This window comes from Scomber japonicus, chromosome 6, assembly GCF_027409825.1.
Source record: "Scomber japonicus isolate fScoJap1 chromosome 6, fScoJap1.pri, whole genome shotgun sequence".
NCBI classification, from domain to species: Eukaryota; Metazoa; Chordata; class Actinopteri; order Scombriformes; family Scombridae; genus Scomber; species Scomber japonicus.
In genome coordinates, this window is record NC_070583.1 from 25,536,770 (window position 1) to 25,680,948 (window position 144,179).

Consider the following 144,179-nt stretch of genomic DNA (forward strand, 5'->3'; position numbering starts at 1 on the left):
TACATCCTCCGGTCCCCATTCTCCACATACTCAGCCAGGCTGTTGAGCGCCGTCTCCTCACTCTTGGACTGAAGGACATTGTCCCCCTTCCTGGAGGGCTTTTTAGTGGCCCGTGACAGCTTCCTCCTGAATGTATCTCCAGCCAGGAAATAAAGAATAGGATCCACACAGCTGTTGAGGCTGGCCAGTCCCCGCGTCACCTGGTAGGTGGCGTAGACACGGTTATTAAAATCACACATGTCAGGGCTCTGGAAGTACAGCCTGGCTCTCATGTTGAGGTTCTTCATCACGTGGAAAGGCAGGTAGGAGACAGCGAAGACTGCGAGCACAATGATAACCAGGTGAATTGATTTCTGCCGCAGGGGTGCATTGTTCATATCATTGCAGATTAATGCTTTGACAATCATGCCATAGCAGCAAAATATGATAATAAAAGGGATGCAGAACCCAAACACAGTCAAAGTCATGCTGTAGATAAAATAACCTGGTAACTCATCCTCAGTTGTGGTGTCATAACAAGTGGTTGCATTGCGCTTCAAGCCCGTCCTCGAATAATAAAGGATGGGGGAGATGCCCACAACAACCACCGCCCACACCAGTGCGCTGGTAATAACTGCATTTTTCTTCTTCAGTCGACCCAGAGACTTGAGCGGGTGCACCACCCCGGTGTACCTGTGAACACTTATGCAGGTCAGAAACAAAATGCTCCCATACAGATTCACATGGAAAATGAATCGTTGCAGTCTGCACAGAACATCACCGAATATCCAGTCGGTCTTGTTGAAGTAGTAGAAGATGAGGAAGGGCAAAGACAGGACGTAGCAGAAGTCAGCCAGAGCCAGGTTAAACATGTAGACAGAGATGCTGCTCCAGGGTCTCATGTGGCACACAAACATCCAAATGGCCAGGCTGTTGCCCACCAGCCCTGTGATGAAGACCATAATGTAGACAGTGGGCAGGTAGTAGAACTGAAAACCTGTCTTGGTGAGGGAACATCCTCTTGTTTGATTGTGGAGATCTGTCGCGTTCAGCAGGGAGGTCAAGTTCAGGTCTGTGGTCATGGTGTCAGGGGCAGAGGAACGTCCTTTTACTGCATGAAGAAATATTTGTTGTTAAGGCTTATTTTTACTATTTAAATACATTCTTAGACATAAAATAACTAAATAATAAATCAATTTCACTGATCTGTTGCTACACGCTACAGTTGTTCAACGTAAATGACATTTGCATTCAAAACCAGTCATGCCCGGACAGGAAACACAAAGTTAATATTGCCAAACGCCTACGCACAGTCCAACAAATACTACATAGAGACAGAGGAATGATAAACGCATTACAACACTCACCGCTGAGATACACTTGTATTCCACATTCCTGTAATCTTCACTGTTGCAAAGATTTCAGTCAACACACGGACGTGGTGTTACGAGCTGTCAGGTGTCTTCATTTAGCCTTCTAGGAGTGTTGGAAATTGTTTAAAAGTTGCGATCGCTCGGGTTCAGTATGTCACTTCAAGGTGGAAAAAGTCTCCCGTCGGTTCGTCATGCGGGGAGACGATTTTCCCACAACAGCGGCGGTGGGACGCAACAGAGACAGCTGCAGGCTCTGGCATGAAGAGCAGGAATTGGAGGAGGCTCTTGCGCTACGGAGAGGGGAGGTGCGCAACACACAAAACCACTGAGCTGCTTCCCATTTCTAAACGCGCTCTTTTTTATTCCTTCTTCCTCCCTTGTGAGACCTGACCTGGGATATATGACTATAGGAAGGTATGGATCCCATATGATACAAAAATGATATCCGGGGATCCAGATTTCAGCTTTTAAGATTTACGCAAGTTAATAGTTGTGACTTTATTAGATGTAGATATTTGCCATAATAGCATTACTGCTGTTTCAATTGGAAATGGAAGGATTAGATGAAATATTAGGCTACATTTCATTTGGAAATGACGTGATTTGAAAATGTTTTGGGCAGGGTGTTGAGAGGGAAATCATATATTATCATTTAAATGGAAAGTAGGCAGAGCCATAATGGACTATAATCATATGTCATGGTAATGACTATGTCGTTGCAGTTCACATTGTGCTTGATTCCTCCACACTGACTGTCAATCAAGAGGAGTCAGTGGCCAATAAAAAGATTGATTAAAGCTAAAATAAATCATAAAGAAAAAGGAGAAGTCTTGGCAGGGAGCATAAAAACAATGAATTACTGTTTTCTACATCAAGATGGTCATTTTGTGCCTCCTAAAAGGCTAAGACAGACAGCTGGATATGTGCACCACGCGGCCAAGGACAAAGCAGACACTGGCAGACACAGCAGACAGAGGGAGGATGGTGGAGAATAGAGAAGGGATTGGTGCCGTGGAGTGAGAGAGGCAAAGGTTAAGTTAATTAAGCTGTGATGCCAAATATCTTAAAAAATGGCAGAAAGTGGAGAGAGCCAAGGTTGTTGCAATAATCTAATGGATGTTATTAATAAGACAGAAAATAAATGTCCACCATAAACTTGGTAGATGTAAATTATGGTCCATCAGAGGATATTGCGTGAGTTGCAAATATAGTTTCTATGTAGTCATGATGTGAAACGTCTTCAAGCATAAGTGCACAAATTCATTAGAATTTCAATAAAAGAGACAAAAACAAACACTATTTCCTTCAACTCATCCAAACACCACTTAGTAACAAGTAGTATGAAGAAATACAAGACATAAATATTAACAAAGCACAACATATTAAGCAATTAAACAAAACAGACACACAAAAGATACTTAGAGAGCTTAATAAACTATTGCTGGATACTCACAACCAAAAGACTTTGCTAAGTGGAGACCATTTTTTCACAAGCTCATCTGAGGTTCCTTGTAATATGTTAAGTAATGTCTCATAAGGAAGAAATGTTTGTAATGTGAAACTAAATCAATGTAACCAGGTCAAGACAGGGCACATCTCTAGTCTCTATAAACAATTCCCAGTTATCCAGCTAAAATGCTGTGGAAAAGGCAATACCTCAACACATAGTCGCTTATAACATTAGTGTCAACTCAACTGTGTAATTGCCCCTTTCACATATTTTCAAATTATTAAGTGTGAGATATACATTATTACTGTAATGGAAAACTATTAAACTTAAAGTGATAGGTCTCAATTAGAGTCCCAGTGTATCTGTGCTTTACTTAGTGCATGATAGACAGAAGAATATCTTAGAGAAATTACGTACAAATGGATGAGCATTTTGAACGGATTTAACCTCATTACGCTACTCCACTCTAATAGGTGTGGGGGTTGAAATGATTGTAAAGATTCTCTACGGCTAATTTGAGTATCTCTGTTTAGGAAACTGGCAGCAAGGCAACATTAACATTTAATTAGTTCAAGATATTTAACAGTATACATCTGCCAAAACACACAAGAAGATGGAATTTGTCTCTTTCAATTTATCCTGTCTGCAGCATGAACGCAGTAAGTGTGCAGCTGTTGGCAGCCAAGGCCAAGACTTCAATTAAAACAGACATCTTCAGGCATTTTTGACTGTGCGAACTCATTCCTTAAAACACTGCAGTGGAGACAGTTTGACATGTGACACGTAGAGTAATATTTGCTTACTCTTCTCTGTCAAACCTGCCCTGCATGTTGTTGTATAAGACAGAAGTTCAAGGATGCAAAATTTCAACTCTCAACGCAGGATGAGCAAAGTTAAGACATGCTCTCTGCACCTGCCATTACATTTTCTGCCAAGGACCCTATCCTATTTGGCTCTGACCTCCATTTTCTACCCCAGAGGCTGACAGGGACAGAGAACTATTAGGCATGGCTGGACATGCACTGTAAGATGAAATTAAATGTATTAAGCACCAACAGGTCAGTGTACCTCAACCTGTCAGAAGAGCTGTTTGTGATTTAATATTTTTAAGATGGTTTGCAAAACATTTCGTTATCTGAAAAACCCATGAATTACAAACAATGATGCGTTAATTATTGTAAGGTGGTGTTTCTAAGCATAAGGCATAATGGAGTTGAAATCAGCCTGAAAAAGTCTAGATATTTTTACTCAAAACCACAGATGTAATATTCTCTCCTTTCTTCCCATTACCTTTATGTATGTTCTTATCACTACTGTTCTCTGTCCCCTCTATTGAATAGAGGCAATTGCACATTGGTTGGCAGGTGAATAAAAGAGTGAATGCAAAAGAAAGTAGTAACTCACGCGCATACTGTTCTGTCTGCATTAAGCTGATTGAAATGCACTGCTTTGCTCATAGAACTTTGTCAGTCATTAAACTTATATTACAAAAATATCATTATCTTTACAGGCCAGGGCTGCAACAACACCTGAGACAATTATACCTGTAACAATTGACTAAATACATACATAAAAGCAATGTATCATAAGAGCCACATAATACAATAGAAAGCTGGAAACAGAAAGCCTTGGACTGTTAATTCAAAATAGGTGATCTATAAATAAGTCACTTCCTCTTTGGATGGATTTTTGGCCTGTTGGCATGGAATAAATATAAACAATAAAAAATGTTTTAAAAGAAGGTTTGTACAAGTAACTAATAACACTATAAACCAAAGTCATTCAAATTCAATCATTCAAAAGTCTGCAAATGAAGACATATGAAGAAACAACAGAGTCAATGTTGTATTCATTAAAATGCAAAAACACCCTGTAACAGTGTTGCATGAGAAAATTGAGAAGAGAAAATTATTTATGGATAAACCTGGCCCAACTCTCAGTTACTCTGCTGTCACAGCTTTTGGTGAGTCAGGTGTTCCCAGTCAGAACCAATCCATGTCCGCAAGAGCAGTGTTAGCCTGTACATGCTTCCAGGTGTGGAGTTAGATAAGGACACAGTTGAAATTACCTTCTGCAACTCCCCATCCCCTCACTCAGGGTAGAACTGGAAGGCAGCGTATGGACCACTGCCTTCCAGTCCAAAACATCCTAGCTGCTGCATCATTTGGTCTCAAGTGTGCGAAAAGCAAAGTGAATGCATAGAGGAGCATGACATTATTACAGACACTTTAAAACACTGAAACATGTCATGGCTTGTGAGATACAAGTGAAATGCTTTACAACACATTGTTAACTCTAACAAGCTCATTGAGTCTGGATGTTTCTCAGCTGCACGAGTGGATTTAGACCCACTGCAGAAATCCCTTAAAGAGATAGGATGTGATAACACTTCTCTTCATATCCCAGATGTAATCATAATGACAAGTTTAAAGCACAGAAGAGAAAATCTATTTGTCTCAGGCCCTGACCTGTATTTCTTTACATGCCGCTTCACTGGCTCCTCTGACAACCCAATCACCATCTGAGTCAGGACAGCTAACAGTGTTTCCTGCTTGTGTCATTCTCATTAACTGTAGTCCAACTGGGTCTCTAAGCGATGAAAATGAGACACTAACTGGCATTAGCGTTCTTCATGTGTCTGTGTCATTAGGGAAATCTAATTTGACAAGTTAGTGGATTTGTGGGAAAATTGTGTTTTTCCTCTTTGCTGTTAAAATCCTCAGTATCTTTTAAGCTCCTATTTCTTCTTTCATTCATTTATTTTCATTGTCTCTCTTTGTGCCTATCTCTCTTTGACTCTCTCCCTGTCTCTTTCTATTTATATATTTATTTTTTCTCCATTTAATTCAATGTCTTCTTTATGTTGCTTCATCCAATTCCAGGCTCATCGTATTCCCATAAGAAGACCACCACACACAACGCATGCGTGATTCAGATGAACATCTCTGCTGGTATTGATCTTTCTTATCAGCTGTCCACCAGACTGGGCTGGAATATAATTAATTCTGCTTTTGCCTCTCTTTTCCTGTCACTCTGCATCACTCCACACTCTTCTGCTTCCTCTTTTATGTTCCTCTCCCTTGCATTCATCCTTGCTGTGCTTCAGATGAACATCCACATTCCCTGTTCCCGTCACAGAATGAACGCCTGTAGAGGTGAGCCGACTTGAATGTAGAATGAGAGTTTTACCCTGATTGAAACTCTCAACTACCTGCCTGTATATTCCTGTGCTTGTTCTGTGTTTTCAACCTAAACACCCATTACAATTTGCCTCACCCATTACAACTTGCCAGCCACTTGTTTTGAGAGTTCAGGAGTACTGAAACATTTAACTTAATTTCCAGTAATAGCATGTCTGATAGCGTGGCTGACTCTTTCCCTGTGGGACTGTAATGGAACTGCCTGGCTCACTTGGCAATAAACTCACTACCAAACATAGTTAGATCACAGTGCGTCAGCTGTCAAAAATGTTAATGTTGTGTTTGTAGTAGAGAGTAGGGCTTGTGTTCACAGTGCTGACATTTTGTAATCTTGCATATTTGAAATCAAAGCATAATATTTATGATATGTATATTTAAACTCAGATAACGCGCTCAAGTTAATGTGAGTCCTGAAGGGTGTCTGACATTTAAAAGATGGTAAAAAATACACTGTGTAAAGCTGCAGACTGGCTAAACAAGGGCTTTCAGTGATGATCTGTTTCATTCTTGTGAATATAAACTCAGTCTATAGTTCATGTCTTTTTTCCAAACAAGTCTACACTGTATACACTGTAAAAACCACAATTTTGATTTCATGCCTGGACTCGTGTGTTTATACTCACTGAACTCCACAAGAAATCTGACATCTTCCATCATTCGTTTCATGTGAGTATGTTTATAATCACAGAAAGAAACTTCTTTAAAGCTGCTGCAATATATCTTTATGCTAACGATGGAACAAATGACTTTGAATTAACAGCTGATCTGCACTAACATCTTTCAGCTTTTTGATTTGTTTTTCTGGCCAGGCACTTTACTGATTTACTTCATGCTGCATGTTAGGTTCTTTTGTGGTCTGTTATTTGATTTATCAACATAAATTAAAACATCTTTTTCAACCAACTATGCAATAAGACGTTTATTTTATTGACAACAAAGCTTTGGTAAAAAGCCCATGTCATGAAACAAACAAAACTGGACTGTGCAGTGCAATAGTGTAACTAACTTAATGAGTTTCCACTTTGCACTTTGTGTTTTGGAGCATGCTTTGAATTACCTCACTTATCACCTATGTTGCTGTTGATGATAACACGTTGTTATAAACTCATAAAACAAACACATTCCAAGCTGTCAGCATGACTGGGTGATCCATGTGCTGTGTGGGAGAAATGATCTAATGAGCCCCTGATAAAAATAGTGCTCAGTGTTTGTCAGACTGCTGCAGAAGAACGTCTCATGAACTTACAGACCAGTCTTTCGCAAGGTAGGCACAATGTGATCTCAAGGAACTGATATCAGTGTACACAACACAACATAGTAAAGGAATACAAAATTACAGATGCTGAGAAGTTCTTTGATGATAAAATGCACTACGTCAGTAGGACCTAGATATGCCGTACCCGCCATAGCTGCAAATAAAAGTAACACTGCAAACAAAAAGAAACGCTGCTGCAAATAAAAAGAAACGCTGCTGCATATAAAAGAAACGCTGCAAATAAAAAGACACACCGCAGCAAACAAAAAAAACGATGCAAATAAAAAAAGCCAAAACGGAAGTGGATTACCGGGGACTGTTTTTGCCGAAACACCGGAAGAAGAAACAACAACAACAGGACTACGAATTGGAAAACGAACTAGAAAGTAAGTGAAAATGGTAGTGTTTAATGTCGCTACGTGTACTTTTTAATGTGTTATTTGGTCAGGCGATGTAGCCCCAGGTTTGAAGTTGAACTGGAGAATGCCGGTGTATTGTTAGCTTCGGCTAACACGGGGAGACCACTAACGAGAGTGGAAACAACTGACGGCTACATAGTTCCGGCAGCTTATTACTGTCGTTGTTGTTGTTGCTTGTACGTGTAGGTCAGGAAAAGACGTAAAAGGGAACGTATATGGTTTGTTATTTGTGTTATTACGTTACGTGTTGGACTAAATACATGGACATATTGAGGAAAAGTATTTCGATGTTATGGAAACGGATTTCATGTTTCACAAGAATGGATACTTGGCGAGCTGTACAGAAAGTCCTGAGTCATAAGATGATCGGTGTGGATAAAGGGAAGACTTTGAAGGTATGTAGAGATTATAGCTGTTTTTACTTTAGCTGAGTGGCTAGCCGAGCCAGTCGCTAATACTATTACGGCTGTGAGCAACCAATATAATTCGTGAGTGGTCTTGAATGAATCAGGGCAACCTATGCTTTCTAACAATGTACGGCATGAATATATATGTTTAAGGGTTGGTGTTTAAAACATTCAGAAGGACTTGTGGCTACCTCCCAACCTCCGACCCGTCCCGTAGGCGGAACAGCGTGTTTTAAGTGTCTGCAGTTCCGATCCTCATCCCCATGTTGGCTGAAACAGACAAGTCACCCTCAAACATGCTGAAAACCATATTGATGTTTGGTTTGCAGTTAGTCATCCCTAATGTTTATGTGGCTTTGAGGATGTTCCTCACGTTGCCGGTGACAAACTGTGAGGGGGAGCGCTCATTTTCTCATTTGGGGAGAATCAAAAATGAGCTGAGAACAACCATGAATCAAAAAATCGTTTTCCAATTCGTAGTCCTGTTGTTGTTGTTTCTTCTTCCGGTGTTTCGGCAAAAACAGTCCCCGGTAATCCACTTCCGTTTTGGCTTTTTTTATTTGCATCGTTTTTTTTTTATTATATGCTGCGGTGTTTCTTTTATTTGCAGCGGTGTTTGTTTTTATTTGCAGCGTTTTTTTTGTTTGCTGCGGTGTGTCTTTTTATTTGCAACAGCCTTTCTTTTTATTTGCAGCAGCGTTTCTTTTTGTTTGCAGCGTTACTTTTATTTGCAGCTATGGCGGGTCTCGGCCACCGTACCCAGATGGATTCAAACACAACCCCAAATAAATGCTAATATTGCTCTGTAGGCTATCTGCTGAATGTGTAAATAGGGAACTGTTTGCTAACTTGTTTGACTGTATCAACATACTACAATAGATTATACTATATTCGATATTTACAGCATCTTTCCACTGCAACCAAGTGGCCAAAAAAAAATCAATGAGAGGCATAGAGTTTAATGTACAGCATGTTCTAAGAGTGACCTTGACAAATTTTCAGTGACATTTGTAACTCATCTAAAAGTATCAATAACCCCCTGCTCTACCGATATGATTACCAGAGAACTAGCTTCCACACAGAACAGACCTTAAAAGAAAGGTCAGTTAAGTCAGGTGCCCTCTTTAGTTTTCAGTAAACAGCTCAGGTGTGTTCCCACACACACATACACAAAAAGGTCAGCTGGTCCCCAGGGTTCCTCTGACTGCAACTGTGATCAACAGGCTAACCCTTATGACCAATCCCACATGCACCTCCTCCCCTTCTTTTCATCTTTCCCCTCTCTGCACATTTGTATCACTCCATTTGCATTTCTCAAATCGGATATCTGTCATTCTTAACCAAATGGCGAGGTATCTTTTACTTTTGCTGTTCCACATTAAGCAACTGACTTTTCTATAATCTGATCAATGCCGCTGAATGTCACAGAGGCTTTCTATCAAGCAGAGAGAAGGTCAGTGTATCTGCTCTGTGTAAATACCACAGTAATGCGGTTCCCGGGCCACTATTCTGCCAGACCTTTTACAGTGGAGGGAGTGAAAGTGTGGCTGATATTTGTGCATTTTTGTAAGTAGATTATGATGTGAATACAATTTGATAGTTGTTTACAGCCACGTAAATGAGTGAAGTAGTGTAAACCAATCACATCCTGTTAAACATTGCTATTATGTTTTTCCAGAATATATTAAACTAAAACCACCACCTCAAACCCAAGATTGGAGATTTGCCATCATATTTCTCACACTCATTTAGGGAAAAATGCAAACAACATCCGCTGACCTTAATTTTTAACAGTCCCTGCAATTTGGTCACATTCAACCCAGTGTCATCCTGCCTTCCAAAAAGGTTTAATGCATTTTTTTTCAGACTTGTTTATTTTCCTGCATCATTCTTCTTTCTCTTCATCCTTATAAAGCCAAAATGAGACCCTTCTGAACCTCAAACAAGCAGACCACAGAGTTTATGTTTATGTCATCAAGTCACACACACACATTCATTACACAGAGTCAAAAGTGAACACAAAATGCTTACATGTGCAGACAACATTTTGTTTTAACGGTTTCTGCTCATTGGCAATGTTACATGTGAAACAAAATAGACAGGATGTTTACTTACATGAAAGACATTAAGTAAATATACACAAAGGATCAACCTTGTTAAAAAAAAAATTCTGACAAGTACTTTCTCATGCCACTATGTAAAATAATTAAGAATGCACTGTGGCAGAAGAAGTTGTCTGCATTCAAGTTCAAGCATCAGATAGAAATACCAGACTAAAAACTAAGTAATAAAAAAAGGGGAATGAAAACAAAGTGTCATAATAGCCCTAAATTCTTTTGCTCCCCACTCCCATTTCTCTGTTTCAAAAAGTACAGAGCAGATTTAAGCCATGATGGTGATTGCTGTTTCCAGGAGATGAGACTTTACTGGCAATTAAGGGAGTGAACTTCCTAATGGAGCGGGTGTCTGGAGTAGATGTAATTGAGGCACAAATGGGTTTGGGGAGAAATATCAATTTGACACATCTTTGAGGAAGCACTAAAAATAGAAGACCAAAATATATACAGTAGGTAGATAGTGTGATGATGGCCTTTACACTGATGGCATGAGGATTCTGTTGACCGGTGTTATTTTATTAGTTAAATGGATGCTTAAAGAAATCTAAAGCTGTATTACTATTAGATGATGTCTGGCAAACAGAGATAAGCTGATGATTGATTTCATCTGTTTCCCTCAACTTACTCCCAATAACTTTATATTACTCATCATTTCATAAAAAAACTATATTGCTTTGGAGATAAGGGGCAATTTGTTGGCAAGTTGGAAATGATTTTCATTTGGAGATATGTAAAAGGCACGTTCACATTAAAGAACTCTGCATAACTTAAGCAGTCTTAATTCCCTTCTGAATATGCAAGTACTGACATTCAGTTAACAGGGAAGGGGTTAGCTTAACTGTGGCCAGATCCTGTATGAATTTTTAAGGGATAAGGCTGTCCATTCTATATTGCTAGCAAATCCATTTTAAAGACCAAAATCATCAATGTGTTTGTCTTCCTCTCAGTACTTTCTGACTTTCTTCCTCTGTTATACTCAGCACCAAGCCTTTGTGTTCCTACCCATGTTATACAATTAAAAAAAAACCTTGATACTTCCCTAAAACAGTTAGGAGCGTTATTTAAACAGGAATAAATAGTGCCTTTGTTGGGTTGGATTAATACACATTTAGTGCTTCAGTATTTACAGATATGCAGGACTGACCTCAAATACTGCCCACCATGTCACTCAACAACCACCAACCAATTACTCATTATATACAACAATGTAGCTCACTGATATGTTTTTAATATTTTTTTTAGAAAACAATAGAGGTCTATGAAGAATACTAAGTATATTTAATATTTAGTTAATTTGTAGGATCATCATTGTTGGTTCAGGTCTTTTCATGGAATTTGCTGACAGAATGAAAAACTGAATATTTCAAGCCTTATCCTTTAAGAACAGATAACAAGCGGAAATTAAACTGACTTCTCTATGTTACAAGCATAATAATAGTAACTAGAATCAGGTAGGGTGAGGCCAACAAATGTTTTGTTAGGGTATTTTTTTTATTAACTACACTATCATTATCTCTCTGTATTCAAAAATGATCTCAAGTTTGCCTGAGGGCTCCAAACTACCAGATTGAAATCTCATTTTATCTTATTTCATACACCAAAGAACAGCAATTTCAATTTAGGGTGAAAAAGGCAAGCATGTTTCTAAACTCAATTTGCAACAGTGAAGCTGTAAAAACAGAGGGAAACTAGGCACTTAAACTGATTTATGAGAGGCGTTGGGTCAAATAACGAAACATTTCCAAAGTGGAAGGTTTTAAGTGTCAAATGTGAGGAATGCGGATGGATGGATGGATTGAGAGGGAAGCACGGTAGCAGTGTTGTCGTCTAATGGAGAGGGTTTTTTTCTGTTACTCATTTTGTTGCCCCAGAGGCTGGAAACAAGGATGCTGAGATGCCGAGATGCTTAGAGCAAAGTGAAGGTGAAAGAGTAGGGGCTAATGGTGCACATTAGCGTAAAGCTCTTTGTGTGGCCTTATAGTCAGGCTAATGCTGACTCATAAAGACTCAGGAGCTTGGAGAGACATACAGGATGTACATTATCTTTCCAGGAGAGCCCCCACATTGATCCACACTCTGCCAAAAAAACATAACAAAATTAGATATTAATCCAATATTACTTGGATCGCTGCCCTTTTCCCCAAAATATATACTATGTGCTTGTGGTAGTGATGAGTGGAAAGGGAGTTGCAATTGTGTTCATATTGTACAAGTGTCTAAGTGCTTAGGTTAAATATCCTATTTTGTGTGGGGGAAGGCACATGAGTGAATGAATGGTAATACCTGAATGTATAGTATCTCACAGAATTAACATTATCTTCCTTTCTGTGAACCATAATCAGACTGGCTCTAATTCACTAAATACTTAATGGAATAAATCCTAGAGATGAAAGACGGCTCTGACAAATGGAGGGAAGGGAGAAAAGAGGGGAGAAAATGACTTAGTCAAACTTTTCCCATTAGGCGACCAGGCCACCGTAAAATTGCTGAACATTCAGAGTGGAAAGTGAATGAGGTTGCATTTTATGAGCAATTGGACCACGTGAAGAATAACGTGCGTTTGATGTAATTGAGACAATGTATGAAGAGTGAGCAGTAAGTCATTTCTCAGAATGTGATCTACTGTATGGTGTGTAAACTAGCATGTCTAAACATGCCAAGAGGTGTTTGTGAGCACATTTGGCTGCCATGATACACAGCTTTGGCAAAAGAAAGAAAGGGAGAGGAAGACAAAAAGAAAGAAAAAAAGATATATGAAAGAATGGCGAGTAGAAGTGGATATGGCATGATGCGACAAGTTTCTGTGCTTACTCACTCTCTCTCATGCACTATTTCTCCCTCACACACATCCAAACACACCTGCATTTATCGTGCATACCAACAATGCAATGTCGTTATTCTTAACATTTTCTGAAGAAATTGCAATCAGTTAGTCACGTTCCGAAGTTTTGACCCACATACACGCTCTTCCACTTTAGTTTATATTCTCTAACTGACACAGGAGTGTTTCACTGCACATCACTGCGATTGTATAAAATTAGAAACAATTAATGGTTGTGGTTACACACACCACACGATAATTGTAATTATTAAATTACATTAATTCACAAGGCAGCTTGCCAATTACAGTAAGTCTTGGTTCGATGCCTGAAACATAAAAGGAAAACATCAACTGCCGTGTTGTGGAGGTTTTTCATGCGTTGCACTTGAGGGTCTTTCCCTGTCAGAGTGCCGGTTATCAATATTCTGCACCCTGACAGGAGAGTAGAGAGAGATGGATGAAGCACAGGAGGAAGAAGACTTAAAAGGCAGATGAAGTGACAGCACATAGAGAGAAGAGAGATGTGACAATGGGAAGCATTAGAGAGAGAGAGAGCGAGAGAGAGAGTGTGTGAATGAATAAAAGAGAGGCAGTTAGTGAGGGTGAGGTAGGAGACTCTGAATATAGAGCACAAAACAGAGGGAAAACTGACAGATATGAAAAGAAAAAGGAAGCAACACTGTGTTACATCTGGGAGAGAAGGGAGCGCCAAGAATGAAACAATCCATCCTTTCTTTATATCGGAGGCAAAGAAAAGGACAGGAAGGCAGCAGTGCACCATGGGAGTTCTGAAGCATTTAATTGCAGATGAAGGGAAGCAGGCTGTGAGCCAGGTTCAAACTGAGTAGAAAGAATGAAAAATAATTGAATGTTTAGGTTAAACTTTCAGCTGTATCTCACTGTTGAAAGTTATAGAGAATTTCCAGGTTCTGTACAACAGGTAAGACAACTCCTTTCAAAATTAGACCAGCCTCCAAACACACATACACAAATACACAACATTTTAAAGAGAGGTTCACTCCATATGTCCAGCTAAGGATGGTATTTTTTAAAACAAAATTGCTGTTTGTTTAATTTTTTTTTTAGTGTTTCAAGTTTATTATACTTATATAGCATTTTAAAGCACCAAAGTGCATCACAAATACAGAAATACATGTATAAACATGAAGACATACTGTACATGTGCATAACAGATGTTGTAGGAATTAAACTAGTGTTTAAACACAATTTAAAAATTAAGGAATCAAATACAAATAAAAACAGGTTAATCACAATTGAAAAAAGTGAGTCTTAAAGTGCATCTTAAAAGCATCAGCAGCCTGTCTGATGGCCTCCAGCAAGCTATTCCTGAGCTGAGGACCTGCTGCCAAAAATGTGTTTCTCCCCACAAAACAGGCACAACCAACATGCCAACATACATGGGAGGATCTCAGGGGTCTGGTGGCACTTTAAAGGGGACATATTGTTCACATTTCCACTTCTATATGTATATCTTGAGTCTTATTTATTTTAACCTGGCCCTTTATACAGCCTGTTTATTCAGTGTTAGCTCCAGTATCTTTAAGGCCCCCATTCCCCCCAATGAACCCACTCTGTTTGGACATAGCTCCCCTCTGAATCACTTCTTTTTCTTGTTTTTTACTTAAAATGGAAATTTCTTAAATATATTTATCGGTGAGCCAAAATTTAATCCAAAATATGGGAGTTGAAAACACGAACAACATCTAAAACACGAACAACCTCTAAAACAATCTCTAAAGAACAGGCGGCCACCTGCAATTTGACATGAGTTCAGAGAGGTTATGTTGAAAACCAAGCATTCAGAGCAGGCTAAAGCCTGAGCTTTGAACATTTTATATTGACCTCAAGGTTTGGAGCTTTGACATGTTTACCATAGACACCTGACATCTTAACAGTATATAAATAACAGTAAATGTTGTATGACCACAAGGCTAGCAGTCAGTGAAGCCATCTTGGACAATGTGTGAGCACTCCCAAGTCCATAATAACAAGAGATTTTCTTGTTCTTCCTATATTACCGACATTGCATGAATGCAGCATTTATGTCACCAGCTTGACAGAAAAGGTGTCAAGGGGCTGCAAGGGGCTAGTTCAGACATTTCTGCAATAACAGCAGGATAGAGTGGGCAAACCAGTTTTTAGACAGCACAGATTACAGCTAAAAAGTTTGAAAATCAACACTAGAGATGAAAGCTGGGTAATTTTCATTGAAACTGGTATGCTAACAAATTAACTTGTTAAAACTGTAAATGCTCATTTATCATAGTTTCAGTTACAGAAGCAAGTGGAACAGTACGTAGCCTGGAGGTCATGACCTCAGCTGTGTAGTCATGTTTAGGGAAAAAATATATTTTAGCCCAAGAATTACTTCAGTAATTATTTTCCTGAGTTTGTACCCTAACAATTGTATACTACTTCTAGTTGGTAATCGTTCTCCACAACAGTAACTTTTAGGAAATTCATATTTTTCTTTCATCCACCTCCCTGCATTTTTCAGCCTTTACCCCCTTGTACTTTGTCAGACCCGTTTAACCAATGAACAGTTATGCCACTTTTTTCTTCATATTAGATAGCTTTATGGTCTGGCGAGCACCATTTTTCCAAGCCTAATAAGGTGACAGAAAGGATTACAAGAGGAAGTCAGTACAACTTGAAACACTTTGCTCCATCAACTGGCCAGTTATTATTGGCTAATTAATAGTTGGCCAGCAAATATAAAGATTGGTCGAAATGAGATTGATTTCAACACAGGAGCTGCCTGAATCCAGCAGTGGCTCAGATAAAAATAGAGCCTGCTGAGCAGATGTTTGTTCTTGTGTGATTAAGTATCTGTCTGAGTCACAGTGCTACTGAGGATTATTCACACGCTGGTCCACGAGAAACTGCCTGCCTCAGGTTTACCTGCCTACATGAATACATTCAGGCTGAAGGTCACATGGAGGAGCACTGTGGTGGGTTGGGCACAGGCGCAGGAAATAGCTGAGAAATTAGACTGACAGGCCCTAGATAAAACAGCAACTTACTATTTATCCCTGAATTTTGAGCCCTTGTGGGTTTTAAAACACATATCAAGTGTGTAATGATAGTTTCGACCAGATAAGACCTCATTTCAGGGAAAAACAGCGCTCCATGCCGTGGCAATCCAAGGGATAAAAAAAGACACATGTAAGCAAAGGAAGCTGAAACATCTCTACTGTGATTGCTATCTTTTGTATAAATGGCACAAACATTTCCTCTTTCCAGCTGCCTCCAAAAAGTTCATATTTAAGCCTGAGATAGTACCTTGACATTGGGAAGCACATGTAATAAAATGTGGCATTAAAGGACTGCCTTAAGACAATTCAATATAAGAAGTCCAGTGGTGAGGAAGCTGATCAGAAAAGTGGCTGTTACAGAAAATGAACTGTAATAATTAATTTATTAAATTGTAATACAGCACATAACGCAACAATTAGAGGTTTGATCCCTGCAAAACAGAGACAAGACACTATGAGATGGGGAGGGCTGCAGCCTTATATGCCAGACTGCCTGTCTCAGCAATAGGCTCCTTTCACTCTTCCTAAATCACTGTGAATTAATTACACCACAGGTGATTTAGATACCAATCGTCACTGTGCCGATAGCTTTGTGATAGCCTCGGTGAACAGGCTGTTTTATGAGCTTAACACGGATGGCAGAGATGGAAGAGATAAGGAAGAGTGAGAGAGAAAAAGAGAGAAGGAGATGAGGAAACTTCCTAATGAGAGGGATGGATTATGGGTATCACACCCATACACGAGCAGCATACTGATTTACACTTGGTCTACCCCGAGGTGCAGATTTATAGCTTCAAACAGTCTGTCTGCGGATTGAAAGGGTGATCCCCACCCTCTCCTCTCTCCTCCCCTCCCCAGCTTCACATGCTTCAGGGTGACGCTGTGACTTAATGTAATTCTTCACTTCATCCTCCTAGCTGTCCGTAGAGTCTTGTCACAAAGATGAAGTTTAGCTTACACCACAGCTGTTACAACAGATTTTTCCCCTTTTCTTCCTGTGGGCTCTGGTATCACAGTGGGATCTTTCTTTAGGCTTTGTCTCTCTCTGTACACAGCTCTCATTCTCTGTGGACTCCTCCCAGTACTGTTTCATTTGTCCTCAAATAGTACCATAGTCCTATAAAGACAAATGACTGGCTAATTAACTCACAATAAAAGATATCTTACAGTATGTTAATAGGACCTACGTCATGCCTTTCCTGACCTCCTCCCGCTTGCCTTTATTCGAGTCTTTGTGTGCTACACATAACGCAGAGGGACATCCTGTCACCATGTGAATAGTGGCCGTTCATCTCTGGGTACAGCTGTGCCCTCAGTACCCTCTTCGTGTGACCCATATTCTGTAAGCAAGATGGCCTGCAAGTTGTTATGTACCCCCTGACTTGGTCTTCTTCCGCTATCTAAGAGCTAAAATATTCAGTAAACTGTAATCTGAAAATCCACTCACTAAACTGAGAATACACTCAAGGTCATGCCATACGCTTGAAAACAATATGTGGTGTTCTGATCCTAACTAAATGGTTGTAATCTAACTATTAGCTACGTTTTTTCAATTTAATTCAATTGAATTCAGTTTAAATGAAATAGAAAAGAAGATGTCTGTGACTTTCACAAGTATTTTAGAAATCAACATTTATTCCCACTATGGGGCAAAAATGAAAGAAATACTGTTTTTTAGTACTTCATTTTTAGAGTAAATGCAGCTTTGGCCAAAACTTCCACTACCAACTTATGGCTGCACTCGCAGTGATGATGATGGAATATATATATATATATATATATATATATATATATATATATATATATATATATATATATATATATATATATATATATATATATATATATATATATAAATAGTTATATAAAAACTCCCTCTGTATTGTACTGCAAGCGGGCCTTAAAATAGAGCTGCATGCCACGCACATGTACACCTTCATACATTTTCAGACTGACGGAAAGTATAAGTTGTTCATTCCAAAGGAGAATAAATGATGGATAGTTACAGACTAGTGCCCCATTATGGCTGGCAAAGGCTTGACAGTTGATGGATTAGTTGAGTTTTGTAAAACTATGTGTCAGAAATGGACTCTCGGCACAACCAGAAGTAGAAAGAAGAGAAGAGCAACGTTTAAACTAAAGACTGTTTACTCTATAACTATGGATCTAAACTTCATTTTTACTGAAAACTAAGAATAAACATATGCTCTTTGTTGAGGTGTCCAGGGCAAAGACCAGTTTAAACTCCATAAGAGATGAATCCCTGCTGCACTGATTTGGAAGCTAAGACAGTGCTGACAGTAATGGTCTGCTAAAATACCAGAGAAAAATATGCACACACTGTCCATCAGTCATTTGTGTCATAGAACAGGTAAGTTTTGCGTCTTCAAATGTGTCAATCAATACTACTGTAACTTTGATAGATGAATATGTGTAGTGCAAATTTGCGACATCCATCAAGTGCCATTGGGCTGAAAAAGTATTTCTGGACTCTTTCCAAGTGACAACTACCACAGCTTGTAGCTTAACCCAATGTTGAAGTACATTCAAACTGGCTGCAATGCAAATCCATGGGTGTATGAGTATGAGTTTGTGTTCACTCTATGCAAAATAATGAACCCAATTCAGAAGCTTCCTCTTTAAAGGACTCGCTGAATGAATATATAACCTTCTGAGAATTACAAATGGCCTGAATGCACCTCTACTGTTCAAGCTTCAAACTGGCCAAAACTAATTAAGTTTAAGGATGTAAAGGATGTCCTAACCCTTTTACTGTTATACTTGAAAAATGTCAAGTTGTCATCTATTAGCCAATAAAGTGAGAAATATCAGTGGAAATACTAGCAAGTTTGAAAATACCAGGTGGAGGTACAGTGGAGTTGTTTGTGATTTTAAAAAATAAAACTGAAATGGTAGCAGTGCCTAAATGATACTGACACTGGCCCAATGTCTTCCAATAGTATTCAGTGATATGACTCCATCGAAACACAACAAAATCACAGGCCTGTTATTGCTACATACAGCTGGTGTTAAATGCTGAGAAGAAGTCAAGCAGTTGGATCGATAAATTTTCTCTTCCAGAAGAAGATGCAATTAAACTAACCTTCTGCAGCTCCCACTCTCTTTTTTCCATCAGGGCAGGAAAACATTCACAGACACTTACTGTAAACACATGAAGGCAAAAATACACTTACTGGATGCACACACACACACACACACACACACACATACACACACACACTCCCACATACTCCCTGGAAAATTGGATGTTCGAGCCATGCTCCAAGCAGCACTCCGTGAAAGTCAAGTGGTGACTAAGCAGACAGGTGCGATAACAGTGAGGGAGAGACAGCAAAGAGGTTTGAAGTCAAGGTTAGGGAGGATGCATGTAATATAATGAAATCATTACTTTGATGTGAAAATGTTGAAGAGTGAAGAACATGAAGCTGTCTATCTTTTTTGATCATCGTATATCAAGTTGGAATTACCTGTCTGTCTCTGTTTGTTTGCACATAAAACCCCTCATGATGCCTCCTCTCTGATCTGTTGTTTATCTATCATTTCATAGAAAACACATTACGATTATTTCTTTATGCACTCATGTCTCACTATTACACCTCCTGCCACCTTTAGTACCCATGAGTTAAAGACTCATTCTCATCTTTCTTTCCCTTCGTTTCACGCTCTCTTCCCCTGCTTTCCATTCTCTCCTCCCTCCCTCTTTTTTTCTCATTATGCCTTGTATAATAGGGTCAGAGCACTAGAACATCGTGGGGTCAGTTAAAAAAAATGCACACGTTAAATTAAACTGCTTATCCCACTTCATAATTGAAAAAACTTTGCGCATCACAGTTTTGTCTGTATCTAAATAGAAGTGTTTAAATTTGTATTGTATCTCTCAGTGTGTTCCTCCCCTGAGAGGTAATTCATTAAATGACATTTATTGTGTATTAATGGACACTTACGGCTCAGTGCTCACATTGCAGTTCTTCCTTTCAATTTTTTCCCACTGCACACTACACAACTTGACTGGCGGTGCATTCTCTCTCCTCACACACACACACACACACAGACACACACACCCATATGATTCAGGCTCCTCTGTTGTTTTAAGGGTATAGCCTAATTGAAAAACTAGGCATGTAGAGAGGGCAGTGGTAAGTGAGATTCATTACGTGTTACGGACATGAGGTCTTCCATCATATTTTGTGAGGCGAGCGACAGAAGTTGCCATTATTGGATCAACACTGCTTCATTAAGTCCCCACATGACACAGTCTGCCGCTAACGCCTCTGGACAGAGAGATGGAGGGAAATGGAAGAGAGGAAAGAGGGATGTGACAGGGAAAGGAAGGATGAAAGCCGCGAGAAAAAAAGATGGAAGGAAAGAGACAAGGTAGAGGAAGCTGATGACAGAGGAGAGAGAAGAGAGAGAGAGAGAGAGAGAGCAAAACAGTTGTGCAAGACCACAGGGGATGAGAGAGAGGAGTGAGAATGAATATGGAAAAGGATCTATGGGACTAAACGGCAGTCATGCACAATTTTCTGTAATTTGAGGTGATTTAATGATTTTTTTCCCCTCCAAGCAGATAATTTGACGTGAAAGTCGGAGTGTAGGGAAATAATGCATTAGGGATAATGGCCTGAGGATTCCTGTTAAGGCTCCCTATAGCCAACGTGTCCTCAACAAGTCTTGCTACGTGTTGGCCTCTAATAGCTCACAACATCCAAGTTTCAGCATTTAATTCCCATCCATCTATCCAATTGTTTGTCTTTCTCGTTTTCATATGACATCTGTTGCTATTAAGTCATGTGGGGCACAATCAGGGCATCCAGATTCTGCCACATCAGCTTTTTGAAATGCTTATATGATTCAAGAATACATGCACAGTTATTTCATCATATAGCTATGATAATATATAAACAGGTGATGATGCAGTTATGCTATGCTGTCACTGCTGCACTGAGTCCAAATTGATAAAGGGATGGTGCTATCTGGTGGCTGTACTGTGCATCACACCCTTGAACAAGTAGCATTGTTTCTAATTTATTCTAAAAAGGGACACCTTACCTCTGACTTCTTTCTGCATAAACACATCAAACTTTAAAGCCCCTGAAAACCCACACATGCTTTCAAACATTCTGGCTGATTAAACTACACTTCAACCTAATCAAGAGGTCTGATTAGCCAAATTAACTCATGTGCCACACCTGTGCCAGAGAAGCAGGAGTGTCTCAAATTGAGGATGTGTGTCATTTTAAATGTTAAATGCCGACTTCAGTCTTCACAGTGTGTGTACATGCCATATTACATTGCTGGATTATAGCTGAATGACTAACCTCAGCATCTCATTCCTTTGACTTAATTGGCTTCTTTTTTTTAAGAAAAAAGAAAAAAGGATTGCATCTAAATTGAATCACATCCTCAGTCAGATTTTATCAGTGTAGCAACTCATGATTCTCAAAGAAATGAGGCATACACTTGTACCACAATTAGCATATTTTCTCCTAATTAGAGGCTTCAGCGGCTGGGACAAATTGGTGCATAATGTGAAGAGATACAAAAATGAATAACCAAATTGACTCAGAGTCACTGAGCGCATTGAAAACATGTAAAACATATTTTAGACATGTTGGACTAATGTTGATGCTTGTAAGATAATTGCGTGAATCAGTTTACTGCAAAAATTTGGTTTTAATTATATCAATTGCTAATTTCAGTTAAAGATAATATAAGACAAGAAAGGATGAGATGCTCTATAGTCACTGTACGAGTACAATAAAACTTTCTATGGAGCAAGCCTACAGATGCCTTATATATATATATATATATATATATATATATATATATATATATATATGTATAAACTTATAAAGAATATAGGCACTATACAATCAAACAAAAAATATGAAATAGATAAGAATGAAACGCTGTATATAAACAAAACAAAGTGAAATGTGTGGTACTGGGAGCAAGGGGAGTTAGTCGTACAGTTTGGGGAAATATTACTTCAAACAGATCATTGCACTTAAAGATATATTGCATAGAACAGATTATAGTTGAGTGAATGAGTGAAATAAATAGAGGAAGTCACTGTGGTTGATAAATAATTCCATTGTTGCACTTGAGGAGAAGCAGGATGACTATTAATCAGTCACAGTGGTTGAAATATAATACCAGTATGAACAGTTGCACATGATCAACAGGGGTCTGTAGGGCTTACCAGTCAGCAGAAGGGTGAAAATGCTGAGTCCTGGGTGATTTGAATCTCTGCAGATGTTTGTGGTGTTGCAGCTGCAGCTGGTTATGTAGATCTCTTCCAGTTTTGGGAGCTATGAGGATGATCCTCTGAGCCATTTTAATGATGCACTGGGGTGGGGGGGCTTCCTGTTCTCAGAGGTGTAGCCAGAGTACTTTGCTGTAATGTATGTAATGATGGACTCTATGGCATACCTGTAGAAGCTGACCAGCAGCTGTTTTGCTTTCTTCAGGCAAATGGAGGAAATGAAGCCTCTGAAGACCTTTCTTAGCCATTGCTGTTGTGTTCATGGACCATCACAGATCCTGCCTGATGTGGGCTTCAAAGTATTTGAAGCTCTGGACTGCACCACCCTCTCATCGTTGATGCCAATGTCATCTTGAGATTAAAGGCACATTGTTTTAAAAAATGAATTAGCTGCTAGGAAGTCAATCAAAAGCCATGTAAATTAGTATGTAAATTATGGGATTAATTACTAATGAATGGAAATTAGTAACATTTCACCAAGTTTGGGTGGTACATTATGTACAGGGTGCTGGCGTGTAACATGTATTAGCATATATTCAGTAATTTAGATCCATTTCAAAGCTTTGTTCTTTATATCTGTAATGTAAATGGACTATTTAAGTTGATGGATATGCATCAACACTATTGAATCGCAAACTATGGCAACACATGTTACTGTATTTCCTTTTATATTGAAATGACAGGACATGAGAGTGACATTGGCATTCTTGTAAAAAATAAATGTCTACTATTCCTTTGTCAGACAAAATTACCTTTAGCTACAATCCACCAGAGTGTATATGAAACAATGCATTCCTCAGCAGTTTCTTCAGTTCATTTGTAAATTTTTATTTCATTTTTTAAATTCATAACAGCAATAATCAAATATAGCAATGCAGGCCCCATGAAAAAATGTGCCAACTATACTGTTAAGTGCACACATCCATCAAAGCTGGCACAGCACACAACAGGTTATATCAACGACATTCATGACTTCAATTACTACATGATGATGTTGTTCATATAACCTCTGCAAATATGTTCCAACCATCAACTTTCCACCTCTTTTTCCTCTCTGGTTTCTCCTCACACGTTTCATTCTGATGAGATTATATTTTATGGCTTTAGACTGTGACAATCAGTGTTCACTACAGGTGCTTTTCAGAGGAGGTGGCCAGTGTGCTAACATCATGACACATCCTTTTAGGGGGCCTGGGACAGTTAAACAAGCAGAAACAAACTGCAGCAGAAGACAGAATACATCATATTAGCACTACAAGCAGAGAAAACAAACAACAAACGAAAAAAGTTCAGTTTACATCATATCATAAAACGTAAGCATGCGTGCTTGTAGGAGATGAGAGATGACAAAGATGATCAGGACAAAACTCCAAACTAACGAGTTCATGACCAAACCACGGAGCAAATGATCAATTTACTTAAATTCTGCCTGATGTTGAACTACATTCCTGTTTGGTCAGTTTCATCTACTAGAAGCACAGCTTACATAAACATAAAGAACATACTTATAGCTATGGTGTTTGTGTTGCATGTATTTTAACTCTCCAAGTGGTGAAACTTTTGTGAGTATAGTCTCAGGAATCTTTTTTTTTAAATAAACCACTATTCTATTTTTGTATTTTTTATATATATTTTATTCCATTACATTGATAGAATATTGTATACTGTAAATACATCTTTCTGTGTAACATGTTTTCTTATTCAATATTACTTTCGTGATTTTTTTTAACTGTATATGTATTTCCTTTAACATGCATTCCTCTCTGAGTAAAGTAAAGAGACAGGACGGGTTGTGATTGGTTGGGCCTGGGAGGGCGTGGCCATGACACACAGACCTGTCAGTACAGGCAGGTTAGGGGACCAGACAAACCCAGTCAGGCCCTTACGCTGGAGGGTAGTGGACGCCTCCTCCGGAAGGTTACCTGGCAAACTACAAGCTGCTGACAAAAAAGAAGAGCAACACTTGGCCTTTTCTGAAAGGGGTAGGAGAGTGAGAACTCAGTGCCCTTTTGATGCAAGCAATTTTGTTCAGCCTTTCATAAGATTTTTTTGTTATCCTAGCAAAATTCCTTGTCGTTATAGACATTATTTTTTTTATTCAAAATAAGATCTCAATATACATGATTCTCTCTTTTTTGACTATGTACAGAAGTGCAAAAAAGTCAACCTTTATCACCTTGATCGCCTCAAGATTCCCCACCCCACCCTTGTTGTTTGCAGTTGGCTAAGTACGAGAGGAGTGTGCAGACTCACTTCTCTACTCACCACGTTCACCTGACCCCACCAGCAACACCCCCGAAAAAGTGATCAAATATGCAGCTTGTTTTCCAACATGGCCCAATTTCCAGGGAGAGTAAAAATATTAAAACAATAGTTACTATTTGAAATGGATACAGTAGAAAATAACATCTTTACTCTAAACATCTAAGAACTAGATTTTTTATAATAGTCTTTTTTTTTCTTATATGACTAGTTACAAACCTTACAATCATTAAAATATTACTCGGTTATCGGCAACGGTTGCCACAGTGACAACTTAGCCTCTCTGTTCTATTATTTCATCACTGTAAGATACTCATATAAAACATCTTTGTTCAAAGAACACAAAAAGACTAGAGAAATGAACAATATGCATACGGTTCAACAATATGCATAACGTAGAAAATATTGTGTTTACAATCATAATCATACTAAAATTAACATTACATGGAATTTCAGGAAACTGTGCATGAGGAACACACAAACACACACTGTACCTTATAAGAAAGATAAATATAATAAGCAGAACTAAAAATCAGAACTAAATATCAAAATATCATCCAAACAAAATGAAATAAAACACTCCTGTCTAAAGAAAAAAACCTACAAGAAAGTTAAGAAAAACTCAGACAAAAAAGTGACAGTTACATAGTGCTCTGTGTGTGTTAATATGGCGTGGATTAGGCAACTGGATGGTTCAAAATGGCATGTTGCATTGTGCTGACCCGATGGTACATTCTAAGGCTTTGGATGAGTAATACAATCGTTATATTCTTGCCACTTTCCCTGTACTATCCACCGATTAAATATGCCTGAAGAACACCCAGAACACAACAAAAACAAAGAGTTCTAGAGATCTACTCTAAACACCCAATCCTTCTCTGGGCTCGCTATTGCAGCCTACACTTTTCTAAAAATTTAGCCCCACTAGTCTACCAACAATATCTAATAACAGTGACACAAAAAGACTTTGGCTGACTATCTGAAAATAGTTCTCAGGTAGACGTATTAAACAAATATTCTTAAATATGTCAGACTATATACACAACACGGAATTTACTTTGACAATCTGCCTTAACATATGCATGACCATATCAAATGAAAAACAAATCAGGTCATACAAATAATATATCCATCACCAGTTGCACCGTGGATTTTGACGTCTGTCTCACAGCAGTTTGGATACCGATTAATCTATTTCAGCTATTCATTTTTCATGTCTTCATCATTGGGAGAGTCTTTGGTCTCTCGTGCAGGCCAAGACCCTTCTTATAATATGATCATGTCTCAGAACAGATCCAGTCATTTCCTGTCTGACATCAACAACAGAAAAAAATTAAAAATACTATTCATTCATTCAGTAGAGGATTTGAGGATAGCAGATAATCTGGGGGAAGATAATCTAATCAGCAGTGGTGCTATTGGGAATCACAGGTAATGACAGGTCACAACAGTGGACACTACATGCTGTCCAAGAGAGAAAATATTAAAGGGAATTTTTTAATTGAACTCTTTTTAACACTGCTTAAATACCATTCATGTGTTTTGAGATGTATGGCACTTTACAGGGATGCCTGCAAGGTTAAAGACATGTGCTTAAGATATAGAAAGATAGGCTACAAAGGTTTGAAAGACACCTCAGACATTCAGTTGCTATTTTGCCTCTGAGTGCACTCTTTTAATTTCCCTTATCACTGGTTTAATAAAATCAAATTATACATAACAAAATCATTGTGCATGCATATGTGATTCAGTCAGATCTATGTTTCTTTTACCTCAACTGAAATACAAGGTGCACCTTTGTGTAAACAAATGAACACATTTAGGTCAAAGACCAACAACCAATGAACGAATGGACAAAATAAGTCATGATTCTTGGTCAATGGACGTACCAATCCAGCCGATTTGATGACTGCACCACACGTTTACCTCATGTTAACATTCAAAGTGTGTCCGGTGAATAAAGGTAATATGCCTCTACAGCGTGAAAGGCAGTCTTTTAATGTAAATGATGTTCTCTTCTGTTGTTGTGTAGTGTGCATGAAGTACACATGAAAACAACCCTAACAAACTGTGCCTCCTATGTTTACATGCAGATTTATCCCAAACCAATGCAGAGTTGGTTCTCCGATTTGCTCTCGATGTTACAGGCATGACGGGTGACCACTAATCTTGGACTCAACACTGGCACACTCCAGTTCCATCTGGAAGGAAGGTCAGAAAAGACACCAAAATAAGACATGAATCACAAGGATGAGTCATAACAAAGCTTAGTTCATGTTTCTTATTTCCTTGAAATCTGCCCTTGATTAAACATCACAGGCAAGGTTTCAAGCCCAGTCTTTTTTATGGTCAATAGCAATATTTTTAATTTTAATTTTCTGCATTACAATTATGGTATGGTTAAATCTGGGGAAGGATTAGGGTAGGATACAATGCACACTTGGTTAGGGAGAGGTCATGCTTAATTACAAGTCTGTGAGTAGACACAAACTCTGGTCTCCTGCATGAAAGTCAGATGTGCTACACACTCCTCCAACCCAACCTGCACACCCATACTTCCCCACTCACTGCAAGGGAGTGTACACGACTTGGCATTAGCACTGAAAGTAGATCATGAGGTGTAGAGTTATCCAATATGAATGTGGCTGAGTTTGTATAAACAAATCATATATTTCAAACTTTCAGCTGTCTTCCAAACATTTATCACTGCAGGGGAGCAGAGAAAATAACAGTAGCTTCAAAGGAAGGAAGCAAGGAGTCAGCTTGATGATTGATGGTGCATGACCCCAAAAATGTCCAAGATATCCAAATTTAGGAAATTCAACAGATGTTTGTTGGTTATGCTGCCATGTTTCCTGCAGCCTGAATGCTGAAATTAACTCCCTTTCTTAAGTGCATTCTTACTTGAAATAAGAAAAAGCTGCAAAAACTGCAGCTGTAGAAACTGCTTCACATGTTATTATATTGTGGCTGTTTGGGTGAAATGTAACAGACAGCATTGGTCCGAAAGCTGTATGTTAGATGTTAGGAAGAGGTGCAGTACATACTGTTCTGATTGAGACTCCTACATCTGGGTCACATACTTGTGACTAGTCAGATGGTCTGCAGATATTATTGGAATCTGATTGAGAAGGAAAAAAGGGAGAGAGAGGGAGACACAGAGGGATAGAGATGGTGGGGATTAGTGGAAATGAGGACAAATAGCACCCACTCTGTCATTATTTCAACTTGAATTGATAATAACTATATGCATACTAAGTATGTAAGTAATTAAAGTATCAGATGTTCTCAAAAGCCCAAAAAGATCAGAGATGAGCCTTGTGTATTCATGTATTTTTCATTAAGACGCACATGAGAGTAAAAATAAATAATCTAACAGATACTGAAAAGACAGAGCTGTTAGCAGAAGTGAACAAGAGAGAGAGGAGGCAGGAGGAGAGCAAACCTGATTGGCTGTTGCAGTTGCAAAGGGAACACTTGTGGCAGATGTGGTGGCTGCAGACACAGTGACTGGAGTAGCACCGTGCATCATGGGTACTTGGGAGGGAAAGATCACACAGTCGTTTGAACCAGAGCAGATTTAAAGCTTTTAATGTTTACACTTCATTTTTCAGTCTGTCTATAGACTGCTAATCAACATGAGAGAATCTTTAAATAGCTCAAAATAAGATCTATTTTCTGGCTACCTTTTTTTGTTTGTCAATTACTCTATCAATATGAATTAGATAGTCATGTGTGCTGAACCAAAGGGTGTAATTAAGCTAAGTGGCAAATCTGAAGGACAAGAAGAAAGTTTCCAAACTGATAAATTCAGATGGCAACAACTTTTTCTTGGCATTCATATTAAACATGCTCAGTAGTTGGCTTTTCTTTTACTTCAATTAAACAGTAAAATTGCCAATCAATACTATTACTACAACAATTATTGCAAACATTATACAACAACTTCTACCATCACTTCTATTGACAATAACAACTCCTCATGTTTATAAGGCATGTATAACCAGGCAGTATAATGAGGTGCTCTAGAGGTTAGAGAGCTTGGGATGGAAGTATTGTATAATGAAGCAGGGGTGAGGGGATTTTGAACTGCAACAAGTATTAGGTGGCAGACAAACCTGTGGCAGAGCAAAAAGATATTCATAAAACAGTATTGCATAGTATAACACATGAATTCCAATTGAAATTACACAGTTATTTTATCAGCCACATGTTCTATTGCACAGAAGAGAGATTACATAGTTCAAAATGGAGAATGTGCTCACATTATGTGGAGAGTTGAATGAAAATGTGAGTGACTAAAATGGGCTCAAAGAGAATCAGTAAGGAAAGCTGGCACCTACCAACACTTGTTGCAGGTGTCATGCACAATATCGAGCCTGCCCATCATGCATTGCAACAGGGAGTGGAGTAAATAGGGAGGAGAAGAAATCGAGAAAACCAATTACAAGTGTTATAAAGTCAGACAACATTGGATTTAATCTGGATATGGCTTCAATACATGCTTTAGCTGATTGTGTAACAGTATTGATTATAAATAACTGAACAAAGTAATTTATCCATTTCACACATATTGATTTCTACAATCACGCATGCACAGCATATTGCATAAGACACATAATCCTGAGCTACTGTATAACACTGTAGGTGAGGAGAGTTGTCTGTCCAGGCCAAGTTTACTGTTCACCTATCTCTGCTCCATTAAACTGAAGGGCAAATTAAGCACTGCCAGTGGTCCCATGTTCCTGTCTGCAGCATTACGAACTGTTTGCACTGTGGTACACTTGAATGACCTGCTTTCAAAAATGTGTTGCAGTGACCTGACAGTCCAATAGCGAGGGACATATGAGGATCTGAGTATCTGAATCTCTCACAGAAGGGAATCGATGGCAGGCTATTCTTAGCCTGTCAGATGAGAATATGGGACGCAGTGTAAGATGACTATGTGGTGGCCAGAGGAGTGCACTTCAAGTAAGCTGTGTGGGAGTGTGTGTGCAAACTGTATACACATATGTACGTACATGCACACACACACTGTACATCAAGGGCGTAATTTCCACTATGGATAATGGTGCATGATGTACCAACCCCCACCACCACCAATAACACCACCCACCATCTCCATCCATCCACTTTTACAGTTTTCAGTATTGTCCTCTTACTGTGTAGCTGCCAAAATTCACATCAGAGAAGAGGGATTGATAAAAGCACTCATCCGGTTCACCTATTTTTCACCTACTGTTTTTTTATTGGTTGACCTGGGTTTTGCCTGTCAGGCTGTCTCAACTATCTGATTGGTGGCATTTGAGCTCTACATACACAAGTTAGAGCTAGAAAAAATGACAGTATGTGAGCTTTTGTACATTTTTGGGAAAGATTATGGTGAAGTTTTGGTTAACAGCTGATGATACTATTTTTTTTTTAAAAACCCCAAAAGAACATAATCAATCAAAGAGGGACCTGTATTCATGAGTTTTTTTCAACACGCTTAAACCATGAATAATACTAATATAAACACAGCATTTCTAGTTGATTTGTTTGACTTGATCTTAATTATAGAAGGCACAACGCTACAACAGCAGGTCATTTGACACTGCACTTGATAACCTGCACTAAGGGTCTATATATATGCAGAACCCCCGCCCCACACACGCACACACACACTTCTGACCTACATAGTTGCTGTACAATCATGCACACTTAAGTTCTTGCAAGTAAAATTTTCCACCTTGTCACCAACAATGAAATCACACAATCACACATCTCTGCTAATGCCAAAACATAGTCAGGAGGTTTTGTGAGAAAGTACAATGTGCTTTGACAGCCAATAGCAACGTGATCACTGCGACAAACATGGGCTGAAGAAGAACCAGGCCTTACCTGATGGTATGAAGGCGGCCTGCTGCTGAAACTGCATGTTGGCCAGGGCCTGTTGGTAATGGAATACGCCAGCATTGAACATAGTGGTGGCACCGTTGGCTTTTTCAAGTGCAGGTCTCTTTGGTAAAGGAGGCAAGACGGGAGGGAGCCCCTGAGTAGGGGACAACATCAAAATAAAGGGATGGGAAGTGAGGGAAATCAAAGGATGATAGCAGTGACATTCAGGACAGAGAGAAGAAAGAACTTCGTTAGAAGATAAAGTTGCCCCTCCATACAGCTATTACAAACACTGGCAAGCAAGCAGTGGACTACACTACTTCTGTCAGAGCAGGGCAGGACAGTGATGCTAGCTAACACACTGTGACACCTATCTTGGTAGTGATGACAAAAAAACAGTTCTCAGCACAATGTCAATCATGATTTTATATAACTTAAAACATCCTAATTCTGCAGTCTAAGGCATAATTAGAGGCTTCTGCAAAGAAGGGATAACTACACTGTCAGCTTTAATAGAGGCTTTACAGTACTGATTCTTGGACCATCAACAGAAAAGATGTAGTTAGGGGAAGCTGCACTGCTCACTCCATGATAATAGTACACTATAAGCCATGTTAAGACTGTCATGACACCTCTAACAATTACACATGCAGTATGGGAAGTGACAAGGTCATGCAAAGACTACTGTATTGTATTAGACACTAACATATTACATTTACATTACATTCACATCATGCCATTAATTATTTGCCTTTGAGACTCATATGAGGTGATGAACTGACCTTTTATAGTAAAAATGTGTTTCTTCTCTTTTGTCTTGATTTAAGGATCAATTGGCATTTTATTGAAATTTTGTATGCAACAAATATACTGTAATGGCTTGTGGCAATCAGTTCATCACCTCTTAGTGTTTCCTCAGTTCAGTTAATTCAATTTCTACTTAATTTAGCCAGAACAATAAAACTATATCTATTACACCACAGCTACATGCCAAGCCAAAAGGTGAAAGGTCATAGTACCAGGTCATAAGTTGCGTCGAGGGGTCGCTTCAGTGATTTGACAGCCGACTGAGTCTTAATTAGCAGGCAGCGAGCACATGATGGCAATGGGCCAATGGGGTTCAAGCGCATTAACATAAACCAGCAAGCGGAGGTGCATCATGGGGGCAGCAGTGCAGTGTGGGTTGGTGAGAAAAAACAAACAAAAAAACAAAACAAACAAACAAATAAAAAAAACAAATCATTGGAATGCAATATACAACAATAACAAGACTAGGGCATGCACATTAATGGCTGTAGGGTTATTAAAAATAATTATGGGCCTTGATATAATTTACTGTCAGAGGAGAATTTGGTTTAGTAAAGTATAACTTTGATTGCACTGATGTTCTGGAGAAAATTACAGAGAGGAGGAGAAGCCACTTGAGAGAAATCCTAAAAGAAAAGCACTTGTTTAATAGACTAAAGGGGTTACTAAGTTTTAGAAAATGACGCAATGAAACTAAACTGTTATAATGGCAAATTAACTTGATTCTGACTCAGGCTCAAGCTCTCAATTACCAATGTACCCTGCATCATTGTGGGGTCACCATAAAAAAACTGGTATTAAGTTGTCACAATTACTGTAGAGTGTAGTGTATCAGAAACACAGATATAATTACCTACTTAAATAGAAAGCCTAAAAAACATCAAAGATTTTTTATTATGTGCTTTTAAATATACTAGAATATTTTTTACTTGCTCATTTATGTATTACGACCAAATTAGGATGTAATTATAAAGCTCATGAAGATAATTTGGTCCTTATTTGTAGGCACATTGTGAAAGTAGTATTTTCACCATGAAATGAGATTAAAAGAATTACAGAAGAGGTTTGAAGTCTGACTTAAAACAATAATCACTTGTCAAATTGAAAGAGTTATTAGTCGCTGTAATCATCCTTCCTTTTTCTAATGTAACTTCAACATATGAGATCGGAGACAAAATTGGAGACAGAATCCCCAGTCCTCCACGGGTGCAAAAATGTGATTTAAAGTTCAGCTGAGGCTAATAGGGGGTTTTTGGCAGCTGCATTTATCGGTGTGTAAGCCAAACCAAGCAGTGTCTTCAAAAGTAAAAGTCTTTCTTATATTAAATTCCCTATTTCTGTTACAGTATCCCTCTATTGCAGCTATCTGTGGAAAAATAAAGAAGGAAATTTGTGCTGAAAAGAGAAGATACCAATTGATTAAAAACTGACAGGTTAGTTCCAGCTGAAGACTGTGGACTTTTTCCCTTATTTCTTAGAATTTACTCATATTAGGAAGGGATCTCATCATGGCATGGTGTGGACAGGAGGAAAGATTACAGTGGCCAAGAACTCACATATCTACTTTGTGCATATGAGTTTTGTATTAGGATAAACTTAAAACCATTGTGATTTTACCCTTAAATATTGTCACTACATCAAATATTTTGAAGAAAAGTCCAATCTTAAGTAAACATATATATATATATATATATATATATATCTAAAACTATTTCTCCAATGTCAAAGCAGGGAATTAACCTGACTATGTTAGCTAAATATCCTGAATTTTAATTTACTGCAAAATCCAAGGTTAAGGTTAACTAAAATCAGCTGAACTCCACAGTGTAATATTGTGTGTGTTTAAAGAAAATTACCACTTCATTATCAATAAATAGCTCTCAGTTGTCTTGTTTATATCAGCACAAATGTCTATATAAACTACGAACAACAGCAAAATACACAACTAACAAAGCAGCAAAACAAGGAGTAGAAGGAGCAGGGGAGAGGAACAGCAGGCTCAGTCACATACTAGCACCATCTATACAGCCTGCTACTAATAAAGCACGCATCAATTCTGTATCTTTCTCAGTGCATATTGGGTAAACAGTGGAGTCTGAAATGTGTGTTGGGAGCTTGAGTAAAGGCACAGGGCAGGAGATGTTGACTTAAAGAACTCTGTCTGTAAGAACTGAATATCAGTAATATACTGTTTGTGCTTCATACCTACACTGAATCACCCAAGTCATATTTATCGAGCCCTTATTGTAAAGAGCTCATATTATCATTTGTTTTAGGTCATCACAAAAGATGGTGTTAAAATAACTATATGAATTCTATATAATACATTTCATTTGTTTTAAATTACAATAATTCCTCTTGCTGCACAGTGCTGAGGATGCTATGATATATAGTTGCAAGAAAAAGTATGTGAACCCTTTGGGATTACTTGGATTTCTACATAAAGTGGGCATAAAATGTGTTCTGATCTTCATCTAAGTTACAACAATAGACAAAACACAGTCTGCTTAAACTAATACTGCACAAAAAATTATATGTTTTCATATTTTTAATTGAACACAACATGTAAACATTCATAGTACAGGGTGGAAAAAGTATGTGAACCTTTGGATTTAATAACTGGTTGACCCTCCTTTGGCAGCAATAACCTCAACCAAACGTTTCCTGTAGTTGCAGATCAGACCTGCACAACAGTCAGGAGGAATTTTGGACCATTCTGTTTTACAAAACTGATTTACTTTTATGCTTTGGGTCATCGTCCTGTTGCATCACTCGTCCTCTGTTGAGCTTCAGTTGGCGGACAGATGGTCTTAAGTTTTCCTGCAAAATATCTTGATACAGTTGGGAATTCATTTTTCCGTCAATGACAGAAATCCATCCAGGCCCTAAGGCAGGAAAGCAGCCTCAAACCATGATGCCCCCTCCACCACATTTCACAGTTAGGATAAGGTTTTGATGTTGGTGTGCTGTGCCTTTTTTTCTCCACACATGTGTTGTGTGTTCCTTCCAAACAGGTCAATTTTGCTTTCATCTGTCCACAGAATATTTTGCCAGTAGTGCTGTGGAACATCCAGGTGCTCTTTTGCAAACTTCAAACTTCAACAATTCTTGATCGTAGGTCTTCTGAGAGCTCTTTTGTGCGAGGCGTGGTTCACATCAGGCAATGCTTCTTGAGAACAGCTAGCTCAAAATTGGTGTGTGTTTTTATAGGGCTGGGCAGCTTTAACCAACACCTGCAATCTCATCACATTGATCGGACTCCAGGTTGGCTGACTCCTGGCTCCAATTAGCTCTTGGAGAAGTCATTAGCCTAGGGGTTCACATACTTTTTCCACCCTGCACTGTGAATGTTTACATGTTGTGTTCAGATCAGAACACATTTTATGCCAAATTTATGCAGAAATCCAAGTAATCCCAAAGGGTTCACATACTTTTTCTTGCAACTGTATGTGATATAGATGATCCTCAGCTTGAGTACCTCTTGGTGGTGTTATCTGGACAGGTACCTACCATGGCTGCAGCAGCCGCAGCCTGGTTGACTTGGTGTTGAGCGGCTTTGATCTTGGCCTGCAGGTGAGCCGGAGGGTGAAAGTACTTGCATTTCTCCCTAGAGCAGCGGCCCTTAATGTAGTCCATACACACAGTGACTGTATTGTCGTTGGTGTCAATCATAGTACTATCTGAAGGATGGGCAAAGCGACAGTCATTCTCTCCACGTGTGCAGTTGCCCCGCTGGTATTCCCGACATACCTGGAGCACAAACACACATTTTACTACTTTTCATTTTGTTAACTCAAAGATAAGGATTTGATCATAAAGCTAAAAACACATAAATCCACACAAACACAAGACTCACACTCACACATTATGAAGTTCACTTTACTTCACATTTGATGAAGTAATCAATCTGTTCAGTCATTTCAGAACTTGACAATCACTTTACCAGACAGAGCTAACCAATCTTAATGACAGGTCTGGCCATTACTGCTGATTGATAAGCAGAACAGACCGTAACCAGCGTTTACAGACTCATTAATCTCACAACATTTATCCATTATTCAAATGAGCTGTGTTGTTGTTCTTCCTGGAAGAGACAGAAGGGGGCAGCATCTGCATGAGAAGTTGGGAAACTGATTGCTTCAGCCTGAATGTAGGGGCTCAATGGGGCTCATGGGAAATATGAGACTGGTTACCCTCAAAGGAGGCTGTAGCTGACATAATCACCAACCCACTCACACATATGCAGAAAAAACAAGGTGGATGTACAAATAAATTATGAGAAAGCATTGTTTGTTTGTTTGTTTTTTAGTTTTTTTCCCCAGATCGAAATTTTGACACTTAAAGAGCTACGCAATAACTTAAGATCTCTGTTTGAGCATAGTCAGCCAACACTGAGTCTGGAAATGCAATTTCATGGTACGTTGTATCAATTTATCAGTTATTTTGATAGAACAAGCCATTTACTAAATGTCTGTTTACCAGTCTCACTGTCTGCATGCATAAAGCATTTGATTTGTGGTGGACTGGCTGCCAGACAAAAGGCCACCAGCACCGTTATCTACAGACTAACCCTGCTCTGTCTCCTGTCATGACAGCTCATCATCCGCAATCACTGATCTGTGTGAGAGATGGGGTGCGATTCTCTATGTCTGTCTCTTCTTTGCTCTTATGTGCCTCTCTCACATATAAATGTGATCCCCCCCCCCCCCCCTCCCCCCCCCACACACACACACGCGCACACACACATTAATTCCTCACCACTGCCACCATCACCATGGCTGCTACTGGTCTTATTTAAAGAAAAAAAAAAAAAGACAGACTGCCTTGTTGTCAGGCAGATGTTGGAAAGGCGGGTGAGGGAGGAAGGAAACAAGGGAGAGGAGAGGAGTGGTTGACGAATAGGGAGTAAAGGACAGAGAGAAGGGGATCAAGGAGTGACAGTGAGAGTCTTAGGCAATTGAGTGAGTGTGGCTGGCATGGTTAAAAATTAGAGAAAAAAGGTAAGACTGAATGGAAGCAATTTGATGTTCTCTCTGCACCAGGTGTGAACCAATGTGTTTCTCTTAACAGCAGTTAATCATGCATTAAAAGGAGCTAAACCAGTGAAAGTGCTTAGTTGGAGAAACAAATAAAGGGCCCGTTAATCATATTTCTGTCCCCATGGTAACTGTCCCTCTGGACCATTTATATCACCATGGTTGCAGGTAAGCAACATATGAGTATATGCATGATAGAGACAGCAAGACTCGTGGAAAATATTTCTCAGGAAAACAGCCGAGAGGATTGTCTCCTAAAATAGGAATTTCTCTCAGTCTCAAGGAAATAGTCTGTAACATATCTACTGACTGGTATGTGTGTCAGTCCACAGAATTCCAGCTATGTTTATTTTGAACGACACACACTAGAAACTAAAATATGGCTGGCCCTTTTTTCTAAGACATTTTTAGCAAACCTAGTTCCTGACAAATTAGGCTGGGGTGTGGATTTTTCCAATCAAAAAGCTTCATAGGATATGCAGGCTGGGCAGTGCAGGCAGTGTTGACCACTGGGTTTGAATATCTTGAAGGGAAAATACTGAACACAGAGCAGATTTTGCCTCTACTGCCAATTATTGCATTTGGCTAATAAATATTTCATTTGTGTTTGTCTCTTCAGAGTTTGGTGCAGAATGCTATCAATCCTTTGCCAGACAAATGGTTCAATCCTTGGTCTTATTTAAGACATGCTCCTTTTCTGCGACAACAACTTCTTACCTCCAATCTTGCTCAACCTCTGTAACTCTTTCTAACTGGTCACACCTCTTTAAAATTCAATCACTAATTTCTCCTTTATGTCTGCTATCTTTTTCTCTGCCTGCCCAAACCTCTCCCCACAACAGGTCCACATATTGATTTCCTATCTCCCCCTCCATCTCTTTTTCCTGTCATTGACCCTTTCGCTCGCTCCACATGTTGTCCACTCGTTCATCGGGCCTGGAGACTTCCTCAGTCTCACCCCCATTAATTATGTGGCTACCCGATGCTACATTGTAAATGTAACCTTCCTAACGTTCTTGCCCGCCTCCTGCCTGCCTCCAACGATTTCCCCATTATTCCGTTGCAAGTGTTTCCCGGGTGGGGCTGCATAATGGATGAGATTGACTTACTGTCCAATTAATGATTATCTCAACACAGCTACAGGAGAGGTACTCATCAGGTTTCAAATGACTGATTGCTTTCATAGGAGAATTAAAGATTTCTCTGAAAATTACACACTGACAGTATGACTTGAGCTTGTGCCAAACAATGCTGTCTCCAGCCTGTTGATGGGATGCAGCATTGACTAAGGTAATGTTTGTAGAGAGATCCTCTCATTAATGTCTATTTCTCTTTGCTTAAGTCTGAGTAATGACTGTGTTATGGTAATGGGATGTAGTTACAGTAACAGAAAGTGTGTACTAGATACATAATTAAAGTCTACAAACAGAAACTGTTGAGGCAAGACTTTCCAACCCATGCCTTTAATATTCAAATGGGCACAGCCCCACATTTCAAAGCCCAATCTGTTTGCATAGCTGGGAAAAAGATTCTCATCAGATGCAGTGTTTACTAGGGTTTTAATAATCTATCTTTTAATCTGTGATTGATATGAGAGTGACAAAATAATTATGCAAATCCTTGCATCTGTGCGATCTGTGGTGTGTGTGCATATGTGCTAATACGGTCATATTTTTTCCATTTATACCTACGTCTGTGTGTGTGTGTGTGTGTGTGTGTGTTTGTGTAAATTGGTGTATTTCTCACCTCCAGTCTGTCTGTCCTCATGAGTTTCTGTGCAGCAGCAGCAGCAGCAGCTGGTACAGGGACACTGGGGTTGCTGGTGACCAGTACTGGGGCGCTGGGCAAGATATCAGTGGGCATCAGGCCGGGCGACACAGGGCCAAGGTAGGGGTTAAATGCAGCGGCCGCTGCCGCAGCACTATTGGCATTGGTTGCAAGGCTGGGTGTGACTGAAAACATGGGCTGTGGGCACATGTAAAATGAGAGAGCTGGTCAAAGTTGGGCAAAATTTACACTTAGATTACTGACTAAGTATATATATATACACATATAAAGATGTTGCATATTTAATTATATCTATCAATAAGTATAATGCCAACCTTCCTCATTCCTACTCATATTCCACTTGAAGATATGTGACAGTAGATGGTGGAATAAGAGATGTATGCAATTATAAATAGCTGAACAAAGAATATGAACTGTGGCTGGGGATGTGGAGGGAAGAAGATGGCAATATGGGCACAGATCGAAGGAAGAAGAGCGTGTCTTCTTTGATGGCTGCTTGTGTTTTATTTGCAGTAACACATAAGGGAGGTCTAGCTACTACTCCCCACAAGGATCAGATGGAATCATACGCTTCATACACCAGAGATCACACATATAGGAGTGATAAGGATGAAGGATGACAAGCTATGTGTACCTACAAGAGGGGGCAACTAGCCTATGTGTTGTGCTGTAGTTTGAAATAGAAAACATCATTGTTACTGCTCCTGCTGATATTCTCTGAAAAGGAGGCTAAGGAGTATGCTAGCTGACATAGTCCGCTGCAAGTTTTCCCTGCACGTTCCTGACCTCAGCCTCAGTCTGAGGACTGTCTCTTGAGCCCCTGCCAACACGACACAGTGAGTAATAGAGCAGCCACAGCCAGGGCTGGACAGCTAAATTCCTCCCAAAATCTCCTTGAAGCTCTGGGATGACTCAGAAAATCAGGAATAATGGCATGGACTTTCGAATTCTTCAAGTGTTGCCATTGGGAATGTCTGAGAATTATGTCCTATCACAAAGTGCTCTGGAAAAGTAGACATGTTTCTTTCAAGGTGCTCAGATATCAGTTGAGGACACTCACATGCTCAAGGTTGGAACAACTTAGGAATGATGTCATTGAAAAGGCTCACAGTCATGAGGTTTTAACAATGTAATGATGTCATCCTGCTAAATGTTTGCACCCATACTTGCACCCATACTCATGGTCATTTCAGGAATATTTCCTCACTTTGTACTGAATATGTTGAAAGATTCACTCAGTGGAAAAAGAAAATGTATTCACTTCATGCCTCTTGTCAGCATTTTGTATTGCAGCTGTGACATCTGATAGTTATGCAGTAAAGATGCCCCATTTTAAATGCCCTGAATCCAGATCGAAAAAGCACATCATACAAGATACACACTGTGACTACACATCAATCAAAATGTAGATCACACACTTAAGATCAAAGATAACTTTTTCGCCCCACATTTTTATGTGACAACTGAATGCTATGAGGCTATCATCTAAGTGAGACTGAACAACTTGCTTTTTATGAATTATGGAAGATCAAAAGCAATGTGATAATCTAGAGCTGGATTTCAATGTCGTGCTATTGCAAGTAACATAATGTTTTTTAAATAATGTTAAATGTTCTTGTGTGATTTTAATCTTGGACATGTCTGACCAAAGGACCAATAACTGGAAGTTGTTCTGAAGTATTATTTACCATATTATGTTCTGTTTATTGTATTCAGTTCATTTATCCTTTATCCATTATTTTATTTTATAATGGACATTATCTGTGCAGAGCCTTTATAAGATATATTGGTTTTACCTTGGGAAATCAGGATTCAAATACTTCAGGACTACAAATGTACTTGTTATGTAAAAAATTTAAAATCAAGCTATTAAAAGTAATAAAATATGAGACAATACACAACAAATACAGTAAGATTGAAAAAAATAGTGAAATAAACAAATAAATGATGTAGGAACTACTGAAAATTGTGTTTGTTATGGTGCATCAAACTTTTCAACACTACCTCCTGACCATACATGGAAATAAATCCATTGACAGACTCCAGACAGCACTGGAATACGTTTCCCTTGTTGTTTTAAGTTATTCAATTTATGTCTGCACCAAACAAGTGCACCAAATATCACGAGGTGAGTGAGTGAGCGAGTGAGTGAGTGACACAGTCCTGTAAATAGATATAATTGTGATGTGGGCTGTCCACTGACGTTGATTCTATAATAAAAAGCATCAGGAGCACCAATGCTCACAGCCGGCTGTAATGGACCCTAATTACTTCACCCTCTGCACAGTTCCATGCGTGAAATGAAATCACTCTCCTACGCATGTAGAGAAAGGGGGGACGGCCATAGACAAAAAAAGTGGGAGAGTAACATATAAAATGTGGTAGAGATACTGAATATGAGGACAGGAAACTGAACTAAAGGCACAAGGGAGGGAGGGAGGAAGAAAGTCTGAGCAGGAAGGATTCCTGGAAAGCCTAGTATACCCGGTCTTACCCTTTGTTCCCTTTGCACACAATGTGGCTGTGTTTTCCTTGACTTTTCTTTGTAGCAAAGGACTAAAGCCATCTCTCCTCACTGCTGTCGTCCTATCTCCTTCACTTTGCCTACCTGTCTTTACTCTGTCCATTTATCTCTTCCTGCCTTTCTCTCAGTCCTCCCTTTGTTCCTCTGCTGTGTCCTTCTCTGTCAGCCTGTCTTCTTCCTCGTCTGCCCTCCTTACTCTCTCTCTCCCCATGACATGAACAGAAAAGGAAGGCTTTGCAGTCCCAGAGAGATCTATTGCTTCTTTAAACCCTTTCATGGTTTCCTCTGTTCCTCTCAATGGGCCTCTCGACTCAGCCCGTCTACCCAGATAAAGGTGATAAGCCATTGGCTAAATGTGCATGTGTGTATGCATGTATGTGTATTTCTGACTTAGTCTACTTTTGGGGACACACAGACCAGCTAATTGATAATGGCTTGTCCAATTAGGAACAAAAACTTTGTCCTCAATTGTGAAAGAATTTATTTTTGGGTCAGTGTTAAGGTTAAGGCTAGGTTAAAGTAAGGGTACTGTGTTGTGGTTATGGTTAGGGTTAGGGTAAGTCTCCAGGAAATTAATGTTAGTCTATGTAATATCCCCAAAAGTGACCTACGTAAAAATGTGTATGTGTGTGTGTGTGTGTGTGTGTGTGTGTGTGTGTGTGTGTGTGTGTGTGTGTGTGTGTGTGTGTGTCGAAGCATGCCGCATCTGAAGCTCTTTTGAATAGTGTGAGACAAATTCACTCCACTGCTCTCACTTAAACATAAAGGCATAGAGGAGAAGACATGGAATTACTTCAACTCTGACTGACAGGTCTTATTGACTCTGTATGGTCTCATGGATTGGCCGGGGAAACATTCATTTGAACCGGCTGACCGGGGCTTCCACCATCACTTGAAAGATCCCTGTAGCGTGCAGCATTACCACACATTTCTGATATAATTTACTGTGTGTGTGGATTTGTGGGTGTGTCAGTTATTGTGCAACGATAATATTAAAGTATTAATGACTGTATAATACAATCCAAAGGGATCAGTATCTAATACCTGGGTCCCACTCTTCTAGTATTTCTTATTCGATTCATGCTAACATGATGTTATTCATCTCACTATCCCATTTACTAGCTTTTTCTGGAGTAGAAATCAGCTTTTTAGTTTAGTTTGCTTACTGTGCAGTCTCCATTCTGACCTGGAAGGTTATAAAGGTAGTAAATCTTTTTCTGTTTTTAAATTAAACTTAACTACTGAACATAAATTATCTCTTAATTCCATTCCAGCTAATTTAGTGCTTTAAATAGAAGTAGATTTTTTTTGACAATTATGGTGCTGTATTTTGTAATAAAAGCAAACATAGGCAGATACATTATAATAAATGAATGTTGATTATATGATGCTGACATGGCACTATGGCTACAGACAATAGTTAATTTAAAGCAGAGGATCCCTTTAACCTCAAACTTATTCTCTGAAATGCAATCCTGCCGCAATGTATCATAACGTAATTTATCATGTTTTTTGTTTGACAACAGAAACCTTCAACCAAATTTCTCTCTTTGATTTATTGCAAAATAAATGTGAACTCATTTTCTAAGTGTATGGCTTTTATTTTGTCGCTTATTTCATCATGTATCGGTATTTCACTTTTTATTGGGAACATTACATGAATTACAACTTGAGTTTCCTACCTCCAGCCATCAGTTCTATTGGTTACAACATTACACTCACCAAAATAATTGCAGGGATTTGAAAATGTGCCCACATTGCTAAAAGTCCAAACAGGGAACAAACTTGAGTGTAAACTGATCATACAGATCAGTCAAAATAATTTGAAAGAGAAAACAAAGGCAAATAGTAAAATTATTGCCTAAACTGTTAGTATCCTGCTTCAGTTTTGACCTAAATATTTGCTGTAATTGTGCACACTGAGTTTTCTTATAATGAGAGATTATTAGATAGTACAGGTTATATTAATGGTAGGTTAATATTACCTAACCCTAACCCAAATTAGGTGGTAGCTAATCTAGCAAGACTGTCAGCTTGTTTACAGCCTTCATGACTGTCTGGCACTTGTGTTTGTTGCCCTGTCTGACTTATTTTTCACAGTGCCGCAGTGTTCTGAGATCTCAGCAAGTACTTTGGTTAGTACCATGTTGTCATAACCATTAAAAGCAGAAATAAACCTTATTTTCCTTGACATTATCCTAATATGCATCTTGAGTTAAAAGTACATTTGAAACCATCAGGGAATCAGACCATGCAAGAGTTTGTGCACTCTGTATGTATAGACCTGTAAGTGTTTATACATGTGCACATCTGCAGTTTATGCTGTATGCATATGTGTCCTCTCACCACTGGCTGGAGCTGTGTGCCGGGCATCATGGCGTTGGCGAGCTGCATCTGCTGGGCCAGCATGGCCATGTTTTTCTGCTGGATGAGGTTGTTCCTTCCATTGATCTCCAGCTGGGTCTTTAGGTGAGGAGGAGGATGCAGGTACTTACAATTCTCCCTGGAACAGCGGCCCTGAAGGGTTGAGACAGGAGGAGAAGACAAGGAATAGAGGGAGGGATGAGAAGGATAGAGATATGGAAAGAGGTGAATTCAACTTTGACTGCTGCCTTATGTAAGAAGTAATGAGCCTCGACTCAACTTGCTGCCCTCCCATTTAGTAGGTGCTGAACTAACATCCCTGACATCTGGGCCTGCCACTGGGTTTGTCGTGAAGAAGACAGATCAGCTCTGCTTTCTTTACCCCCTTCATGACCTAAGCTCTGTGCTTGAGACTTTCATATATTTTTTCAAGGTCCCAATGAGAGACAAATTATCTCCAAAAGCAGCGATAAAGAGGATTAGCTAGACTATCTGCTTCTGCTAACAGACTGTAATACACAGAGCGAATGAAAGAGAGTCATGGAGAATGACACTCTGGGTTTACTGCATTGAGTATTCAATGTATGTAGTGGATTATCTTTCTTGTTACATTTAAACAGTATTTTCTCTTCTGGAAATAAATGATGTTACAAGAAGTTCAAAAAGCAGTCCCTCTAGGATTTGGGAGAGTTGTTTTTGAGATTATTGCTGCCTAAAATGCTTGATTTTGCAGTGGCTTTCCTAAAAAATAGTGATACAATTTGAAATATGTTATTTGTGCTTACAAAATTGCAGGAATAGGGAAAAATTGCAAGCAGTTTTTTAAAAAAAGAATAGGCTACCAATTAAGAGTCATAATAAAAAGCATATAGTTCTATTTTTCTGAACATTTTCTGAACAACAAAGCTGTATAAAAAAGAAAATACTGCACCTTGAGTTCCATTTATCAGCCTTTATTAAATAAATGTATCTCCAAACAGGATCAGTCAATAATGCCATCAAAATGAATAAGAATATAATTTAATTTCCAAATTGTGTGTTTTTATGTGCAGACAGCAACTGAGTAACTAAATGCAAACCTCATTTGGTGACATTTGTTTTGCTCGGTCTATGACATCATTTTTGTTTTCAGGTGAGACACCAGAATGCACCGCAATGGCAGAAATTATTGACATGAAATGCGACAAATAGTTCAAGTCAATAGCAGTTTGTTGAATTGGTCATTTCATGTGGAAAAGTTGCGCTAATTTAGAAAAATCGCAAGCTATCAAAATATATATTATAGTGAAATGGGAAAAAAGACACACATGGCATCTTGACATACAGCGAGCGAGCGAACCGGCGATGAAATCTCGTGCGGAACTGTCCTGATATACAGCGTGACGATTTTATCGCGAGTATATTCCAAACCAATCAATTATTGAAGGGCTAGCTAGCCCGTCAACAGGAAGCAGCATGTACATTTCAACCAATAAGAAGTGTTTAGGGGTGGGACACAGCCGCAAAATTCCGTCCAGATAGAGACAGAGCAAGCGATTTTTTGAGGGGTGGGCGTCATCGCTGGACAGGGCGATGTCGCTTGCGGCATGTCAGGAAAGGCTGATTGAAAATTCATGCATTGTCATCACTTTTTCTCGCTCGCTCGTGTCGCTGTATGTCAGGATGCGGTGACACTGTTTTTTACATGCTACCTTAACTGCTGCCAAAGAGGAATTGTTTTGGGATTTTCAATTAGCAAAAACCCACACTCTCCTCTATCCTGCAGTGATACAGTAGTCCTTCAGTGGCTGCCACCTTAGAAGCAGTCTCACTTGGTGCTGGATGTTTAACAAGGCCCGGTGAATCACTATTGATCTCCTCCCAATTGAGATGAATGAGTTATGTGTCAATATTTTACACCATTTCAGAAAAGAAAAGGCTTGGAGAACCAATGTGGGATCAATACTTAATTAGAGACTTCTATGACAATAAACATACACATATTATAGCACTATATCTAACATTCTGCTTGTGTCTATAGACAGTGAAGTATGCGTCTGGGTGCTGTGGGTGATTATATTCATCCAGCAGCCGGCAGCCCAAGGGGAGAAGGAGGGAATGTAATTTACACTCTCATAATGCCTGCTCCACTGAACACTCCCCCAGATAGGTGTAATATCTTAGATATCTCTACCTCTTTTTTTTTCATAACCCCCTTTTCTCTTTCATTCCCTTCCTTTCACCTCAATCCCCACATATACCGAGCCCCATGCTGATATTTGCTCACCTAATCATGAATACAGAGCAGTGTAAGCGCAGAGGTGCCGCTGTGATCTGTGTATGTAAACATGTTCATGTGTTCCGGAAATGCGAAACAGAAGTGCTATGCTCTCACTGTCTCTTTGTCGCCTCTTTCTTTTTCTATCTCCTCAGTCTTTTCCATCAAAATACATCCTCTGCCCATCTCTTCCCATCTTCTGCCCATTACTCCTTTATATAAATCTATTTCCAGGGAATGAGGAGACCAACCCTGCGACAACTCCACAGTGCCACCTCCCATGGGGAATTAAAGGTTGGCTGTCATGCTACTCCTTATCTCGGTGAGATTACCTGCTGCCCACTGCGGCCCACAATGACACCTGCTTTCACAACATAACACATACAGCCTCCCACTCTTCCTCTTTTCCTTCCATTTCTCTTCTTTCTACTCCTTTCCTTTCCTTGGCACTTGCTATCTCTCCCATCTCTCCCTTTCATTTCCTCATGCAGTATGTTCTGCCTAGCTACAGCGGGAGAGATACTTTGCATTGGAGAGCAGCAAAATGTCAAGAGTTCTTGCAGCATTTTCATTGGCTGAGAGCAACAGTATTCCCAGCGTGCAGACTGGCCTAGAGGCACACATTAACAATGCTCCTAGTCTTGCTCATCCCTGTGTGGCTGTGACTATTGATCAGTGCTAATTGGTTAATGTCTTTTGATTTTCAGGGCACATTCCCTCTGGGTGACTAGACTCCAGCATGTCAACTCCAGCCGTGTGTGTGAGATTAGCTGGCACAATGCAGAGCTTATTGTGACAAAAAAAAAAATCCTCCAAGCACTATTTGAGGGCACTCTCTTCATTTGTTTGTAGCTTTTTAAATAACACTTTTTAATATGGTAAGCTACATTTTTAATAGTTATCAGTTGCAAAGTGTATTAGTTTTAATGGTGTGGCTTTGGATGCAAATTACTAGTCTACTACATTAAATTTTGTTCAGACATTCATGGTTCACAGATGATGAATCCTAATGAGGGATCTTCTGACTTTTCATCTAGTGCTAAAATATGTTTTTGGTGTATGACCAAATATTAGTAATATAGTATTATATTAACTTCCCCAACGAGCCCCAGCTTTTATTTATATTTTGTGATAGTTCTGAAGCAAAACTTTAAGTTCATCATTAGTGCACAATTACCACCCAGTGAATATAGCTGCAAGAATTCTTGTTAATTGATTCTCTAAGACGTAACATTTTTTTCCAGTACTACAGTACCTGAATTGACAAATGGTAAACTTTACACCTGCTAAACATCAGCATGTCACTGTGAGCGTTTTATCATTTGAAAATGATTAGCTCTAAAGTAAGGAATATTTTGTGATTAATCATTAATCAACAGTAGAAATTAATTGCACATCACATACAATGTTTACCAGACCTTTAATTTGGTTTTAAATGTGCTGATGGAACTACAGCTCCTCATGTCATCAGGTGAGTTTTTCCACTAAGTTGTGGATTTCAAAGGGAATGCTGACTGCCCAAATGTAGTGTGATGAAATGGTATGATACAATCTCTTATAGAGGATATTCTGGAGGATCTAATAGAACTTACTGAGTGAGTAAAGTCACATACTGGTGGAAAGGCTACAAACTAAGCACAAAAATTTGAAAATAATATAAAATTCTCAAAGCTCAGTAAACTATATTTCTCTGGTATCCTACAGTGATGGAAATTAGCTTTTTGTCCAGTTTTTAGAGTTAGTTTGACTCAAGAGGTTTTATGGCTGTCTCTCCAGCCTGCACCCAACATGTAATACAATAAGACATATGGAAAAGAATCATAGCTTGCACAAATAGGTTGGCTGCGTCCAAAGAGAGACAGTTTTTAATATGTCTAAAAGCTACTGAGTTCTACTTGAATGAATGAATGAATGAATGAATGAATGAAAGAGTGCAGAATATTTATCAGCTGAAATTGCAGTTGGAATACTGGAAATGTATTCTCAGCAAAGTTTGAGGGATATTAAAGGAGGCTGGAAGGAAGGAGACATAACATTATGATGGTTCAAATAAAACTTTGTTTGGGAGCGTTTTTTCTTTTGACGGTTGTATCCTCTCATTTCCTAAAGGGCAAGGTCATTGGCTGCTTAATCAATTTTAGATGTAGAAAAATGAAGTGTCATTTGTTCCAGAGTCACTTACAATACAACACAAACTGATTTGGATAACTTTCATCATCATTATGTTTCTGAAAGAAATACAGCAGATTATGTTGTTCCTTTGGAGATAGACACCACTGTTAAGACATTGTCTGGATTAGGTATTATTATTAGGATAAAGGTGAAATCTGAATTATTATGCTTGTAGTAATGAGAATTTGAATCTACATTTTATCAGCTACATTCAGAAAGGTCAGTACCGTAACATGTTTCTCCATCCCTCTATTTTTACCAAGAGCCTCATTATCTGTTGCTGTTTTGCTGTTGTCTGAACAGTTCAGTCCTGCATGAGCTTGAAGTCCCTGTCGATCACTCCCTGCAATGCCTTTTCCTGTCTCCTTTCTCTGTTTTTTTCCCCACTGTCTAAACAGTGTCAACACAGGTTAATGGTGAGCCAGTCTGATCCAAAGCAGTGCTCCCTCTGGCTAGAGTGTGTGACCACCAGACTCCACTCAAGTTGACTCTGTGCTGCCTTCACTTGTCCCCCTCTGAGACACTAATATGCTAACAGACAACCTGCATCTGTCTCTCACGCACTCAGTCCTTTCAGCTAGTCTGGACTATCTGTTAATAATAATAATAATAATAATGATAACTTTATTTTGTATAGCGCCTTTCACAAAACCCAAGGTCACTTCACAATAACAAGAACCACAGACAACTACAGTACAGTACAGACAAAAACATACATTTAGCTGGCAAAAGCCTTTTCAACATTGATTTAAAAGAGTGCAGAGTTGGTGCCTGGTGAATGTCCTGAGGGAACGAGTTCCAAAGTGTAGGAGCTGCCACACTAAAGGCCCTGCTCCCAAAGGTTTGCCTTTTGGTGCGGGGAATAGACAGGAGGCCCAAGTCAGCAGAGCGCAGGTCCCGTCAAGGGTGGTAAACATGGAGGAGGTCCATTAAGTACTGGGGTGCAAGGGTATGAAGAGATTTATATATATATATATATCTTTTGCACCGTACGAATTATACTCTTTCCCCATTCAAAACTACACAACGTCTTTTAGCATATCAGGGTAAAGGTTTGATAAACAGCACCCCCACCTGCAGTTGTCTCATCACCAGATATAGATTCTGAAAGTTGAACCAATTTGCTTTTGCCAGGATAGTTGCATGTGGCAAACACAGTTTCACTTGCTTTTAATTGCTTGCCAATTAAAAGCAAGTGAAACAGCTGTCACAGCTTCGTACACTTAAAGTGTGTGCGTGTGCATATACGAGTCCCTGCTGGGGAATGGAGCATTCTGCACATATAAATCACCTTGGCCTCATTACACCAGATATCTTTCAGCCATATTTCAGCTCCTGGACACACACTTACATGCACATATGTGTCTAGACAAGTGCACACACATACACACCATTATGGGTTTTTTTAGGATAAAAGCAAATAATGGTGTTTGGGGTGGCAGAATGTTACTAATGCTTATTAATTATACTTAGGTGAATTACAGTGGCAAAGTATGGAAGTATACAAGAACACACAAACAACCTTTTATACTGCATCCATGTCCTAACCTTCAGTTACTTCAATTACCACTATGGCATTTTCTCTTAAGTTTCATGTATCATGCATTTGGCTGGTTGTGACATCAGCAACCCATCCCACAACCTTCTATGGCAAGTACTGAAAAGTCAACAAGACCATCCAAAAAAACAAAACATCAGTGTTCAATAGACTTCGTTTTGTTTTTGTTTTTTTTAATCTTTTAATACCCTCCCCTGGTCTATTCCCCCTAGATACACCATATTTTTAAAGCAGTGCTAGTCAATATTTCTGGATCAAATGACTATGTATGATATGAAAGGTGTCACTCATAGTGACAAACCCAGAGTCTGCAGAACATTTTAGCATCTTTCAGCTCATTGTTGTTTTACTTTTCTTCTTTTTAGAGCCCACAACTTAACTATTTTGGTTTGCTCTCACCACTTATGGATCTCTTTTCTGTGAAAATGTATTAAAAATTGCACAGTGCAATACCTGCCCAGCACCAAATGGCAGACAGACAAAGTTAGCTATTAGCTGGTGAAAATGTTGGAGCACTTACCATCTGCATGCTCAGGATCTGGTAGAAACAGAGCTAAAGAGTGAACACTGGACCTATATTCACCAGGTGACCAGAATCACATCTCCAAATAAGTGCTAATGTTGTACAGTATTGGCTGGATTTAAAAGCAGCTAACTGTTCTGTGACAACTTCACCATATAACCCTACGATGTCAGAGTGGTGTTTGAATGTTGTATTACCTTTTAAATAATAATTCAACTGTTAATCTATTCATCTGTAAATAAATAACATTTCAGTTGTATACCATGCGTCGTCCAGGGATTATATTCATAACAAGGAATTATCATATAAATTACAGTCTTTGAAAATTCAACATAACAACAACATAAAGTCTGTGGTGAAACGGTTAAGAGGGAATCTGACATGATACTATTAATAATGCCTTATTGTACGCTGCTGGACCTGAGTACAAATTTCGTTTCATGTACAAACATGTAAATGACAAATAAACTTGAATTGAATTAAAGGACACAAAGCACTGTTTTCCTAGAGAGATTATTATATACCCTTGTATTATCATACAGTTAACACAGATATACAGATGAAAAGATTCCATAAACAAGAATAGATTCTTTTCTGAAAATGTGAAATCTTAGGCTGCCCCTTGCTAAATGAGGCACACAATATTCACATCTATTCTTCTAGTTGCTTTCTTTTTTGCAAAATATAACAACCAACTTCATAAGAAAGCATAAAAGATGTTTGAAACTGAATCATTTCAGTCTTATTGTGTTATTGCACATGATCCAGCAGCATTACTTCCTTCTGGGTGTGTGGTTCCATTACTCTCAGAAATCAACAAGGCCATGTTGCAGAAAAGAGGCTTAAAGATTTTAAGGGACCCCTCCCATCCAGCTAACTGCCTACTGAACTTTCTCCCCTCTCATAAAAGACTGAGAAGCATAAAAGCAAGAACATCAGGATTTAAGAACAGCACGTAGCCCCAATCTGTATGACATTTTAATAGCCAATAGTTTTATGTATGATTTTAATTATTATTGTTTATTGCATTGTGCACTTTAACATGGATTATATTATTTATTCAGCTGCTACTGCTCTCCCTCATCAGGTGCCTCAGTACTGTTTTTCTATGTTCTAATTATTTAACTCTTACTTGGATTTTATTTATCTTATTTATGCACTTGTTTTTGCTTGCTGAGAGTGAATATGAATGACCCACCGAAACAAATTCCAATTGACTATGTCGATATGGCAGTAAAGTATTGAATCTTGAATATGTTTCTTTTGCTCTATCGTTTTCATTGTAATCCCACTCCCAGTAATATTTTCCTTCCGTTTATATCTGGTCCTTATTTCTCCCTTGACTTATTTTCACTCAATTAAAGGAAATAAAGGGATACTTTTAAATTATAATGAATTCAATGTTAAGGATGCCCTGTTAATTAGAATTACTCATACCCAAATCTGCAAAGCTGATGATCGGAACTTCTGGGTCTGGGTGTTTGTCAAGTCACTTACTATATTCCATGGGAGTGTGTGTATGTGTGTGTGTGTGTGTGTGTGTGTGTGTGTGTGTGTGTGTGTGTGTGCGCACGCTGTGGGACTATATGATCAAACACTCAGCCTGTCAGTCTCATTTGTTGCCTGTGGTACTTTGGCAGTGCTCTGAAGGATGTGTCTGTGGAATCCCAGAGAATAAAACCCATGGCAGAATTCCACTCACGGACTAGCAACAGAGACAAAAACAAGAACAGAAGAAGTGGAAGGTAGACAGTCAGAGAGAGGTACGAAAACCGAATGCGGAGTGCGGTTTTCCTATTAATATTAATCAAAGCAGTCTGTGCCAGTGATTTGAGCAGTGTCTTTGCTGGCAAATATCTACATCCTCCAAGGGCTGAATGGCGCATTGCTTTCCACCAGGCCCTTCTGCATGTTCACTCCTGTAATCACCCATTGATTCTAAATGATCTTTTAATCTACCCATCCTGAATGACTCATTCCAGTTTAACCACACATAATCCAACAGCCTCTGATCTTTTCCGCATTTTCTCTCTGCTCTCACTGTGTCTGATCTCCCCTCAGACCACGGCTGCTGCACAGTGAACACCGTGACCAGTGTGACAACTGTAGAGCTCAAGTCTGGACGGCCCCCATTCCAAACCCCTGTGCATTATTAATTCTCCCCCAATGGCACCACCTCTCCCTCCTGCTCCCAAAGACAACCATCAATCAAGAAAGCGGTGTCTGGATGAGGGACGTGATGAGAGTACATAAGCATACAAGTGCATGCATGCACACACACACACACACACACACACACACAGACACACACACTAATACACGGGCATGTGCTTTCTTGACCACAGGTTCCTGTTGGCAAGGATACGTCAGACAAATTATGACATCAGACACAGCACAAAGAACGGCCTGTCTGAGGACTGAGAGTGCTGCCAGACTGGCCACAACACACACTAACACACTCACACACATTAATACGGCATATTAATGTGTTAAGCAATACACTCCAGCTGCAAACCACCGGTCTATGCCGCGTGGTAGGAAGGAAACCTGATGACAAACATTCTTTTTTTTGTTTTTTTTATCCACACAATCTACAGAGAAAAACATTTTGTTTCTTTCGTCCTCTCTCCCTCTCCATCCCCTCGTGTGCCACTGCTCATACTAGATGTCTATATAAGTCTCATTATCTCTTTCCAATCATCTATCAAATCTGGAACACCCCTGGTGCATTAGTATAATAGCCTGGATCAGTTAATGGCCTTAAAATCCCATTTAACTGGGCAGCGGGATAAGCCGTTGAGACAAAGAACAGAAAGATGTGTGGACAGAAGAATCACAGACAATGATGGACAGAGGTGACACAGCACAGCTAGTAGAAACTATAACCAGAATAAAACAGCTGATGAGTTCACAGAAAAAAAAAAACGCTGCCTCAGACAGCGAAGCTCCTGCGCGTCACAAATGACGCAGAGTCCACTCAAAGCTTTTAGCTGTAGTGCTCAATTAGCCACAAATTACAGCCCCCAAAAGCACTACTTAGCATGGCAGTGTCTTAGCCTGTTTTGGGTGGATGCCGGTACAGAATCGTTATCACAGGAAGCTAATGATGGGGCAAAATCATTAGCCGTCATGGCTAATGATGGCACTCTGCCACTGTCGAGCGGAGCTGTTCCCTGTTTGTCATCCACTATTATACATGGCTGGAATGTCTCATGGCTCAAGTGGTCCATGTTAAACTGACATTTAGCTGGTTCATTCATGGCGATGTAGAGGAAAATAAAAGTGCTGGTTATTTATAACCTGATCATAATAATCATAAAAGACAAAAGCATTTTTTTCTTTGCACGTTCTCTATTTTCATTTATTTTAAGCAGTAAACTTGTAAGACATGTACAAATGTAATTTAAGATGTTGTTACGGAGCAGCAAGGCTTAGTTGATTCATAAATTAGTCTATCGACAGAAAATTGAAAGTATTTTAATTATCTTTTTACCAAACAGTTGCTGGTAGCAGTTTCTCAAATGCAAAGACATTTTCTTTTTTCATTTGGGATTCATTTTGGGAGTTCTTAGGATCTAAGAAATAATAATATGAACGATGAAAACATGATCACAATAATCGTCAGATTTATCGATAATGACAATAACCGTCTGTTGCATGCCCAATGTTGTAAGCTTCACAGTGAAATCCCTTTCCAAATCACTAGTGGATGGCCAATAAGTGTTTAGAGTTTTCCCCATGATGTCATTGCTAATCTGATAATAATATGGTTGCCTCCCAATTATGTAAAGTAACTAACCTTTATTATTAATTATTATAAATCATTTTACATTTACATTTACAAACTGATTAAATGTTTAGTCTACCTGACGTCTGATGAAAGTGAAAACATTTTCAACACAGTTTCCCACAGACCAAATTTCTGATTTGACATAAACACAGAATAGAGGTAAATCCTCTCACTGGAATCAAAAATGTCTGGCATTTTTTTCTTGATAAATGCTTGAAACAATTAATTGATTATTCTAATTGTTGCAGGTTATTACTCTCTATCTAAATGAAGTCTAAGGATATGGTCGGTGAGAATGTGTTTGTCTATATGTTTGATGATGATAGATGAGCAACCTGTCCAGAATCCCTGTTACACAATGTTAGCTAGAATCTGATCCAGACCACTGACCCTGCAGGATGGGCAGCTACAGGTAATGGATAGATAGATATAGTGATACAGTCACAGTTCCAATGTCTACGAAAACCAACACAACTGAGACTTTAGATGACATCACTTATTTGATCAATGTAAATGCCTGTGCAGAAAGGTGTAAGGGCTTAAAACCATGTATGAAAAATGGGGCAGCATTTTGTGAAAGGACATTAGATAGAATTTGTGTGGACAATTAAGTGACTGAAACGACTGAACGACTTGTCTCTTTTTTAAACAAAATAAATCAATGCAGAGGTAATGAGTGTGTGTGGGAATTAACTTTTATCTTATTTGGAATTGAAACTTCAGGAAATTTGATTCCCTGCACAACAAACAAGTGGTGTGCGTGTTGCCTCCTACTCTTGACAATAACGCGAGGCATATATCCCATATATATTTAAATGAGCTTGAATGCTTCCTGTTCACAAAATAATGCTGCTGGAAAAAAATCAACATATTAACAAATAATCCTATTATAAAGCACACAAGTAGTCATGGTGACATGTGTCTATACTTCCTACGTTTTATGCTTCTCCTTTTTTAACACAGTCATTGATGTTTTAATGTCACAATGCTGTGCTCTTCGGGTTTTTTTAATTGAGTAACGTCTTAAGTGAAGTGAGCATGTGAAGGGCTCAATTTAAGAGTCCCCAAGCGGTAACTGATTACAGTGGGACAGCGTTAGGACCTTGTGGACATAAGGGTGGACACTGTACAGTAGGTGAGCCACACACAGGGGATCTGTACTTTATATCATATGATCATTAGACCCTCTTGGCATTGGACAAATACATACAGCACTGACTGCATTCAGAATGACCACATACACAACAGCCCCATAGTCAGAAATGTCATCATTAGCATTTGAAAAATAAAGCTTGGGTTGTGTAAAACTATTATGTAAGCCTAGTGTCAAAGTCACAAAGTCAGCAGGAGAGCCTCCTTTTCATCTTTGCTCACTGTGCTCCTTTCATTGACCTGTCAGTGCTCACAGTATTCACATAGCCAATACTTGCTTGCTTGTAAAATCTGCTTGACACAGAGGATAAAAAAAGTTAAAATGTAAAAGTCTCTAGGCTTTCTTTTGCTCTCTGGAGGGTGCAGTGTAGGTGGCAAGTATTGTTCTGGCTCCTGTGGGAACATCATTGTAGAATTGTGCAAGGCAAAGTCTCTAATTAGCTTTGTTCTCATTAGGTCCACAACATTGTCTCCCCCCAGACAGACAAACACACACACACTCACACAGATAGTGATGAAGAGAGAGGCCACCCCACAGCCCCTGAGATCTGGCCCTTCTTCTCTATTTCTCTTTCAATTAACCCTCTTCCTCCATCCTCTATCTGTTCGTCTTTTACTTTCTTGCCCTCATCTCTCCTTCACTCTCAACCTAAGCGTTCTCTACTCACAATCTCTTAAGTTTAGCCTAATTCAGTTTTTATCTCCCATTCAGTGTGCCAAGGAGGCAGCCAGAGAGCAGGACCATTAAAACATCCTTAATGGAAGACTGGTGAACAGGCACACAGGATTCAACAGCTTTTAAGCCTAATTATTTTCTGCCCATCTTGGTAACACTCATTCTAGAGATATGGGCTACACTAGCTGCTGGGAGTAGACCTCTTTTTTAACTTCTAAACAACCCTAATATGTTGTTACTATTTGAAGAAAGAAACATGAGAAAGTCAGAGAGTGTGACAAAAAGGAAAAGAGAAAAATGGAGTTGTCCTTGTGAATGAACAAAAGATGCTCACTGACAAAGACTGGCAGCTGCCTTTGGTTTGTGCTGTGATCTTTAGCAGCGACACAAAGTGAAAACAAGAGACATTGCTGGCAACAGTCAGAGTGGATGCAAGCAGAAAATACAGACATAGACGAGTGCACAGATGAGTGCACAGACATTTTTATATGATCTGAGGAGGGATTTAGTATCAAATGACAATTTTTTTTTTTTCAGCACTCCTGTTGAGATGAACTGGGATCAGATGCAGTGGAGTCAGAGGGCTGGAATGTTCTATTCTATTCTACTCCTGATGAGTCATGGGGAACGTGGCAGATAATCACAGGACCACGCCCTGAAGCTCGGAGTGAGAAAAACTGAGGAGAAAGTTGTCAACAACGAGTAAAGACATCTCCTCTTACATGTGGGACATGTGTGCACACACAACACCACATTCTCACACACACACACACACACACACACACACCATTCTCATCCAAACCAGTGTGTCGGTGCACTGGCATCAGCAGCTAGTGTCATTTCCTCGAGGTTAAAGGAGATAAGAGAGGATTAGCATTCATTACTCCATAAAGTGATGATACCCACCGCAAGCATACACACAGCACAATGCACAGGCATGTTCAGTGCACTCCCAAGGAGAATGGACAGTTTTTTTGTGGTTTTATTTCTATTTTTTGTGACCAACCATCAAAGCTAAATACAAAGGGAAATAACAGTAATACAGAGCTACAGCATGTAATCCTTTGTAGCATGAACAACCGCAGAGCTGGAAAATCCTCAAACTGGAGCTTTGGCTGTTCATGATGAGTTCTGACAATTTTCGGAATGTGAAACAATAGAAAAGAAGCAGATGAAGAACATTTAGGTTTAAGAATTTGATGCTTTCATGCTGAAGTTACACATTTCTTATCCAATAAAACTCAGCACAAAAGGCAGATTTGCTAAAAACAGTGAAATAACCATTTTACCCCCTCAGGACCTTGAATTTGCCATTGCGAATTCAGTAGGCACTACCGCCCTGTTCCCACAAAGACACACAAGAGAGCGAAAGTGAGAGACAAAGAGACAGACAGTGAGAAAAGAGACAAGAGACCAAGACAGAGTCATTTGTAGGTTAAGGATATATTTTGTTAGTGTGATACATCACGCAGAAAAGCATGACATACGCCCACACACGCACTGAGCGACAGAGGAGAGGGCCATCACCCCTCCTTCTCCACGTAGCGCCTTCCAGCTGCACACTCATCCATATCGATCCACATTGATCAAAGTCGGCTTGTACCACTTCAGCAAAGAGTGGGGGGAATGTGGGCAGGGTGATCACCTTCACTAAGCCACTCTCGCAATAGAATCATCTGTTGTGCGAGACGCCGCCATGTGCTGCATTAGAGGTTAAGAAAGTAGGTGTTCCATTTAAGAGCAGTTAACCTGGCGCCAAAAATATTATCTTGTTTTGACATTAAGGATCGTACTGTAATCTCCACGTGGTTTTGAACACATATTTTGTGATATGGGATCAAGTTTAGGCTTTAAATATCAGCAGCGGAAGTTGCTGTAGGAGGCAATATGGTGACAGACAGCGTGCTGTCAGCAGACCCAACACAACACAGCTGCTGTATCTCTCTCTGATGGCTAAGCCTGATACCGCTGTAATCCAGTTAAAGCCTTTTGAAGAATCACAATGTCCAACAGCAAGCCCTGCAACATGCACTATAACAATAAGGGGATATTACAGACATTCTTCAATCTTGCGCGCAATGAACAAACGACTCACATAACTGCTGCTTACTTCTACGCTCTTTTCTCTTAGTGCTTTCTGTCCATCCATACACCATCTATCTGATGTTCTTTCCTCTCCATCTGTCCATCACTGTCCATGTTAGACCATTAAATGTCTATGCACCCATCCATCACTCTTTTTCTATTCCTCTCACTCTATTTCATTGCTGCACAGTCTTTTTTGCTCACTGGCTATAATCTGCTTGTTGACACCACCCTCTTGTCTGTCTGTATGTCTGCATCTGTCTGTCTCTGCAGGGATCACATTCTTTGCCTCATATTTAATGTCATGATGATGCAATTACAGCAGTCAGGCATTTCCGCAACAAAATGGACTTCTTGGGTCATTTCACGGCTATTTTTGTTTTTGCTGCATGTTTCTGGCAAAAAACCAAGTGGATTTTCACAGGTTGTTGCTAGACAGCGATTCAGAGTTGATGTATTAACTTTTGTGGAAAGAAAAGGAAAAAGAGAGGGGAAAGAGGAAACCCACGCTGAAAGCAGCAAAAAACATCCGCTCTATAATGGTCATGAAGAATCAATATTGCATGGAGACAAAGTGCTGCTAAACAGTGTGGTTTCTGTTAATTAGCACTTTTCTAATGATCTTCCCTTTTTTCTCCTCCTCCTCTCAACACTCCCTCTCTTTTTGTTCTCTGTATTAGTCGTACCATTAAAACCCCGTATTTCTTTAGCTTCATCATTTGCCGCTATCAGTTTTAGACTCTTTTTAGAGGTCCTCAAACCCACCTAAATTTAATCTCAGCACCCCTAAAATTGATAGTTTTGTTTTTTTCTGGAATCATTTTCAGTTCTCCTAACTCTTCTTCCTAACTACCCCTTTAGTCATTATTACTGTGCAGTTGATGTGATGTATCTTTCTTTTTCTCTAAAACAATGGTATTATATTGAAATATGTGATTGTTCAATCTGAACCATTGTTATTATTATTAATACAATAGACCACCTAAACAATTAGGTCACGTCTAAAGGTAACATTATGTACCTAATTGAATTTAGGTTTGCCAGAGTGAAAGGGGAAGAATACTTTTGCTAACAACAGCTGACATTGTTCCTTTTTTCAATAAATATTCTGTGGCATACAACTTACTTACTTGTAATCTATTAAAAGTATTATTGTTGTAAATTATATTTTCATATATATAGAAAAATATAAATGCATTAATTGTTATCCAGTGAAATAAGCACTTTTGCAAGACACAGTATGCATGTCACATTCTCATTAGGGGCTGATCCCACCTTATGGTCTGATCCCAGAATCGCCCGTCATTTGCTCATTCCTCTGTGTAACTCTGTTGATTCTGTCCTCCCATCCAATGTTCTGTCTCTCAGCAGAGAAAACAAAGCGAGAGGAGGTAGCTGAGTTCTTTTCATAAGCGTGATAAATATCCCACTCCTGTGTTTGTGGCTGATGGCTCTCAAGGATGGGATTTAATGAACCTCTCATCCAACTCTGATTATTTTCTAATTAAAGGAGTGAGTGATGGGGGCAATGAGTAAATTCATGAATGCATGTTTATAACTGTGAGGGAAGGGGGGGGAATAAAACAACAAACATGCTGATGACAGATGCAGACACAGAAATCACACTCAGTTGTGCCTTGTTCCCTGCACTCCATCGGGAGCGGAGGTCGTTTGACAGGAAGAAATGTTTGGGACACAAACAAATTACAAACCAGAAAATCAAATTTGGTTACTAATGTAAGTATGAATCACGACGTATTACAGTGTTTTACATGCATTCATCAAGCTTGACCTGCCTGTTAACAAATTGTACATCTGCAAGCATTTTTTTTTTTTATTACGATACCTTGGTAGAGCAGTAGGATTCAGAAATTCCACCATCACATACCTCTCAACCCCGTCTCCTAGAAGCTTTGTTTGTATACTACTAACTAACTTTTGTATATCTCGTCAATTATATTATTGCAAGAGTCCCACAAGTGTTTAGGGTAAATTTGAGAAACAAAAGTTTGATTAAAGAGTAACCAAACACTTGGCCTCTGCTGGTTTTATTTGTTGCAGTGATGTACAGTACACGTGTATCCCAGGACCCAATGACATCACTGATGGGAGTGGACACGGGTGCAACAGAGTACACTACTGACCACATCCATCAGTTGAAAAGGTGAAATGAGGCTGAAAAGGCTTCTACTATTTAAGGTTTTATTAAGGAAAGATTGTGTTTTCTGTTAAATGTCACTAATGGTTCAAATCACCTTTGACTTTTTTGATATTTCAAGGTCCCCTCCAGAGGTGTTTTAAATACAACATTTCTCTGCTTTGAATTCTACTCAGACAGTACCCATACATCTTAGCTGATAATGTATGCATGTTTATCCTTGACAAATATAGACAGACAACCATTCAGACTCACAATCACGCCTACTTGAAATTTATTCATGAATCACTTGCATGACTTTGGACTTACAGTGGAAACCCATGTAGGCATGGAGACTATATGCAAAGTTCATGCTGTAAAAACTCCTGCTACCATACCCGACTGACATACTTTTTTTCATTGGGATCTTTCAAACTCTCTCTTCTCCGATCTTAATTACTCTATTCAATTATGTCATAACATAAGTGCTATGGTGAAATGGTTTCCAAATAGAACACATATGCATAATCAATTCAAAATGTCCAATAACACAGCAGAGACTTGACCTATCTCCAACTTCCTGCCTGTTGCAGCCTGCAATACCATTAAGCGGGCACCAAAGCCACTTTAACATGATTACCTACCTGAGGTGAATGCTCATGATTCTACAGAACTCGCTGCTGCTTTACTGAGCCCCATCTGTGTGTCTGCAGTAGAGAGAAAGTGTTTGTTTGCTGTTTGCCTGAGTAGCAATGTGTGTGTTTATGTGTTCGGGGCTGAAAGTGAAGGATTACGCTTCACAAGTGCGGTTGCACAGTGCCCAAAACTCCTGAGATCAGATGAAGAGCAGAGGGTCAGTGATAGAGGGGAGAAGAGATGGAGGAAAGGCAAGACAGAGGTAGACAGACTTACGGTGCTGCCAGACGACAAAAGCGGGAGAACAAATTGGCAGACAACTTGCTGTCCTGGAGAGAATTAATGCTCTGTTGCACCCACTCTCCATCTACCTCTCCCTCCATGCCTATACACCTTACTTGTCTGCAGTTTAATTTAAATGTTTATTTTAGCACTTTCCTTGTGAAGAATTACAAATGGTGTGCTTTAAAGTATAGTTGGAGGATGGGGAGGTAAAAGAAGAGGGGAGGAGGAGACCAAGATCAGGAGGTGGTCGGTGTACTTAGAAAAAGAAGAGAAGTTAGTTTAGTGAGGGGGGAAGGGGGTGAGACAGACTAACGGGAATAGATTAGGCCATAACTGATTAGATATTCTGTTCACAACAGCAGTAGCAGCAGGAGCAGCAATAGCACTGGGACATCTCGGCTCAGCACGCAGAGATGCTGATATTACCTCCAGACTGACTAAACGTCCAGGTCCCTCCAGCCTCATGCAAAAAACACAAGCAGATGCACACATACGCAGTGCTAGAAAATTGTCATATTGGGAGAGACATTTGTATGCAGAGTTGTTGTTATCAGGATTTCTGTGAGTCGCACAAATATATTGAAAAAAAGATGAAAAGTGAAAGAAATGAAAGGGTCCCAAAAGGTGAAAGAGAAACAGTTTCATGTGTTGGTAGGCTATTCCTGAATGCCCTTATATGTATTTTGGCTCTGATGTTGTTGTGTCATGTCTCCATGCTGATGCGGCATGTTTAAAGATGGATGTGTGTGTGCGAGTGTGTGTGTGTGTGTGTGTGTGTGTCAATGCTGAGACAGCGTATCCACAGATGGATGTAGGAATGGTGGCCTCTCTGAGGACAGAGAGACATTTAGAGGAGAAGCTTCAAGGGAGGACTTGCTCATGAATAGAGCCAGACAAAGTTGATAGCTACTGGCTGTGTGTTCACTGTTTACTTCATGGCAATGCTAATAAAAGCCTTCTTTCATAATGTCCCGTGTAGGCCAAGCTATGAGAGAAATCAGATATGGTATATCCTGTTTAGTTAGGCCCAAAAATATATTCTATTAATGGATCTTCACAGAACTAGATGACAACAGAAGTATGCTTATTTGCTAACACTAATGTTTTGAACATCTCTAATGCTGTAATTTATTTATTAACTTAAAGGCACAATCTATCATTATCTCATATCATGATCTAAAGAAAACAAAATGTCCCCCCCAAAAAAAACACAGATATAGGATCTAACATCACTTCCAAATTGAAATATTGGTATTGAGTGCTTATTTCGTCAAAATTTTAATGTAACAATAAATTTAAGTTTAACTTTTTTTTTTCTGCGCTGACAGTACATACATATAAATTAGATTTCTCCTGGACACACTGCCTGATGTCCAATGCCATTATGAAAACAAGGCTGAAGGCTTAGACGCTGTTTCCACAGGAAAGGTCCTCCAAATTAAATGACCAAATAGGTTGTTTCAACATGCACTCTACCACGTCACACAGGAGGTCTCCCTATATTTGTCTGTGCTTTCCAAAACCATTAACCTTATCCTTAACCATGAAAAATAATTATGTTTTAACAGGTCTGGTTTAGGGAAAGATCATGATTTAGGTAAAACCATGATCACTTTTGTTCAGTTTAGAGAAACATGTGGTGTGCATTAAAGTACTTCCTTAAAGTTAAATGACCTTTGTTGTCATGGCTACAATAATAGCCACGGGCTTAAGGTTTGGAGATGATAATAGTTATGTTTTTTTTTTGTTTTTTTTTAATGTCCTGACTTGTGATTGGAAACAGGAAATAAACAGCGGTCCACTGTCCACTGTTGGGTTATATCCTCCAAGTGCTCTTCCTCCTTCAAATGAAGAAAATTGTTGACAGATTTGTGAATGTTATCTGAACTCAAACATGACTACATGTTGTTTTTGGGCGACTGACATCACAACCTATTTTTATTGTGACATGTTTCTTGGGAGGACAAACACAAAGCAAAGAGAATTCAAATTATACCTCAACTTTAAATAGATCAACAGTACATAAAAATAAAATCCAATGATGTCATGTTATTGTTGTTTTATAGACTGAAATATGTTAAGAAACACACATTGTGGTTTATGTATTAAAATTTCTGACTGGATATTTAAGATCCAATACACAACCCTAAACCAAGCTTTGTGTAAATGGTCTCCAAAGTGGATGCTTTCCAAAACACTAGCCTCAAATTGTTGTTTGGACAGGAAAAACTGAGGTTTTGGAGAACAATGAAGTTATGACTGCTCAGACACGACGACACAAACCCCTACTGTGGGCACATTGTTTTCATGTGTAGTTTAAACACACACACCCTTGGTGACCCCTGCAGACCAAAAGCTGATGACGCACACGGAAGACAGGTAAGCGGTGCCCATCAGGTGTGAATCATCACCTTCTGATGGTTGGCTGCAGTAACAATAGTCAGAGAAAAACAAATGTCTCCCCAAAATATGATGAAAAGCCATAAAGAAAAAAGATAAAAATCACAGTGTGTGAAATGGAAATGAAAGTGTCTGGGATGCCGGGGGGATAAAAGCAGAACAGGGGTAGGAGGGGGTTTGGGATGGGTTGAGTAGAGACAGATTAACAGAGGTAATGAGAGGAGAGGATGAGAGCGAAGAGCATGACAGCAGAATACAGATACAGACCAGATTAAGACTGTTGGAGTAGGTTTCCCTTACAAAGGATTCTTATCCAGTATACTGCATCCCTCTGTGCACTTACACACACACCTATACCTGCTTTCTACAGGGCTCTTATCTCAATACATATTGCCTTACTTATTCTCTTGTTATCTGTTTGCTCTGCTTTCCTTTTTTCCGCACTCTCCCTCTCCCCATTTTTGTGTATTTTCAAGGACTGTGTGTGTGTGTGTGTTGCCTAGCTCACTGGCTCACCTAACTGGCTTGGTTATGACCGGGGTCATATGAGTGATACACTGAAGCAATGTTGAAACATTGAAACATTGCTGGGTTTACAAAAGCTGTAAAGCTGCTTATTTTAGTTTAATTATTTAGTGAATTTTGAACAAATACTCTCTAAAAACTCCTAGTTGGTAGATGTGTAAAACTCATTTTTTATTCGTGTGTGAGTGTGTGATGAGTCATTACTCCAGAGGGACTAAGTGTAGACCAGACCTTGGCGCAGACCAAAGTCACACTCTAGTCATACTGATAACTGCCTATAAAAAAAATTGAAATTAGTTTCTGTGCTTTGTTTTTGTAAAGAGCCCAGAGGCCTGAAATAGCATTTGTCTGGTCAACTACACACTTTCCAAATTCACCAATTCAATCTTCATAAGACACCTTTACATGGCTACAGGTGTGTACAGGGTGTGAAAGTAACACCCTCAGAGTGATAAATAAGGTACATTTAATAACAGTCAGATGCCACACTGGCCAGAAAATGGTAGAAATAAAACATTTCTGTGTTTCAACTACACATAATGTTTTGTCCTTGCCATACACTTTCTCTAGCAAAGAGCCAATCAAATCAAATATCATTCAAGTATCAAACACTTTCTATATTAATAGCTTGTGTCACTGGCCCTGTTCAATGTAGTGGCACTTCAACTCTAGTTGTACTACATTTAACCAGATATGTATTGTTTTCAAAAACATTGCACAACATGTGATTACTGACAGATTGCTAAACAGACAGTGACACAATAATAATAGGGTTAGGGTTAATACTAGTCACTTACTGACGAGGGGCGGAACTTTCTTTTTTTTTTTTTTTTAAATCTTGTTGAAGTCACTGTTTTTGAAACATTTCAGTTGAGGCAGTGTTACTGAGTGAAATATATTTTTAAATTTTGTAATATCTTTTTTGTTTTCTGTTTGATTTAATGCCTTATTGTTATTTATTTATTTATATTATATCTAAATTGTTAATAGGGTACTGGTAAGACTAATAATGAGTAAATATTCAATTGGCTCTTTCGACTGCATGTAAAAATATCTGTTTAGGGAAAAAGTCTTTATAGATGGGAAAGCTACAATTACAACACCACTCTCTGAAATGAAAATAATTTATATCTGTTCCTGATGTATACATTACTACTAGTAAAATCTAGTACATTTTTACAATGAACCACTTTGAAGCTGTTTCTAGGGATTTTCATCCTACCCCACATATTTCTAGGATCAATTACTCAGGCCTATAAGCTTAAAAGATGGCCTATTAAAGATGCCAATTCTCAGTAAAAATTTGATGAGACAAAATGACTAATAATGCAATGATAACAAGAAAAAAGACACTATCTATTGTTATTATAATTACTTGTGTTTAATATGTTGGCTTGCAAACAATATTTGCTGCTGCTGGTCTATTGCTGTGTTGTACTTGCATTTAATCATGGCAATCCATGTCAGAAAGTTGAGATGAGGATTGGATAGTCTGTTCCTGTGTTTTCTTTTCACAATGCTCATGATGGAAAATGTAGAGCCACAGGTGTACATACTTACAAAAATGGACATTACTCCCTCTGCACAGACTTCATCACAGTTGAGCACTCACTGTCAGAGACCATGTTCCAAAAGTGGTGCACACCTGCTCCAAGTTTAGTTTTGAGGATCTCATTTGACTGCAGTTCAATAATTTGACATTCACTGCAGCACGGTCAGGAGAGCAGCATGTGATGACTGGGGTCAGAGATCATACTGAAACCTCGAATGAGTTCTCAGTAAGGTCAAAAAACTTCTTGCAGTCACGCACATTTCCAAATTCTTTAGAGACTTCCACAAAAGTGTGGTTGAAATTTTGCAGAAGTCTGGGACTTGCCAAGGAAAGAGAACAACAAATGTTGTTGTGGAATACTGTGACAACAGGAAGCAGACTGAGACAGAGGTCTGCAACCTTTACTATCAAAAGAGACATTTTTGGCCCCTCTCCCATCAAATGAAATTTGCCTGGAACCGCAAAACATATTTGACTCTTAATATGACAATAACACAGCCTATAAAGTTTTATAAATAGGTATACTATATATACAAAAATATAGTTTATGTTGCATTAATAAAACTACAGAACTACAATAAATAAAACAGTTGACATGTCATTTTTGCCTGTTTTAACAAAGGAAAACACCAAACTCATGTGTAGCAAGTGTAGGTCTACTTTGAAACAAATTGAACACAGACCTACAGTACATGCAGGCCTATTTGAGTTCTCCCCATCTTTTTGGAAAATGAGTAACATAAAAAGTAAAAAGTTTGTACTTATATAGTGCTTTTCTGTCTTTTGACCTTTTACATTACAAGTTGCATTCAACCCTTCACACACACATTCATACACTGTTGGCACAGCCATCAGGATTAATTTGGGGTCAAGTATCTTGCCCAAGGACACATCGACATGTGGACTGGAAGAGGTAGCAAATCAACCGCCAATCTTCCAATTAGAGGACGACCCGCTCTACCACTTGAGTGCCAGGCCATAGACGTAGTACAATGTGATGCATATCTTGACGAAATATTAAAACTTTTTTATTTATTTCAGTGGAGTATCACCTTGAACTCCGCAAGGTGTTCCCTTTGACAGACTGTCCAGAGCTACAGGTTGTCGACCCCCAGACTAAGAAAAAACCTGTTACGTGTGTACCTCTGTGATTTTATCTCACCTGGCGTTGGAAATTCAGGAAATTTGTGTGACAGGTGATGTCTATCAATAAGGCCAACTTCAGTCCCCACTTGATTCACCAAGTCCAACTCTTCTCTCCTTTTGCTTAAAAAGGAATGTGTGGATTTGAGGGACAATACTCTCTCCAGCAACCTGCCACGAGATAACCAGTGCACATTATTGTGCATGACAAAGTCTCTGTATTCTGTCTTGAGTTCTTGCAAGAGCAGAATCAGTGAAGATTCCGGACTCTTAACTCTCGATTCTGCTTATTGGTCCAACTCTTTATCGGTTCCCTTATTGACGCCTAATCAATTTTCTGTGTGGAAAAAAGCAGGCTGGCTTTCACTTTTTATCAATGACCATAAATGCTGAAGAATATATCAAACATAACTGCTAGATAAGAGAAATGGTCTATAACCAAACGCTAACATTACTTTGAAAGCATAGTTTCCTGTCTGTATGAAAGTAAGAGAATGAACGGGAGGAGGACTGTGACGCTGTATTATTAACATCTTGTCTCCAGCAGTGGAGAGCATCCTCTCTGCTGCACTGTTAGCTGTGGGGAATGCCATCGCTGTCCAAGATGCTGAGTGGGCGCAGGGTTTCTGAGGTGAAACAGACTGAACACCAAGTTATTTTTTTCTTATTTTATATTCTCTTTTCTTCTCTCACAACACAGTTAGTTTAAATCATGTAATGTTGCAGTGTGTGTTGGTTAGCCAGTCTCATCTGTTATTGCTGATCACTGTTCCGCTTTGCTTACGTTAGTCTCTTAAGTGACGGAATAGAATGTTCATACTATACTTCATGCTCATCTCGCCAAGGTAATTATTTATTCATTAAATCGAAACATTCTTGCAACTGCTGTCTTTTTTGAAGATGAGTTACAAGATAGCCAAAGATAACACTAGCGTAGACAGTTTGGAGGCTGCACTGCCCCCGCAGTTGAGTTTAGCCTTTTTTTTGTAACGTCAACACCACAAGCCTGGGCGTCAATAAGAGGAATTGATAAGCTCGGAGGCATACGATTACGATGGATCAGAGAATTTAGAACCTGTTCTCAATTCCCATCCCCATTTATCATGTACACCCACCCTCATCTGGCCTTGAATTGGCACTATGCACAAAGTTCTTCGTGAAAAGAGACATTTTTGAGGAAGCGGACCCAGGTGTATAGTTGAGCAACATCACTAATGTCAGCGCTCTCATCCCGTGCCAAGCTGTAACACGGACCGGCTGCCAGATCCTTGTTCATCTGCTGGTGAATGTGTTTGCTTCAACCCATCAAATTATAGGTATTTATGTGTTTTAGAATCGCCTCTTTGTTACTTAAGTCAGCATTTGTGCAGATGGCAAAAAACACTAATTCGCTGTACTGTAAACACTTTCTTATGCATTGCCAGGTTTGATGCACTCATTTCATGTCATCTCTGTTAGTCCGTTAGTTGAAACCAATCGATCTTTAAATTTTTGCTCCCATTTAATCAGAGCACTGAGTTGTTCAATCTTATGCATTTTCAGGTTGCTGCCAGGTGGAAATTTGTTGTTGATATTGGCTTGCACAGTTTTAAAATAGAGCATGTCTTGTGGTATAGTCAGCACAGTGGGTTTAAGACAACTGTGTATTTTTCCTGTAACCTTCTGTGCTCATTATTTTTTAGCTAACCTGTCCTCCATTGCACTCATTTGTCAGTTCATTCTCTTCGTCTCCATCATGAAAATGTCTCTTCGTTTCATGAAGTTCAACTTGTGTTGTGGTTTCCTTCTCAGGCTGCTTTTGTTTTATCATGAAACAAAAGGACATAATTTGACATGGCCTTCTCATTAAATGGGGTTTTAACCTGTTAACTTTTGCCACTATGTACTACCCCAAGATGGGTGTAGAAGTGGTTTTTCTTTATCAAGTAAATTGCATAACATGCCGTAGGTCTATATGTAGAACTAAGGCTCTGTGGGCAACATGTGGTCCAGGAGCCATGCACTGAATACCTCGGAAATAAAGAATGAAAATCTTAATTACAAGAAATTACTTATTTCATTCCATTATCAGACAACTGCAGCATGTGCATCAGTAGCTGGTCCAGCATACTGTAGTGGAGCCCCTGTGGCTCTTTGGCTCACTCTCACCTGTTTCCCATCATAGCCCAGTGTGAGTTTATTGTGTTTAGTTAGCCTAAATACCCCCACATTTCCTTTTTTTCCCCCAGCTGCTAATAGCATCACACTGCCGAATTCCTGTGACAGAAGCCAAGAGGATAAACAAATTTCCCCTGATTTTTTCTCTCATAAAAAGATGACAGTTATCCAACAAGACCTCATACCTAATGACATGGCCGGTTGTTTGTCAGTGTCTTCCAAAATGGCTGTTCCAGGAATGACTCATACGAGTTTTCTGATCTGCCACGTCTATTGCTTAGGTTTGGTTAAGCTTAGTCAAGTAATATGACTTGATTAATGTTACAGAACTCCATCAAAGTTAAAAGAAAACAAATTCCACTGTTCAGAGTAGAAGAACACAGGATGACCAATTGAAATTGAACAGAAATTGGTGGTTTTCAGTGTGAATGTGCTGGTCTTTATATGAAAAACCAAATTATACGACGTGTGGTCAACATCAATATACCAAGTCTGCCATTGCTACTGAGAAAGGAGAGTCATTATTCCCAGAAATTAAAGCTAAGTTTTGACTCATCATGATTGCATATAAAGTAAATGGGAAGTTGCATGAGTTGAATGCATGAGAGTGCAAGATCTGTTATCATGTTTCAACAACAAAACAATTGCACAACACCTGACTGCTGATAATTTGTTTATCAGGAAAACATGAATAGGTAGTTTTAAGCATTGATTATGAGTTTTAGCTGTACTGCTAACAATTCTAAATGAATAAATCAATGTTATGCTAAATATTTCAAAGGTGTGCTGTGTACTCAGCTTCCTCCTTTCCTAATGAGGTTGGTCATCTTGGCTTTAGGCTAAGAGAGTCAATCCCTCACTAATATCAGATAATCCCACAGAGTCTTATTTCCTGTTCACCTCTATCACTTCATCTTCTGTTATGCCACCCATCAAATTGAACTTTCCACCACATTCACTGCTAACAAACCCCTTTTTCTGGAGATAACACTGACTGAGTCCATAAAGAGAGAAGGGAAAATAAAGACATCTACAGAAACAAAACAACTGGTAAACCAACAAGAAACTGAAGTTGAAGACCAAATGCATTGAATCTTATCTTACAGACAATGCAAAGAAGCAGGAGCTCGCCTTATGCTGGTTTATTCCTCCTGCTATAGGCCTTCAATTTCTTTCCTGGACTGCGTTTCAAAAGAATTGAAGGGTGGATGGTATGACAAATTGTCCAGGAGTGTGAAGCCACGTGTACCACCATCCATTCCTTTAGTCCCTTTTTTTTCTCTCCACATCCTCCTGTCTGTCCTTCCCTATCCCCTTGCCCCTCTCTCCATGCCTAGCTATGTTTTATGAATTCATCTGCAGATAAAGCAGATCTATCATACTGTCATGGAGGCAGGGAAGGGAGGTAGACTGTGGAATGTCCTGGCACTGAGAGCAGGGAAGGGCTCTGAGTACAGAGTTACGCTTCCTCACACATTCCCTGGTGTGCCTGCTCTCGCGCTCTCTGGCTCAGCCTGCGTGTCTGTTTTCATGATCCATACGATGCCCCAGCAGTCCCCCTTATCCATTCCTGTCTTACCTGTACCTACTCAACCCACCCAAGACATCCCAGCTCCAACCAAGCAGCCCAGAGTTGTAATAACACAGTGTCTGGCTTAACAAGAAATCCCCCCAGTTATAAACCAGGGTAAGCAGCCTGGCCTGGCTTGACTGACTTCCAACTCTGGTCTCCAGTTACACTGAGTAACACCCTGCTTGCCAATCAGATAGGAGACAAATTATAGGACATGTGCACAACACAGTAGACAGAGCTCTAGTATCCAGAATCATTGTGCCCACTTGAGCCAAAATGCCCAGATTGACTCAACCGATGTCTCTGTATCCAACACATTTCCAGTATCTGGAATAATGAGTCAGCAGGCTGAAATGCCGCATAGTGGTGTTTGTGTGACACATGCAGGTATGTGTTGAGGTACGTGAAATTGCATTCTGCATTTACATATACATTTGCTTGTCTTTGTATATCACATTCTATGTTACAGAAGCACAGTGTGAGTGCTTGGTTCTCAGCCATGATGCCACAGCTGACCCTTTGTGTGTGAGCAGATGCATACCCACAGTTTATGAGCCTTCACAACTGTCAGCTGTGTGCCATATATTTATAACTGATGAAATCATATGTTTTGCTAGAAATTATACACTTGTTATACCAACAATATTAGCTCATGGCAGCGAAAGCATTATTAATGGCTTTAAGGTTATTTTTAGGCAACTCAACTTGCTTGGTCAAGGTGGGTTGAACATCATTATATACTGAAAAAGTCAATTCTGACTTGAAGCATGAGACGGGCTGTGTTTAGTCCACTTAGTAACTGAAATATCTCAACAACTATTGGATGAATTGGTGTGAAATTTCCTTAGGACATTCATGGACCCCAGAGGATGAATCCTACTGACTTTGGTGATTTTTTGTTTAGTGCCAAAAGTGTTTCACAGAATATGAACTTCATTTTCAGGGCGACAAGGCTGACGTATCGTGACAAAAGTGACAGCTGACAGCTATTGAAAATAAAACTTGCTATTATAATTCAGAGGCTAACTAAACTCAACATTTTTTGTCAATGGACATTCAGCACTCTGTAATGGAAACACTTCATATATAATTCCAACACAACTTTTCAACCCAGTCCATTGTATTTTCCTCTCTGTTTCCATTTTCTCTCATTTTTTTTATTTTTCTTCCCTCTGTCTCCAAGAGAGAGAGAGAGAGAGAGAGGAAGAGAGAGAGAGCTGCATAGTGGGAGTGTGTTGTCTCAGTGCCAGGGCAAAAATAGATAGTAAATTACAGAGCCTTCTGAGAACACCCCACTATGCTGCGTGACCTCAAAATAACACACAGACACACACTTCCAGACTCACATACAAACATGAAACACACAGTGTGTTGTCCTACTTCTATAATTCTAATTCAGCCTGTTGATGTGACGATCACACAGGAACTTTTGCAATAGGTCCTGCCCTAAAGTTTTGCACAAGTGAAGGAAACTCTGAGACCGACTCCAATAATGTGTTTGTGGCCTCATCTCAGCTTACCAAGGCACACAAGTATTTATACAGATACAGTACCAGTGAAACGTTTTGGACACACTTTCTTGAATGGGAAGGTCTGTCCAAAAGTTTGACTGGAATTGTATGTATTGGCCATGGCTTAACCTTGTGGTACTTTTAAGACACAATGTCTCACTCTGCAGAAAAAATATGGCTGTTTCCTTCCTTGTTTCCTTACTACAAACTGTACTCCAATCTACCCAAATGAAAAGGTCTTTGTTGAACTTCTCTTCATCAAAGCCTTAATCACCAGCTACACTTTTTCCTAAATTCTAGCATCCCTAAAACCCCAAAGTACAATTCATGAGACAGTGCTTGTCAACACAGCAAGCCAGACAAAAAAAGCAAAAAGGGCTGTGTGATGAATGAACATCACAGGTGTTTGTCATACTCACCTTGAGTGAGTCAAAACAGGCAATGACTCTGCCGTTTTCCACTTGACAGCTCTTGGCAGGGTGGGCAAACTTGCACTCACTGTCCGGTCGTGAACATGTTCCTCTCTGGAATTCCCGACAAACCTCCAACGTCAGCCACTTCGTGTCCCGGATCGGTGTCACATTCACCGCCATTTTGAGCCAGGCAAGAGGGGTTGATTGAGAGTAATAGGTATCCAGCAAATGCAATTATGTGTGCGTCTGCACGTTTCTAATGACACTTGGACAAATGGTAAGAATGAATAAGTAAATGACATGAGAAAAAGCCAGTTTTAGGAGGTTATGTCCCAAGGGTCTGACTCTGAGGTGAAGCCTATGAGGCCTGGGACTTGCCTACCACCTGTGGCCCATCCTTAGAGTCTGTTTGTGGCTGTAATAGGAATCCTTCACCGCCTGTCACCCAGGGCCTGAGCTGGTGATGGCCACAGAGGTTTGCTTTGTAATCTCTCTCCCTTGTACTCTCTCTCAAACACACACACACACGTTCTCTCTATCGCCTCACTCCTTGGCTGAACTGTCAGATGAGACGAATGGCAAAACACATTATCGATCGAGTTGGCCCATGATGAAAAGATGCAGGGCTAGAGGAAAGGAAGGAGGAGGAGAAAGAGGAAGAGAAGGAGGAGGAGGAGAAGGCTGTGGTGGAGGGGACACCAAAGAGACAATCTCCTTCCGCTCACAGGAGCTGATAAAAGCTGTCTGTCTTCAGCATCAGGCTCTGTCTGCAGAGGAGAGAGTGGTTGACTTCCACAGAGGAGGGTCGAGTGGCATGGATGGAGAGTTCTGGCTGGCAAACAGAGCAGGGGATGAAGGGAGGGAGGTGTCAGTGGTGTAGGGACTGGCTCAGTGAATGGGGTTGGCAGTCCTAGCAGTCCTGCGGCTCCTGGTGTGGCTGGCAACTCCGGCAGACATGTACAGGCACAGAGGCAGAGGCGGCTTCAGTGGAGCCAAACAGCCACAGGGGTCAGCAAAAGAAGGCACTTCTCTCTGTGGAGAGGGAGGGAATAATGTGAGTGGAGCATGGCTTAATGCACACACACACGCACAGAGGTTAATACATTCACACACTTTCGGATTCATACACACAGCTTCATTGGAACATGTTTCCCATTCATTCTGTTGCAGATCCTCTTTAGCAGTAGCCCTCACAGACATTGCCATGCTTTCAACTGGAAAATCAAATCAAACACCATATCGCTAACAGTAAAGGTCACGCATTCAGGCACAGACAATTTATTTAAAAGGAAGATAGTGAAGAGGAGAGAGAAATCAAGATAAATAAGAAAGAGAGAGAAAGACTTGACGTGTAGGGATGGCTTATGGTAGAAATTTGAATACCATATAAACTAAACCCAGTCTAATATTGATTTTTATAGCACTAATTCCTTTAAAAATACTTTGGGACAGGGCAGTCTTTAACAACTTTGATACAGCATAAATTTAAATAGAAAGAAATTAAGAAACAAAACAATAGGAACTTAAAACAAGGAACTACTGCATTTTGTCTGTGTCTATGTCTCTATAATATATGTATAAACTGAGTCATCTCTTCAGAGAACTACTTCAAATTACCCTAAAAATGAGGAAACCTGTGTTGACAGCCATTAGCACAAACATGCTATTTAAGAGCAGAAATCTTTGGAACCACATTACAAAAAGAGATAGGTATCAATAACAACAGAGCAAGTGTTTAAGTATCAAAGTATTGATCACTGAGTTATCAATCTGCCCATCCCTGGTGAGATTGGAAACGGCCTATCTGCTGGCTGGATGGTTCCAGCATCACAGCTGGCAAGTGGCCAGGTAAGATGAGATAGAGGGAGAGAGAGATAGAGCTACATGAAGTCACTCATCACAGAAAGATACATAAATAAAGTGATGACTTATTGCTTTACTCGTACATTTCTGTTTTGTTAAAACATGCTTGTTAAATCATCCAAACACTTTCTGACATCTATGCTCACATTCAGATGTTGAAAGCACCAACTGCCCCCCAAAACTCCTACAGCTTATACTAAGTGCCTTCATCCCACATGTGGTTACATCACTTCTTGGTCCCCCACACTCTATCAAATTAAATGTGTTTGTGAATATGCTATCATGAAGAGATGATATGATCTTTATATAAAGCAGCCATTGAGACAGAAGTTTGTGGGCAACTTTAAAATGACTTTATTTAGGGAAACCCTGGTTACTAAACTAGACCAGTTATTCACTGCTCTCTTCCCACATATGCAGGCTACACTCAGATCTACTCAGAAGCTTACTAGTTGTGATAAATGTGTCTATTGGCTAATATGTTGCTGTTGAGTTGTTTTTTGTTTTGTTTTTTTGTGCTTGTGGGAAACACTAACATCCGTGGAAAAAGCTGTGTGTGGTAGCATCTTGCATTAAATAATCACTTTGTGGCAGCCTTGGATGTCACAAATTCGCTTAAATGCATCAGTTGGTCAAAAACACAAAAGGCAATGGTATGATCCTTGACGACGAAGTCCTGTACCTCCTTGACCAAAAAACATTTCAATCTCAGCCATCTATAATAAACCTATGCCAATCTCTTTTGCTACCTGCATGTGGTAGATGTATTCAAAATCAGGCACTCCTCGCTGGGTACTGTGAAAAAACATTCTGAGAACTGAAAGAAATTACAAACTGAAACAGAACATGAGTCAGGTTGAAAGAGGGCGATCTACAAATATTTATATCAAAATAAACCCTGGAACTCACTGAACATCACATACTGATATTTAACAGTGATAGAGCAACTATGAATTGATTTTTTCCCTCATTTTTAGATCTGCAACCACTAATACTGCAAAAAAAAAAGACAGGTGGTTTAAAAAAAAATGAGCATGGAAAAACAGCAGAGGGAGAGTGGAAGGAAGCCAAAAAGTAAAAATACTCCCTTGGTCAAACATTGATTGCTTATGTGTCATGCTCTCTTCGACTATTTGGGCCAGTCACATTTGTGGTGAACTACTTTTTCAGCCCAAAGTTGATATTTTGGGCAGTGCATGTGAGTGTGGATGAGAGTAAGAGGCCAGGGCAGCCCATTGTATCTGGCAGGAAGAATGTGGTAAAGAGAGAGAGAATAAAGAGAGGGCTACCATTACCAGTGCATTAAATATGGAGTGGCAAAATTAGTCTTCTGCATTGCCTATTCTTACTTACTTCCTGACCTCTCCTGTAACGTTCCCTCTTTCTTCTCTATTGCACTGTTAAAGCCCAGATGTCAGGATAGTAGCTGGTATTTCTTTCTGTCTGCAAATAAAAGGAAGTCCTACATATAAAATGCAAATCAATTCCAGGATGTTAGGGCTTTTTTACTTTGAGGAGTTGTTCAACATTTTTTTTGCTTTACTTTCTGAGCATCTGAGATCTCTATTCAGAAGTGGATGATACCAGAGAATGATTGATACCATTCCCATGTATGCTCATAAAATATGAAACTACAACCAGCTGTCGATTAGTTTACTTAGCATAAGTCTGGCTGTAATCTGGAATCAGTGTAACGGTAACAAAATCCAACAACCAGCACCTCTTAAGTTTACAAATGAACATGTTCCACCTTGTTTGTTTATTCCAAGCTGTGACATGTCAATTTGTTACATCTAGAGGCAGGACATTTATTTTTAACTTTTATTTACTGTATACTAAGGCAGTTATGAGAGAAATATCTTTTTCTGTTGCAGCAAGAGTACATATAAGCATTTTTCCCTAAACGCTGAACTATTCCTTTATATGTATTTATGTACTTTATATATTTAGATAAAGTAGTGGCACCAACTCAAACACACACACAGTTGCACACCTAAAGCATCATTTTTTGGCCAGAGACACAGCTCACCAATGTTGTGTGTAATTGCTGTGTCAGAGGTTCAAGCAGAAAGGGAATGTTGGTTCAGAGAGAAAATATCCAGTAGCATTGAACTCTGGCATGCACTGAGATAAAGGAGAACACGCTCCACTTCCAATGACTGCATGAATGCAAAGGGAGCAAATAGCTGGAGAATCCACACAAATTAGATTAGACAAGTCCAAAAGCAATGTCATAGTTTTCTAAAATGAGTTATGTTTTTTTCTCTGGACTTTAATACAGCACTGTTATTATCCCCCAGTGGAAACAACCAGGACAGAATGAGCTGCCATGAGCATTTTACATGGAATAAAGTGGATTTAATAAATGGGGCTCCACCTACATGTATTATTAGCCCCTATGTCACACCAACATGCAAAGTGATCTCTCATGCCAAAAGCTTGAACCAAATGTCCATCAAACAAACACAGCAACCAAACGTGAATGAGGTTCATTAGAGAAGGCTCATTTCATAACAGGGGATTAATCTGAAGGAATAAAAAAATGTGAGAAATTACTCTGATGTTGAGGAAATATATAAATAAAAGAGTCATCAATAAGCATCTTAGCATGTGTGAATAATGCATGCGGCCATTTCCCGTAGCCAGAGGCAGGAGATATTATTACACTATCAGATCAACTAGCCAAGGTAATAAGTTGGAGAGGAGAGGGAGGTAGAGAAAGCCGAGGATATTACGCAACCCCCCAACCCCTTAACACCCCAAATCCCTGAACACACATACACACACACTTCATTATAAGCATACAGAATAAAATCTTGGCTAAACATTTTGCCTCACTCGTGACCAACCTCAGATGTCAACATGCACAAAGCAGACTGCAATGCTGCAAGTGTCACCAGGGTTCATGCATCTCCTCATCTAAAGCAAACCACTTGATCTGTCTGCTAAAATGGTGCTGCTTGTTTGGCCAAACTCTGGATTATTTCATGGCTATGACTCTCCATGAAAAACACACCTCCAGTGACACCACTGCTGCTGAGATACTGACTGTTTTGTTTTAAGAATACAGATAGCAATAGTCACAAATTACAGTCTTCACAAGAAAAAGTGGATCCTATTCATCAGTTAAATAAATTATAATTGTGCACAAGTTCGTGTACAAGGTTGTGTACATTGTCAAACCAGCACCACATTTTTTTTACTTTATATAGCTATGCATCTTGATATCAATGTGCCGCTTTTAGTGCAAGCCACGTGGAATTGCACTTTATTTCATCAAAATGCCTCTGTTAACAAAAGCCACGTTCAGCCCTACATCTGAGAGCAGTACAGACGGAGAAAGAATGAGGAAGTCAACAGGAGCCAGAGATGGGAGCCATTAATTCACCTCGAATGACTTCCAGAAAAGAAATAAAGAAAAAAAATGTGGAAGGAAAGAAGAAGAAGAAAAAGCAAGTTGCTACATGCTTGGTTCCCTTTTGTTGACCTTTAAAAACAACAAACAGATAGAGACCCAAAAAAAAGTAATGGTCAGAACTTGCTTGAAATAAAAAGAAAACAATCAAAACCAAAGAGTGTAAACCCTGATCTATAATTAAAGAAATAATAATAATAACTTGTTGCTGTCTGCCATGTCATGTTTGTTTAGGCAGCAAGTTGACAGCTCAGACATTCCTTTACTGTTACAAATTTCAGTGAGGGGTTCAGAATCTGATTTTCATGCTTTATTTCTATAATGTTGGGAAATACAGTTGTTTAGAAACACAGATGATGACAGGTGATTCAGTTAAAATGTAATTAACAAGTTTATACAACAGATTTGAAGTCAGTGGTATATCTGGTGCAGCCTTGGAAAAGCAAAAGAAAAAAGAGAACGAAAGAGGGAGGGAGGAGAAATTCAGTAATGCGAGAGGTTAAAGGGCGCTGACTGCAGCAGCAAAAAGCAGATGCTGGACGCTTCGTATTACACCGCATCACCGGCTGACCAGGACATCATCTATATATGACCTGAGTTGCCCTTTATACTGATAGGAGCATCAAGAAGAAGGGAGGGGGAGAGGCTGTGAGAGACAAATAGATTAAAGGAGACTAGTGGTGGTGACAGGAGAAGGGAAGAAGCTAAAGAAAGAGTGATGGGAAGCAAACAGGAGCAATTAGTACAGGTTGGTGAGAGACAGAGGTTGTGTCTCATAGTGAGCTGGGAGAAACAAGTTGAATCCTGGCAGGTATAAAATAAAATTTCATCCTATATAGGATGAAATCAGAGGGGGAAACGTTTTTTTCATCTCTCTTCATGCGTCTTTCTCTGATCTCCACCTATTCTCCTTTATTTTTATACATATGCTTCTGTGCTTTCCACTTTTTCTTTCCCCAAATATTTCTTCTCAAAAATCTAAGTGCCTTCTGGTAGGCTGTACTCATATGAGTATCATGTGACATAAACAACTTTGTGAACATGGCTCATCTTTTAATAGTAGCTGGCCTCATTTTATTCGCCCACTGTCTCAGCCCCCTCTATCTCTCCTCTCTGTCTCCGCTCTTGTTCCTTGTTCACACAACACCTTATGCTGCAGTACCACAGAAATGTGCTGCAAGGTCATCATCACCACGGCAACTAGAGAAACCGTGTTTAAAGCAAGGACAAAGTGGTTAATGGTGTCAGGTCCTGCCTGATACCAGGCTGGTTTGGAGCAAATCATCAAGTTTTCAAATGCCGCCATGAAATCTGAACTGTATTGCTCAGTAGACAGTTTACTGACCAGGCTAGAGCGGCAAGTTAAGGCTTTTCAATAACAAGAGACAATAGTTTTCACCAAATAATAAACACTTATTATGCTACATATCCGAAGAGCTTCATGAAAAAAGAAGAAATATTTCATGGAGTTACTTCTACTGTTTCTACGAATGTTTAAGTATACTATATAAAACTATTAAGTTATACATTAAAAAACAGTACAAGTGTGTCATAGCCTGATTTCAGCCCTGTGTAATGTGAACGTTATGGATGAAAACTACAGCATACAAATATCTATTGACAATCTTTTTTTCTGTGGTGAAAACTACAGTAGACTAAAACTAAATGAAAAGTAACTCTTTGAAAACAAAAACAAAGATAATTCTAAATTTTTGTCACAAAAACTTTTTATTGTATAATTGTAAACTATCTCTTCCTCAGAAGTTGTTTCAGCTGCTTGACCTGTTGCACCATAAGCAGCATCTTGCATTTCAGTGATTCCTTGTCTCTGCTAGTTATGTTACCTAACTTCACTAGTTTACAACAGATTTATGAACTCAGTTCATCTACAATCTGTCTGGAAATTACAGTAGGTAAAAAGACAGCAACAAAACAAATGGGGAAAACTACAAAAACAGTCAGTCCAGCACCAACAATTATACAAAGGTAAGCTAACGTTAATTCAACATTTTCCAGGGCTGTGGATGTGACTTTCCTCACTATAGACTAGCAGCAGGACTTACTACATGATTAATGTAGATGTAAATAAAATACTATAGAGTTGTAAAGACTGAATAACAAAAGCTACACAGACCTAGCTGTTTTGTAAATTGTATTTTAAGCCACTTGTGTGTCATTTTCAATAATTATGTTTTATGTCATGACAACTCTTTGGTTAAGATCTGGTTAGGTTTAGGCACAATAACTACCTGGTTAGTGTTAGGGTTAAATGGGTTAATTAAGGGTAAAATATCTGGTTTTGTCACTGGAAAAAATCTGAAAACGCCCCAATGTATCACTAAAAATACCCCGTTTAGATTGTGAAAACAAATTTCCCTTTGGGACAATAAAGGCTATGTATCTATTCTATTAGACTTTAGTGTTAGCATGCTAATATAGTGGACTAAGATAGTAAGCATCAAACCTGCTAAACATCAGCATGTTAACATTGCTATTGAAAGCATGTTAGCATGCTGTTGTAGCATTTACCTTAAAGCCGTTGTTCATAAGTACAGCCTCACAAAGCCACTAGCATGACTGTAGATGTATTTCTTTACATACAGGTAATGTTTAAGGGTGATATGACATCATAATTTATGATGTAGAAATGGCTCATTAAGAAAAAATCACATGGCAGTAAATAATGGGTGCTAATGAAAACCAGGCACATTCCCAGTTTAGTGGTCATATCATTAAAATATCCAACGTGATTACCGATGAAATAAAAATGGTGGACAATTCCAGTGTAATGTATTTTGACAATGGTAACTGTGGTACTGTAATTAACTATGGTGCAGATTGACTGATAAAATTGGATACTAAGTAACTTTGTAAACTATGTCAGAAAATCATAGTTTACAGTACCATGGTACTATGATAAACTATGGAATACACAATAAAGAAAATGGTCAAGCTACAATGGTTCAATACAGTGTATTTAATTATCCATACAGACAAGACCATTCAGACACACAAGCTACACAACCAGACTGATACACTAAAAGGCACACTATGACAGACAATACTAACAGGGACGCTGTGATAGAAAGAGAAAAACTATATAACTGAAACACTACGGACAAGAGAACTGTCTGATCTGAACAGCCATTCAGTGGTCCTGGTAGTCTGGGTAGAACAAGAGCAGAAGAGAACATGAGCTTAAATTAAAAAAAACTGAGACAATTGTTAATGTGAAGTTCTTAGCAACATACTAAAGAAATAATATAATGATGAGATTGGTAAATACATACTACACTTCCATGAACTCCTGTCAGGGGAGGTTATAGTTTGTCTTCACAATAAGCAAGGCCTTGATAGTAGGAACAGCTAATCTTGTTGCTGCTGTCCAAATATCATTCATTTGGGAGAACACTGTCTCAATTGGTGCATTACCTCTTGCTAACCCATGACAGCAGACAATAATCTAGCCAGGTTAATGTGTGGGATGCCATTCTTTTTGAAGTAGGTAACCACTGTGCTCCATCTCTGACTAAGCTGTGTCTCAGATGTTTTCCATTCTTCCACTTATCCCCCCTTTAGGAACTCTTGCAGGCCAGTAACCTCGTCAAACAATGCATCCTCATTTATGGTCACATTGGGGCATTTTTCTTGCAGTGTGGCTGCTTCCTTCTGGATCTCTTTACGCTGAGGTTGCCTTTTTGAAAGGAGACAATGTAAATCTTTTAGATTATCTGTGTGGTTTTCTCATGCTTGAGAGTATTTCACATAGTGCAGAATGATAGGGATGTTTTTAGAAAGCTCTCTTTAGACATTCCTCCATTTTCCTCTAGCGTATTCTGACTAAAACTGAATGAAGTCATCACGTCTTGCAGTCCAATTTAGCTTGAAAATTTCTCAGTATTACAGTTGACTCCACAGTACAGTGGTCCTGGCTTTCAAGCATCTTGATCTAGTCATTGAATACGGTACAGTTTCCAGTGGTTAAAGGCCTGCCAAAGTTCAGTCAGTTGATCTTCGAACATTGTTCGCAGGACAATAAGGCATTTGTCTTCAAAAAGAAAAAAGGATTTCTATGGCACATACATTTTCCGCACTCTTTCTAGAGCAGGGAGCATGGACAGCCAGCAAACATAGCTGTGTCCTAAAATATTACAGCTGTCCTGGCCAACAAACTCATAAAAGCTCTTCAGTCTTGCAACTCTGACAGTGAATATGAGAAAATATCCTTGTGAGCAGGTACTCAACATCAAGGGGACTTATACCCAAAGCTGTTCTGGTTATGTTATGAATGATGTGGGCAGGACAATGTAAGTCACCTCCCGCATTTTTAAGTTTGGTATCCATTGATCCTCCTCAGCCTATTCAGTTTCCAAATTTGGTATTTTAGTTGTCGGCAGAGAATGCCACAACTCTTTTTTCCAGGTTACAATTCCTAGCATAGCTGCAATTTCCTCTACTGCTTCTCCTTTCAATTCAACAAAATCAAGCAGTTTTTTTTCCACAGATGTGCTGCCATCATATGTTTTACAATATCTGACTACTATTGGCAGCAGCTTTACTTGCCCATGATATGACACATCAATGGACATGGACAACATCTTAACCTGGTCATGGTCATGTGTTACCAAAATAGGTATCCATAGTGCTAAGATGTTACTCACTATGGTGTCATGTCTTGTCCAAGCACATGTAAACTTTGGCTTATAAAGCTGGGCGTTTAAATGGAAATTCTCTCATCATGTTGTCATTAAAATGGTATTTCCGTGTCTTGGAAAGAGCCTTTGTACCTCCTCTGTCTGCTCTTCTTTATTCTTCTTGTGTCACTCTTTCTTCTCCAGTCTTTCTCCTCTTCTTTTCTTCACACATCTTATTTATCTTTCTTCTTTTCCTTTTCTTTACTTTCCTCACTTAACTCTTTTTACTCGCCTTAAGTTTTGCTTTTCACTCCCATCTTCCTCTCAAATCTTTAATAATAAATAGTACATGATTAAACAGATCCCCATTGCCTACCTCATTTTGCATTTTATCTCAAGAATATTGTTTGGAATAATAAATTGTAACCCTTCTTCTTATGCATTCTTCCTTCTCACCTTCCTCTCCACAGGAAGCATTACGCTAACCCATGAAAATTTTAAAATACATTGTCACACTACTTTTTGTAAAACCAAACCATTAAAATTGCAATCTACATTAAAACTTCAATCAGAAAATTATATTCTGAATAATTAATTGTGCATTCATTAAATATAAAATCATATTTTCAAAATAGCCCCTCCACTGCATGTTAACGTGAACGTCTTTTGACATGCCATGACAGTAGCTAGCAAACCTAGCTAACTAACTTTGTCTACATCATGGAACTGGATACAGGAACAGCACTGAGCACTGAAGCCAATTTGACATAGCAGCCAAAGCTTGTAATTACAACATCATGTGGTGTTATTGGGCCCAAAAAAGACTGTTTCCTATAGAGGAAGAACATGGAGGAACAATTTTTGTCTCCCTGCGCTATGGAGCAGCTTTCATAGGAATGACCGGGGCCCCACCTCCAACACTGTATCCAGTTCTGTTTATACATCCATGGTCTCCATAGTTAACATTAGCAACCATAACATATTTAAAACCATATAGAGTAGATCATCTATCTATTTAATAAATTGTGACATCATAACATCACTAGTTAGTATCTAAAATGATTGCAACTTACCTAGCTTGAAAAGTTTTCCACAGCAGTTTTTTCTAAAACTAGCATGAGTACAGTAAGTAGTTAGTAGAAGGGTGATTTGAAGCTGCTTAAACAAGCAGCCCTCTCTAAAATATTATTTCACTTTGTGGCCCGTTTAATGCACAGTTAAAATCAGAGACATTTCTAGGGACATCTCCAAATGGGGACTGTCCCCAGAAAACAGGAATCAGGTCCCCCTAATCTACAGCACAATAAAAACTTTTCTTTTTTTCTCCACGTACACAGCTTGAGGATAACAAAGTGATGGGACATTTATGTGACCCAATTATAATAACTCAAATACCTTGCTGAGGGGACAACTGTGTTGATCTGGCTCACGTGCGAAATATGTCCCACCCTAGCAAGCTTAAGATTTTATCCAACAGTTTCCGGTTGATTGCTGGTCATTCTGAAATGATACTCCATTACGATGATGCTTCCACAGATTCCACCATCAGGGTAATCTTACACACACATACACACACACATTAATGACTACAAACCATGACACAACAGATCTGCATCATCTGCAAAGGATACACAGCTGTAGAGATGAATGGAAGGTCAGCCGGTGCATTGATATTCAGGACACAGGCATATGAGTAATATGTATGCATATGAACAACATCAACTATCTCTCTGATGTGCTTTCTCTGTCTCTCTCTTCCTCACACACACACACACACACACACACACACACACACACACACACACACACACACACACACACACACACACACACACACACACAGACACATACACAATCTATGACTCCCTCCTTCAGCTGTAAGACAAACAGAGGGGAGGGGAGAGGATGAGGGCAGTCAAGTGGCACGTGTTCAAGCTGTCGTCTGCACTGTGATATCAGCGCAAGTGTTTAAACAGCCTGACATGCACAAAGAGACAGGGGGTGACGCGAAAGTAGACACCCATACGGATAAGGATGTGAAATAATAAACATTTAAATACATGGTTACCTATTTGTTTATGAGTGCATGTATTGTGCATGAAAGACATGCATCTTGCTTGTTTTTTACTCCTATCTCCTCTGCAGCATGGATACCTGGCTGTGGTAGTGCCAGTGTGGTGTAATGCAGCGGCAAAAACAGTGTCACTGAGTTCATGGACATAAACCAAGCCACTGCCAGACCAGTCTGCTCCTCTCAGGAATAGCAATGGAAGAGGTGTGTATGAGAATATATATGTGTGTGAGAGTGTGGGTGGGAGGATAGATGGAGAAAGATTGGAAAACAGAGAGAAAGAGATGGAAAGACAGAAAGACAGGGTGAGAAACAGACTGATTGATGGAGAAGAGACATCCCAGGGATATAGATGCAATGTGTAGAAAGGAGGAAGACAGATGCCAGTGAAAAAGTAGTCTGCCCACCTTGAAATAAGCTATCTTGTGTACATTTACCACCTCTGCATGTGGCATTTCAAGCTCAGGGCCTTTATTAGTCACATACTCAGTCTTTGCTTTTTTTCACCGTCTTTCCTTTGCTCATACATGCAGATACTGTATACAGTATACAGATCTAGACAAACAGGTAGACAGATGGGAGGTAGAGGTGGCATGGCCTGGGATAGACAGAATGGGGATATTTATCATGTAATTACACGATGCAGAGTAAAGAGGACAGGTTTCAGACAGGAACACTAGCATACAAAGACAGAGAGAGATTTATGAAAAACTTGAGCCAGGGAAAATCCTTGACAGGTGACAGCTGAGTAACAACAAGATGATCACTGATTAAACTGAATGGCTAAAAATCTTAAAAGCAGAATTCATGTATACATTATTTAACTCAGATGAAGATAATTAATGCTAATGAATTGGTTTTCTGTTCATTTTTGGCATTCCGTAGTCTGGTATTTTAGATCAGATCAGGAAATACCAAAGGTATGAATGTCAGTTAATCACAACCACACACACGAAGTGCAGAATCCCTGACTTGGTGGTTTTGCTGGACATAGCAGTGCACACACTTCAGCAAGCTTCATGACCATCTCAGCACATTCTTGATTTTTCCAAGATGGATGGTAAATACACTACTTTTGGACAAAGGTAGGTTATTTGCACTATCCAGTCATGCTAACACTAGAATGTCATAACATGTGCCCCAGATCATATACCATTAAAAATATTGGATGAAAATTACTTGCTACTCTAGCTAACATTAGCTAACCGTAAACAAGCTAACTTTACAGTAACAACTAACAGGTTGGTGTTACTAAAACATTGTGCCAGATAAAAGACAGAAAGCCTTTGAGAATATAAATTCACTTTTATGTATGCAGACATTCTACCTGCCTTTTTTCTTCACATTTTTTATTCAGTGAATAAATTGTAATTTTGTTTTGTCTCTTACAGATGTAAAATGTGTAAAATGCTGCAGTAGTATGAGAGAAACATGTATGTGTTTACACACACACCAAGTGAACTCTTCATACAGGAGTTGGAATCGGGGGGTGGGGGGTATCAGACAAACTACACTGAATAAAACACACATTTAATATGAGATATGTTATTTGTGCAAATGTATTTTCATATATGAAGGTATACCCAATATTCTAATAAAGTAAAATGTGTATATTTAGTCTCACATTAGTACATGTGGAAATAATTATTGTGTGGCTGAGCATCTTGATGCAAGATAGGGTCCTCGGTTACTTTTAATGACACTAATAAACATTAAAAATTAAAATTGTGAAAATGGAGAAGGAATGCAGAATGCACTGCCACCAGTGATTGCACCAGCTGAACCTTTCCATGCTAAGGACCCCCAAATAGATAAACAGAGACCTAGGGGTAACTTACTGCTGGCAATGGAAGAAGTAGGTAAGTGAGAACGGTGTCTGGTCTAAGTGAATGTAATAGCCCTGTGACCTGGTACTTTTTAGTTAACATATTTTTCAGTATCATTATTATTATTATCATTATTATTATTTCAATTAGAAAACTCCTCAACAATCAGATAATAGCTATTTAAAAATCTGCAGGGAAGTCTAGTAGCCATTGCAGCTGTGCTAACAATATATAAAAATGTATGTATGTTAGTGAATCAATGATCACAAAAAAAATTAAAAATCATCTGTGTTTGAAGTTACAAGTTACAAGCTTCTACAGGTTTAATTGTGTGGTTTAGGCAGAAATTAGATTGATAAACAACTGTTCAGGTTAAAGTTATGCTTATCCAAGAAGTGATGAGGTGACCTAATGCCAGCCAACGAGAACGAGCATCAGGCACAAAAACTCTGTGTGATGCAGTACATGTGGCACCATCCTGGGTGAAATACCAAGTTTTTAGGGAGTCCCTTGGCTAAACGACGGATAATCTGTACTCTTCAACTGTCTATGACCAGTGATTCAGTTTGACACCTTAATCTGTGGAAATCACAGAAGAATCCTCCATGGAGCCAACTGTATTTACTATAGATTACATCTTCCACTAGTGTGCATTAGTCCAGTGACAGCTTTGCAGACTGCAGGGAAAACAGCAATCATACACCACTGACTGACTCACTGTGATTTTGCCACTCACCAAGTGGTCTCGTAGGACTCCCCCAACCACTTGTCTGAATGACTGACTATCTGCATTGAAGCATGGGGCTCAAAGTCATATCCAGTCACCTTCTCTTGCTGTCACCTTGATCAGAGCTTTTGCCCATTTTCTTACTCGATAATGTAAATCAGTGTGGATACATCCTCATGTCATTATGCACATTCTCTCTCTCTCTCTCTCTATCTCTATCTCTCTCTCTCTCTCTCTCTCTCACACACACACACATACACACATACACACACTACTCATCTGCATGCAACAGACTGCCCTGTGCCTGCTGAGGACAGCAGGGAGATGACATCACTTCTAAAGGACAGATTAGTAGAAGGATGGAAATAGAAGGTGGGGGAGGGAAAACATAATTCCTCTTTTTTTTAAATCAAAACAGTCAAAACCAGGTAAATATGCATTCTCTCACTCCATCTCCATTAGAGTCCCACATACACACAGTTATTTAGTCGGGATGTGTGCGCTGTGAAATTCAGCCTCTGTGCTCTCGCTGTTCTATACTCTAATGACTGTGTAGATCTGCCCGTTCTGATCTGCAGCAAAGCCTTTCAACCCACCAAGAGTCAGACAAAAGAGAGACACAGTGAGCCATAAAAATAAAATAAAAAATAGAAAGATGCAGAGAATAAGACAGACAGCTGCAGAGAGACAATGACAGAGAAGGATGATGAACCTGAATAGGTAGAGGTGTTCAGATTAGTGGGGAGAAGAGGAGAGGAAATATAGATGGACATGGTGTCCATGACAGGATCAATTTGGTGAATAATGACATAAGAGCTCCAGCTGCAGTAATAACTTTTGTTAGAAAGAATCTGTGTTTGGCCTTCCATGAATATTTCCATCAACAATCAGCCAGCTTGACTGCTTCTACTTCAAAATTTAGGATCTTACTTTCACTTCTGACAGATGGAGGAAGGAAGAAAAGGATCCCACATAACAGCTCTCAAGTTGTGCTCCTGCTGCAATGAAGTCTGCAACTTAAGGTACTATTGATGTAAATTATAAACTAGTAAATGGAGTAACACTGAGCTTATTAGACGAAGAACTGCAGGCATAGCACCCACAACATGTCATCAAAGTAAAGTGACACCTTTTGGCAAACCTTACCAAGGCATGTAAGCAGACAGGTGAATGAGAGAGTGATGGATGCGATATGGAAAATTTGCATCATAGACTGCGATCACAGTTACAGCACAGTGCAGATGTCCAAACTCTATGGAAATGTGGCAAATGAGCGGTACATGTTTAGAAGATTAATTGGAAAATGTCGAGACACCAAAGCTAATGTATTCTAGACCACACTCAACCTATTCCAGTGATTTAACTTTTAATGCAAAGCAAACAAAAGTGGAGTCCTGCTTATATCCAACATCAAAAATTCTGTTTCTGTTTCATTGTTGTTTATTATATTATTTCCCTTTAAATGGTTTAAATGGTGCTGTATTTCTATCATGTAGTTGCCCCCCACTCTACTGACAACTAAAACCACCAACATTCAGAAAATGTCAGGGAAATACAACAGCATATACATGACTTAATTATTGCATCAATTTACTATCTGAATGCATACACAATCTTTACTAAAGATTATCAAGCTGCTTATGTTCAATTATGTTTTTTTGGCCTTTTAGCAGGATGCAAAAGCCAGTGATGATTTATTTTGTGCGTATGCCTGAATTTGCGCTTGTGTGTCAGACTGGTGCAGACGGCCTGGGTAACACCGGAGTTTAATCATTTCCTGAGGGCAGCTGTAGTGTAAACAGTAGTCCTGTCATTATACAGGGGGGAGTGAAGAGCTGTTCGTGTGTAAGTGTATGTCTGAGTATGTGTGTGTGTGTGTGTGTGTGTGTTTTCATTCATCCATATATGTGAGTGCACAGTTTAGGTTTAGTGTTAACAGTAGGAGTCACACAACAGGGATTTCAGTGTAGTCCAGCTGAAGGAGGAGAGCATGTGAGAAACTGAGAGAGACAGAGCAAAGTCTGCCAGAAAAAAAAAGTGTGTGTCAGTGTGTCTTCGTGCGTGAATGTGTGAGTGTTAACTACTCTGCGGAACATTAAACACTAACGTTACCCATTATTTTGTCTGCTCAGCTCTTTTCCACATTAAAACTGTCCCACCTCAAACAACCACACATTAGCAGTGAAGCACGGTGGCCATCTGCATATGTACACACACACACACACACACACACACAAATTACTTATTCAAACACACACATGAACACGCCATACTCAATATCCAGATGGTGAATGATAATTCGAAAAGCGATATGGCAGAAAATGTAAACAGAAAACTCACTCACTAGTGTCTCAACAAATGCAAAGTAACACATGTACACACAACTCATGCATAGACACACATACACACACACACACACACACACACACACAGAGTAAACAGCAAAGACTTACTGTGTCTCTGCAAGGACTCATCTGACTGCTGCTGAGGGGAGAATGGAAAGTGAAAACCTCATGCTTGCTTCGCGGCACTCCTCTCTTTCACTCCCTCCGTCACTGCCCCCTCCTCCCTCCTTTTTCCTTCTCTTTCTCCCTCCCTTGCCTCTTTTCCTTCCTCCTCCTCCTTTTTCTCCTCTTCCTCCCTCCCTGTTCTTCACTGCCTTGCTCTCTCTCTCCCTCCTTCCCTCTTGGCAGAGCAATACTGTATTCAGATACACCCGTCTCCATATAAGGCTGCACAGCTAAACATGTCACACATAATTTATCCACAGCAGGCTGCAAGTTCACCTTTCACAGCTCGTGCTTGGATCGTATGCAAAAGAGGGAGGAGAGGAGAGGAGAACTTAACTCAGACAAACTTCTACTGTCAACAGCCACGACAATTTCACACTGCGTTAGAGTGTGTGTGTGTGTGTGTGTGTGTGTGTGTGAGTGTGCCTGCATGTGTGTATGTTAACAAATACTGACAATCAGACCATGAAAATGCTACCGTTGACCAAAAATGCAATTCACCTGCACTGTTCCAACATCTCCCTCTCCCCCACTTTTCTTCCTCCCTGTCTCCCCACCATCTGTATCTGCAGGCAGTAAATCTCATACAGATGCTGTTTGTGAGACCTGTCCACCTGCACATCCCCTTCTCTCCCTCCCTCCACTTGCCTTATCTGGGCTTTATGAAACATGACTGACTGGAAAACAGAGAGAGAGAGGAAAAATGGCAAGTAAACTGCAAATAAAGGGGTGGGGGTGTGTGTGGGGGGGTTAAACAATAGAAATAATGAGAGAAGGAATTAATTGATTTTTGGTCTATGATTGAAGCCAGGAAATGCGGCGAGTGGGAGTACAAGGAGAGCGATCAGAGAGATAAAAATAATATGTCAACAAATAAGAGGCCATCCGGTATGCTGTCTCCTTGCAGCTGTGAGAATCAGCGCAATTCCCTCTGTTGATGTGTCAGGTTTTGCACAGTTGATAGCTCTACAAATACACATGCTTGCTGAAAAAAATCAGCTGTGGTGAAGAGAGAGATAGAAAAAAAGAGCAGAGAATAGAGAGAAAGAGAGATTGAGAATAATAATAGCTGCACTTGAGTAGCATCGCTATATCGTAGCTATCTCCTCCCTCCTCCACAGCTTCAGTCCACTCACAGGACAGCCAGAGTCACAGCTCTGTTGCCATGGTGTCTAACTCCATCAAACACTACGTCAGGTGCATGTGTGTATGTGCATGTGTGAGCAAGCATGTGTGTGTTTGTGGAGGTGTGTGTATGTGTCAGGTGGGTGTTACCAAGTGACTCAGAGCCACATCACTGACTTGTGGCTGCAATATATCAGGGTGTTTGGAATCTATCACTGTATTGGCTTGTCTGTGTGTGTGTAGTGTGTAGGGGTGTTGATTGAGCAGCAGCCTGCAGCCTGCCCTCAAAATCACCCATGATGGATGTCTGTGCTTCTCTAAGTGTTAATGTTTAGCTTTTGCTTCTGTAAATATTTATCAATTCGCTCATAGAGTCAAAGCAACACACTACAGACACCAGTAATATGGAATTTCAATTTTAGAGTTGGCAAGTCACTGTCCTGTGCCCAAAAAAGGCCTTGCAGTTGTCCTCCAGGATTACGCAGAAATGGGAATGGGAGTTAGTGTTGTTGAAGCATGTACATGTTGTGTTATGATCATTAAGAATATAGATGGATTTTAAAAAATATAGGATGAGATAGCGCTCATTCCCTGGAAAAAACATTTGTATGTACAGTATGTCTGTGTTATACTCCGTAAGGAAAGATTCATTTTTTTCTTGCCGTACAGAGGGTTCAGATGTCAAACACACATTCGGAGCCCTGCTCATGATCACTTCAGTAGGTCAACTGCTTTGCCACACGTGCCGTTGTAATGAGCAATGTGGTGGCAAGAAGCATTCAAAGAATTTATAACCCATCATCACTGTAGGTCTAGCATTTTAAGATTTTACTTAAAACAGCATTTCTGGCCACTTGAGGGCAGCTCAAGAAACTAAGCACAACATTGACATATGTGTCACTTTATAAATGTGTTATTATAAATGATTTGCAACATTCCCATTCATACTGAGTCATGTTTGTGTCCACCTGATAAATGTAAGTCCAATATTCACTTTTATTTTAGTTCTGTCTCAGTCTCCACAAATCTGAACCTAGCTAGTCATTAACTGTGTGGGAAAGATTTGGGCCTGAACAATCTGGAAAATTCTTATAACAGTGAGTGATATTTTTCACATTAAGCATCGTTTCCATTGTTAATATAGAAAATATGATTTAGTGAAGCTTTGAGTTCAACTACAAAAATATCAGGAGCAAATGTTCTTGGCAACACATTCATCAAAAGTAAAAGTTTTAACTGTTGGCATTATTACTGTTGCATTAAAATGTCAATGTATTAGCTTTATAATGCTTAAACATGTATACACTGTTGGGTAATTTAACGTAGAGCAATACATAATTTTGATATGCCCATTATTAGCTTTAGAATCTGAATCTGCAGTCCTCTTTCCTACAAAAACCAAAGTAGCATAAATTGTAATGGGTTCTGAAATCTTCAGAATTTCACTTAACATTCACTTGAGTAAATGTATTTTCCCCCACTGGCAATGTGTTTCTCGTCTAAAGGGAGACCAACAGTGATGAAGAAACAAGGCACAGTGAAAGGTTTTGGACTTGCAGATAATTGCTGCAATTGCAGATAAGTTAATGCATGCTAAGGTTGCTGCCCGCTGCTCTATTGATGTCTGTGTATGGAGGAAAGTACAAAAAGGCACTTTTCAGGTGTTGCTTTCTAGCCCTAACATCCTGGTTCATTGTGATCATATCAAAAAGGGGCTATAGCTCCATGAACATGTCCAATCCTTGTGTTCCAAAAATTAGGAAAAGGAAAGGAGAGAGGAGGAGCTGAAGTTGGACAAGGAGATCTGGATCCATATATCACCTTTGATCCATACTACTATGTGAAGCCACAGCTGGACTGACAGCAAAAGAATATCTTCTGGAGAATCTCAGGGCTCTTACCAAATGGAAAATCCAGCAAGGCAACCCAGTGTGACTCTGTGAGGTTTTCAACATTCATAACAGACTGCTGCTCTGTTGTTGAGTATCCAAGGTCAAATCAGTGAATGGACCATCTTCAAACAGCAGAAGCTATTTTCTTCTGTTAAAACTGCATGGCATTTCTTCTCACTGAACAGCCCTGAGTGTGAGTAGCAACACATTCTGAAGCCCCAAGATGTGACCTCACCAATACAAGGATTGAAAATGTGGAAATCTGTCAATACAAAGCTCTATAACAGACCAGCATGGAGTGTCTGAATGACCACTGTTCGAATCCCTCCTAAACTCTGAAACTAACCACTGATAGAGGTCTGGTATGACCACTGTTATTCAGTTCAAAGTTAAGAGTTGGCATTAAAAACCAACAACCATAACCTTTTTTGTCTGTAATTTATAACAGAATAACAGAATTTATAAGACAGACATACTTCCCTCAGCTTTTTTCCTGCTTCATCTGGAGCTTAATAAAACACACATGCTTTCAAGCACACATTATACACCCAGATGACTATACACACACATACATGTCCACACACACACACATTCACTTTTATCAGGCAGCTTTGAGTCTCCAGAGCACCAACACTGAATTATTACAGAGCGGAGGCAGAGATATAGATGCTACTGTCACATAGGTGTCTGGTGGATAATTCTATCAAGCGACAACACAGATAGTAAAGGGGGTTCTCTTAATGAGAGGAGCCATAATGAAAAAGAGGAGCCTCTCCATTTTGAGTTTTGACAGGTGGATTTATGCAGTGGAAGAGCAGAAAGAAACCAGGCACTGTATGTGTTAAATGGAAGCAAACTGAATTTTCAAAAGATTATTTTTATTATCTGATCTGCATTATGGCTTTTTTTGCATTTCATATCCAAAGCCATAAAGCTCTTTGCATAGGCTGTTACAGTGCTCAGCATAACAGCTTTCCATGTCCACATAAGACACTCTGTCAAAAGGTGCAAAAGATATACCAGTAAAACAATCTCAAAGGTCCTCTTAAACTTGTTTGTGAAATTATTTTGTACTTCATCTAAAAGTTGTGTTCTGAGATAATATAACACAGGGGTCACTATATATGACTGCCATTTAAATGATGTCCTTCTGGAATTAAGCTTTAATTTAAAACTCACAGTTTTATTTCAAAACTATTTTTTTTGTCCTACTTAGCCCTTATTTTGACCTTCCACTGTTTCTCCACGACAGTGTTGAGACATGATTTCTCAAAGGGATCCCAAGGTGGAGAACTGAAATTTCCCATTTGAGTCCTGGGGTAATAAAGTTTAAGAGTCCCTGCCCTAAGCTGCTGCAATCGCGCTTTCCAGCCTGTCTGTGTCTCTGGCGCAACAGATATGGTCACAAGCCTCAGTGGCCGTTAAACCACAGAATGACCCATAATGGCGGAGCCACACTTTTACCCGCCAATCAGCTTTCACTTATGTCACTGCAGATACTTCAAACAAACAAAAAAACAGGCTTTGCTTTTAGGAATTTTATGGCATCTGGGACCGAGCTGGTATAGTTTTAATTATTTAAAGAAAGAACTTTAGAGACTTAATCCTAAAATGGATCACTCATCAGTGATTGTTGTCATGAGATTATAACTCATTATGGATCATTAGATCAAGTTGTTTTTTGACTGGGCACATTAGGCTTATATTTTAAATGACCTAATTAGTCTCACTTTAGTGTTACATGAAGCATATTAGACAAAACCAATGCAACATTAACTTGATGCTTTGCAATTCAGCCTTTAAAACTTTACTTTATATGACAATGGTGAATTGATATTACTTTTCAATTATTCCATATTTGGAAATTGTATTTTTTAAACTATTCAGTTTCATAAATGTACTGTTCTGTATACATTGTAGATGAAAATGTAAATAGCCTTCAGAATTATAAAGTGAATGCTCTGCAATTCTATATCAGTAATCTTTTCCTAAAAGTTAAACTGTGCACATCAGCACTCACATGATATTATAACTATATGCAAAGCAGCTTCAGTATATTTAAATCAGCAACTGTTAAGGCAGTATATGTATATTAGAATAATGTAAAACTGTGCAAAAAACCCCAAACAAATCAGACAAAAACTAAATCATATCCCACATGAATATCAGCTATTTCAATCCTTCTCTCTAAAGTAAATCCTGCTTTTGAAAAATCCCAAACTCAAATATTTCCAAGTCAGAAAAGAATGCAGCAGCAATCACCAGCAACAGGCAGGGAAGTTGTCGGAATCATAACATGTCAAATATTAATGACACCCTGTCGTCTAGATGAAGCAACTCTCCCCTCTCCTCCTCTCAGAGGCAGTAACAGACACACGAAACAGATTATCTTGTAAACCCAGAAGCCGTCCAACGGACACAGAAAGGCTGCCTTACCTGCCAGGTTGTCTGTGTGTTTCTCCTGCACTCGGTCTTGGTGTATGAGTGAGTGTGAGCTCACACACAATCCCTCTGAACAGGAACTGATGAATCTGCACGACTTCAGCCCTGCAGCGTGCAGTGCATTATGGGGTTTCAGTCTCTCTCTCTCTCCCTCTGCTGTGTGTGTCTCTCTCTCTTCCTCTCTCTGTTGGCACAGTGTTAGAGGGGGATGTCCTCGCCTCCTGTCTGGAGAGAGGAGGGTGAACTCACACGCGCTGTGTCCACACACATACACACACAATGCAGAAGAAGCCTCATGATGACGACTGGCGCGGCTCTGGTTACCCTGGCAACAGCCTCCCTCTCTCCCTCCCCTTTTCTCCCTACTGTAGCTCTTCAGTCTCTCTATATGTGTATTCTGTTTAAATATTGAAATAGAGTAGAACAAAAAAATGTTTCACAAACTGCATTCACTCTACTTCTTCTATTTAACATTTACATTGAGCCTGAGCTAGCTTGCTAACACAGAACTGAAGAGAGATCACATGATTACTAACTGTTGCTACTGCCTTTTGAGATAAAGAGAGGATTGCGTATAGTGAGAGAGACACAGATACAGTGTTTGTGTGTATGCACATGCAACGCTGTGCTTGTGTTTGCTTCTGAGTGTGTGTTTGTGTGTGTGTGTGTGTGTGTGTGTGTGTGTGTGTGTGGAGGGGGGACGGGGGACGGGAGTGATGGTGTGATATGGCGGCCCATGCTGGTTCCTGGAAGCAGTCTATAGTTCCTGTTTGTGGTTTCTTCCCCTTTCTCCATTGCTACTGCCAGTGCACTGAGGCCTGCAGCACTTTGATAACACAAATTTCAGTCACATTACCAACAAGGGAAGTACAGCTGGACAGACCGACCAGATGAATGGGTCATGTGCACATGTGCAGCCATATAGACAGACACACAAGGATAGACAGACTGTACCATTTGATGTAATTATCTCCATTTTCATCATTATTAATCTTCCTAAAAGTTGTTTTTAACTGTTATTTAGCTGGCTGATTCAGAGTGATAATGGGAGCTCAATGAATTATCAAGAAAGGGAGAGCTGACAGGCAGAAAAAGAACAGAGGGAGAGGAAGAGAGATAAGTGTGTAAAGGAGAGAGAATGAAGGTAAGGAAGAAAAGAAGATGAGACCTTCTCTCCACCGTCTCCCATGGCGACAGAGTGGGTGGAAGGCCGTGGCTGTCCTTCAGGCCCTGTAAATCAGCAGCTTGCAGCTGAGTCCTGCAGTGCAAACGTTGCACTGGTAAACCCCAGAAGCTCAATCTTTCAAAATCTAGCCTTCCTGTTTTTTTCTCTGGTAGCTGTCATTGCTCTTTCTCTCCCACTACTCACAGTCTTGCACTACCAACTTCAAATATGTCATGACCCTACAAGAATCCGCTCTGTCACCAAAACATGCTAGTCAGACCAGTTAAGAAAAAAACTACATATCCAACAGCCCTGTTCTCTGTCTTTTCAGTAGCCATGGGAACAGGTAGAAAGTGGGATACACTAAGCATTGACTGTTGAAATTCTTATGAGAATGATTTAATCAGTGAGCTTAGCAAAGGAAGGGAGGGAGCAAGTAAGGTATAGACAATGTAGGCGGCAACAAGTGTGAATGTGCCAGTACTTGTGTTATTGTTTGTGCACGCAGGCTGCCAATTGACACTTTCTGCTCTACTTTATTTCTCAGGTCTGTGGAGAATGTGCCACTAAGTAAAAGCTACTCCTCCAGGCGTTTAGTGCCCTATAGAAGACAAAACTGCATTAAATCAATAAGACGGGCTTTTCCATGTCATTTTTTTTTTGCCTCTGGAAGAAGTATATGTGAACAAGCTGGCATTATCACTGAACAGTCATGTCCTCCGTGTAATGAAGGGTCCTTGAGTTTGAGGGACACTGAATAACCTGCCCAGATTTAAAAGCCAGGGTGATTAGTCTGCTCTTTGGGACTAATGGCAACAGCAGGTGTCCACAGGCTCTGTGTGCCACATCTATTCATTAGCGACATTAACACTAACCACTTGCGCACATACACACACACACAGAGCTCACTGCTCATTGGAACTATTCATTAACAACATTGCAGCTCCCCTTAAGCGCAATGACCATTGATTAGGCTTATGCATAATGATGGTTGTGGAACTCCTCGTGTAATTATTACTACCCTCAGGAGTGAAGTCACAAAAGGATTTTGCATTTTTTGCGGCCGCAAAACCTGCATAAATAAGACAAAAAGAAACTGTGTTCACCCGCAAAAGGTGAAATGCACCCCAAACTGTGTTTCAAAGTAAATAGCGCTTTGGTGCTCCTTTGCAATTTGCATGTATTTAATTAGGTAATATACAGTAATTTGGCGCACAATTGGTCCCTTTCTATGCAAACGAGCCTCATTGCAAAAATAGTTCAATTTACAAAGAGCAGCGCTAATAGCCAAATCCAGTTAGAATCAATTTATTAGTGTCTTCAGAGAGTTGGTGGTATCTGAAGAGTATTTAAAAGGGGTATCAGACCCAGACTTTACAGTGATCATGTCATGTTTAAATTCGTTACCTTAAGTTTTCCTCTGCACCTCGTTAGTCAGGACTTGTAGATTGTGGTCTGACAATTTAATTTAATGCAACACTTGCAGCTGCACAGCTACAACACTTCATGGCCATGTTTACAGTGTAATATCATAAGTCCAATATCTTTTGTTAATTGGATCTTGAGACCAGGCAGATAGCAGTTGCAAGTGATGTGCAATTCATAGTGCTATCAGCAGCTTCAATCCATTCTGTGTGAATTCATCGCTCAGACTTTTTTTTTCAAAAACTATATGGCAACAGTAGTCCTACAATTTTCTATGTTTATCTTGCATTATTGCAGCAAGTTCATAAGCTGTATTCACATTATAGCAGAAAAAAGGCTCTTGAGCTAAGCTTGCTATTGCTCTGTGCCAGATTCTTGGGTGGCCTGTGAGGAAGTCTGGTGGAGAAAATGTATTGGTAAACAGTAATTTGCAAATGCTTACACTAATTAGCATTGGTTTCAAGCAAGAGGTTATATCCAATATGAATGCAAACCTGGTAGCTTAATCTGTAGGCTGACATTTTACCCAGCAAATATTTTTCGTTTGATCTCAATATGATAACTTATTATTGGATAGATACTCATAGAACTCATAGAAATGCAGCTTTTTATAGGGGACATATCGTGCATTTTGTCATTTCCTGTAATTGTTATGCTATAATGTTGTCGAACATTCCAAACATTGAGATGAATATATGTAAAAATGGCAATTCATTCTGTAGTCTTTGTTTCTAAGGTTATTGCTAATGTTCTAACATGGGTTGTTCATGTTGTCCATTTGCATATTTTAGATCACATTTCAGCTCAAACATTTACAGCTGTATTAGAGAAGTTGACATTTTGAATAAATGAAAAGTAGAAGTGAAATTCTACTGCTATTACTTGCCTACGTATAGCCTCTTTAGCCAGCGGAAGTCTATTGCAAGCTAGCTAATCAGAACAGAATGGGCTCATCAGCAGGGGGGCTTTAAAGAGACAGAAGCTAAAATGGCCTGTTTCAGACAGAGGCTGAACTGAGGGGCTGCATAAAAAGGTCAGTATAAGATAAATGATTTTTTAACTGTAAATCATAAAAAGATATTTCACTGGAGACCAAAAATATAAATAGACTGGGAAATATGCTCGATCATTGCAAATTGCAAACTTAGTTACTCACTTGGAAGTAGTTCCAAACCACAGACATAAGCCCTGTTTCTGAAGGCGGGACCTTTACAGGAAGTCCTCTCACTCACTCCTCTCAGCTGTTGTGTCTCCAGCAGAATAGGACCATAGACTGTATAAAAGAAATGGACGTAACATCTGTGACGTCACCCATTGGTTTGTGGACTGCTGCTCGGAAGCTAATAGCTTCGAATCTAGGCAGCGTCATCTTGAAAATTTCAGGTGCATGCTGGGAAAAATAAAAACACAGATTCTACTTATATGGGCACGAGGCGGGGCCATGGGCAGAGCGGGGACGTTGCAATAGGTTGCGAGGGCTGGATCTCGAGGACATTGGGCAATAAACCTGTCAATCACGACGTAGCCACGCCGTAATGCATACCCTGCTTTATCATCAAATATAAAATCAGGGAGAAAAGGGCCAAAATTTCACAAATGAACATCATACTGCATTGAAGAAGGCTCTAAATTAACGATTGAGACCAACACATTTTGAAAACGTTTACTGAGGTTAGAAATCAAGTGAGAAGTTGGTGAATTGTCCATTGACTTGTTTAGAGATGGAAGTCCTTTTGACACCAAAACGGTCGCCCCCTTGCGGCCTTTTGATAGAATGCAGTTCTAAGTTACTTCCGCGTTGGCTTCATTTCAGAGGACCAGAACTCCCCGCCTGAGTAGGACCCAGATAGACCCTGATAGGACCCACCGGACTCTGACGGTGACGTCACAGAGGCGACTCGCCGAAAACATAACAGAGAAAATGACAATGAGGAGGTAAACCTCGTTTCTGGTTTGTGTGTTCATATACATGGCGGTGGACACTTGTTAGCCACGGTTAGCGACCCAAGAGTCTAGCACGTTGTTGTTGTTATACGTCGTCAAGTGTGCGCCAGTAAACGTCCCATGCTGCGTTCATGCAGACTAGGAAATACTGAAGCCTACAGAACAAACAAATCGGTTATAAAATCCCGATACCGATACTTCCCGGTATTACATTTTTAAGTAAATATCGGCCAATAATATCGGACATCCCTATCTAAAAGGTTTAACAGATGTATTGCCTAATATATTTTGTCACTTGAGGCAAAGATGTCTTAAAGGCTCAGTTTGTTGATGCAAACACACCACAACATTACATGTATTTTACATTGAATATCTAAACAGCATTGCACTTCAAACCTTGATTTAAAGTGTGGGATCCTGGGTGTAACCTGTGAACAGCAGAGCTACACTGTTTAAAGTGTGGGGTTTTAGTTGCTGGTGGCAAGTTGAACCAGCTTTTCAAATGGTGCATTTGACAGCCAACTAATATTTTATATTTTTGTTCCCATTTATTTTTAAACACATCTCCCCCTCATGTCTATTTGAAAGATGAGGTGGGGATGGATGAGGGGTTCGATGTCTGTCTCTGTTATAATCAGTCTGTTACCGCAGAGAGACTCACACCAAACAGAATGGGCAAGCATCACAGTCTTGCATTCTTTTTAATATTCCTTCACATGCAGACTATTGATAGTCCCTTCACTATCGTCCACACAATAAAGACTTAATACTATAGCAGCTGGAGGGTAATACTATTAATACAAGATTAAATATACATGGCTAGTTGAAAAACTTTAACAAAAGATACACAACTTTATGATTTTGCTTAAACAGCAAACTGTTTCCTGTTAGGGCGAGAAACCAAACAGAATAACAAAATGTTGTTGTCATCATCAAATTAAAAGTGGTGTGATGTTTGAGGCTTAGAAAACAACTGCTGCAGCAACAGCAATGAAATGCCAAGTGCAGCTTCTGTTATAAACAAAGAAGGCATGGAAGGAAACAGCATCAACACTGATGAGTTTGGCAAGAATAGGAATATTGTAACACACAATTGATGTGTGTATAGCGGTAACTCCTATCAAGAAATCCCTTAAAGTGAAATGTCTAAAATGGATAGAATTAAGTTCTCACTTTGAACTCAGAAATGCCTAGGCTGACGAGCAAACAACTCTGTATTTAAAAGGCGCCATGTATAAAGCAAAGTATTCAATAGACATCAAATAACCCCCATTTGTTTCACTTAAAAGGAATTCAATCAGATCTGATTGCCAAATTTGATCGACCTCTTCAGCACTGCTCCCCCTGACTGTGGTCCTCACAGATGAATGCCACTCCATTGTTGGGACAGCGATGTGAATTATTAAAAAAGTGTTTAGATGAAGGAAGATTCCTTATTAATGCCACTCACACAGAATGGTGCAATGTAGCTGCAACCTTGTCTGTTTGTAGCTGTCTTGTTGGGGGTGCAAAATGTAACATTTACTGTGTGCTTATGGCTAGCATCTGTTGTAGGTACAGCCAGTTACCTAACAATGCAGCAAAAAGAGCTTGTACTGTACTGTAATGTAGACATGAGGAATACTAAGTCAACAGCATTTTCCTTTTAACAAAAAAAAAGAGATGCTTAAGCATGAATCTACAGTAGGTCAGGCTCTGTGCGTGGGAGAGATTTTGAATCTCTGATAGCTTAGGTTACTCTTGGGTTTGATCAGAATACCTGACCCTGCCTAGAGGAGAGTCAGTGCATTATCACTGAAATAATTCACACTCACATGCAGTGATGCAGTGTGAAGCACACAGACGTACATGCATGCATATACATGAAACATGTTGGGAGTGAACAAATCTCAGCAGATTGCCCTTGGTAACTTACTGTTGGTAAATATTCATAAGGACAATCTCTCCACACATAGCAACTAGCAAAAAGAATGTGTAAACATGTGAGACGGGGGAGGGGGGGGGGGGGGGCAACAGATGCTAAGATATAGAGACAGAAGGGCTAATGATTAACGAAGGACAAAAAACAGAAACAATGGTTTTATTATTGGTTTTGGTGGTTCATACACAGTTAAAACTGGGATGCTTTGGTCTGAAAGATGACTGCTTGATGAAAATAATTGGCAATAATGGCAGTTATAATGCATAAACATAACTAAACTGAACTTTGTTTATGTGGAGATTAAGAGCTGGATGAACAAAACTATTACAAAACATACAACATAACTATCAGTGACTTTATGTGTTGGATTTAGGGCCCATGAATAATAAACAAAGATGTTGAAACAGACTCCTAATGTACATAAGTTTGTATTGCTTCAGAAATTTGACTGGCAATATCAAACTCTTACTTTTGTTGTGTTGGGAAAACCTCAGAAAATCACCTGCAGCAGCCCCCAAGCAATATGAAATCTAGATTTTCTGTTTGATTGGACAAACAAATGCCTCGTGAAATAGTACTGCCAGTGGTGAATTGGACTCCTAACACACACTGCACTGCACATAAGGTAATATTATTCACCAGATGAGGTATGTGGTATTTAATGATTCAGAACATTTCGAATTTCGAATTTCATAATCCCAAGTCAGAATGTCCTTCCCTGAAGGCACACACTCTTCTTCACCAGCTGGTTAGATTCACAATCTATGGACCAGATCAACCTAGAGGGCAAGCTACAGACCCTGGTGGGCATGGTGTCCACACATTATCCTCTGTTTGTCTTCCATTTGTTCTTTAACAGCAGTGATATATAAAGTTTCCAGGAACTTGGCCATCTGAGAAAGACACTATTTTATTAGTCCTGTAAGAAAACAAGACGCTGACCTCTCAAAACTCTGTCCTGTTGTCATACTTAGTCTCACACTAAGTGGTGAATGGTGTACCTTATTTTAGGAGAGGATGATTCTCATTTTCCTCTTGTATTGATCTCAAGCAATATGCACACTGGACAGTATGGATCCTTCCCATTTAAGAAATCTGCTCTCAGCGCAGAAATATCACTTACACTGACAGGAGGAGGACTCTATTGTTCACAAGCAGAAATGTTTAAAAAAAAGGTGTATGACATTTACTGTAAGTGCCACTCACAAGGTTGTCAATAGTGTCGGGTGTTTAAAATGTGATTTTCACTTTTTGTTTTCACTCAAATTTTGCTGTGTCAACATGCAACACAATGCTTTTATGGGCTTTTCTGGCACGCGCAAGGCTAAATGGATCAGCCCTCTGCTTCTGTCTCAGATTTCAACTTCGGCCTTCATGAAAAGAGAGTAATCACAATATCTCTCTCCTTTAGCTAAAAATAAGTCTGTTTCCAAGAGGTGCTGGCCAGCTTAATAGACTAATTAACTCAAATCACAGGAGTACTGTAACAGCCAAATGAAATTAAAAAACAGCTCACACAACACTTTGCATTAGAGCCAGTGACTGAGTATTTTGTTGGTGTGTAATAGTTTGCATGGATATCCCATTTTTAATCTCTTTCTCTCTCTCTGGAATACATGTACAAACATGCAAATCATTGTCACGCGCATCCACCCCGACGCAACGATTTTTTCACTTTTCACGCCCTTTTCCCCTTTCCTTTTGAGACAGTAATCCCCAGCTGCAGCACTAATAGCATTAGCAGAGCATATCCAATCCCCTTAGTCCTGACAGGGAGCACAGAGCTCAGACCTACAGTGAGACAGACACTCTGGGGGACTACGCTACCCATAATGCCTCAGGAAATCCATGCACTTTACTCATCTTTACTCAGATTAGTACAGTAAAACAAAGGTGAACTAAAGAGTAGAGAGCCGTGCAATATTACATCAATATTATCAATGATACTGTGTGATTTGGTGGCTGGCTGGTTGGATGTAGCGAATGAAAAGATGTAGCAGAGAGCCAGATAACATGATAAACCCAAAACATTATTAACCTATTTTATCAGTTAGCAGTGTGTATGTGTGCTACAGGGAGAGATTTGTATGGAAGATCATAAAAGTGGTTTCAGTAAATATGAGATTCTCAGAGGAGGCAGTTATATAGGCCTATAAACCAAATGATTTGTTTCTCTTTACACGCTGGCAATAACCAACCGACAGATTACACCTGATTAAAATACCTCAACAACTGTATAGATTGCAATAAAATCTGATATCCATGTTCTTCTCTGGATGATCTGTAACAATATAGGTGATCGCTTAACTTTTCATCAACACCATCAGGTATCAGCTTAAATCTGTTCAATACTTTTATTTATGAGCAAAACTAATGATGATCCCATGACAGCTGTACTTTTTTATTTAGTGCTAATTAAAAAATGTTAGTGTGCTACACAATAAACGAAACTGGTGAACATTATAACAACCACAACATATATAACAACATAATATCTGCTAAATGTCAGCATAATAACCATGTCATAGTTAGCATGTTATAATAGGGATGTTAGCTTTTAGCTCGAGGCACTGTTGTACCATAGCCTCACAGAGGTGCTAACATGGCTGTAAATTCTTAGACTTGTAATATTAAAAGCACTTTGTTGCATCCTAGAAAAAAAAAATAGCTGATCATTTTGCAGCTCACCAATAATAATGAGATAATCAGAGTATTGATTTCTTATTGAGAGGTCATGTTCTACCTGAACATAATATTTCAGATTGAAATTCACATCCACATATATATGTATATCAGTATATGTGTAGTCATCTCTGAATGGTCCATTAGCCCTGCAGTGCAAACAAACCTTGTTCCCAAACACAGCCTTCTAAGGCAGAACAACACCAAGCCAAGAAGCAGACTTGTCTTCCTTCCTCCCTGCCCCTGTTAGCCAGTCTGCTTCTTGACTCCAGCTCCATCTCGCCATTACCCATTCCTCACAGTGAGTCACTGACTTGAAAACAGGCTGCAGACTGCCACGGTATCAGCTTATAAGTAATCATTCTACTATGCAGAGTCAATATTGTTTTGCTTTCTCTCTCTCTCTCTCCCGCTGTGTGTGTGTGTGTGTGTGTGTGTGTGTGTGTGTGTGTGAGAAAGAGAGAGACAAACAAAATGATGTAGACATGAGGAGGGAAGGAGGAAGCTACAAAGGAATGAAGGGGAGAGGAAGAAGACAAAAACACAGAGGCAGTTGTGTGTCAGGCCTAAGAGTGAGCTGTAACTTAATGAGTCTAGATGAAAGCTGACTGTCTGAGCTAACTCAATTCTTTGCTCTGCTAGTCACAGTTCTTAGCTTAATGATATTTGCTCCACACTACTGATGCCACAGCCAATGCTGGATTGCCTTTTTTTGGTCATATGTTTTCCTGTGTGCGACGACCCTATTCGCCGTTTGCATGTGTAGAATGTTGAACTTGGCCCATGCCGCTCACAAGATGACATCACCCACACTGTGCAGCAGACATCCGTTTAAGACATGTTTACAGTGCTTAAACCGCCAGCATGCCTCTATCACCGCTCATATAAACACAGAATGCGGCTGACCATGCGCACACTAGTATGTGTATGCGGTGTTTACACAGATCAGATAAAGACATATAACCAGAGCAGGAGGTAAGACTGAAGCCCATGGATTTGTAGTTAAATACAGGACAGGAATGAAGTAACACAAGGGTTAGGTTGTTCCAGGGAGGTCTTCGTAAAGGGTTTCAGAAATTTTGATGGGCAAGGTGTACACAGAGGTGAGGAGGAGGCATGATTCTTACTCAGGAATGTTGTAAAGCTGTTTGTAGAGTCAGCAGGCCAATGAAAAAGCTTAGGTGTTGGAGCTCTGCCAAAGCAAGGGTAAAAAAAAAAATAGAGAAAAGACAGAAAATGGGAGAACGGGAATAAAAAGAAAAGAATGAGATCCATAAAGAGAAAGCTCAAGCGAGTTGTCCATTGAGGAGAGTTTTACACTCCGGGTAAGAATGCAGTCTCAGGTTAATGAAATCTGGGAAGCTCTCTTTAGAATTGGATCAAAGCCCTTCCTGTACTACTGCACCATTTCTACCACTTCTGTCTCCACTGCAGACAGACCACATTCAGCTTCTTTGTTTCATGCTGCCTATCAGCAGCACATTTGGGGTACGGCTAATAACACTGTGATATTAAGACAGTATCCAAACAGACTACAATAAAACACCATATCATACACACCAATAAAACTAAAGGATTTAATAGAGATTGTCAGTTTCTCAACCTTTGTGTCCAAGGCTGATAATGATCAGTTTCAATTGATATTTAAAGGATTATGGTTTAAGATAGAAACATGCATCAGGACACATAGGTCATTCTCTACCTGGGTATATGTGGAACAGAGGCCACACAAGTTAATTTAGGAGTTGGAAAGGAGGAGTAATATAATCAGGAGGGTGGTGTCAGGGTGTTGATAGAAAAAAAGTTAATTTGATGGCAGATATTGTTTCATGTGAAGGAGTAAGAGCTGGAGGAGTAAGTGCTTCAAGAACTATGGTATTGGTAGTACTAACAATACAGACAATCTCGTCTAAAACAAGTCTACAACCATGCTAGCAGTTACGTGACTGACTCTGAGCTTAATGCTAACATCAGTGAACATACTGCCAACATGCTGATGTGTAGCTGGTACATTGTTTTTATTTTTGTTTAGCGTGTTGGCATGCTAACATTTGCTAGTTAGCAGTAAAGTTTAACACAAAGTAGAGATTAGGCTGATGGCAGTACCATTAGTATTGCACATATTGTACAAATTTTGTCCTGATGGCGGCACTAAATGGAATACTAAAGAATCTCCAAAACTGTTACAGTTCATCCAGAGGGGGCATAAATGTTTGTGCCGAAATTCATAACTCAAAAAACTCACAAATGTAAAATGTGATATTTCACAGAAGACCTTCAGGTGGAGCTACATGAAAAGTCACAGGATCATCAAATCACTGTGAATATCTGTACCAAATTGCATGGAAATCCCTTTAAAAGGGAAGGTCAGGGGATCACTAAAGTCGTTTGGCTTCATCATCTGGAGATAATGGATGTTTGTACAAAATTTCACTGTAATCAATCCAGTGTTTGCTGTGATATTTCAATCTGAGCCAGAGTGATGAACAAACAGACACATATTTTCATTAGTCAGACCTTTATAAAACATAAGGTCTTAGAATTACAAAGCACATAAGGAACTGCAGCAGAGAAAGAGAAGAGAATCTGTGCAGGTTCATTTTTAGATTTATCTCCATCTGAGCAAAAATCCAATTTAGATCCAACCCTCTTTGACCACATAGCCATGCAGACTCTCCTTCACAGCGCAACATAACTCAAGGACAGTGACTCAGCCGGCCAATATGGGCCTAATCTAATCCATGGAGCTGAAATCTGAGCTGCCATGAAACAAGCAAAGAACTGTGATGTCACAGGGCGAGACCTCTAACCCATCTACCTGCTGAGAGAGGGGATGAGAAAGGGAGCAGGAGTGGAAATGGACAATGGGAGAGAGTTTCCCTCGTTCTAACATTGACCTTTTTTCCCTTCTCTGTGTGCATCAGAGCAAGAAGTTGAGACATTACTATCGTGTCACTCATAATCGCTACCTGGGGAGGAATGAATGGAGAAAAAAAAAACGCAGAACTACTGACCAATCATGAAAGAGGGAGAATAGAAAAGGAAAAAAAGACAGAATCTTCTTCTAGAGGATGAAAACACTGGATCAGGTGTTTGGATGGACGTGAAAGCCACCATACACAGAGACACAAAAAACACACATGCATGCATACATTATGAATCATATTTGACATCTCACAGTATTTATATTACACATCACTCCACATGAGAAAATAAACAAGATAACCCTTCTGAACCACGGAGCAAACATTCAAGCTCTTAGTGGCTCAGTTCATGTGAGTACCTCCAAACGTGATCTTTTCTGATTTCCTCTCTTTATATTTCGTAAAACCAAGCAGACTGAAACACATTCCTGTGGGTGTGTTATTTAGGAGAACTGTTGACCACTTCAACAATGGCTGGCAGAGTGAGTCCTGTCCTCTGGGGCCAACATACACAAACCAGGAAGTCTAAGACCACACAGAGAAAAAATCTCATTCTCTACCTCTGACACTAAACCCTGATATAAAGAGATCTGAACATGCAGTTGCAGTTATTTACATTACATTTGTCAACTTATCTAACCATACTTTCATGTAAAATCTTACTTCATAATTTTACTTTTCATCTATCCAAATATACAGTGAAATCCATTCACATTATGTCACTGCTCATTGCATTGTTTTCTTCCAAGCACCCATTGCACACTCTTTACTTTAGAATGGAGACCAATTTCCGTGACATCCTCCTTGGTTTCTATGAGAAACCAGTGTATGACACCAATTAGGAGGCTGCAGATATGACAAGCCATTGGTCCAAATGCTGTGACTGACACAAAAAACCTCCCTGTGTTTCTTTGGGTCTGATATTATTGTGAAGAGTGAGGGAGCAAAACGGAGTCAAGAGAATTACAAGAAGGGGATGGGGGGGTGTGAAAAGTATAAGCTGAAAGGAAACGAAGAACGGCTGATGTCAGTGTTGCAATGGGATATTTTCTGTCGTCATCTCACACTTGACTGTCACCGCTGCCAATTCATGCTTCACAGGAAGACTGACAGGAAAGCTGACATACTACGAGGTTACTTAGAACCTGAGATATAAATGATACTTCACTTACTGTTTAGAGCAATGTACAGTCCTTTAAAAGCTTATAAAAGACTCACTACCTCCATTAAAACCTGCTAAACCATTACAATGTGTGTTTTACATAATATAACCTGTTTTACAGCTCCTAGGTTCCCCCAACAGCAGCTGTATGATGTCACCAAGTCAAGGCACAGAACAGGAGGGCCATTATTTTCTGTGTGGTGCAGTAATGTTCACATCTGTAAAACCTGGCGATTCTGTTAATTAAACAAGAGAAGACTTTGAAAATGCATGCGTATGCTTGGAAAACAACTCCTATACAGAAAGCCTGCCGAAATGAATGACAGCCATTCACATGAACTCAGTTTGACAGGGACGCAACAGGCAAATCACACACAGATGTTGCTGTTCGAAGCGCAACCCTGTGTGTCACACAGCTGCCAGTTTAATGCGGGAAACAACTTTCATAGCTTGTGAAATTTTCACAAAGGCTCACTCAAGCTACCATTCTAGGGAAAAATTAAAAGCAGGCAGCTGCTTACTGCACTTCTGATGGTTCGACTAAATTGAATAGCTAACCCAGCATTATCTTCAAATCTGCTTTGAGACAAAAACACAGCAGGCCAGCATTAAAGCAGAGATTTTGTAAGAGTTTCACACTCAAACGTAAAGCATGAGGATTGGTTGTGCTTGGCTGACCCTGAGAGCAGAGGTTGGAGTGAAAACATGGCAGTGTTAGATATTAGCCCCTGCTGAGGCCAGGGACTCTTAGATCTGCGACGTGTCCAGTGACTAGCGTAGCGATTAGTTGACGGTTAGCTGACCTGAGGGTGGTTTTGAATTTATACGTCCCAGTAGACAACAGAGGCAATCATATCAGTAACGCTGAGAAAGCCTGACACAGCATGCACCACCCGTGTGTGTGAAACAAGCCTCTGTTGCTACCGTGACTGAAAATAAAATAGAACCACAGAAAGAATACAAAAAGATATGCTGGAGGTACAAAGTTCAAACTGATGGGTTTGTAGGTTCCAAAATTAGGTTCTGGCTATTCAATTATGAAGCAGATTATCCTAATAAATTATGATATGTTTGAAATCAAGCTTGTGATTTATAAGGAATTTTGAAGAAAATTATTTCGTTTGTTAAGGTAGTTTTTTGCTGCAGAAGTCAGGGAAGAGAAAAGGGAATTTAATTTGACAGTGCCTCTGACGCTGATAAAACAGCACGGGTCTAACTGGTTCCTCTCAGAAGGGAAACGCTTTAAAAAAGCGATAGCTTGCTATATATTTTCTCAACGATCATGTTTCATTGAGATAGAATGACAATGGACTTTTGAAACGTGAAAACAAAGAATGTTTTGGACTTTTAAAGCCATTGAAAAAAAAAACAGTCTGTGTAACTGGTTCTGGCTGTGAGCCCCACAAACAACAAGAGCAGATAAAGTCCTCAATCTCACCTCTGTCTGAGCATGCCAGTTTGACTGATGCTTATACAAATACTGGATGAACTATTGTAACATCCTCTCACACCTATGAGAGCGTATTGGGATTTTAGGTCTGGAAGAAAAAAAAGACAGGATTGAAAAAGAACATGAGAGAAGGCTGAAGATCACGATGGAGAGAAAACTCTACACAGAAACAATAACTCAAACATGCAGAGACCAGAATTATATAGAATATTGTGTCGAACTTTTGGAATCAACTCAACAACCTTAACATTATGCAGCAAAAAGATGGTATTTGCAGATCTCTCATCTCCTCTGCCTCAATCTTGTTAAAGTGTCCACCTATTATGTCTGAGACACACCCTACCCAACCTACCTCTTCAGCAGCAAAAAGCACATTTTATATAGTTTGAAATTTTAAATTAAACATTTAGCAAGAGCAACATTACCATAGCGAAACATAATACTTCAGAGTAGCACTCAATTCACTTCTGATTGGTGGGAATCATTTTTACAGGAAACCACAGAATTAAGGAACTTAGATTATGATGACTTTAGAGGCATCTATACTAAGAAATACGGTAACCTTTTATGGCAAAAGTCACGTAAGCAGCCTTGAAAAGGCTATATAAGTGCAAAGGAGAGACATCTCGGGGCATCTGCATCCACGATCGCCTTTCGAGTTTTTGGCCTTTTTGCCTTTTGAGGAGTTCAATTCGGAATCTTTTTAACCAGAGAGACAGTTTTTTACTTTTACATTAAACTTTGTTAACTTTTGCACTTTTTACACTTATTTTGACTTTTGGTATCTTGTAATCCTCATATAGTGTAAAACCTAAACAAAACTGGACTGTTTTTTATACTTTCCAATCAAATCTCCTGCCTTGCTTGTATCTGAGGTCATCTGGTCTGTCCTCAAGGTAAGAAGATTTCTTTCTCTGGGATAGGCTGACAGTCAGGGGTGATTTTAGACCCTTTTAAAGGGTGTTCAAGCAATCTCAGCACACCTAAAAATAAATAAATAAAGATTGTATTTTTTTTTCTTCTGAATTTTTTTTTATACAACTTTAATTATTTTGCGAGCCTGTCTGTTAGAGATGGGACAAACAATTCTGCTGCAGGTTCAAATGGTCATTAATATAGTCTTTCCCTCAGGGTTCATTAACTATCTCAGGGGCTTCTCTGTAGAAATCTGTGATTGTTTATTCTGAATCATTATTATTATACACTATAGTAGACCATTCAACTATGTATTAATATTTCTTGTTGCAATTTCTGTTTCCAGCAAAATGAGTAATTTAGCAGGGGGATTGAACACTTGCAGGACAATGTATATCAAATTCTCATTAGGAGCTGAGCCCCTCTAAAGGACTGATCCCCGAAATATGAAAAATTTGATCTAAATAATGAGAAATAGATTGAATAATGGCTAAGGATTTTGACATTTTGGAAAGCTTTTGCTCAGTTATCTGTTCAGCTACTTAGAGGAACAACTACAATCTCATGCGATACACTTTAAAACACTCCTGAGGCCACATGCTACCTCAAGTTTTGATCCAATTAACTCACTGTCAAATGTGAACCACACTGATAATTAGTGCAGAGTTGTGGTGATAAAGCTTTAACTGTGTCACCTTCCAGAACTGGGACGGTAAAATCTACAGAGGCTAATGGGAACGTTCGCTCCTCAAGGGCCAGCGCATAACACACACACTCACTAGCTCTCACGCTAACATGGAAATCTGCTTAGAAAACATGTGTCTGCCAGGCCAAATTATACATTCTGATTTTCTGTGCGAAATTGATTTTAGGTGTTGCTTTTAGGTCACTATCAGTTATCTCTCTCTCCCTCCCTCTCTCTCTCTCTCTCTCTCTCTCTCTCTCTCTCTCTCTCTTTCTCTTTATCTTTCTCTTTCTGTGTGTATGTCAGGGTACATTTTGGAGAAATTGCTCGTCTCAGGGGGAGATGGAGGAATGAGCACAAGTGAAAGTAGCAGACACAGTCCATCCCCTTTTCATTTCCTTATTTTACACACAGACAATGACACTGACACACACACACACACACACACACACACACTTAATGAGGGCACTATGACATACTAATTGGCACAGTCTTCTAACCAGTCCATTCAAGCTCTGATATCTGCTTCTCTTCCATCACCCTGCATTTCTATCTGTCTCTCTTTATTTCAAGCTTAATTTCAATCTAACGGGCAACACTTCGAACGTGCCCTCCTATATTGTTTTTCATTAATCCATCTGGTTCATTCATAACTTCTAAGTTATTTTAATTCATTTGATATACCTTCATAATTATAATAATAATTCCGTCTCAGCCCACTGTCTGAACATCTGTCTAATACTGCCCTCTACTGGATTAAATATGTATCACATGTCTGTTGAGGTTGTATGCAGCTGGTATAAATATGCCATTTATGATTTAGATAGCATTCTTATTAATTTGATCTCAGATTGTGCATGGACTGTAATTTGTAAAGTTTGTCTTCAAGCTTCTTTTACCAGACACACATACACTATGATGGTATCCTAACACATATTCATAGACTCCTTTTACACCTTCCCACAACTCACACATACGCCTATGCATGCAGGCGAGCAGGAGGCTGTTGTGTTTTACAGTAACTGCAATCAAATTCAGCCAAAATGTACTGTTGGAAGGTGGTTTACCGTACAGACTATTGTATTGTAGTGGTAACTTTTAAGTCTCAAACCCACACATTAACAGTACACACATGCACACCTTTTGGCTTTTTAGTTTTAATTTAATCCACCTGCTGATGTCAGGTTTGTATGAAAAAGATCTATAAAGAAATGTGGTGCCAGTAAGTGTTGGAGGGTATGATGTTGGGCACTATCCAGACTCCTTCTGCTGGACTTAAAAAGTATTGAAGGTCATGCTGTACAGAAAGTATGTGGTCATATTTGACCTGAGTACTTTGACTTACAAAGGCTAAACATAAATTGGCTGGTCTGGAAAAAAGTGGAGTCTATAGTCCTAAAAATGTGTAGCAATACTGGAAGTTGCCTCCACTCTATACACACGCGATGGACATAACATGTCATGCAGTTATGTGTATGACAACAGCCTTTTAGCAGCACTTACTTCTTTAAAGACTCTAACACTTTGTTTACTGTGGTATACCACCAGAGAGCAGTCTCATGCTATATATATATATTGGTAAATGAAAACATTTTCATGGTAATGTTCAAAAATAATAAAGTATTGTTTGACACACAATTGGTTGAATTGCATTATCATGTCAGATCAGCTGACATGACATTTCTCTTCCATCTCCCAGACAGGAAAAATATGCAGAATTCTACAAGACAAGACAAAGCCAGGCAAACTTTATTTAAATAGCACAAAATAAATGACAGAAAACAGAAAAAGGTGCTTTGAAAATGTCAAGTAATAAATACTGCTTATTCAAATTGTATTTTTAATAAAAATAAATAAATACTTACTGAGGTAACCTCTCCTGTCTCCTGAACTGATAGAAGACAGGGCCAGGAGAGGACTGCCTAATGGTCTGAGAATTTTTAGTGGTTGATATTGGATGAACATTTGTTTTGTGTTATCTGGAGCGAGGCCATTTAATGATTCAAAGACAAAAAAAATATATAATTATACTAAAATCATATAAATTGTATAAACAGGAATACTATAACTATAACTATAATCCAAGTCAGCATCAAAAATAGGTGTATGTCATTACCCCATTTGTTGGCCTCCATTCAAACAAATTCCAACACCACTAAAGCACAGGAATGCTGAAAGATTACGCTTCATCCCATAGTAATATAACCAAACAAACCACTGTCAGTCCAAGGCAGGGTTTCTTAAGGACAGGCACATTCTATTATACCTAGCTTACTTTCTCTGGAGAGCAAGGTAAAAAACAACTTCCATCCTGACTTTGTCTCACATGTCTCTCAGCAGTAGATCATGTGCTTTCTAATGGCTGACCAACATAGTAAGCTTTGTTGCCAAAATATACTGTGGGCTCCCTATCAGAATCAACACCATTAAGATCAGGGGGTGTTATGCAACCACAGGAAAGGCACTTGACACCAGAGATTGAAAACTCAACAGTTAACACTGTAGTATTGTTCTCTGTATATGTTCCAAAGTGAATGAATCACAGTTGTTGTTCACATTATTGAAGCTTATACAATTACAAACAAGAACATTTAATGCATTTGTGCCTTTAAGATTGTTCTAAAGCCATCTGAACATTTTTCAAACATTTTAATCACCATGTCAGATAACTATGTTGAACTTAAAATGATTAGAATTGCAAATTTCTGACTGTCCAAAAAACAAGACTAGGTCGAATTCTAATGTATGACTGGACTGTGTATGGTCATTGTGTGAGATTGTGGCTAGTATATGTGCTGATAAAGTGTACTTACAAAACATATCACATGACATGACATGGTTAACCACTTAACGCACGCTGTTCCGTCTACGGGACGGGACGGATGTTAGGAGGTAGCCACAAGTTCTTCTGAATGTTTTAAACACCAACCCTTAAACATGTATATTCATGCCGTACATCGTTGGAAAGCTTAGATTGTCCTGATTCATTCAAGACCACTCACGACTTATATGGTTGCTCACAGCCGTAATAGTATTAGCGATTAGCTCGGCTAGCCCCTGAGCTAAGTAAGAAAAGCTATAATGCCTACATACCTTCAAAGTCTTCCCTTTATCCACAACGTTCATCTTATGACTCAGCACTTTCTGTACAGCTCGCCAAGTATCCATTCTTGTGAAATATGAAATCCGTTTCCATAAAACCGAAATACTTTCCTCAATACGTCCATGTATTTAGTCCAACACGTAACGTAATAACACAAATAACAAACCATACACGGTCCGTTTACGTCATTTCCTGACCTGCGCGTCCATCTCAGAGTACACGTGACTAGATGTTTACGACCGGGAGCCTCTCCTGCTTCTGACGACACCACACACAAGCCAATCGGTGTTTAGGTTTAGGCAGTACATGTCTCCAAAGCCAATGAGGACATGTGACCGACAACAATGACGACATGGCTTTGATTGACTGCTGTTCTAGCCTATGGAAATATTCGGTGAAATGAAGTTGATAACCTTTTAGCCAATAGTCAGAGGTTTCCAACGGTGTATGACACTAAGCTATTAAGTTTGGCTGTCCATAAACAAACTCCAAGCGTAACCGACGTGCGCCCTGTGCGTAAAAGAGTTGAACCATATCAAAGTCCTTCTAACCCTCTTATTATAATGTCTCTGACCATATATCATTACGCACACGGCATTTTGGTACACGGTTGGTTCCTCTTCGACTTGACATATGACTTATAGCAAAATAAACAGATAGATAGATAGATATGGCCAAACAAAAAAATATGGTTATATGTAATAATAATAATAATATTAATAATAATAATAATAATATGGCGTCAGCTTTCATTAGAGACCAAGATTTTGATTATAGGCAAAGGGGATGTGAAGTTATACTGTAGATGTTTGATTGTGGTTATACAGCTTTGGTAACCAAGTGTCCATTTGGAGTCTCCAAAAAGGACCTGAGGAAAACGCATGGACATACCTGTTGAAAAATAATTCAGAAAAATTCATCTTTTGGTCTTTTGAAGCCAAGACCTGTGGCTGTGGCCTCATTGTGTCTATATCCTGCTGAGAGGTCCCTGAATGTCTGTACACATGTCATTGTAAAGGCAAACCTATGGGCGAGTAAACAACTCCATCATTGTAACCTCTGCCACTCTTTGTCAGTAAGTCACAGAATCACACTTTTACAAGAATCCTGAGAGTGTTTCCTTTCCAATGATACCAGACACATCTCTGAGTCTCAAACTATGTGGGATCTGTGCTGCTCACAACTTGGGCATGTCGTTTAGGCTAACAGCATAAAAAACAGGGGCGTGTGTTAAGTGGTTTTAAGCTACATGTGAGTAAAAAAATATATATAAATGCAGTTGCAAGAACAATACTTTCCACTCATATCTTGGGATGTTTGATTTTAAAGAGAGCTTGATTGAATTCTAATTATAACTACTTTAATCACATACAGATGGGTGGCATTAAAGGAAAAACTAACATAATGTGTGTTAGTGTGGAGTGTGATAAGTGAGGAGACAAGAGACGGAGATGCGTCGAGTCAGCTTTACTATCCACTTTTTGTATATACACAGGCTAGCGAGCGACGTGAAAACTGCCACAACAACGTAAACCCGGAACTAGTACCCCGTAAATGTCTCCCTTAAAGGTACAGTCTCTTGGTGAATGTCCCTCTTAGTGTTTATGGTGAATGTCTCCTCCAGTGTTCATTGTGGGTCACCACATTAGTAACGTTTGATCATGTGTCAGTAGAACAGCTTCAATGTGCCTTGGCATTCATTTTACAGTCTCTGAACTCTACTGCAGTAATGACCACCACTCTTCCAAAAAAATATTCCCTCATTTGGTGTTTTGATGATGATGGTGGAGAGCGCTATTTAACAAATCAGTCTAAAATCTCCCACATGTTTTTAATCGGGTTGAGATCTGATGACTGCAAAGGTAATAGCATATGATTCACATTATTTTCATACTCACCAAACCATTCAGTGACCCCTCTTTCCCTATGCATGGAGGCATTGTCATCCTGGAAGTGAACACTCCCATCAGAATAGAAATGTTTCATCACAGGATAAAGATCAGAACAACTTTGTATTGATTTGCAGTGACCCTTCCCTCAATGGAGACATGTGGACCCAAACCATGCCAGGAAAATCCCCCCCCCCCCCCCCCCCCCCACAGCATAACAGAGCCATCAGATCTCCTTATTGTAGGGGTCAAGCATTCAGGCCTGTACCAGTGTTCCTTTCATTTGTCACCAATCTGTATCTTTTAACTCCCTTGCTCTTTCATCTGTTTCACTCTACAGAAGATGATTATATTTGGGGTGCTCTATCTGTGCACTTTCCCACATGCCTGTGTGCCTTTCTTCTGTCTCTTTCCCAGTCAATGATCATGGAGGCTGCAGTGGAAAAGTTTTGACTGTAATTTGGAGGCAAATTTATGAGCCTTATCTCCACTTCATGTCTGCAGTTACAGTCAAATCAAGCAGCTGCCCCACACTAAACTAATAACAGCCTACATGAGCAGCATGTAATACCTGCAAGACATGTTTTAATGCTGTTGTTTATCTCTTCTGATGGAAAACATCAGAGAAATAAATGCTTGTGTTCTGTCATAAAAGTTTGCATTCCGGCAAGAGCGTCTCTCCTGACAAAATTGTCAACTGAAAAGTCAATCACACTGGATGGTAAGTGTTCAAAACAGGAGTCTGGCAGACTTCACTACATTTAGGGCTTTTGGATATATGAAGCGCTGCATATGTATACACACAATATCCAACTTAAATTCAGTTTTTCAATCCCAAAGTATCTCTCATTAGCTGTATACAAACATTTTTACTGCTTAGTGCATGATGGTTTCAGTTTTAGCCCTTAAAAATTGTTATAACAGAACAAAAAAACAGTGTATATGTCCATACTATTAGCACAATATTTTCCTAAAAATCTCACAATGCAATATTCAGCTTTTATGAGACATTGTAAATTACTGTTTCACTAAACCCCCCAATATAATGACGAGCATTCAAAACCTTTTAGTGGAGGATTCACACATTCACAGGCCTTGTAAGACAAGCAGTTGGAGCACTTTGAGCTTCTGCTTTAAGAGGTGCACAACAGAAAAATAGCAACAACTCCCTACCTGGACAGCAATGCTACCCACCAGTACTGTGATGGTTTCTTGGGGTGGCTGAATGTTGTCTGGCTATGCCCTATTACAACACAGTACATCTTCCTTGAAAGGGTTGCAGAAGTCAATAGACCACTGTTTGTTGTGGATCAACTCATATCTTACTTATAGAACAGATTTAAAAGTTGGAAAATTAACATTATGCAAAAACAGTTTGAAAATTGAAATTTATTTAAAATGGGGAAATTGCAGCTATTTAAATGATAAATGTGTATTAGCAAAAAAAAAAAAAAAAAGTATGCTCACATTCTAACATTTCATTGATACTGTAGTTCTGACCAGCTGGTAAACCCAAAGTGAAGAACTTCAGGGGTCAGGAGACCAGGATGTCTTACACAGCAGTATTTATTAAATCTTGATCAAGGAGAACAGAGTTACAGTACAAGTGAAAAACTACACAATTCATCTGAGTATTTAAACCCTTCACCAAATCCTTAGCTTTATCCAAATAAGGTTATCGTCACATGTCTATGCCTGTATTGGTTATTGAACTATAAACAAGACACAATGCTGACTAATTGAAGCCACGTAGACTGTACACAGGTCATTATCCAGTCTATGAGGAGACCAGTCTGTCTACACAAACACAGTGTATTTCCACTTGACCTTGGTTACCATAGGATACACCCAACCTTATCAAGACAGTTACTTATACCAGCCAGCCTCAGTAGACAGAGAGATTAACTGCTCTGAAACAGACAGATCATAAACTACTGCTTCCAGGATAGAAAATGAGCAGAGAATGTCCTGTATAATACGAATATTTCCCCCACACTAAGAATCAAATGGGTGTTGTCGACAATTTATAATTTCAAATCAGGTAAAACCATCGATTTTGTGTTTTATAGGGTGTTTTTCTAAACTGAATGCAGCAAGTTTTGAGAAGATGTGTATTTAAAAAGATGTCATCTAAGGTTACAGTGGTCATAAATTGTACTAGCTACACTCGTGGACTGTATGCCCGCATAACAAGACAAAAGATAACAATAGATCTTGCTTGATTAATACCATCTATACTGTAAATTCAAATTACAAACCAAGGTGGAATAATTATTGTGGTTTCATTTTCCATCCACGTCATGTTAGAGGCACCAGTACCAGCAGCACCCAGTGTTTACTGTTTTCAGTGTAGATAGTGGCTGCACCTGCCATTGGTCGTACTCCCTACAATATTCACACTACCAGCAACAACGACTACTACAGCATGGTAAGTCTTATCCTAAAACATACAATATTTATGTTATGCTGAAAGTGGTTAGCACTGAACCTAAAATTAGTTTCTACTGAATACATTATTAAAGAATTGTCCTTCGAGTTAGAAGTTCCAGGTCATAAGACTTTGTTTCTGTTATTACTCGTCCATTTGATTCTTCTCTCCTTCTTTACCCCTACCTTTAATTTCTTCCCATTCTTCTGTCATCCCCTTGTCTCCTCCTCCCCTCTTTACTCTACAGGTGTCCAACTGTACAGAGATAGATGATGTGCTTCAGAAGTACTACCTATCACCATCTTATGCTATAGAGTTCGCCATTGGTTTCCCTGGCAACTTACTGGTTGTACTTGGCTACATATTTTGTTTGACTGAGTGGCAGAGCTGCAATATTTACATATTCAGTCTGACAGTCTCCGACCTTATTTTCCTCTGCACACTGCCACGCCTCTCCTGTCTCTATGCAACTTCTGAAACAGAAACCAGTACCTATGCCTGCATTATCAACCGCTATATCCTACATGTCAATCTCTACTCTTCCATCCTTTTTATGGTCTGGCTTAGCATGGACCGCTTTTTGCTCATAAAATATCCAACACGGAATCACTTCCTGCTAAAGCCCCAGACAGCACTCATAGTGACCGGGCTCAGCTGGCTAGCTGTCAACGTGGAGGTGATTCCAATGATAGTACTGATGATTCAGGACATGCAGAATGGAAACTTCACACGCTGCAAAGACTTTGCCAGCCTAAATGGGAGAATCGATGCATTAGGTTATAGCCTGGGGCTAACCTTGACTGGTTACATTCTCCCACTGCTTGGACTTTGTGTTTTCTCACACCAGATTGCACGTTTACTCCATGCACAGGAAAGGACTCTAAAGCACAGGACAATTTCATTCAAGAGGCCTCTGAGGGTTGTTACATCAGCAGCAGCTATGTTTCTCATTCTCTACACTCCATACCACGTGATGAGAAATGTCAGAATTGCATCTCGACAGCCCTGGTTAGGGCTGGATCTTTGTCCAAGGATGTACATAGAGGCCTTGTATATCTTGACCCGGCCGTTGGCCTTCTTGCATAGTGTGATTAACCCTGTCTTCTATTTCCTCATGGGTGATAAGTTCAGAGAACTTCTGATTGCTAAGCTCAGAAAGTTGGTCAGACAGACAGAGCACAATAGAGGTCCAGCCTGACAAAACACAACACAAAATCCTTCCATGTGTACAAAAAGATGCTTTACCTTTACACATTGTAGCTTTGTTAAATGTAATGTAATGTTTTTCTTTATCTCTGTTGTCTTAATTGTTTAATTGTCATCCATTAAAATATCATAAGATAGTCTACTATTATTATCATTGCATGAGCTTATATTTGGTCTTAACACAATATGTTTGTCATGCCTATTAATGATGTGCATACTTTGTTGTATTAAAAAGATAATCAGTGATAAACAATATGTCAGGATATACATCAAGTGGAGCTGTGGCACGATTTTGACAAAGTGCCTTAGATTTCAAGGCAAGAGCTTGTTGCTATTTTTATATTAATGCTCTGTAATCATAAAGAATGTGCAGATAGATTGCTGTTTGTGTTTGTATCTGTATTTGTTGAGAAAGCATAATGATTTATATTTGTGTTCAGATGAAGCTACAGATGCTTGTTTTACTATTTTAATGATGTTTGTGCATTGAGACAATATTCAACAACCACGTTTTAATGTAATAAAATATAACTATAACTAAACTAATAACAGTTGGCTGTGTTATATTATTACGGGAGGGTTAAGGGAGAATATAGAGTACCAGTCAAAAGTTTGAACATACTTTAATTGAAGTGAAAGGGCTGGTGTGTCCAAAGTTTTGACTGGTACTGTATATGTATATCTTTTGAAGGAACTGTTTGTTAACAAACCATAATGATGTGAAATTATTGTGAGAATAGAAATAGCATAAACATTATTTGAATTATATATATATTCATGTTTTTTCCTCAGATTTTCCCCTATGTAATGTGAAAGTCTAGCTGATTTCCAGTGGGTACTCCAGAACTGCTACTTTCTTCAAAACTCTATATCTTACCTAACAGCATGTTTTAAAATTGGATTTTCTACAACTCAAATATTAAAAAACTGCATGTTGAGAATATTTGTTATCCTTTACACTTTACACTAAAGGACCATTCTATGATCGTGCTGAATATCAGTCAAGAGAAACAGTTTCATGATTTGATCTCAGTTGTCCTTGTTTTTCCTAGATTTAGCTGATCCCATCTTGCTGAGTTATGTAGTTACTAACTTCATGACCTTTCCAACTGAAACAGTTGGATGTTCATTTTCATTTTGAGGTGCTCCTCATTGTTTTCTTCAGAAGGTTTATTGTGCAATGTCCTGGGTCATGCCAGGGCTTTACACAAACATCACGAGGGACAGACACTAAGAATAGATAACTGAAGAGTTCGGACATGGCTGATTTGTATATCCTTTGCATATCTACATTTATAGGATCTAAGAACTAACCACAAATAAAAATCCCAATACTTAAAAACGTCTAATGCTTCTCTCTCTTTCCTGAATTACATTAGTTGCTCTGGACTGCTAATTCAATAATTACTCTTTTCTTGGAAAGGTTTTACCTGCCAAAAGTTACTGAAATATGGACATTTGTGTGGTTTGGGCTGGTTTTATTGTAATCATCCAGCAGTCCCAGCCCTCATGAAAGCCTCTTTCATACTGGACTGTCTGTGACCTTTAATGCTTGCTAAGGCCCTGACTGCCCATTAAACACAGTTAATTTCTAGAGCTCTAGAGCAACAGACAGGATCAGGTGCTTTCTTTCAGTCATGACTAATCATACCATGCTTGGTCCGTCATTTCATTTACACTGGCATCTCCCCTGGAATGAGTGAAGAAAAAGAAGAAAGGGTGAAACATTGGACTGTGTCCGGGGTGTGCGTTTCAAATTTCATGCTAAAAGCCTGCAGTGTTGAGACATAGCCAATGTACAAAACGCAATGGAAAAGTACATGTGAGAACACATGCAAAGCCTAAAGCTCTGTGTTACATATAATGTGATATTACATTGTAGTGGTACTTTGTGAGAACATAATTTAATATTAAAGGTCAGCTTGAGGCCATTGAGTGTACATGGTCTGTATATAGGTTTTCATTGAGGATGCTGTATGTTAAATACATGCTTTCTTAAATAATTTAGTTATTTTGAAATGTAATATTGGTATAATGAGAATATTTGTTTGGTTGAAAGTTTGGTTATCAACATTAGTCTGAGACTAAACATTACCAAAAAAAAAATCTACTTTAACTGGTACTGTCTTTAAATCTTTTAGTATTTGATGTGAAAATGATATGATTTATTTTTAAGCCTTAAGACAGTGTTGCACCAAACCTGAAAGAAAATCGGGTTTACACAAAGTACATATTTGTATGAGCAGTGTGTGCATACTTACTCACATTCCTGTGTGTGAACAGAGTAAGCATTTCTACACAGTCTACACTGTATGTAGGTGTAATCCTTGTAAAACCACTATATATTATTAACAGTTTCGAGGAATCATATGTCTTAATCCATTTCACGTTACTGTTATTAGCCCTCCATAGCAGTGAAGGAATTTGGTAACAGTCCCACCAATGTCTAGGATGTACTTTCCATCTACAGAAGGATAAAACAGTGCATATAAACATACAGTACCTGCAAACACACCTGCAAGGCCAGGATACAGAATATGACAAGCCTTGTGTACCACATAAATAGTCCACTCTACACCCAGGGGGTGTGGAGTGTTTTGTTTAATGTGTCCTGATGAAAGAGGTTGACCTATTTGAATCATCCTTTTGTATAAATGGTTTCTTCATACTCATGCATCATCCTCTTTGCTATCCAGAGGAAAAAACATATTTTTTCCCCCCAACCTCTTGGGTAGAATGTGTGTAGGTGTGTTCAGTGGTAGATTTGTGGACACAGCCTGCAGTATGTTTGCAGATCAACTGTTCTCTCACTCAGCTATATGCTCCCTGAACAGATCAAACAGGGAATGCTTCACCTAAGTGGCACCAAATGGATTTGGTGTACAAGATGCTCTATACAGTATATCCTTCTCATCTTGTCATGCTGTTCACTTTCATTACAGGCAATACTTGCCAACTTCATGTACCTCAAGGCACTTCTCTTCTTTCCCTTCTATTCTATTTTTTTCTGTCTTTACATAGTATGTGATTACACACACGAACAATTAATCAGTGGTGAAAGGTCAAGTCCATTTATTGTCAGATAACATTTAAATGAAAAATGATGCAAATATTATGCGCTCCGAGAGGGAATCCAAAACTAATATAGAAATAGTCATATTTACAATTGAGAATGTAGCAGTGCTTAAGCAAATGAATCTGACTTATCTGGCGAAAAACAGCCGTAAAGCAGTCCTGTTTTTTGAAAAGTTACATACTTTATGTAATTGTATATTATTTTTCTGCGGGAGAAGCTGGTAAGAAAAGCCACACACACACACACACACACACTCAAAAGACATTCAAAGAACAGTATGCCCAAAAGCTGGGGCACTGCTGTCATCAACTGCGACTCTTTTTGAACAGTAAAGCTCAAAATATTGCATTAACCCTTAACAGAAGGATAATTTTTTGGTGACCTTTTTCCCCTGATATCTTTTTGATAATCATCCCATGTGCCAAATAAAAGCAACCTGATCTCCTCCAAAATGTTGTTAGAGAAGAGGGTCAGGGACAAACAGTTGACTGAGGACAAAGAAACTACACAGACATGACTGCAGAGATAGTGCAGCCATATAATCTTCTTCGCACTGTTCAATAAAATAAGTTCATTATAAAACTGTCGCTTGGCCTGGCACTGGCAACTTCTTGCAACAATTCAAAAGCAGCCTTTGTATCATTGCCTGCACCCATTGCACAAAGACTGGCCTATGTTATGCACCATAATATCTTATTTATTGTCAACATGTAGAAGGTAGAAGCTACTTACTCACACTACAATAAATAATGTTTGACAGAAGAAAAGAGCAGCACACACAACCTCCTTTAAATCTTATAATATGGAGCTGGAGCACTTGATATGCTGTGAAGATAAAGGTTCTAAATAAAATGCTGCCCAAATTCTCTCTTGGATAGTATCTCTATCCTTCCCCATATTGCTGCATCACACCCAGCAAAGCTAAGTCATGTATGCTCCTGGTGTGAAGAATGTTCGGAGGTATACACATTGATACATCATGGTCTTTACTTATAAACACTAATATTCTGTGTGGAATGTGGCTCATCAAATTTTATTGTGTGCACTCATCATTTATACAAGTTGCCCCAGGAAGCCTTGATGTGCAGCCATTACAAAGCAAGTAAGATTTGTAATACATTTGTTGTTATATCTCTGAAAGTATGTGGAAATGAGTCTGGATACAAGAACATGTGGCGATGAATATACAATCCGCAATTAAAATAATTTATCTTATCAGCAAATTCAATCATCTTGCTGTATGCCTGTGTGTCTGTGTTATTGCACAATTAAAGGCTAGTTCTTTCCTTGTAAAAAACAGCATTGCTGTATCTAATACAATACTACTGACCAAGCTTTGATACAATCTCTAGAACATGTGTGTTTTAGTTTAGTAATATACTCAAACAATCTTAGGTTTCAGTATCAGCTGCACTCAGTGATAAATGTTATCTTTGGCCAAACTGGATATCATTTTGTTCTGCTGTGAAAATGTTTTCTGCTATGCTAAGACATACACTAGATTCTTAAAACCCCTAAAGGGATACTTCATACTATTTATTGGTATGCTTTACCAACTATGATATGCGATGGATAGAGTAGTAGCAGCTCCTGTAGTGGAAAACAAGAGTGAGCAGCACCACACAGGACCAGCTAGACAGCTCAAAAGAATACAAATACACAACCAAAAAACAATGCACAAAAAACCCCAAAAATGTTTAGCCATCCAAAACATAACCTTTGAGAAATTCCAGAGTTTAATTTTCCCCTCAGACCTCTCAGTGTTCTGTTTGTTGGAGAATAAACACTATGTAGTACTTGAGCAATGGTGTCACATGTGTTACGCTGTCTCACACAACCTTATGTGAAAAGATCTGAACTAATCTTTCAAATTGTTATTGACGATTAGAACCTAATGTGGAGTGGAAAAATAGTATAAGTTAATATATTTCTTAATATATTTACAGAAAAGATGCATGACCAAAGAAAATGAAATAAACAACAAAAAGAATTGGAAAGATTTGCTTCTAAGCAAACACTGGTGCATTGTGTGGGAAAAAATGGAATGAATACAGAAAGTCAAGAGTTTTTTTGTTTGTTTGTTTTTTTTACAAGTTTTCCTTGAGCCATTCCACATAGTTGTGTGTCATACGGCGTCCAATCAGGAAGTCAGTTGGCCACACGGTGAACATCAGTGCTCCATGAAATCCTGTGTCATAGTGTTCGTGCGTGACCTCAACACCAGCCGCACGGAGTCGCGTGACATACATGATCCCATCATCTCTGAGAACGTCATACTCACATGTTAGAATGTAGGCCTTGGGCAGAGAGCGTAAGGCCGTATCTGGAACCAGCAGGGGTGATGCCCTTGGGTCAGCAAAAGATTGAGCTGGTCCATCAATCCCAACTGCCTGCCCTGCAACGCCCTGCACCACAGCAGGAGCACTATAATTGTATTTTCTATGGTATGTTTCTGGCAAGAAGGCGCTCCAGTTCACAAACTTCAAAAGGCTGGAAGACTCAGGGTTGTTGTGTGTGTTGGCCATCATGGCTCTGAAAAGGGCCTTGTCACTGGTGAAGTACTCACTCCAGAAGCGTACCATGAGGGTGCGGGGTAAAATGGGCATGTCCTGATTTTGCTGATAGGAGGGTGTGTTGAGGTCTAGGGCCTGCAGCACTGGATAGAGGAGTGCTTGGGCCTTAAATTGAACCTGTTGTCCAGGGTCTTTCTGTAACTGTGAAGAGAGAAAGGGAGGTTGGTGTGTATTCAAAAAATAGAGTATTTCTCAATAGGATGAAGTATTGGCTAATATTCTCTAGAAATAAACCAGCATTATCTAATCACATGTACCAGTCACGCTTGTTTACAGGAAGAATTGCATCATTGCCATATTTATCTCTCTTCACTGAGCTGTTGAAAACTCTTTAGTAAAATCAAAGCCAGGTCAAATCAAAACCTCGGATGGCCAGCACTGTGATTAGCGGATGATCTGCTGTAGCTCCTGAGTCAAAGTAATGTGATGGTCTTGTCTGGCTCTATGTTCCTTGGTTGTTATTCTCCTCCGTTCGACCAGAGACACTCAGCTTTTTCTCCCTGTTATGCTGAGACTGGACTGAGTTGGAACAGACTGTTTGGGGTTGTATCTTAAAACACTTCTGGCATGATATTATTTCAGTTGTCGTTATTCATTAGACTGTGTTCTTTGTGTTTCAAGGTTTTTTGGTTCTGTTTGCCTTCTGTTTTTCCTACTGTGTCTCTAGCCTGTTTCCCTCCACACCTGCCTTTAATTCAAACTGGTTAGCCCTGCCCTTTTATGTGTTTTTATCAGCTTCTTTCTCCTTACAGTTTTTCCTGTTTTAATTCCTCATTTCTCTCATTTGAGTTTCTGCCATCTCCCCACCTGCACCTCATTTCCTCTTAATTCATTCAGTATTTTAGCAATGTTTTCAGTTCAGTCCCTGTTAGATCTTTGTTCAGTTTTGTTCTGTATTTAGTTCAGTTCATTTTGTGTTATCACACTTGAGCCTAAAATTAAAAAAAAAAACTTCAGCCTTGCTCTGCCTGCAGTCTCCTGCATTTGGGTCCACCTACTCCACTCCACCTAACTAGCAAACCCATCTTAAGCATCTTCTTTTTATTGTCTGGTCACTTTTCACATTTTTTTAATTGTCTGGTTTGGTACATAAAACAACAAATACATTTAGAGGGTCTTTTAGTATTAGCTTGAGGACTGTTTAAGAATCACGTAGTCTCAGATAAGCTTTCTCCAAGGCACACCATCAGTTCTCCATGTCTTTGAATAGTGATGTAGATCTTGTGTGATAGTCTATTTCCCCTTAGGCAACAAGACTGAGGACACCTGGATGGGAAAAGTCCCTCATTCCCCAGTGCTGCAGTAGTTTGAGGGTTATGATTTTGAAATGCTACTCTAAAGCCTCTCCTTGTGAAGCAAATAACAGGAACTTTTTATATTTCAGAGCATGAGACATGGGGTACACAGTTTGCAAGTATATGGTGACAAACTAATTATGCAGTTTGACATATTTCATCAGTCTACTAAGAATTAATGTATAGAGTATTTGCAGTGCATGCCTTCAAACAGCATTGATATAGGATGGCATTTACATTTGTGGTTTTACTGAGAACCAGCAGAGACTTTTCTCCCTGTTCCTTGTCTTCTGTACTGTCGTAGACAGGAAGCAGAGGAGCTCATCATCACCATAGCTGGCTCTTCCATGCCAGCAGCAGCAGGCTCCTGGGCAGGTCCAATGTCACTGTCATACATGGGCAGGAGGAGAAGAACCATGCAGAGCCATGTAAGACCATTCTTGGCTTTATGTTGATGTAATGGATGCTGAGGAAAAGTGGGATTTGGGAAAGTGCTGTCTTTTTAGAGCCAGCTTCCCTGGTACTGAATTTGATCATTTTGGTTGCATCCAGGCAAACGCCAGTGTACATTTATACAAAGGTAAGGTTTTCAAGTTTAAGGAGCCTCAATCAAAGACAAAAAATTGCTTGGTACTTCATTTTCGTCTATATGTAATTTACAGAGGAAAATAATTACAGTTATTACACAGTAAATTACCAGATTAATGATCAAAATGCAACCATTTTTGTTAGATATGAACAGAGTCAAGATGGCCACAATGACACTGCATGTTGTATGGTTTCCCAGGTTTCAGCATTTAAGTTCAGGTGATTTTAGTAGAATAAGATTGTAGGAAATGTTATATTTGCCCAACTATCAGAGCTTTCAAGTATATTTATTCTACCTACTCGTAAAATGCATTTACTTTAACAAATATGCTAATGGATAACATCCTATTGCCTTTTGAATTATTGTAATATATGTATTTTGTGTATACACTAGTGTTTTGAATGTTACTGTCATTATACTTGTGTAAAGCAAAATATGGTCTTTATCTTGCTAGTAGCAGTGGCGTGCACAGATAGACACTAGGTGGTGCTATAGCACCTGTCCTTTGCCCTCTGGACCAAGCAAGTGCCCTTTTGAAAGTTGTTGTTGTTGTTGTTTTTTAACAGTGTACTGTATGTGGCCCATGTTGACATGATCATCTATAAATGCTCGACGATTAAAAGCGTGTGATAATAATGCCCCAATATACCCCCCTCCCCCTTCCTCCGCACACACCTCTCTTCCTTTGTCAACGTGAACGGGCAGAGCAGACACAAACAGAGGCACGTTGCAGCAGCAGTGCACAGCTGCAGCCCACACACACCTCCCTCCCTGCCCCACCAGCCAGGTGACACATGAATGAATCGAGTCGGGCGTATTGTTTGCCCCCTAAGCCTCAGTTGCCAAGCTATAGTGACGCTAGCCCAAATCAATAATAGATATGATGTGATGACCACCACACAACTAATGTCGGTAGAGTTTGCCATTGGTACAGCATGTGAATCTATCAGTATACTTAAGCTGAATATTTAGTATTGTGTAGGTTTACATTAGGCTACATAATTAACACTTGCAGTAATTTATTTGCTAAATGACAAACAGGCAATTCCCAATTGCCTGCAGAAAAAGTAGCCTTCTGCCTTGTTGTAATGTCACCAAGCAGTCTCATTCATACTTTTGGTCTCTTTTTATTTACTAATTGCAGCATAATGCCTAGAAAGGAGAAGGTAAGAAAGGAAACAGAAAGGGAGCTATAGCAGGCAGTCCATGGAAGCAGCTCTCTGCTCTCCTGGATAAAAGCATCCACCAGCAGCAAGGAGGAAGAGGAAGTTGAAGATTAAAGGTCAGAGTCAAGACCAGAGTCATGTTAACTGTTTAGGGCCTTTTAAAGCTCAGATTTTAAAGTTGAACTATTCTTCTAATTCTATTGAAATATCTTAAAAGCTGCCCACATTTTATTTTAACTATACGAAGTGATTTGGCCGTACTAAATCAGGCATTAAGCTGTATTAGCTAATTATATTATTTTGTACCAACCATAAGTTATTTCTATGTTACAAGACTTGCAGTAATCTTGTGTTTACCTTAATAGGCTATTATTAAAACTTTAAAAATAGGCTATTATTAAAACTATTATTATTCTATTCTAGGCAGCTACAGCAGGGAAGCAGCTCTGTGCTGTCCTGCAATAGGCCATCTACTAGCATAGAAGATGTGGGAGATAAATCTGACACTGCTATAATAAGGCAGCCGGCAGTTCCACATGCCGCACAAAGTGCACTTATTTTTCACTGAGCACCTGCCCCCCAAAATGTCTGTGCACGCCACTGGCTAGTAGTGTTTGTATTGTGCCTGAAACTGTTGAAGCTAAGGTATAGTACAGTATCAGTGCATTCACCCACAACCTAAACCTATAATCACCATAAGAAAATTAAATTCCAGAGAGATTATCTTGAGAGAGCCATACTCTCTGCCTTGGTAAGGCTTATTCTCTGCTCCCTCATTTTCTCTGTTCAAGTACCTGCATTGCTGAGCATTTAGAGTTCATTCTTTTTATTTTGTTCTCTTTCAAAAGTTTCACTGCATCATAAAATCCCTTTAAATCAGTTTTTCAGGGAGAATTCTTATGTCCAATGGGAATACAAATATTAACAATTTTTCTTCTCCTGTAACCTGACAACTCCCTCCAGTGAAAAAAACATCTGGACATCTGTCCCAATACTCATTCTTTCTGCTTATTTTTCTGCATCTTTCCCTTTTTTTCCTACTTTAATTTGAATGGCTACTTACACTGACGCTATGAGGAGCAGCCAAAATATTTTGTTAAGTAACTCAGTATAAACAACTATAAATGTTTGCTTAAACCTTATAAGTTGGCACGATGTGGTCTTTTTAATGTCGTCTTTTTTTTTAATGTGGCTTTTCTGAATCCCTTTTCACCAGTGGTATGTAGAATGAATGATCCCCTTGCAGGCGTCGTTTCTCAAATGTGTTTTTTATTTCCACATCATTTGTACATGTGGAATGGCTCTTTTTCTGCCTTGCTACTTGGGAAGGGGGTATAATTTCAGTGCAGCTTTAATTCCAGAAAACAGCACCCACCTCATAACAAGAACAGATTTTGCCTCAGATTACAACAAAATGAATAGTCAGATCCTCAATATAGGCCTTGGTGTTTAACACTGTGATTATTGAGGATGTAGCATCATCAAGAAGCTGATCACCAATGACGACACCACTGATTATTTAATCCTAGTCGTCGCATTCCTGAATCATAAGCTCAAAGAACAAGGAAATTATTCTATGGTATTATGTGGTTTTAACATACTATAACTAAATGACATAGCACATTAACCTTGTCTCATGTCATCATATCTGACAGTTCACTTTCCATACGTGAAACCAGAACAGAGAGCTGATGCTAAAAAGAAAAAAAAAATGGATTCCGTACCTGCTGGGAGACTGCAGCTGCTAGGTTTCCCCCAGCACTGTCCCCAGACACAGCAATGCGTCCTGGGTCCACAGAGTACTGGTCCAGCACCCCCTTCTGGAGGAAGTGTTTGACCACAGAATACACATCCTCATATGGGACAGGAAAATGGTGAGCAGGGGCAAGGCGGTACCTGAAAAGAATGGATGGAACAGAAAGATACAGATTTTGAGGGAGTTTTGGAGGCTATGTGCACAGAAACAATTTTGAACCAGGGAAAATGTTCAAGGGATAACAGTACCCAAACCAAAGTATACATCACAATGGAGAGGCTGTAATCAGAATACCAATCAAATCATTAAGTTGCTACATATTTTTGTGTTTGCCTTTCAGATTGTGAAATGTTGGAATTACTCATTAACCTCTGAACAAATTGCACACAGGAATTTCAGATGAGGCAGATTCCAACCCGCATGCACCCTCCCCTGCACTCTACCTCATGCTGTCAAATATGTAAACTGGCACAACCACTTTATACATACAAAAAGCAGAGAGTATTACTTTATGACTGAGTGCTGGTCTTTCACCTAGCTGCCGATTGATAAAACTTAATAACTGTGAGTAGGGCATTACTGAACAAAGAGAGGAATGGAAAAAGAAAGTTACAGTGCTGAGAGGCATAGTTAGAGCCGGATGTGCCAGAAAAACAACAGAGAGTAGCTGTGACAGGGGAAAGCCTGGCAAGACCCAAATGAAAACCTGTTAGCTTCACTCTGCTGCATCCCCACTTCTATCTAGCCTGTGACTAATGAGGGAGGACAGGCACATATGACAACAGAAAATTTTGTGTGAGAGAAAGAGAGAAGCAGAGGGAAACAGAGGGATTTAACTATCAATAATAGAGATAAACCAGGAAATGAGTTGCTAAATAATTACTTTTATGTAATACATGTACTAGCCCTGCATTCACAACACTTTTAAAAACTAACTGGTGTGCAAATAATCATTTTACACATACAGAAGTCTGTGCAGTTGGTGCACATACTACCTGCTTGTGACTGGCTATGAAAAATGAAATACTTACTCTACAGAAAGAACCACTGCATTTAGATCAGTGACCATTTTTCTGGCCAGTAGATCATATGGACCCATCCCTGCATAGACAGAAATGGCAGACACAGATCAGAACAGAGATTTAGCAGACTACCAAATCATTATACTATCTGACATTACACTTCTCTTTACATGAATATAACACTGCAGTATCACAGATGCCATCTAGTCTTGTGATACTTTCTGGCAAGATCGGTAATACTGTAATTGTTAGAGTTCAACAGATTGCAAGAACAGCATGAGATGTGTCAAACTGCATGTCATGTCTTTAGGTTCTGGATTAGTAAGGGTAGCCACCCTCTGAGGTCCCCACCGCTCCAACAGACGGTGTGTTATTTCCTCAGGACACTGTGGAAGGGAAGTGTTGTGTTTGATAGCTTCTTCATTATTTATGATCCTGTCATAATAGATGTCATAGGGAGTCTACAGTATATAAAGCTATTACATTACTTGTCACATTAGTAAGGTATTACTACATTTGTAAGTAGCAGAGGGATTAGTGTGAGATAAACACATAACAAGGATATGTTTAACCCCATCCTTTAAAAATCAGTCATAATTGTGTGTGACAAAGGAGAATACAGGTCAACCCATCTACTCACGGGAACTCCCCAGACACCATCCTCCACCGTGCAGGTATATGACAGCTCTCCTGAGCTCTGTGTCACCACCTCGCTGCTTTGGCTGGTACACCACCACCTCCACTCCATCAAACTTCTCCTCTGTCACCTTGACATTCTCATCAGAGACAGGCACTACCTTTTCAGCCAAAGTAATGAAGTACATTACACCCATGTAGTCTGTCAGCCCTACTAATTCACTGAAGTCTGCCTGTAAAGGGAAAACACAGAGGCAGCATTAGATATACTCTAGAGATAAACACATTACAGAATGTATCATTGTTCATCAAATTCAAGCCATTAGCATTACCTCATGTGCATATAATAAAGCTGTTGTAAGCCAGTTTATACTACATAAACAATCAGCTTGACCAACATTTATAATATTCAAAAAAAGAAGGGGCTTAAATGCTAAAATATGTGACCATATTACAGGGGGAGACTACAGTCATGTGAATGTTGCCTGGTAAAATGTCAACAGTCCCCTAAGGCTATTTGTTTTGAGAAGTCATAGCTAAAGATAAGTTATGAAAGCATGATTTCATTATGTCGCCATTATGTCTAATGATATAGGCAGTCAGTGAGTCAGTGGCAAGCATGAGGTTAATCAGCTGATGCTCCTCTACTATGAACACAACAAATTCATCAAAGAGTCATCCACTCTAAGCAATACCACCTGATTCAAAAAAACAATACTGGAGTGTTCTCATTTTGATGTAATTTTTCTTGATGCATGTATCTAATAAAACTACAGCACCACCTGACTAAGTATATATAGAGCTTTCAGTGGTACAAGTGTGGCAAAATAAAGCCACTACTATTTTCTCCTAATATTATAACCACCCATATAATCACCTTATTATGTTTTAAACCAGTAGTCATATTATCCCTGCCAGGATGGGCTACAGTAAACCACAGGCATCGGTCGGTTTCCTTAATAGGTTCTATTATTAGAACAGGTGAGCAGGACTATACAACACATGGATTAGCATCTGACATAATCTGGTGTAACCAGCATGTATATATCCACATCAGCGAAATACAATAAACCTTTAACCAGATACATTAACTGCTCTGAGAGAACAAATAAAAGCAAGCTAATGTTGCAAAACTTGCTCTTTAATGAATGGCTAAATCACCTCGTATTACATTGAAATAAGAAATTAGCAAATGCCTTAAGAACAGGCTACAGTAACCTATTCTAAAGGCATTTCATTTCTAGAGTAATAGTCAGTACCAGCACACCAAATGTCAGAATAGCCTACATAACTCATGTTTTTGTTCTTACCAGGTGGCTGAGACCTCTGAAGAAAGAGTTGGTCAGCATGAGTTTCCATCTCTCTTCTATCTCCTCGGGAATGGGCTCATAAATATAATAAGCGGTAAAAGAGCAGAGAGCGACGAATACAATGATGTTTCCCAACCTCATTTTACAACGTGCGTCCCCGGCAATTGACTGCAGGATGCAAGCACAAACAGGCTGTAAACTGCGCTTGTTAACAAGTCACTGCAGTGCGCGACAAAGCTTAAGCTCGGAATTAATTTTGGATCCGGACCAGCTAAATATGACAGCACGTGTTTGGTGTCATTTGATGGTTATCGGCGTGCATGTTCGGAGCTTTTCTTCGCTGCTCGTGCGCGTGCAGCACTGCATGTCCGTCTCGTGGAGCCGTAGAATTAATTGAAGTGTCAGTGATATGGAGACACGAGCGCGCACTCCGTGTGCTCACGAGGCAGAACCGTCCCTTGGCCCACACCGCAAATTCCTCAGGTGCCTCCAAAGCGCATGCACGAGAGGCGCCACAAAAGTTTGTGCCGAGGTGCAACTAATGCACAAATAGCATAGTATATAAAACAAGATTTAACTTTGCAGGCAGTTCCCCCAATTTTTCAACGCAAATCCTATGTAAAGCTGATACACAGCAGTGTCAGCTTTCCGCTTCACCCTTAATGGGCTTATTGGCTGCGTTTCTCTGCTTTAAGTTGTGTATCAAAGGCTCCTTAAAACGGCAGCGGCCCTCTGATGCAACACATAACCTTCTTGCTGCGACATAGAGATGTGGCTCTCTAGTGCAGCTATAGTTGCAAGGCAACCCAAGCTAATTATATTATTGGTGACAGAGCCAGATGAGATGTCTTGCTTCCTGGCAGAACTCACTGCCAAGGAAATTTGACTCCTTCAGCACTCACGTTTAGGAAGGACACTGCATGAGGAACTGATTTAGAACTGCAGGAGTTTGACAAAGGGGTTGCTTTTTCACTTAGTACAGTGCATTATTATAAATGTGATGACTATAGTTCAAGAGTTTCATGCCAGTTTTAGCCCAAGCAAGAAATACAATACTGCAGGTCAAGTCCTGTGTGTGACAGTCAAAATAAACAGCTGCATACAGGAGTGAGTCTACTTATTTGAAGTATTTAAATCTCAGGGCCAGCTCAGGGCAGTAATGTAAGTACTGACAAACCACATTGTTATCAGAATGTGCAAAATGTATAATATATATATATATATACATGCAGTATTATCATATTACAGCAATGTAATCATAGCTTTACACTGGTGTCCTTCATTATAAACTTGATCTCTGAGTTATTTTTACTGGTGTCCAAAAGAGCAAAGGATTAAAAATGTGGAAGCATACTTCAACTTCTTTTTATTCAAGGGGAAACAAAGCAGAGGTTATAATCAAAAGTCTTCCTTAAGATGAAGGTACTGAGTGCCAATTCACAATCTCTGGTTAAGGTGTTAACCTTTTAAGTGTGTGTGTGTGTGTGTGTGTGTGTGTGTGTGTGTGTGTCCTACAATTGTTTAATTTGATTTTAGATCTGATCCACATGTCTCAACATGACTTATTTTAACCTCTGTGTTATGATCTTTACATACTTTATCTTAGTCAAGTTGGAATTTGTAATTGCCAAGAGTTTAATAGCAGGCAAGTGTCTCCTTCCATTAGACATCAAACTCAATTGAGATGCAATAGGGAGCTACAGCATCCTGGGTGTGACGGAGGCTTGGTGAAAGCCTGTGAGACTGATCACTGCTGAGCTGTGGAATACTAAATTACTTTTTCTGAATACAAAATCACACTTCAGACACTCAGGGATTCCCTATGGAATTCCCTCCCTCCCTTTCCCCTCTAACCACGGCCTCCACTCAACTTCTAAGGGAGACCACCTCAGTGGGTTAGTTAATCTTTCATGGAGCTCTCTTCACTCTTCGCATCTTGTCAGTGGGGAGGACAGGTGTCAGAGTGTGTGTGGGTGGGGATGTTATCTCCATCTACGTAGAACCATACTGTGCAATGCTCTGCCACGTGGATGCCCCATCTCCTGCTGTGTGTGGGGGTAGCTCAGGCAGATGTGAAAGTGTCTGAAGACTCCAACAAGAAGTTTATGTACTGGAGTGTGAAAGTCTGTTCATGCGTTAAAGTGTGTGCTTACCCTTGTAAGCCTGTGTAGACACATGCATGTGAAGAAAGGCCACGTTTTACTCTGTTTTGTGTGCACATTCTTCTGCAGAGGCACATGAAATTCTTATAATTAAGGAACTCACTCCAGACTTCCACCGCCAAAGAGTACAGGCAGCAAACTCTGGAACTTTTTAATTTGCGGAGCCCCTGCTGAGGCAATAGATGGGCTGCATAACAAGAGCTATATGAAGGCACTCAACTCTGAATTCAGGTTGAGATAAGTGGAAGGGACAGTTTTTAATTGAATAATAAAGAAACAGCCAACTTCAGCAGCACAATCTGAGAATTGCATTAACTTGACTTTAACTAAAAAGAAAAAGATTCTTTATGTAAAATTTAAATACTGTATATGAAGGGTCAACATCAGCTTCCTTTGTATTCAAGCTCTTAAACATTTCCCCTAAACATATTATGTTTGAAGCACACTGTTTTCACTCTAACCCTTATGCAAGCTGTTAACACTGGCTTTATTCCTGTCTGGTGGAATTAGAGGTCTGTGCGTGAATGCCTGTGTGTACATGTGCAGTTTGTGAGTGAAATCAGGTGTGACTGAGTGACTGATGAATACATCGCATTTGCAGCTTGCTGTGAAGTACATAAAACAGTAGCCTTCTCTATGGGTTTCTTTGAACCTTTGAACCTTCAAAATTCATGTATAGAATCAATATTTGATATCCATGCTTTGAACTCATCATCCTCACAAGCAACAATGAGTTTACACCAATGTCAGCACAGCAGAGATTGAGAAGTGATGAAGATAACCTACCCTAGAACTCTAACTACCTTTAGATGATAAGAAATGTGCTCTTCGCTCGTCGTGAGGCAGGGCGCAGAGCATAGTGCAGTTTTTCTTCCATCCCTCTCTACCTCCCCTATTTGTATGTGTCGTATCTGTCTATCTCATTGGTTGCACTTTAAAAGGTCAGCACCAACCAAGGTCAAAGTTGAAATAATTTGAACTTTAAGCACATAGAGCTCAGTTAATTTTTTAAGCAGTGTGCCACACCAAGGGGATCACTTCTGCCTTGTTGGGCACACTCCCCATAAAAAAACAATGGCACAGAGAGCGCAGAGCAGTGTTGCTGCTGATCATGTGTGGGCATCTTTAGACTCAGAGCTTATAGGTGGATGCTGGAGAGTTTTTAGATGAGCAATACAGCAGTAGCTGTGGCAGACCAAAAGAGCAGGGAAAGAAGAAGGCTTGGATGAAGAATGTAGATTATATAATGTGTGAGTGTAACAGTTCACTCAAGTTGTCTGCCTAAACTACCTTGCAGGTTTCATTCAATGCATGAAGCAAAAACATCTACAAGGAACATGCTTATGTTGCACAAAACAAGCTATTCTATTAAAGAATAGACCACATGTCGAGGAGAAATGCCTATTTTAAGAACAACCAAAGTTGCCAACCAAAGACATACATTTTTACAAATTCTATATATTCTATATATTATAACATTGACAATTATGTACACATACAAAGTTGTGATTGATGTAACATCACTTCAGCTCACAAGTAAGCGACGATTTCAAAAGTAGTTATCGAATAGTATATTATCAACTCTGTAAGGCCAGCAACCAACCATGGCATGGGGTGAAGACGCTTGATTCAACATTTTGACCATTAAACATAATTTACTTGACATGACCCATCCTGCACACTTGTCCCTCATGATTAGATAAACATTTAACAGCCATAAATAGGCAACACAGACTACATACTCTGTCTAATCAATTAGGAAGCAGATTTGAAGACTTTGAGTGTGAGTGTGTGTGTGTGTGTGTGTGTGTGTGTGTGTGTGTGTGTGTGTGTCTGTGTGTCTGTGTCTGTGTGTGTGTGTTTGTGTGTACTACTAAAATATCGTACCTGGGTCCAAAAGTTGGAAATGGTATCCATATTGCAAATGAAATACAGTGGAATCAGATACATCAAGTTTATACATTTTCCTTCAGTATCTGTTCCAGTGTCTTAATTAAGTTATGCAGCCTACAATAGGCAGTTGGAATAGAAAATGTTGGCTATTCAGGTAAAGAGGTAACTATACACCTATTAACTTGTGCATCATAATTATTTACAGTAATCCTATGTGGTTGAACAGAATATACCAACTGGCTTTGGTTTCAAGCTGTAGGCCAGACACAGAGCCACAGCCTAATTACCATTTGTAATTATGAGCCTGGACAATTGCTGTTGATCCATCCTCCTGTCACTTGTCCAACCAAAATATTATGCAATGGTGCATCTTGATTTACTGCATGTTCTCACATTTTGTTTTTCACTATTTTTGTTCTTCTGTCCTACCAACTTTGAGTGTTGTAGTTTAAAGTCCCATTTGTGCTATTGCGTAAACAACTGATTAAGTACAATATTAATTGAGATATAAATAACATACAGTGATGAATAATGAATGATTTGGAAGCAATGGTAAAAGAGTGTCACTCATGAAAAACACTGCTTGAAATAATAAAAATGTTATGAGTGGGGCTCTAGGAGCAGGATCCCACATAAACTGATTACTCACTTTGATAAATAAACAGACATTTATTTATGGAACATCATGAACTATGAATGACAGAGACTTGTTTATCACAGCAGCAACCTGTTACATAGTTCTCCCTTGTGGGCCAGTTCTTTCATTATGAACATAGCTGAAAGATGAACGACCTTTTCTCTGACCAGGTATTCCAATTAAGATTAGCCTCCAAAAAATGTTTTTGTATAACGTGCCTAGTGGGATTGAGATCAGTATTTGGCAAAGGGGTGGAACAATATATTTAATCAGCAATCAGTCTTTTAAGTGCTGAGTGAATAAGTCAGTGTAAGTCACAGGGACAGCACATTCTGTCAAGTAAGGAGCCAAGCTATTGCTGCTGTTTCACATTAAAAAGAGTAACATGTTGCAGTTCCAATGCCAAATGAAGATCATTTGCTTCAAAACAAAGGTTATTTTAAATAGAAAACGATATTGCAGTAATTTTCTTCTGAGAGAGGGATTTGGGTGTATTTTTGACTGGTGGCAGGAAAGTGTTCATTGGGCAATGTGCAGTGCATGCACATTAAAAACAGGGTTGAAAAATTAGGAACATGGAAACAAGAATCAGGTACAGGATCACAGGAACGCAAGGACACACTGCAACAACAACAAACTAGCAGAGAACAATGGTATGTGGGCTTTAATAAGCGTCATTAGGCAGAATGAGGGGCAGGTGAGCAGGTGAGAAAGTAAAGGGGCATCTGGTGGACAATTGGAAAATGTCAGGGGATTTCTCAGGGAGGGTTTTGGTCTTTCTCATGGGATTTGTTGACAATGAGAAAATATCGAATAATGCCAGCCTTATCCTTTAAAGTGTCAACAGATCCCACAACCACCACCTCCTCAATTTGACTGCACAGATTAAATTATTGATATATTACAAAATATCTATATCTGGAATGTGTATCACAAAAAATCAAAAGAAATGTATTCAATTTGGAAGGCAATCAGTACAGTTTGTCATGATAAACTGTTCTTCAACACCATATAGCAACTACATTTATTTTTGTAAAGGTATGACAAAACTGTCTTTTTACTTTAAATCTTTACAATGCAAAAATAAGGCCTGTTTCATGCCAGTGCTTAAATATATTGTTTTTATAAGTTTTCATATATACCTGGCACTTTCACATAATCCAGTTTGGGAACTGTGAATATCAGAATGCTATTCATTAGAAATGTATAACTTTAGTTTACTTTTCATCACCTTTCTTCCCCAGAATTATCTTATTTACTATGACTAAACGTGACTAAAGTAAAGAAGGAAGGAACCTGAGGTTTATTATTTCCACACTGTGCCTCATGATCACGGGACTGGATGTAGGAAACAGCAGTGGATAAGCTCTTTATTGGTAGTTGCCTATGCAGCACCTCTGTCATAAGGAATGTTGGCCTCTCACCCCATTCCACATGAGTTATCACCAGAAACAGTCATATCAGAAGGTATTTGCATTTTGTTACACATTGACAATTCAACTTAACAAAAGAGTTGGTAAGCTACCCTTATCTCAAACATTATCTATTTCTAAAAATTCATGGTGCAATAATTGAGTTATCACCAGAAACAATATTATCAGAAGGTATTTGCATTTTGTTACATAACCCAACTTGTTAACCAAAGTGTTGGTTAACTACCCTTATCTCAAACATTGTCGATTTCTAAGAATTTATGGTGCAATAATATGGCATAAACACAGAGACAGTTAGTGGTGATGTTTGGAATATGTTTTTGAAAAACACAGTCATTTTGACTTTTAGCAATGGTTATTTAGCAAATTACACAATATTACACAATTGCCATTTGACAGTTAAGACCTAAGAGTTTTTATAACAACCTATCAGGAGTTCTCCTGCTCACCAGTTGTTTTGTTTGTTTTCGTGCCTACATCAGATATTTTATGTTTTACTGCTACTTTGGCCCAGAAGCAGTTTTTCCATAACATTTCTGTTCTGCAAGAAACTTCCTGGTTTTAAATCTAGCCTAAAAGAATTCCTTCTAAAAGCCAATCAGTACTTCTTCTACTACTTATTTTACTTTACCATGAGACTTAATCTTACTATCTGATCATTCCTATGTATCTTCAGCTTTGTGTGAGGATATTGTTGTGACATTGCTGTTTTGATTACCTTAAAGCATAATGTACAAAACTTTACACAGTGTTTCCTTTATTCTGTGTCATGATTGTGTTCATTTATTCCCTAAATACTTTGAAAAATGACATGGGTAGATTCATTTCAACCTTCTCTGTCACCACAGGCTCTGCTTGCTATAGAGTATAAACAAAAACATTACATTACTACCCCCTAAGTTTTGTTCCAAATATAATGCTATTCTTGAATAGGAGTCTACTGATTGCAATAGGCTATAACACATAAGACTATAACATTTTCAATAGCACCATTTATAATCTAAAAGGAAAAATACTAACAATTGTGTATTGCTACTAACTTTAAGTATAAAAATGTTGAAGTAAAAAGCATGTTAAATGTACTTGAATTGATTCAGTCCAGCTGTAGTTGTTGACGTCTACTCTCCAGCAGGTGGTGCTATGACCCAAGTCAACTACCACACTACTTCTACGCGTCTGTTTCACAACATATTGTGGTTGTCCAGTCAAACTCCTGTATCTTCAAAATTTCTACAATTACTGTGATTTATCTGGAAGTTTTAGCTGGATGACAATATTTACAGAGGGGGTTTGTGAGCCTGAGATAATGAAAAGATGTCTCAGCTTACAAAGAAACATGAGGAATGCAAACCATCATCGACAGTGACATAGAGTAAATGTAGAATGTATGCTTTAATGAATGTTTTTTACCTACACTTGTATTGTGGCTGATGTCCAGAGAGAGAAAACTATTTAGTACAGCAAGAATGTGGACTGCATGGGACACATTCACTGTTGTCGCCCATGGCAATACTGTATCTGTCTTTTTGCTTTGTAGGCTGAATCAGTAATTTTCAACACTTGCAAATACATATCCTTCAGTATCACCCCAACTTATCCAGACCTCCTAGTCAGGAGATTCCCACTGTTACAATGCCCCTTCACAGCCCCTGAGCTTGCATGGCATGTTACGTTTACCCCTACAGGTAAATGGTTGAAGATGTGTAAAACAGCCCCAAACACTGTAGCTACATCTGGTGAATGTGCTACCATCAATCATAGTAAAAACATCACACTAACATAAAGGTTTCACAAATGCACTAAGAGCAAAAATTCTGTTATGGTTACAGTCTGTGGTGAGCATGGCCAATGTGCTCAGCTTTAAATCAGCCAGTGTTACCATCAAATATTACTGAGTGATGTCTGTTTTAATTTAGGTTTGTTACAATAAATCCATTGTATATCAATTTCAGATATATCTGCATAAATAATAAAAAAGAGAGAGAAAGTGTGCATGAAAGATGCAGTGACACACATATTGGTCACCATTGACAACTACACTATGTACATTAAGAGCTACAACATAGTTTATCTCATTGTCACCTCTGAATCAACTTTGGATGTTCAGTTCTTGCTTTTGTTTCAGTGGCTAGACGTTCACCATCTGGTTGTCTGCCTGAGTTGGACAGATGGAAAAACCAGAGTCATGATACTGGAGTGCTAAGGCAAATCAGATCAGACACACCTACACGTTACCCAAAGTGTTATTTTTAATTTAATTTAACAAAGCTTGAGTTTTTTTTCACACAATGAACATTACTTACTTACATTACTGACACAGTATACTGTATACATTGTCCAATAAATCCAACTAATGTAATCCTATATAGCCAAGATTCCCAATCTGAATATATACACTTAAAATAGGCTATATCAGTGTTCTGTATATGAGCAACAATGACTGGTTTAAGTACATCCAAGCCATAAAAGAGGAGATGAATCACAGTGATTTAGAGAAACACTCTACTGGGACAAGTTACTGTCCTTCTCTCCTCACAGTGTGTGGGAAGAAAAGCTGAAAACATTTCAATCCCATACATGCACTTTCCATCCTCTCCTGATCCTATCCTTTTACTCACCAGCTTTTTGCAATGAATCATATCCAAATAAATTCCAGTCCTCAGCAGAGAAGTTTTGAGGTATTGAAAAACTACTGAAAACTATTTTAAGTTAAAAGTCTTCTTATCATCCTATTTAGACTGTGTGGTTTGCTTGTGCAATCCTTGATCTCCAAAGCAGTTGGCTGCCTGCAGTGTAAGGGCCCGGGAGGTTAAGGATCTCCAATATTTCAATCCAAAATATGATGCAACCTCTATGCAGGTTTTACTGAAACTGCTCTGATGAGACTACTGGTTCCTGCACTCAAATTCAGCTGAAATGTTTTTCTTCTTTTTTCTTTTTCTTTTTTAACGTACTGCATAAGGTTTAAAGTGGGTCAACTGCAGTTTAATATTGTCAGTTTTCATCATCTTAACTGCCAAACCTTCCTCCCAAACTGACAATCAGCATATTGGAGGTATTGAATATTCAGATATTGTCTTAATTTTCAGGAAGAAATAATGTCACCGGAGATAATAAGCAGCCTCATCTCTTCCTGCTTTAGACTTCTGCGTCATTTAAAATTTAGGGATTTCTGGATCGGTGATAGTAAGACTTGTAAAGCACTCAGATTTGTTCCTGTGACAGAAACCTTGGCGAGCACTGAGAACACAGAGAAACTGGAAGAACCTACTGTGTCTGAATGAGATCATTGAGCCACATGTTTGATTCTGAGAGGTTTTTGGCATCATCTGAGATACTGTGAGCTCATTACATTGACTGTTAGAAGGATAATTTAGTTTACAGGTCCCTCAGACACAGAAAACATTTTTAGCAGTGTACTTTGGGAATTGTGCAAAGAATCCAGCATTAAATTAACATGAACTCTATAAAAGCTCTAACCCTGCTGATGCAAATTTTCTGTCTGTCACAATTTACCAGTTTTTGTTATTTCTATAATTTAACAATATTGTGAGATTCAAACGTCCTTAATTTTATCACATTGCCACTTCACCTGTAATGTAAATAATTTATTTAGCTTTTAGGCTAGTTGCAAGTGGTAGTAGCATTTCAGCAAATATGTCATCCAACACGTCAGCTACTAAAAAGCCATTAATCATACAATATTTCAGTTGCCTGATAGACATGAGTCATTTAGCTCTGGGTTCAGACCAGATTCATCTTGACATGCACACCACACCCAGAATGATTGAATGTGCTGGTAGTTTGGGCAAAATCAGCTAGTTCACTCTTGGGAAACAGTATTGAAAACATGCGCTCTCTATTGTGTTCATTTATTACATTACCAGTGACCTAAGAAAAGGATATTTTAAGTAAACAGACCTTATTCTGAGTGACTGTCATTAGTCTCTAGTTACTCTTTTGTCTGCATCAGTTATGCTGCATTATTTGTTTTCTGTTCTGGTTTAGGTGGAGACTGACAACTTTTCAACTTCCCCTCCTAGCCTTTCCAAATGATATCATTATTTGCGCTGCTGTCACAAAGACAACAAAATGGTTTACCTCAGAGCATAGCCCTGTGAAGAAATGATCAACACTACTTTAAATGAGAGAAGAATGAAGCATGTTCACTAAAGAGGTAAATTAAAATTGTCACAATTTTATATAGAATTTGAAAACAAGCTGAAGCTATTGTAATGAGCAATACATCATGTTAACATAGTTTGAGTAACTTAATTGCTTTGCGCTTTGCAAGCAACTACAGCAGAGGCTGGCGTTGCGGTGGAGGGGGTAGTAATATTAGAAGAACCCATAAGCGTTGTTCATTCAGTCAATAACAGACATGAAAGCAGATAGAAATTCTTAAAGTAACAGTAATGATGTTATGGTGAATAAGGTGATTCCTTAAAAGAATGTGGAGGTATAATGGCACCTGTACCGGATACAGAATGAATGAATTAGCAGCCAATGAGATGGTGTGTAGACAATACTCCCCAGATAACAAAACAAATGTGAAATGACCTTTTTCTAAGCTAACAATAGCATTCTGAAGTCACAATGTGTTGATGTGTTGACACACACATGCACATACACATCATAAAGACTATATTCATTGTTTGAATATTTACTATCAAAGACACTGAACTATCAACATTAGTATACAATCAGTCATCTCCTCACTGCCACTTTAACCTGCTGCATCACTTTTAAAGACATCATAAATGCATGCCCTGCAAGATGGATTTGATTTTCTTCCTGGAATCTATTCTCTGTTTAGTACTTTGTGTACAGCTATAAAGATCAGTCACATAACCTCTGTCATTAAACAAGCTGGTCAGGAAGTACACATCTTTTTTTGCTCTTCCATTAGCATTAAAGTAATAAAAAATAAAATATAATTGTTCCCAAACTTACTTACTACAACTTAATATGCACCCAATTATACTTTTTTAGTTACTAGCTTTTGTTTTAAGACGTTCCTTGAATGAATGAAGATATGAATAAATGTTTGTATAATCCCTACATAATTTAGTTATGGTCTTAATTAAAAAGAAAGTGAAAGCTGTTGTTCATTAATGGCATTCCCCTTCAGTGAATTAACTCACACGTGCATTCAATGTGGCGCTTTTATGTTTTATGTGCAGATAAAAGAGAATGATGATAAATGAAGGAATGACCTACATGACTACCAGCAGGACCATGATATCCTAATGGCTCTAATGGAGTGCACTGTTTTTATTGGGGCCATTAGGGCCCTAAGGACCACTAGACTACTTTAAAGTGGGATAAAAAAGGTAGCAAGGGGATTTTGTGGTCCTGGGTCACCTAGTCCATGTTCTGGAGCATTAAATGAGAAACATATGTGTCTATAGTTGTAACCTTTGGAATCACTGGAAGTTACAGTGGCTTAACATGACAGGAAACTCAAAGCTCAGTGCTTCTGTATGTCAGAATCACTCAGCCCTGATAAAAAAGACACAGGAAACGTGCACCACTGATTCCACCAGCCAGGTCCTGTCCAGTTTCACATTCACTGAAACAAAGTAAAAAATGTACCATAGGCCTCTGTAGAAATAACCTCTTACTTTGTGAGGCAAGAACTGTTGCATTGCAAAATATCTT

General features: G+C 39.2%; 4 protein-coding genes across 9 annotated transcripts in view; 1 reads left to right on the plus strand and 3 right to left on the minus strand.

Annotated features, from left to right (window-relative positions):
- Window positions 1-1,604, minus strand: part of p2ry1 (purinergic receptor P2Y1) — a 1,605-nt gene extending 1 nt beyond the window's left edge. The window contains exons 1-2 of the mRNA XM_053321103.1: window positions 1,347-1,604; window positions 1-1,090 (exon numbers count right to left, since the gene is read on the minus strand). The exon at window positions 1-1,090 is cut by the window's left edge and continues 1 nt beyond it. Of these exons, the coding sequence (XP_053177078.1) occupies window positions 1-1,061 (1,061 nt within the window). The 5' untranslated portion in view covers window positions 1,062-1,090; window positions 1,347-1,604. The remainder of the gene's footprint in view (window positions 1,091-1,346) is intronic.
- Window positions 1,605-26,084: 24,480 nt separating this feature from the next.
- Window positions 26,085-94,163, minus strand: LOC128360383 (muscleblind-like protein 1). 6 transcript variants are annotated; one of them, XM_053320804.1, is made up of 11 exons: window positions 94,066-94,163; window positions 71,573-72,598; window positions 43,004-43,174; window positions 38,092-38,310; window positions 34,820-35,059; window positions 31,522-31,575; window positions 30,506-30,656; window positions 28,969-29,004; window positions 28,071-28,162; window positions 27,673-27,746; window positions 26,085-26,826 (listed from the first exon to the last, which is right to left on the minus strand). In XM_053320804.1, exons 2-10 carry the CDS (start codon window positions 71,744-71,746, stop codon window positions 27,690-27,692), a joined length of 1,194 nt encoding a protein of 397 aa, XP_053176779.1. In that variant the 5' UTR covers window positions 71,747-72,598; window positions 94,066-94,163; the 3' UTR covers window positions 26,085-26,826; window positions 27,673-27,689. The 6 variants fall into 6 exon arrangements, with proteins under 6 accessions (XP_053176779.1, XP_053176775.1, XP_053176776.1 ...); XM_053320800.1 differs by lacking the exon at window positions 31,522-31,575; XM_053320801.1 differs by lacking the exons at window positions 31,522-31,575; window positions 94,066-94,163 and adding an exon at window positions 88,556-88,623 and having other exon boundaries at window positions 30,506-30,623.
- A 23,776-nt stretch (window positions 94,164-117,939) lies between these two features.
- LOC128359916 (succinate receptor 1-like) lies at window positions 117,940-118,962 on the plus strand (the record flags this gene model as incomplete). Its single annotated transcript, XM_053320230.1, has 1 exon — window positions 117,940-118,962. A coding segment is annotated over one exon (1,023 nt), but the record flags the coding sequence as incomplete, so codon positions are not given.
- A 4,132-nt stretch (window positions 118,963-123,094) lies between these two features.
- Window positions 123,095-132,750, minus strand: aadac (arylacetamide deacetylase). Its single transcript, XM_053320875.1, has 5 exons — window positions 132,394-132,750; window positions 131,088-131,316; window positions 130,457-130,526; window positions 129,394-129,565; window positions 123,095-124,760 (listed from the first exon to the last, which is right to left on the minus strand). Exons 1-5 carry the CDS (start codon window positions 132,532-132,534, stop codon window positions 124,134-124,136), a joined length of 1,239 nt encoding a protein of 412 aa, XP_053176850.1. The 5' UTR covers window positions 132,535-132,750; the 3' UTR covers window positions 123,095-124,133.
- Between the last annotated feature and the right edge of the window lie 11,429 nt (window positions 132,751-144,179).

What these genes read in the sequence shown, in the direction of transcription:
- aadac (XM_053320875.1), bottom strand. Translation starts at nt 132,534, where the DNA reads ATGAGGTTGGGAAACATCATTGTATTCGTCGCTCTCTGCTCTTTTACC. An exon ending in TCAGAGGTCTCAGCCACCTG is followed by an intron (nt 131,317 to 132,393) that starts GTAAGAACAAAA and finishes TTCCCTTTACAG; the next exon opens with GCAGACTTCAGTGAATTAGT. An exon ending in GCAGTGGTTCTTTCTGTAGA is followed by an intron (nt 129,566 to 130,456) that starts GTAAGTATTTCA and finishes CATTCTTTTCAG; the next exon opens with GTACCGCCTTGCCCCTGCTC.
- LOC128360383 (XM_053320804.1), bottom strand. Translation starts at nt 71,746, where the DNA reads ATGGCGGTGAATGTGACACCGATCCGGGACACGAAGTGGCTGACGTTG. An exon ending in GCACACAGCTCCAGCCAGTG is followed by an intron (nt 38,311 to 43,003) that starts GTGAGAGGACAC and finishes ATGTGCCCACAG; the next exon opens with CCCATGTTTTCAGTCACACC. An exon ending in TCGACGCAACTTATGACCTG is followed by an intron (nt 30,657 to 31,521) that starts GTACTATGACCT and finishes TCCCCTACTCAG; the next exon opens with GGGCTCCCTCCCGTCTTGCC.